General features: G+C 42.0%; 2 protein-coding genes and 1 long non-coding RNA gene across 4 annotated transcripts in view; 2 read left to right on the top strand and 1 right to left on the bottom strand.

The window, feature by feature from the left end:
- Positions 1-1,387: 1,387 nt before the first annotated feature.
- On the top strand, positions 1,388-82,700 carry TDRD7 (tudor domain containing 7). Of its 2 annotated transcripts, XM_050762070.1 has the most exons (17): positions 1,388-1,606; positions 15,310-15,522; positions 17,742-17,883; positions 18,836-19,049; positions 26,085-26,158; positions 28,503-28,720; positions 47,067-47,653; positions 51,471-51,657; positions 57,802-57,913; positions 59,568-59,770; positions 60,764-60,898; positions 63,027-63,113; positions 66,094-66,228; positions 68,462-68,572; positions 70,491-70,993; positions 74,927-75,087; positions 82,240-82,700. In XM_050762070.1, the coding sequence occupies exons 2-17, from the start codon at positions 15,316-15,318 to the stop codon at positions 82,458-82,460; spliced, it is 3,297 nt and encodes a 1,098-aa protein (XP_050618027.1). In that variant the 5' UTR covers positions 1,388-1,606; positions 15,310-15,315; the 3' UTR covers positions 82,461-82,700. The 2 variants fall into 2 exon arrangements, with proteins under 2 accessions (XP_050618027.1, XP_050618028.1); XM_050762071.1 differs by lacking the exon at positions 15,310-15,522 and having other exon boundaries at positions 1,468-1,606.
- Positions 55,125-55,538, bottom strand: LOC126938119 (uncharacterized). Its single transcript, XR_007719951.1, has 3 exons — positions 55,442-55,538; positions 55,256-55,379; positions 55,125-55,193 (listed from the first exon to the last, which is right to left on the bottom strand). It is a non-coding gene; the product is annotated as an uncharacterized LOC126938119 (long non-coding RNA).
- Positions 82,701-108,943: 26,243 nt separating the features above from the next.
- TMOD1 (tropomodulin 1) overlaps positions 108,944-121,896 on the top strand; it is a 69,762-nt gene continuing 56,809 nt past the window's right edge. The window contains exon 1 of the mRNA XM_050762210.1: positions 108,944-109,118. Within this exon, the coding sequence (XP_050618167.1) occupies positions 108,999-109,118 (120 nt within the window). The 5' untranslated portion in view covers positions 108,944-108,998. The remainder of the gene's footprint in view (positions 109,119-121,896) is intronic.

The raw sequence follows: 121,896 nt of genomic DNA, 5'->3' as shown, positions 1-121,896 counted from the left end.
ATTTAACAGCAGTTGTTCAATATGTATTAGTTGATTGTCCATTCACCTTCTGATGGATGTTTGTGTTTTTTCCATTTGGGGCTATGGCCAACAAAACTACCACAAGCATTCTTGTCCAGGTTTTTGTGTGGACATATGCTTTCATTTCTCCCGGGTAAATACCCAGGAATGGAATTGCTGGGTTGTGTGGTAGGTCTGGTACATCCCTACAATACCCGTCAGCAATAGAAAGACATGAACTATTGATACATGTAACAACATGGGTGAACATAATTTATTAAACAAAAGAAGTCAGGTAGCCCCCCAAAAGGATAGTACATACGATTCCATATATAAAAGTTGTATATATAACTCTAGAAAAAGCAAGCTAATCTATAGCAACAGAAAGCAGGTGAGCAGTTGAGGGGGCAAGGGACAGGGAGGGACAAGATATAAGAATTACGAAGGATCACAGTAAAACTTTTTTGGGTGATGGATATGTTCATGATTTTGATTGCAGTGATGGTCTCACAGTGATATATATATATATATAAATTTATCAAACTGTACATTTTAAACGTTCAGTTTATTGTATGTCTTATACAATGCAGTCAAGCTGTAATAAAATACCGGTTGAATAAACAGCAAGTTCCCAGTAAATGCATATCCGATGGTGCAGAGAAGCGTTCAATGTTGGCTGAAGGAATGCAAAGCAGGTGCCCAATAAGGGTTGGTGGAGTTAATGTGCAGAAGAAATAGGTATTCACTTATTAGGTGTTCAATAACTTTAGAATGAATGAATAAATTTGACAGATATTTATCGCTGATCGTGTGCTAGGCACTATTCTAGGCTCTGGGAATAGGTTAAGGAACCAAACAAAAATCCTTGTGCTCACAGAGCTTTAATTTTAGGAGGACAGCAGACAATAAAAGCCTAAGTAAAATACATATAGTGTGCTAGATAGGTGCTAAGGAGAAATAAGGCTGAGAATGGGGATAGGGAAAGTCAAGGAAGGAGGTTGACATGTTAAGAGACTGTGCCCACCGTCATTGAAAGGGTGATGCTTGAGAAAGGCCTGAAGGATATGGGCGGACAGAGTGTGTGTCTAGGGCAATAAAAAGTAACTGCTCCAGATGTGGAAGAAAATAATGTGCAGGAGTTGAACTGTTTGGAAGGAGGGTGAGCCCCTTAGGAGGAGCCGCCCACACCCCCTGCTGGGTCCCGGCTCGCTCGGCCAGCGCGTACCTGCGTTGTCCACCAGGAGGCGCTTCCGCACCCGCCCCGCAGGCGTCTTCCGCCGCCGGCCGGTGCGTGGGCACGCGCAGAAACCGCTAGGCGGCGTCGGTTTCCTTTCCCACGCGCGGACGCCGGCGTGGGCCGACGCGACCGAGGCGTCCGCGCGTGCGCAGAGCCGAGGCCAGGCTGCCCTCGAAGCGGGGCGGGGCGAAGCGGGGCGGGGCCGAGCAGGGCGGGGCGGGGGCTTGAGGTGATTCCCGAGCCGCGGGGCGGCTCCAGCGGTGCGGGGAAACCGAAAGTGGGCGGCGGCCGCGGCGGGGCCCTTGGCGGAGACGGCGGCGGGAGCTGGGCCCAGAGGCGCGGGGACGGGCCGTGGGCCCCCGGAACGAGGTGAGCGCAGGTCCTGCGGGTTCCGGGCGCGACAGGTGCCGGGCGACGTCGGACGGGATTTCGGGCGGGCGCGGCGCACCTGGGTCACCGGTGGGACCGCGGCCGGGGCCGGAGGCTCCAACAGGCTCGGGGCCTCTTCCCTGCAGCCGCAGGGGATTGCCCCGGCCACGACGCCTGGGAACCGGGCTGGGCGCCGGGGGAGTTGCAGTTCCAGAGCGTTGTGTTTTAAATCTCTGAAGGGACCCCGCTCCGGGCCGGGCCGGGCGTTCACGCGGGAGTCGGACGGAGCCCCCTGCTGCCTCTAAAGCTCTGTGCCGTGGGGGAAATGCAGCAGCGGGGTGTGGACGCAGGCGGGAGATGCGGACCAGGAAGTGGTTCCCGCTACCGGAGCGACAGGCCGCAGCCGCCGCCCCCAGCGACGGATGTCCGCGCTCCGCTATTTAAACCCCAGTATTTTACACCGCGAACTTTTCTTAAAGGTCTCTATAATCTGGAGACGAGCCCCAGGCAGGCCGCTCAAGTCATGCAGGGCACACATCCCCATTTCTCTCAAACCAGGAGCACCCAGTGGGTGCAGAGCACCCAGCTGGGAGGGAAACATGGATCCGTGAATAAGTTGTCTCAACTTTCAGCAGCATCCCCCAGCAGGGTCACACTCTCAGCCTCCGCTTGCTAGGAGGGAGCTTGGAAGCAGCACATCTTTCTGCTCCCATTCACTTGAGAGGTAGAATATATTTCCATTAGTAGCTAAAGGTACCATTCTCAAATAATTTCTAAGAGCAGGGAAGGGAAAAAAACATATTAGGACAAGTCCTGGCTCAAACGATTTCTGATAACCGCCCAACCAAACCAAACCAAAAAACCACAGATCCAGTTCATGAACCCTCCTGCCAACACCTCTCTGCTCTCCAATCGTGCAGGTGAAAAAAAATGCAGAGAAATGTTCTCTCTAGGGAGAAATGCAACAGCTTAGTAGGAGAAGTAAAACTTAGACCCAAATCCCTATCTCTTCCTGGGCTGCCTTGATGTGTGTGAGTGTGTTGCATACTGCAAATAATGTGAACTTTGCAGACCTGGATTGAAATCTGGGCTTCTCATTTTACAAATTGTGTGATCTTGAACAAATTACATGCTTTCTCTGAGCCTGGTTTTCTGTGTATCAAATAGAAATATTTGGCTTACTTTGCAAGGCTTTTTCAAGATAACCACTGTATATCCTTTGCCTCATAATAATTGCCAAGCAGTATTCACACTCTTCCTCCCAACAAACTGTCCATGTTTTACATAATTGGATTTTAGTTTTTTGAGGGCAGGGACACAAAGATCTTTATGTTTCCTGTATAATATAAATTGGCACATGGTGGATATTTTTGCATTTCCAGTCAGCTGACATTCATTGAGCATCAGTGCAAAGTACTGTTCTGGGGTATAGGGAATTGCCCCTGAGGCCAGCTGGATTAGAACTCACATCTCCTGTGCCCCAATCCAGGGCCCTTTGGTGGCACACAGCCTCCCTCTTTGGTTACACGGTGAGACTGTGAGGCAGCAGTTGGCAGTGCCTTCAGATTTCAGTCTCTGTAGATTGAAAATGAAATGTAATCCCCTGCTAATGCCCTTTTAAGTGTACAGGTTGAACATGGCTGAATGAACTATTGTATTTTGCATCAACAGATTTTAAACTCCTTGAAGAACCTCTCCTTTAAGTCTGTGCAATATAATCTAGTTGGATGCTTAATGTGAATATAAAGAAAAAATACCTTATAATCCAACTCTGAGTGCCTAATTTGTGTTTGTCAAGTGCTGTTTTCAAGAATTGAGATTTGACATAGAGTGCTTTGCATCTGGACACTGTCAGAGAATTTCCTTGGTGAAATTTTATATTTATGTGAACTGTTGTTTCTTTGTGCCAAGCCTGCTTTTTCCTCCCTCCACTCCCACCTCTACTTTTGAAAGCTTCATTCTTGTCATTATTTCCATGTAAGCCAAATATGTTTACAGTTTTGTCTTTCAAACTAAAAGTAATTAATTTTGCAGTTTTTAGTTGAAGACGTATATATGCCAATTAGAACTTGATCAGTGCAAGCTACCCAGTGTGACTTCAAAGTAAGCTTGACATTTTAGCCTGTGCAGATTTGTCATGAGTAAGCAAACTCGGTTTTCGTTAGATATTTGGACCTTAGTTCAGCCTTCAGTGAATCCAAGGAAAGTTGAGAATCATAGCTCTTGCCACCTTTCTTCCTTGTGAAAAAAAGAGACCTGAAGTGACTTGTGTTGGGTAATCAGTAGCAGAACTAGGATTAAGACACAAACTCCTTACTAAGCCACTTTATTATCTCAGGGTTTATTCCTGTAGTATGTAGACTTATGGAAATCCCTTCCTTACATACGTTCATGGTATGCAGTTAAAATGCACGAATAATTTGGAACTTGAAATGACAAGAATAAAAAAGATAACTCCCTAAAAAAACTCTTAAGGAAGTATTCCATCACCTGAGGGCATTAATCATCTTTTTTCCTTTAAAAACTAGTTGGTGAAGGAGTCATTGAGGTGGTAACAGACTATGATTAGAAAGAAAAGAGCATTTTAAAGGTGCAAGATGAGAAATCCTTTATTGAGTAAAGATCTTAGGAAAAAATCTTCCCTCTGAGGCTGAGTGTATTGATTTGTAAGATAAGGAGCTTGGGTTAGCCTAGATGATGCCTACAGTGTTTCAGCACAGGCATTATGGGACTTTAAGGTCCTGCTGTTGCTAAAATAGTGTCTTCAAGAGGAAGGGCAGCTAGTGATTGGAAGTATATGCACTAAAGAGATATCCAAATACTTCAAAATTGAACATCTAACTAAAAGAAGCTAAGAGAGATTACTTGGTGTTTTCAGTTTACCCTAATAATTCTTCTTCTTTAAGATTTAGTGCCACTCGACAACTTAAATTCATGACATGAAAAATGTAGTGAGGAAGATGAGCCAAATAATACAGTTGGAAATAGTTGAGCAAGAAGAAATTTAGAAAGCATAGGATGGAAGTCAGACTAGCTCAGCTAAAGGCCTTTGACACCAGTAGCTAGAGGAAGCAGATAACATGCAAATGACTGAGCCAGGGAGGATCAATCAATGGTAGAAGGCTTTTATCTGGGATACACCAAAAGCAGATTCTTCAGAGCAGGACTTTCTTGGGTCATTTTCAGGTATAGTAAAGAGAAAAGCTATGAATTTACAAAATGTAGTTTTGAAGTAGAGTGAGAATTATTTTAGGCCACTTAAATTATTAAAATTTTGTTTCCCTAAAGATTGTCATCACTTTCCCCAACTTCCCACCCCACTTCTTGTGCATTATTAGCGTCTTGGATACTTGAGATTAATTGTGTATAAGCGAAGAAAAAAAGGGAAGCACGAAAGCATACAAAAGATAGTCCCAGCTACTCAGGAGGCTGAGGCAGGCGAATCACCTGAACCCGGGAGGCGGAGGTAGCAGTGAGCGGAGATTGCGCCACTGGACTCCAGCCTGGTGACAGACCGAGACTCCATTGCAAAAAAAAAAAAAAAAAGATGTTAAGTGCAACAGTTAGCAATTCTTCTGGATTTGGGTGCCACACTCTTAAATCAGAACGTGACAGTTCTCTGTTTCATGCCACTTAAGGACTAGTCATTAAACATGCCCCAAGGTTGCTGTCAGTGTTTCCTGAGTCAAAATTTACTCTCAGAAGCCACCTCCATCCATTAGGAGCAACTGTCTGAAAGAAAGTCCTAGTTTGGAAACCAGAAACTGCATTCTTTTGATTCTGGTCATAAAGATATGTGAGAGCTGGAACAATTCCCTTGGGCCTCAGTTTCCTTATTTTAAACTGAAGAGTTTGGAGGAGATAGTGATAAGGTGCCAAGTAGCATTCCATGCTTCCCCTAGTTCTGCATTCAGAGCTGGGCCCACTGTCCCATGCTGCTTTCCTAACCAGGCAGGGTCCAGGGACATGGTGGTATTGTGGTGGCAGGGAATCTGCTCCTAGACCTTTGCCAAAGCAGTAGGTGACTTTCTGCCTACAAGTTAGATAAGAAATCTTGGAGGAGATCCCCTGGCGTTCTTACCAAGCCTGCCAGTTTGTAAGTGTGTTAATGAGGCAAGTAAGAAGATCCGGGCAAATGCTGATATTTCAAATTTAATGCCGTACAAAACGTTTCTTCAGTATACCAATGCTTGTGTCATTGCACTCTTAACTGTTGAATGCATATATTTACAGATTGTTTCCCATTCACACCATGCTTCTAGGAAAATCTTTTTATTTAGTAACTACTAACTGCCAAGTATTGTGCTAAACACATATAACTCTACTTTTGATGCTTTTATTCAGAGAGGCCAGGAGGAGAAAAACAGTGAGAGGAGGGAAGTAGAGATCAAGTGCAATCTGTCATGGCCAGTTTCTCCTTGACTGAGGGTTTGTGCTAGCTGACTGTGGCCAGTTTTTGAAATCAAAAGTGCTATAATTTAAAAATTCCCCAGACCCAGTTTTATTTTACTGTGCGCTTAGGAGTCTTGTTCAGCTCAAGCAGCCCCCATATTGGCTAGGGACGCTTTTGGGAGTTTTAACCTGAGACGCCGTGGTCTAAAACAGAAGATGGACAACTTCATTTCTCCCAACATAGCCTCACTTGTGGTCACCTGGGCTTGCATAACATTCTCAGATTCACAAAATAACAATAACGTGAATTCTGCAAAACTTACTTATCACAGTACTTTTAGAGAACAGAAATGAGGGGGGAAGAGGAGGAGAGCTGAAAGATCAAAATGGCAACTTTAAAAATTTAAGGAGCCACTTTAGAAAAACTTCCAAACTTAATTTGTTCTGGCCTAAAAGTTTGCCTTTGGGACACTAATAGTTGAAATTCCCATGATATGCTTTATTTTATGCTTCTAATGGATGATGTCTGAGATATTAAACTTTATTTTTATAGTTAGAATAAAGTATTCTTATATGCCTTGAGAGTATAATTGCCATCTTCTGAAAGTTTCAAAAACAGTCATCATGAGTCAAGTAACAAAACTCAGAGCATTTGCAAAGTGATATAGATTAGAAAATAATGATGTTTTTTTAAAGCTTACACTTTCTTTTTCGTTCACTGCCTAAAGCGATGTTGCTAATGTGGGAATTTAAATCAGACTGGCAAGTCGTGCATTTGAATACAATCCCATTTAGCCTTCCAGGTTTTACTGCATTTAACTGCTTCTCACCAGCTTTGAGACCCACAGTCTTATACTCCAAGGGATTCCCCTTCCCTTCAAAATGTTGTTTGCAAATAGAGAGTTATAGTCTTCCATGAAAGATAGCATACTTTAAATAGGCAGACAGGGGGAGGGAACTTAATTTATGGATTGCAACCATGTGGGCAAGCGTTGATTCTCAGTCTCCTCAAGTATGAGGCCATTTTTTGTAGCTTTAGAAAAATTTCGTGAAACCTCATACACTAGTAGTTGTACTTGCAGTATCCATTGGTCAATTAAATGTATAACTACCAAAAGCTGTTGTGAATTTAATATCAGTTTGTGTTTGTGGATCTCAGCAATGTCTGTACACTCTTTGAAAAAGAGGACTATAAGTACATGTGAGACATTTACTAATATTCAAGCCATGCCTGCTGCTTGTCAGGATGTGGGGGCTCCTTGCAATCATGCTATGGCCCTCACAGGGCCTAATCTGGCTCAGAGTGGACAGGCTCAGAAATAATCTGCTTGATGATTCTCAACTACAGTTTGGTGTTGCGATTGGCTGTCTCATTCAGTTTATAAGAATTATTAATATTTGCAGATAATTTTTTAGTAACTTAAATTGGATTCAGAGTTATGCCGTTAATAGCTCACCTATGTTATGCTGTATTTTAGTGAGTAGGAGAGAAAAGGAGTGGTGTTAGGTAGATGGATAATTTCTCACTCATTCTTTCAAGAGGTATGTATTGAGCTCTTGTGGGCGAGGCACTAGGGATTCAGCAGTGAACAAAACAGATACAAATCCTTGCTTTCATGGAGCTTGCATTCAAGTTGGGGAGAAAGACAAAAACATTAAATGAAGAAGAATATTGGATGGTGATAAGTGCTAAGGAGAAAATCAGGGAAACTGGCATCTCAGTTTTGATTTTGAATAGGGTGGCCAGAGAAGGCCTTACTGTGGTGGTGACAGTTGAGCAAATACTGTAGCTGAAGGAAGTGAGGCTGTGAGCCACGTGTACCCCTGGAGTCAGTATGTCCCAGGTAGAGAGAATGGCAAGTGCAAAAGCCCTGTTGTGAGGCCATCTCAGGGATGTTTAAGGAAAAGCATGGAGCCCAGGATGGGTGAGTGAAGATAAAGAGAAGAGAACTTAAGTCAGAGAAGTAGGGGTTGCAGGTTATGTAGGGCCCTTTTTGGCTCTGTAAGAACTTGGCTTACAGTTCTTACAGAACTGTAAGCATTAGAGGGCTTTCAGTGACATGATATAATAGTATATATTATATGAAAAGGTCATTCAGGCTGATATGTGGAGAATAGATTCTAGGAGGTGAACTGGAAGCAGAGAGACCAGCTAAGAGACCAGCTGCTCTGCTCCAGGAAAGAGATGTTGCTGGCATGGACTAGGGCAACTGCCATGGAGGTGGTGAAAAGTGAAGGAATTGTAGACATCTGCCTTCCATCTTTATGTATCACATTCCTTGGGGGAAGATTGAGAACTAATACTGACCCAGCTCATCTTACAGATAAGGAGACTGAGGCCCAGGAGAAGGGGCTTATCCCAGGAAAATGAGTGAGCAGTGGCATTAAACTTGGGGAACACAAGTAAGAGGAGGCTCAGGCACAATCTTCTGCAGTCCCCTGCCTTTTCCCAAAACCAAATCAAAATATATCAACGGCCAAGTGTTAGCAACTTTACTATTGAAATATTTTAAAGTAGATTTTAACTGTGAGAATACGTGCATTAAAAGGGGGGTGAAAGGCTGGGCGTGGTGGCTCATGCCTGTAATCCCAGCACTTTGGGAGGCTGAGGCGGGCTTATCACGAGGTCAGGAGTTCAAGACCAGCCTGGCCAACATGGTGAAACCCCGTCCCTACTAAAAATACAAAAATTAGCGAGGCATGGTGATGTGTGCCTGTAATCCCAGCTATTCGGGAGGCTGAGTCAGGAGAATTTCCTTAGCATCTTTGTTGAAAATCAGTTTACTAGACCAGAGGTAGTGGCTCACACCCGTAATTTGAGAACTTTGGGAGGCTGAGGTAGGTGGATCACTTGAGGTCAGGAGTTTGAGACCAGCCTAGCCAACATGGCAAAACCCTGTCTCTGCCAAAAATACAAAAATATTAGCCGGGCGTGGTGGCACATGCCTGTAATCCCAGCCACTCGGGAGGCTGAGGCACAAGAATTGCTTGAACCCGGGAGGCAGAGGTTACAGTGAGCCAAGACTGTGCCACTGTACTCCAACCTGGGTGACAGAGCAAGACCCTGTCTCAAAAAAAAAATCAGTTTGCCATATATGGGTTTATTTCTGGATTACATATTCTGTTCTATTGATCTGTATGATTGTCCTTTTGATAATAATTACACTATTTTGACTAATACAGCCTTATAGTAAGTCTTGAAATCAGCCTTATTGTACTGACTAGGACCTCGACTGTAATAATGAGTGGGAGTGCTGAGTATGGACATTCTTGCCCTGTTCCCAGTCTTAGGGAGACAGTACTCTTTAGCTGTGAGTAATGATGTTAATGTGGGTTTTTTCACAGATGGTCTTTATCAGGTTAAGGACTTCCCTTTTTATTCTAATATTCTGAGAGTTTTTATCATAAATAGATTTTTTATTTTGTCAGCTGCCTTTTTTTCACCTATTGATATGATTGTGTGGTTTAATTTCCTTTAATCTGTTGATGTAGTAAGTTATATTGATTGATTTAATGAATATTGAACCATACTTGTATTCCTGGAATAAACTTTAACTGATTATTATGTCTTATCCTTTTCACTAATTGTTGGATTTTATTTGCTAATGTTTTGTTAAGAATTTTTGCATTTATGTTCATGAGGGATATGGTCTATGCTTTTCATGTAGTGTCTTTGTATAGTTTTTGTATCAGCATAATGCTTGCCTCATAAAATGAGTTCAGAAATGTTCTCTTCCCTCTGTTTTCTCCAAGAGTCTGTAAGAGTAGTATTGATTCTTCTATAAATGTTTGGTAGAATTTGCCAGCAAAGCAACCTGGGCTTCAGGTTTTCTTTGTGTGAAGATTTTTAACAGTAAATTCAAATTCTGTAATAGCTATTTGGGATATTTGAGGGTTATTTATTTCCTCTTGAGTAAGCTTTGACATTTGTGTCTTTCAATAAATTTATCCATTTCATCTAAGCTACAAACTTACTGGCATAACTGTTTTATCATGTTCTCTTTTTAGTGTCTGTAGGATCTGTATTGATGACCCCTTTTTCAATCGCATTATGATAATTTGTGCCTTCTTTTTTTTCTATCTTTCTAGGAGTTTATCAATTTTATTGATGGTTTGAAAGAACTAGTTTTAGTTTCATGATTCTTTTCTCTCCTGTTTTTAAACTTCATTATTGGTCTGTTTCATCATTTCAGAATTGATTTCTGTTCTCACCTTTATTTCCTTTCTTCTGCTTACTTTTGATATAAATTTCTCTCTTTTTGTTCTCAAAGTAGGAGAATAGATCATTGATTTACCACTTTTCTTCTTTCTAACAGAAACATGTAATGCTATAAATCTTCCTCTAATACTTTTACTGCATCCAGCAAAATTTTACATATTGTGTCTTCGTTTATTTAGAATATTTTTCTAATTTTGGGGGTAGCCTTTCTCTTTGACCCTTGGTTATTTAGAAGTATCTTGCTAAATTTGCATGGAGATTGTCCACATATCTCTCTGTTAATGATACCTAATTTAATTTTGTTCTGTCCACAGTATATACTTTTTATAATCTGAATTATTTTAAGTTGTTTGAATATCATTTTAAGTTCAAGAATATATTTTATTTTGGTGAACATCACATGTGCTCTTGAAAAGAATGTATATTCTGCTATCTTTGGAGTGAAGTGTTCTGTCAATATCATTAGGTCACTTTGGTTGATAGTGTTTAGCTCTTTTATATTCTTTTTTTCTTTCTTTTTTTTTTTTTGAGATGGAGTCACTCTGTTGTTTAGGCTGGAGTGCAGTGGCATGATTTTGGCTCACTGCAACGTCTACCGCCTGGGTCCAAGCAATTCTTCTGCCTCAGCCTCCCGAGTAACTGGGATTACAGGCATGAGCCACCACATCCAACTGAGTTTTTTTGTATTTTTTAGTAGAGGTAGGGTTTCACCATGTTGGCCAGACTGGTCTTGAACTCCTGACCTCAGGTGATCTGCCCACCTTGGCCTCCCAAAGTGCTGGGATTACAGGTGTGAGCCACCACATTTGGCCAGTGATAATTGTGAAATTGTGAATAAGTTTTTTCAGCGATCAGATTTTGTATGTTTAGAAGCTCTGATGTTTGGTGCACCTATGCTTAGGATTGTTTTATCTTTTTGATGAATTAGCTCCTTAATCATTATGTAATGTCTCTCTTTATCCCTGATAAGATTCCTTATTCTGATATTTATATAGTCATAGTGTTTGCATGGTACATCTTTTTCTATCTTTTTACTTTTAACCTATGCATTCATATTTAAAGTGGGTTTCTTGAAGGTAGTATATAAGTAAGTCTTGCTTTTTTATCCACTCTGCCAACCCCTAATGTTTTATAGGGCTATTTCAGTGACTTACAGTTAATATAATTATTGATATGATTGGCTTTAAATCTACCATTTTGCTGGATGTTTTCTATTTTCTCTGCCCTTTTTTTCCCCATTTTCCTGTTTAATTTTTTTTTAACTTCTGCTTGCTGAAGTATTGTTTTACTATATTTTATCTTTACTACTGGCATATTATTATACCTTTTTAAAAATTTTTAGGCCAGGCACAGTGGCTCACACCTGTAATCCCAGCACTTTGGGAGGCCAGGGTGGGTGGATCATGAGGTCAGGAGATTGAGACCATCCTGGCTTAACACGGTGAAACCCCATCTCTATTGAAAATACAAAGAATTAGCCGGGCGTGGTGGCGGTTGCCTATAGTCCCAGCTACTTGAGAGGCTGAGGCAGGACAATGGTGTGAACCTGGGAGGCAGAGGTTGCAGTGAGCCAAGATCGTGCCACTGCACTCCAGCCTGAACAACGGAGTGAGACTCTGTCTCAAAAAAAAAAAAAAAATTTAGTGGTTGTCATAAGGTTTACAATATCCATCTTTATCATAGTCAGCTTTCAAATGACTGTACTGCCTCATGTATAGTGTAAGAACCTTCCATTGGTATAGTTCTGACTTCTCTCTCATTCTTTGTACTATTTTTGTACATTTTACTTTTACATATATTATGTACCCCACATGAGGGAATTTTTTTGGATGATGGGAATGTCTGTATCTTGATTGTGGTATGATTACATAGGTGTGTATATTTTTCACAACTCAAGAAATGCTACATATAAAATGAGTTAATTTTATTTTAGGTTAACTATCCCTAAAGAAAGATTTTGATATTTAGTCTTGTGCCAATAACAATGTTTTGGTTAACAATGGACTGCATAATCATATGTCCTGTAAGATTATAATACTATATTTTTCTGTACCTTATCTGTGCTTAGGTATGTTTAGACATACAGTACTTATCCTTGTGTTAAAAGTACCTACAGTATTCAGTATAGTAGCATGCTGTACAGGTTTGTAGCCTGGGAGCAATAGGTTATACTATATAGCCTAGGTGTGTACTAGGCTATGCCATCTAGGTTTGCAAGTCCACTCAATAATGTTTGCACAATAACTACATTGCCTAATGACACATTTCTCGGAATGTATCCCCGTTGTTAAATGACACATGACTATACACACACACATATCTGTGTGTGTATCTATCATCTGTTAAAAGAATAAGAATATAGATCTAGTATAGGGTTTTTGTAGGTTATAATATTAATTAAATGTCGTTGGTCCTGGTGATAATAATTTGAAAAAAGTTAATGTTTAGTAATGGAAAGTACATAATGCATACAGTCATACATTGCCTAACGACAGGGGTATGTTCTGAGGAATGCATTGTTAGGCAATTTCATTGCTGTGCAAACATTGTAGAGTGGACTCACAAACCTAGACAGTAGAGCCTACCACACAACTGGGCTATGTGCTATAGCCTGTTGCTCCCAGGCTACAAACCTGTACAGCATGTTACTGTACTGAATGCTATAGGCAACCATTAACACAATGGTAAGTATTTGTGTATCTAAACATAGGAAAGGTACAGTAAAAATATGGTATATAAAACAAAAAATGGCATACTTATATAGGTCACCTGCTGTAAATGGAGCCTGCAGGACTGGAAGTTGCTCTGGATGAGTCAGTGAGTGGTGAATGAATGTGAAGGCCTAGGACATTACTGTACACTACTGTAGACTTATAAACACTATACACTTAGGCGACACTAAATTTATTAAAGGTTTTCATTTCTTTTACTTTTTATTTATTTTTATTTTTTTGACACAGTCTCATTCTGTCACCCAGGCTGGAGTGCAGTGGTGTGATCTTGGCTCATTGCAGTCTTGACCTCCTGGGCTCAAGTGATCCACCACAGCCTCCTGAGTAGCTGGGACTATAGACATACGCTGCTACACCCAGGTAATTTTTATGTTTTTTGTAGATATGGGGTTTCACCATGTTGCACAGGCTGGTCTCAAACTCTTGGGCTCAAGTGATTCTGCCCACCTTGGCCTCCCAAAGCATTGGGACTGCAGGTGTGAGCCACTGCATCTGGCCTCTTTTACTTTTTAAACTTTTTAAATTAAAAACTAAGACAAAAACACACACATTAGCCTCGGCCTATACAAGGCCAGGATTATCAAGATATTACTAGGCTATAGGAATTTCTCAGCTCCATTGTAATCTTATAGAACCTTTTTTATATATGCAGTCCGTTGTTGACTAAAACACTGTTAAGTGGCACATGACTATATAGATTTTTGTTTCCTTTTTAAACCTTGCTGTCACTTCAATATTATGTTTATAATTAATAGCGGGACAAACAGGCTGATATTTTGTTTTCTTTTTAAGATAGACAAATGATGGAATTGATAGAACTGCATGTCATTCTTCTTTTGTGTTTTCTAAGCCAGAGAAAGAAAATAGCTATCTGTCTAGAATTTTCTGCTGTCCAGTATGGTAGCCAGTGGCCACATTAATTTAAAGTAAAATTTTAGTTCCTCAGTCATCCTGGCCATATTTTAAGTGCTCAGAGCCATATGTGGACATTGTGAACATTGCAATAATATAAAACATTTCCATCCTCACAGAAAGTTCTATTGAACATCACTGTTGAAGGAAAAGTAACAAACTGCCCATGGTTTGCCTTCCTCTTTCCTTTATTAAAAGGGTAAGCCATTTTTTCCAGGCTACTTATTCTCTGAATGTATCTCCTGAATTTGTCTATTTTTTTCTGTGCAAAACTACAACTAGATGTAATTGTTAGTCCAAAAGAAATGATTCTTTCCTCCTTTTATTGACACTGCTTCTTTTTCTTCCATCTCTCTGGTCCCTTTTCCTTAACCTTTTATAGATTTGTCTTCCTCTATCCATTTATTGAATGATAGCCTTCTACAGAGGTCCATCTGTCACCTTATTTTTTACTCCCTGGATGTCAAATACCCCATATAAGTCAAAGAGCAACAAAGACCAGCTGAGACTTCTAACCTAATTTCCTAGTGAATATATCTACATGACTGTTCTATAAGCATTCCAACCTCTCCGTGTCCAAAATGCATCGGCCTCTTCCTCTCTTGCAAACCCGCCTTTATTCCACCTCAGTGTGGGTCATTACTCTCTACCTTACTTCTAAGCTAGAAACGTTGGAGCCCACCTCTTCATACAAATCAATACCAATTCCTGCTGATTCCACCTCCTAATTACCTCTCAATTTGATTTTTTTTGTTTATTCCTAAAGCCCTGTTTTGTGGTCCTCCACATTTCCAAGTATTCTGACAACTTGTTAATCTTTCTCCTTCCCATTTATCTTCTCCACTGCTGAACAGTGATCTTTGTAAAGTACAGAGCTGATCATTTTGTTCCCCTATTTAAAATGTCCCTAAGTCCCCATGTTACCTTTGGCAAAAATGCAAACATGAGCATAATATAGTAGTCTCAGGGTCTGCCCCTCCCTGGCCCTCTCAGCCCTCAGCTTGGAGTCTTTGTTCAGTCATGTCCAGCCACCTGACTGTCTGGAATTTTTGTAACACACCATGTGCTTCGCTCTCACCTCTGTGCACTCGCACATCCCATTCCCTTCCTTGGGCTAATACCACTCCCAGCCCCACAGCCCACCCTCTTCCTCCTTGTTGAGTGATTCCATCTTGCTCTTCGGGACTCCATTCAGGCTTCCCCGCCTGCATCTGGGAACATTCCCTGATATCTTCCCTCTTCAGGCTGGTCTTGTGCCTTCTGACTTTCCTCTGCATTCTTATGGTATTTGTGCTTTTCTCTACCATGGCAGTTGTTTCCCCATATTGTAATTGCACAGAAAGTATGCAGTAATAATTTATAAAGTAACAAGTTTCAGCTCTGAAAATCTATTTGAATTCACAGACTAATGAGCCACATTATAGTAACCTTCTACTGTGTTCTTATAGGCAAAGATGCTGGAAGGAGATCTGGTTTCAAAGATGCTGCGAGCTGTTCTGCAGTCTCATAAGAATGGAGTAGCATTACCCCGGCTCCAAGGAGAGTACAGATCCTTGACTGGAGACTGGATCCCCTTCAAACAGCTAGGTTTCCCTACACTAGAAGCCTATCTGAGAAGTGTGCCAGCAGTGGTCAGGATAGAGACTAGTAGATCTGGAGAGGTAAGAAGGTAATTGTGCGTGTCAGAAGAATCAAACCAATTCATAATTGCCTGTCTGGCACTTCCAACCTCCTACCTGTGATAGAATTCTAAGTGAAAGTACTAGCTTAGTTGTTTGCAATTGGTAGTGACAGAGAAAGCGGCATCTAAATCATGGCCTACGTTCTTATGTCTTTTGTCTTATTCCTCAAATTATTTTCATTGTGAAAATAAGATTTTAACCACACAAAATTAAAAATTATTTACCCATTGTCAACATCTAAACAAAATAGTTGTACTGGAGGCCTTAAGTGCATAAATATCACACCTGCCCATTACAAACCTGTTACAAATGTTTTTGCCACAGTCACTAATGACCTCGTGATCACCAAATCTAATAGGCAGTTTTAAATTCTCATCATGTTGATTCCTGCTATCTGGACCTAGTCAGTCCGGAGCTGATCCTTCATCACTTTTCGTAACTACCAGGGCCTTCTTGCTGTTCTCTCTTCTCTTCTGTTATTTTCCTCTCCTTCACACCAATATGATCATATCATTATACCATTTTAAATCCTTCTGCCTCTCTGGAAGAAAGCAGTTTATAGAATGGGCCATTTAGTAGTAGCCGGTTGATCTGTCATTGCTCTTCCATTGTGACCTGGCAGCTTCGCTTCTTGGTACCTACCCGTTGTACAGCATAGTAGATGTAGACAGACCACCAACTAAAAAGAGAAACAAAAGCACCCACACCCCCTCATATACTATAGTTTCCTGGGTATATTTCTACATGTGTAAATACATAGATCAGGTCTGGAGTGATCTATGTATTTCTCTTAATGGTTTCTCTGTATGGGGGTTGAGGAGGCAGTGGTGGAGTACAAGGGAACCAGGAGCAGGAAAGTGTCAAAGGGGAAGTTCACCTTATAGTTAATAATTTTCCTAAGGAGAAGATATAAATTAATTAAGTATTATATGAATACTAAAATATGCTTTGGCATCCCTGATCCTTCCAGACAGACTTAAGCCCTCCTTTCTGTCTACTTGCACCTTGTAATACATCCGTTGTAACACTTGACACATTGTTTTCTGTTTAATTTCTTACTTCTCTCTTTTTCCTTCATAAGTTTCTTGAGGATGAAGGCCTTAATAAATCTGTGTTGAATGCATGAATGAATTAATAAATTAATGCTCTATAGAGTTACTATACTGTAATTTACTCAACTCTTTGTTCCCCTGTTTTGGACATTTTAAACGTTTCCAGATTTTGACTATTAAAATACCCTCGTTGCATATACTTGGGTAGGTCACATTTGTTTTTTCAAGTTATATACTTGTACTATAGTCTCAGAAATAGAAATACCGGGCCAAAGAGTAGGAGCGTATTTTAGCTTGTGATATAAAGCCTCATTGTTTTCCTGTTTTTTATTTCAAATTAGAGTCAAAGACTTGAAAACTACACAGGTCTGTAGAGATCATCTTGTCCCAGTAGTCTCTATCTTCAAATCTTTTTTCAATATCGTATCATACCAGTTTTTTTTTTTTAAAGATACAGAGCTGAGCTGCAGTGTTTTCAGAGATGTGGAAGCCTGCTTGCCCTGCCTTGCTCTCATGCCCCTGCCAGTGGCAGCCCCTTGAGGCTTCTCCATGGAACTCTATGGCTCCCATGAACACAGTTTGAAAACACCAGGTGTAAAACACCCCTGTGTTACAGCTGAGAATACTTAGATTTGCCCAGAGTCACCCAGTATATCCATCACAGAGGCAAGAGAAGGGTTTAGTAGTCTTGTATTCAACATAGTAGTTATGAGTACATACTTTGGACTCAAAGAGCCTCGCCATGTGACTTGGAAGGTTGCTTAACTTTCCCAAGCCTCTGCATTCCCATGTGTAAAGTGTGAATGAAATGTACCTAACAGATTATATGATATATGTTTGATCATAGTTGCTTTTGGTTCGTTTGGTAATTTGTACCTAGTACAGTGTAGATGCTTAATACCTATTTAAAAAATAAATGAAATTTTCAGTGTGGGAAAGATGATTCAGTGTACTAGACTATGCTCGATTCCTGTTGCAGAAAATGCAGTTTTCTTCTAGCATTATCAAGGAGCGAGACACATGAATATTTGCATACCGCTTGACTTGGGATATGTAGGCTCACTAAGATCCACTTCTAAGAATTGGCCTCTAGGCAACACGGAATCTAAGAAATGTTTCTCCTCTCCCCCTGCCTCTAATGAATAGATTACCTGCTATGCCATGGCCTGCACAGAAACTGCAAGAATTGCTCAGCTTGTGGCTCGTCAAAGGAGTTCTAAAAGGAAAACCGGGCGTCAAGTTAATTGTCAGATGAGAGTGAAGAAAACCATGCCATTTTTTCTAGAAGGTAGGAGCTTTTTATATGCTAACATTTTTAAGGCTGTCTATGAATACATTGTCATAGGGAATTATGGAAATATTGTTTGTATTATGATAAATACCTGTATCTGTTAACATACATATGTCAGGGGAAAAATCCTGAAGGTAGCATTTCCATTTGAAATTCTTAAGTGAACGTGATGAGCATGACTTACTAAGTGAAGTAATTACACAGTGGGAAATAACTCAGAACAGATTGTAATTGAGCTTGTTATGGTAATATGTAGTTTTATTTTTTTTTTAAGCTTATTTCAGGGAATGTCTTGTCCAGAATGTTGGATGCACTAAGAACCTATGATTTTATGTCTTATTTGACAAGTTATGTCTTCTGGTAGAAAACCTCTAGTTTCAGGAATATGTGAATTATGTAGTACACAAAAATGTTATAGACAACTCAGCCTGTGTTTACCAAACACTTATCTCAAGGAGCTTACAATCGGTTCTAAAACTAAATTCCCATGAAGTGGTTCAATGATGATACAAAACAGTAGATGACTAAATGCCACAGTGAAGATTTAGGACAAGGGAGCAATCATTTTGAATGAAAATGGCAAAAGGGAGACTTGAGCCCAGACCTCAAACAATGGGTAGAATTTGGATTTATGGAGAAGAGATGGGAGGACCAAGATACAGCTGAGTGTGCTTTATTTGCAAGAAAATGGGGTGGCCGCCACTGAAGTGTTCAGTTGGTGAGAAGCAGGAGTTACTAGCCAGTCTAATGGATGAAGAACCTTATCTGCCGAATACTCACCCATCTATTCTTTTCCTATTGACCAACCCTTTAGTGGCAGCCTCTTCATGTTCTTACAAACTGTTCTGAGAATAGACACCCACAGAAAACATCTGGTCAGGGGAGTGTCATAATGAAAGTGGGGTTTGGGGATGCTAACTGATTTCATTATGTATGCTTAACTTCATAGGAAAACCAAAAGCAACCCTCAGACAACCAGGATTTGCTTCAAATTTTTCTGTTGGCAAAAAACCTAATCCAGCACCATTAAGAGATAAAGGAAATTCTGCTGGAGTTAAGCCTGAGGCTGAAATGTCTCCTTATATGCTACACACAACTCTCGGAAATGAAGCACTCAAAGACACTCCAGTGCAAAGGCATGTGACCATGTCCACGAACAACAGGTATTTGGCCTTTGACTAACACAGTTTGGTGAATCTGAGGTAAAAAGTGTTACAAATATATTTTCAGGTTAAGAAAGAAACACTTTCTATTTTATCTAAATTCACATATAGTAGAGACATGTGTCATTACCAGTTAAGTTCGCTTTTCCTAGCTGCCTGAACATCATTCTCTAAATGCATCTCTATTCTGTATTTTATCTGCATTGTTGTCAGTCTCTCCTTGTAAAGTTCATTTAAAAGCTTTCACAAATTGTTTTGAGATACTATTTCAGTATAACTTATAACTTTTTCAGAAAACTTTTTTTAACAGTCAATTTTGTGGGTTTAAGTAAAATCTGATGGAGTTTTACACACTCCACTGTGCTGCAAATATCATGCCCATAATTATTTGGTAGCACCAGACATCCATGCAGCAGAATACCAGACTGGCAGTAAAAGACAACCTATAAGTCTTAGATTGGGTGCTGCCATTCACTAGTCAGGTAAAATAAGTTATTTCATCCTTGGGTCTGTGGTTTGTTCATTTGTCCAATGAAAGTGTAAAACTAGATGATCTCGAAGTTCCTTTCTGGCTCAAAACTATGGTTTTATAAGGTAGCTCAGAGGATGGCAAACTACAATCCATGGGCCACATCCGGCCCACTGCCTGTTTTGGCAAATTAAATTTTATTAGAACATGGCCATTTTCTTTGTTTGCATATGCCTCTGGGTGCTTTTGCAAAATAGTGGCAGAAGTGAGTAGTCGTACAGAGACTAGATGGCCTACAAAGCAAAATATGCATTGGTGGACCCTTTACAGAAAAAGGTTGCTGACCCCTGATGTGGATGCATCAAGATCACATTCTTCTATCCTACTTGTGCCTTTTCAAAACAAATTTTGTTGTATTATATTCCTTTAAATCGGTGTTCAAAAATTCTGTTTTGTGAAAGATAATTTTTCCCTCCAGAACTTTCCCCCAGATACTACAATATTTAGGAAGAATTAACTTTTTTAAAAGGTTAGTTAGAACTGGTACTAATTTTTTATATTACAGAATTTTTAATAAAGTAACCGTAAAATATTTTTATAATGGTATACATTTAATGTTATATATAATTAGTTATAATTTTGATAAGGTCTAGAAAATACATAGTTAAAACATAGATCTTGACCCAAAGTACTTGTTGAATCCAGTATGTATGTGACAGAAGTATCATTGTCTTCTCTGGTTGTGTGCCTACATTTCAGCAGTACATTTTGAATGATTTTTTTGGATGTGACTCTAAAAGGACAGGCAACAAAAGCAAAAATAGACAAATGGGATTACTTCAAACTAAAAAACTTCTGCACCACCAAAGAAACAGTCAACAGAGTGAAAAGACAAGCTGTGGAATGGGAGAAAATATTTGCAAACCGTATACCTGATAAGGGCTTAATATTCAAAATATAGGGAACTCAACTCAATAGCAAGAAAACAACCTAATTTTAAAAACAATCAAAGGACCTGAACAGAGATTTCTCAAAAGAAGACATACAAATGATCAACAAGTATATGGAAAAATACTCAACATCATGAATCATCAGGGAAATGCAAATTAAAACCACAGTGAGATACCGCCTCACACCCAATAGTATGGCCACTATCAAAACACAGAAAATAACAAGTGCTGGTAAGGATGTGGAGAAAAAGGGAACCCCAATACACTGCTGGGGTAAATGTAAGCTAGTACAGCTATTATGGAAAACAGTATGGAAATTTCTCAAAAACTTAAAAAGAACTATCAGCAATCCCACTACTGGGTATATATTCAAAGGCTATGAAATCAGTATCAGTTGAAGAGATATCTGCTTGCCCATGTTCATTGCAGCAGCATTCACAATAGCCAAGGCATGGAATCAACTGAAGTGTCCGTTAATGAATGAATGGATAAAGAATATGCATTATATCTACTGAATGGAATACTTACTATTCAGCCTTCATAAAGGAGGAAATCCTGTCATTTGCAACAACATAGATGAACCTGGAAGACATTATGTTAAGTGAAATAAGCTGGGCACAGAAAGAAAAACCACATGACCTTATATGTGGAATCTAAAAAAGTCGAACTCATAGAAACAGTAAAATGGCAGTTACCAAAGGTAGGGAAATGGGGTTAGGATGGGGGTTGTGGATGTACACAATTTCAGTTAGGAGAAATAGGTTCAATACATCTGTTGTATTTCATGGTGACTATAGTTAATGATACTTGTGTACTTGCAAATTGCTAAGAAAGTAGATTTTAAGTGTTTTTACCACAGAAAGTAAGCATGTGCAGTAATGCATGTGTTAAGCAGCTTGATTTAGCCATTCCACAGTGTACACTTATCAAAACATCACATCATGTTGCATACCATAAATATATACAATTTTTACTTGTCAACTAAAAGCATGAAACTATAATATGACCCAGCAGTTGTGCTCCTGGACATTTATCTCAGATAAATGAAAACTTATATTTACACAAAAACCTGTCCACAAATGTTCACTGTAACTTTATTTATATTAGCCAAAAAATAGAAACAACCCAGACATCCTTTGGTAAGTGAATGGTTCAACAAACTGTAGTACATTCATTATCACAGAATATGTCTCTGCAGTAAAAAGGAGTAATGAACTATTGATACACACAGCAACTCTGATGGATCTCAAGGGAATCATGCTGAGTGAAAGAAACCAATCTCAAAAAGCGACATACTGTGTGATTTTATTTATATAACATTCTTGAAATGATAAAATTATAAAGATAGATGACAGATTAGTGGTTGCCAGAGGTTAAGGATTTGGGTGATTTAAGGTCTGGGTATGGCTATAAAGGGAGAGCAAGAGGAACCCTTGTAGCCATGGGATGGTTCTGTGTGTTGATTGTACTGGTGGGCACCTGAATCCGTACATGTGGTAAATTGCACAGAACTACACACACACATCCATATGCAACTGGAAATCTAAATAATCTCTGAATTGTACCATTGCCAGTATTCTGGTTTTGATATATACTATGCAAGATTTTACTATTAGGGGAAACAGTGAAGGGTACATGGGACCTCTAAGTACACTTTTTGAAATTTCCCATGAATTTATAGGTATTTCAGAATACAAAGTTTTCAAATTGACAGCAGGCCGGGCACCATGGCTCCTGCCTGTAATTCCAACACTTTAGGAGGCTGAGGCAGGAGGATCACTTGAACCCATGAGTACAAGAACAGCCTGGGCAACATGGTGAGACCTCATCTCTACTTAAAAAAAAAAAAAAAAAATTACCTGGACATAGTGGTGTGCACCTGTAGTCTCAGATGCTTGAGAGATTGAGGTGGGAAGATCACTTGAACCTGAGAGTTCCAGGGTACAATGAGTTATAATCACACCACTACACTCAAGCCTGGGTAACAGAGTAAGACCTTGTCTCTTAAAAAAAAAAAAAAAAAAAAAAAAAAAGCCACATATTTTCATTAAAGACTGCTTGAGATGTTGTAAAACATTTTAATCAAGTCTTTTTTTAAGCACATAGTACAATTTGAAAGATACCTTTTAAGAGAAATCTAAATACCACCCAGTGGCAGATGTTATGGGTAACATTTGTAGTTATAAAATCAAAATATCAAACTGGAACAATAGCAAAAACATTTATATCTACTTATGAAATATTAATGTAGTAAAAAGCAGTTAAACCTGTTATGAAGGACACTTACACTTTTTGAGGTCACCAAACCTCTTGAAAAGCTGATGAAAGCTATTAATGGTCTTCCCAGAAAAATTCACACATGTACATATACATATGCATACCTCATCTCATACCAGTAGATTCATGAGCCCCCAAAGCTCGTTCTCAAGAGTTCCAGTTAAGAACTCATGCCTGTTAACAAATTGAAAAGTTCTAGAAAGCTGGCATGGCTAGTTTCCTGTAGAATAAATTAATAGAGATAAAATGTGTGGGTAAGAGGGTATACATATTAAGGCTCCTATTAAATTATGCTCTAAACAGATTATAATAATTTGTTTTCTTCTAGAAGAGTATGAGAGTGATTATTTTCTTGTATGCCTGCCAACTTTGGGCATCTGTTTTTTGCTTTGCTACTTTGAAAAGTGAAAAAAGGTCTATGTTTTAATTTTTATTTCCTTGATTTTGATTCTTAAGGAAGTTACATTTTTGTCATAGTATTTGTTAGTCCATTATAGGTCTTATGTGAATTACATGTCTTTGTCTTTTGCATAATTTTTCTGTTGGCTCTTTTCTTTTAACATCTAAAAGTGGTTTATAAATTAAGGAAGTTGGCCCTTTGTGGTATCTTGACAGTATTCTCTCAGTTCGTTTAATTATTGTATTTTTTGTATACAAAAACTTTAAAATGTTGCATGCTTACAGCTATCAGTCTTTTACTATGTGGCTTCTACTTTTAGGTATTATGCTTAGAAAAGCATTTCCTCCCAATATTATGTAAAACGTCTTCTGTTTTCTTTTGTAATTGTGGCTTCATTTTTTTTACATTTTAGTCTTTAATTCATCCAGAATTTATTTTATTGTATAGTGTGAGAGTTGTAATCCTTTTTTATTGTTAGCCAGATGTCCTGTATCAGTTATTACACAATCCTTTCTTTCTCTGCTGGTTTGTAATTCTATCTTTACCAGTACTAAGACCTTATAAACATATGATTCAGTTCCTGCACTTGCCATTCAGAATAATTGATTACCTCTCTATTCTGCAGTACCAAGGTATTCACATTATTATAACTTCATAATAAGTGCTAATAACCTTTACTCTCTACTTCCACCTCTATCTTCTAATTTGGTTTATTAGTTCCATTGTGTGCTTTTATTACACCTACTGCCCTTATCATAACACTTAGTAGACTTTGTTCTTAGATTTTGTCAATGCATTAATTATCTATTGCTGTATAACAGATTACCACAAAGTTATTAGCTTACAACAAGACATATTTTCTTACCTCATAGTTTCTGTGGGTCAGGAAGGAAGACATGGTCAACCTGGGTCTTCTGCTTCAGGGTCTCTCATGAGGCTGCTGTCAAGGTGTCAGCCATGGCTGGGGTCTTACCTGAAGGCTCAATTAAAGACGAATCTGCTTTCAATCCTACTCACATGGTTATTGGCACAATGCACTTCCTTCTGGGTTGTTCATTAGTCCCTAGGTGGCCGTTAGCCAAAGGTCATCTTCGGTTTCTTGCCACATGGTTCTTCCCAGCATGGCCATTTGCTTCATCAAAGCCACAAAGGAGAGATTATACTAGCAAAGTTGAAACTACAATCTTTTGTAATCTAGTTATTTGTGATCCCTTCAGCCTTGAAGTCTTCTATTGATTAGAAGCAGGTTACTCAAGGAGAAGGAATTACACAAGGCTGTGAATACCTGGAGGGAAGAATCTTTGAGGGTATCTCAGTAGCTGCTTACCATGGTCCATTTCTCAACTATACTGTATAGTCTCAGAGAATAGGGCATGTTTATCTTGCTGATCATTGACAGTTACTGTCTGACACAATGTCTGGCACATAGTATGTCTTAAATATTTATGGACTAGAAATATGTCTCTAATAAACAACATATGTTTAGATTTGGAAGGTTTTTTCTGGACCAGTCTAACTCTTTGTCCTTTAAGAAACAATATATTTTATTCTTAGTGTTATAAAACTGCTTAGACCTCTGTCATCTTATTTTATTATGTTCGTTTTTCATGCATCCCAGCAATTTCCTTTGAAGAGCTTCCTTTTGCTATATACACTTTTTTTCTTTCCTCTCCGGTAGACCTGGTGATGATTGAACCATAGCAGTCCCTTCCATAGTTTCTATGTACTCTCACTCTTTGCTCATATCCCTCTACCTTCTACTGGAGCCTTCAATGCTTACTTAAAGCAGGGGAAGCTTCCAGTTTACATGTTTTGGGCTGGTGTGCGGGAAGTAGTACTGTCTCCCTACCAGTTCTGCAAAAGTAGGAGTTGGAAATGTTTTTAGCATCTTCTGCTATTACACAAATATATTTAATACACAAATAGGATGGTCTTATAATTGCATACACCAAGTAAGCTTTTATTGGTAGCCTAGAATCTAATCATTTCTTTTAGAATTAAAATACTATAAGAAAATGTGCTTCATTTCAAGGAATTGATCTAATTTTTAGACTGTTCCATACTATTCAAAAACTGGCAGCTATGTGTACTGTGTCACTATCACCCACTATAGTCCTGTACCCACTGCTGGGCAGGTTGTAGTCATTTATTCATTCAGTCATTCTTATAATATTCATTTGCCTTGCATGTATCAAGCACTGCCCCAGGCACTTGAGAACACAAACAATTAAGACACTTAGAGTCTAGTGTGGGAAACAGACATGAATATAAATGGTGTGTGTGTGATTTATTTCTTTGTCTTCATATTTGGAAAAATCTTCCTACATATATCCAGTACAATTTATATAAAATGTATTTTTAGTGAGGGTATGAGGTAGGGATCTGTTTATTTTTTTCAAATAGTTATTTGACCAGTCCCTCACCTGTCTGTTTTGAAATGCCACTTTCATTATGTTCCAAGATATAATGCAAATTGCATGTTTCTAAGTTCTCTACCATTTTACGTATCTGTACAGCTCATTTAAGTGTTGTAACTTCATAATGCATTTCAATATCTGGTGATGCAAGTCCTTCATTTTTTGGTTATATTCCAAAATGTTCTTTGTTTCCAACTGTTTATTTTTGCATGGTCTTCTTTATTCTGTTTTACCAGTTTTTTATAAGTGATTAATTGGAATTCTGACATCCAAGTTTTGAAAGAGGCTTTCAAAGACCTAGTTTAAATTTAGCTTTTAACATACTTTTCTCTGAGTGAATATGAAACATGAAAGATGATGCCAGGTTTTATTTTTATTTTTTCTGATTTTAAATTATTTTAATGACTTGTTTTGCTGTTAAATGCCACTAAGACTTTAAGTGAAAAGTATAGAGTTTAAAACTTGGTTTAGACTTTGCTATTTACATTTATTTTACCAATTTTTTTTTTTTTAATACCTTAGGTTTAGCCCAAAGGCGTCCCTTCAGCCACCTTTGCAGATTCATCTCTCAAGAACCTCTACTAAGGAAATGAGTGGTATGTTTTCTAAACATTTTTGAGATACGTATTGGCTTCTGGAGCCAAGAAACATCTGGTGGTGGCTTTTGACATTTGCTCTCACCTTCTGCTGTTTGGAATATATCTTTCCTCCCCTTTTTCCTAATTTCTTTACATCATGAATCGCAGTGATCTTAAGAGAAAATGGTGCCTCCCAAAGATATCATTATTATACTGACTTGAGGCCTTCCTTGCCCCAGCCCTCTGTGTCACCTCCATGTGTGGCCTGCAAAGATGCTTGTGTCCCTTACCCTGTCACCTTTTAGGGGGTGCACCCCTGAGACTTTGGAGGCTGAGGCCTCACATAAAGGAAACATCTGCTGTAGATCAAAAGTGCATAAATATGGTACTTAAATTTATAAAAGAGTTTCACATACTCCACCACTTAAAAGCTAGCACCCTAAACTGTGTGCAGTTACCACTAATCATCTAAATATGAATATAAATAATTCTTTGGGTTATAGAATACAGGCGGGCTGTTAAGAAAACAATAGGAGACATAGTATAAGTCAAAGAATCTGAAGGTTAGAAATGCAACCACTAGTTACCTTTTCTTCTCCAACCAATGTGTAAATCCTCTGCTCATAGACCCACCCAGGGAGACAGTGTTTTCGTATCAGTGCTTATGGTGTGTGAAATGTAAGTGTGATTTTACATTATTTGCTGGTTTAAGTGTGATTCTTACTTAGTTGAAATCCTTTTTTTTTTTTTTTTTTTTATAATAGATCTCCAGTATTTCTTAATGGAAATTAATTGAACAATATTTTTGTTTACATGAATTATTTTTACATAGGCATTTTCTGAAACATGACTACATGGTAAAGTTGAATATCCTTTTAGAAGCTTAAATTAGTATAAACTATTTCTACAGAAACAAGAGGACTTACTTCAGGAGGATTGCAGTTCACCCGGCAGAGCTGATATGCACACATGTGTACACAACCTCTCCTACATGATGGACACCTCCATTACTACTTTAATTTGTTTAACAAAAGGTGCAGGGACTTAGATGGCCCCAGTGGCCCCACAGAGCAAGTGCGTTTGCAGACACAACTGTGGGGCAGCTGCTGACACACTCTCATTATGGGAGGGTCTGGCCAGTTATGAGAAACTTAATCTTTTCCTCCTTCCAAGTCCTTTTATATCATTATTTGGGAAGAACTTAAATAAATTAGTTATACCCTTAATAGGAAATATATGTGGATATCCTGGAGCCTTCTTTTCTGTGTGCCAATCTAAGACTTAGCAAGGCCAGATCTTGCCCTTTGGTGGAAGAGCAGAGTCAGCATCCAAGTGTCTTCAAGGAATAGCTCACTCTGGGCTTCCTGGCATTCTCAGAGGCAGCATCCCCAAATCACACTGTCTCTACCTGCAAATTAAAATAAAAATTACTGAATCCCAGCAGAGATACTATCTGGTTAAAATATGCAGATATTTTGCATGTAGATGGTAATATTTAATATACTCAGATCTATATCTCAGTGTAATTTCCTAGAGATTTGGAATAAATTTCATAGTTCTTTAAATTCCAGGACTGTCAGCTATAGTAAACACTCAGATTTCTTTATTGTCTGGGGATATTAACTCTCACATTCTAAGTTTTAAGTAAAAATGAAATGTAAAAGAGCTATAAAGCCAAAACTTTATAAATACACACTTATGAAAGAGAAATGATTGATATTGGGGAAATAAAAGTTATCTGTGGGTTTCAAACCTTTTATTTATATTTATAAACTGAGGCTTGGATGATGATTATTGTAGATGGATCAATTTTTTAACTTTTGTGTATTGCTAAATTATTTGTTTTCCATTAATAAAGGTGCATATTGATCATAATATTCAAACTCAGGCAGTTTTTAATCTTCTACAAAACTTGTATAAGATCAAAAAGTTATTTGATCTGTTAAGGCATTATTCCTATGTTCTGTGGAATATAGCTTTAAATTTAGTATTGCCTGTAAACTAATATATAAAATGTAATCTTCCTCAGCAGGTAGAAAACAGTTGGTTAAATAATTTGATTATTCTTTACATAGCAAGATCATCTTGATGTTTAAACTATGAAGCATCCTTGCAAAATAAAGGGACTAGGTTCCTTCTTTGGGTGTTTCTTGACCCACAAGAAACACTGCTGGTTATTTCAGGGTTAAAACTTAGAATGAGGTTGTCATGGTGCTGCTCTGCCTAATCCTGCTCCCTTCTAAGTCCTTTGGCTACCACAAGCCCACACTATAGCAAAACCTGAAGATGCAAATATTAAGTAATGGGGATAATCTAAAATGTTAAGCATTTTGGTTAATTCTATTATTTTTTTAATTTAAAGATAATTTAAATCAGACTGTTGAAAAACCCAATGTCACGCCTCCTGCCTCTTACACTTATAAAATGGATGAGGTTCAAAACCGCATAAAGGAAATACTAAACAAGCATAACAATGGCATTTGGATATCTAAGCTTCCACATTTTTACAAAGAGTTATATAAAGAAGACCTTAATCAAGGAATTTTACAACAGTTTGAACACTGGCCTCATATTTGCACGGTACGTTTTTCCTTATTCCTCCCTTCTGATACCTCCTCCCTGCCCAGCTTTGAGATCTTGAGTTATTAGTCATATCACTTTTATCCCTGGAACACAAAGCACTTTACATATGTTACCTCATTAATCTTTAACTCTTAAGATTAACGTATGTCAGTTCTTATTTATAGAAGTATGTCAAAGTTGAAGGCTCGCCTACGTTGTAATTGCTATTTTTATGTATTTTGTTTTATGTCATTTTTAAAATGCATTTAATATGTGATAATATGTAAATCATTTTATAATGATTGAACTGTTACCAGTAAACACTGATAACTTTGCCATTTTAATAACCTGAACTTATTGGGAAGAATTGTTTTATTAGCCTCAAATTTTATTTGCTTACTCTTGAGCATTTTTAAAGGCTTTTAGCTGAGCAAATTTTAGTTATTTTGACTAATTATATATAGAGTTCTTAATTTTTATTTTGAAATTATATAGTGTTTACATTAAAATTTTTACAAGCCATCTTTAGAGAAAAAATTGGAAATTAGAAAAAAGAAAAAATTAAAAATGGTTTATCAATTTCCATTTCTGTTCCTACTTCAGAGTCTGTGACTATAAGATTATGGATCAGCATAGTTTATTAAAGATATTCGTTCAGCCAGAGATAGAGACAGCTGGATTCTTATACCAAAATAACTAACTTTTAGATGTTTCTTAATGTTTTTGCTTACATAAAATATATTTAAAATATAACTGTTTTAAATGGTCACATTAACAGCTACTCGATGCTTCTAGGCTTGTAGAATTAAATATGCATGAGGATTATGTATGCTTTGGTAGAGGGCTTTTATTTCTTTAACATATATTTTGGCCCCCAAGCCTATTGGGCAGTGTATCACTATATTCCATCCAAGCAATGAGGGTCAGAAGCAGAAACACAATATAACTTTCCTATCTATATACTGTGTCTATTACCTTTGTTCAGATGTAATCAATACCAAGTATTAGGTTATGGTAATTTGCTTAGTGAAGTGGGATGCCAGAAAACACTAATCATATTGATGTCTATTGATACCTTTCAAAACTGTTTAACCTCTGAATATTTTTTAACAGACTGTCGTTAAACAGTTTTAGACAGTTAAACCATGGTTGTTTTTAAACAACTTTAAACACTTACACAACGGTTATTTTCCCTCTTATAACTCCTTTTTTTCACCTTGCTACAAAGCAGAAACACTGATACCATGCCTAGGACAGATGTTACTACAAGCAAGTTTAGATAGTCTCAAGGCAGTGCACAAAGTTTAGGATAAGACAGAGTTGGTAATGGGTATCTCTCTATATGGCTTGTCTCTCTGCATGGCTTGTCTCTCTGCATGGCTTGTCATGTAACTGAAGGAGAAATCTAAGTGCAGTGCATTTTTTTAAGCGTTTTTTCCTCCAATCATATAAAATATTCTATATTAAAAGATTGAAAAATAAAGTTATAAAAGAAATAAAAATCACCCATCATTCTACCACCCAGAGTACTACTTACAGGAATTTCCATTTGAATATCAGAATGCACAGCATCAGCTTTAGGAACCAAATAGCAGCTTTTAAATTTTATCTTCAGGGAGGTTCTAATTAGTATGCTGTAAGCCACTTCACATGGATATTGGAAAACATTTTGATGCAGGTGGAAGGATGCTTTGAACCTGTTGTCCTTAACCTTTTGGGTCTGTCCAGTAGTGAAATGTGTACTGAGAGTTTTCAAAGCTAGGGAGAACACAGAGTTATTCACAATGATGAGCCAGCTCCAAGGTATTCCTAGACAACTTGTGAGGGAAGTGGAAATTGTGCAGAAGCTGTCTTGAAAAGGCAAAGATTCCAAGACAGTAAGCCTACAGATCAAGGACACTGCACTCTAAGAGTTCCCATTGGGTCCTAGGAGGACAGCAACACCTCTTGGCTGTCCTAGAGCAGTGGTCTTGTTAATAGTGCTCTTGTTTAACTGTTGTATTTGACTAGTATTTATAAAATGCTTCTGTGTGCTAGCCACTGACCTGGGTGTTAGGGATAAAACAGTAAACAAGACAGACATGGTCCTTGCCCTTATGGAACTTTCTGTCCAGTGGGGAAAATAAACATTGAACAAATAATGATAAGCCTGCAATGGTTATGAAGGAGAAGTATAGGATGCTGAGGGAATGTCTAAACAGGAAACTCTGCATAGTCTGATGAGTCAAGTAAAGCTTCCAGAGGAGGTGGCTGTTAAACTGAAACCTGACAGATGGGTTAGTGTGAGTTAGGTAAAGAGGGAGGAGAAAAGCACCTCAGACAAAAGAAACAGATTGCACCAAAGCCCTGGGATAGAAAAGCATAGTATTTTCAGGAAGCTGAAAGAAATTCAGTAAGAAGATAGTTGCTCATGAAGAAGCTGATGAGGCAAGCAGAGGCCAGGTCACTTTACTGAGTCATCGTTTGGTGGAAACAGCAGGTCTCAGCCTTGAGGTCACCCAGGATCCATGGCCTCTGGCTAACTTTGATTTCTAGAAAAATTACAAAACTTGGTCGGGCACATTGGCTCATGCCTGTAATCCCAGCACTTTGGGAGGTCAAGGCAGGAGAATTGCTTGAGGTGAGAAGTTTGAGACCAGCCTGGGCAACATATCAAGGCTCTGTCTCTACAAAAAATAAATTTAAAAAAATTAGCTGGGTATGGTGATGCATGCTTGTAGTTCCATCTACTCAGGAGGCTGAGGTGGGAAGATTGCTGGAGCCCAGAAATTCAAGGTTGCAGAGCTATGATGGCACCGCTGCACTCCAGCCTGGGTGACAGCATGAGACCTGTCTTAAATTCCAAATCTTGCAACAATGACTGCTGAACACCAGAGATTTTGTTGAAAATTTCTACTCTCTGAAACTGATAAAGAAACCTCTCCATTCTTACATTAGCCACAATATCTTTCTCCCACGTCTTGCCTGAAGCTGTTAGAGAGCTGAGGGGCTCACTGGTGGGCAGAACTAGATGCACTCAGCTAAGGAGAATTTCTGTCAGTAGCCCCAAGACCTACTGATAGGCAACCAGCAGGTAGCTATTCTAAGTTGGGCTGGAGGCAAACCAAGCCTTAATTCTAAAACATAACATTTTGTGAACAACAAAATTATAGAACATAAAATGTTGTGAATGAGGAAAAATTGCCTAATTGCACTAATTATTCATAGCTTCTACAAGGATGTTTTACTCTTAATCTGTTTTTATTATATATCATTTTCCTATTCGTTAGAAATCACTGAGCTTTAAGTTATTTCGTATCTAATCCTGCAGACTCTTAAAAATTCTTAAAATTCTGAGTTGCATCAGTATAGCAGTTTCTCTAATATCAAAGGAGGCAAGAATTTCTGTCACTTACATAGAGATGTTTTTATATTTTGGGATGTTCAGGAATCTAACTTAACTTTAATTATGGTAATTAGTTGTATGATATAATAAAGCACCTTTTAGCCCATGTAAAATGAATTGCCTTTTTAAAAAGCCTGGAACTTCTGGGGTAAAAACACACAACTTGGATTTCTAAGGAACTGGAACATAAACAACAATCAATATCCTCAGGCTTAATGGTATTGAATATCCTGTATGTGTTGAATATATTCTAAATAGCAATGCCAGCAGAAGCAGAAGTGAAGAGGTAAACTGAAGACTTGGAAGTATAATCATAATATTTTTTAAGTGGAATCTAACTTATTTTCCATTTTTTCACCAGTGAAAAGAAATATGTAATGAACACATGATTGGAACAATTTTTACATTTAAATTCAGTGAACATCTGAGTAGAAAAAAGATAAAATAGCACTGTTGTAAAATCAGAGTAACGAAGTTGAGGAATAATGAGAAGTTGCTGTTCTGGAACTTGAAACAGAAACTACCCATAAGGCCCCATAGTACACCAGAAGGAGTTTGGGCTTTGAGGTAGATTTTTACCTTGTCATTTCTTAGCTGTATACCTTTCAGCATATAGACCATCCTCTCAGCACCACAACCTGCTCTAAAATGTCACTAATTCTACCCATGTCACAGGGTGGTTGTGAGAATTAGATAAAATATATAAAGCAGCTATGAATGTGGTATCAGAAACATAATAGGTGTTTAGTAAAAGGCAACTGCTGTTAATTTTTGAGAGGTACCCCAGCCTAAAGCAGGCCAAAACCCACTGCTCAATCAGAGACATGCTCAGCAAGCTCTACAAAGGAGCTGAATACAAACAGAGGAAAAGCTGAGGAGGGAAACAAAACTTTAACTTGAAAAGAAATAAAGAGCAGTGGAGGAAATGAAGTCAAAATAAACGCCAAGCCAAAGAGAGTTCCTGATGTTTTAACAGTCCATGAATGGATTCCAGTCCCCCTACCCTCCCTGCACCTGCCCCAACTCCTGCCAGAGGTAATGAGAGCAAGGAATAATGAGAGCAAGGAACGTGTCCAATGCACATTGAAAGCCACAGCCACTGGCCAGTAGCAATTCCAAAAAGTTCTGCACATGTTCAACTAGGAGAAGACTCCATTATCTTCCTGAAGGAACATGAGCAAGAGGCCTACCCTCAGGCCATGCTAAAGGAAGATGACTTGAAATTTATCCTAATATAAATAATTGCAATGTGTGTCTAAAGACAGCATTGGTGAAAGGTCTTTCCTAGTTAAAGGGGTGGGAGTAAGTGGAAGTGTTGACCTTGAAGTACATAGAGTCTATTAAATGACTCATCTACGATGGCGGAGAAGAGTTTCTCTGAGTAGATGGTTTGTCAGCAGTCAAGGGTTACCCTCTACAAGGATCTTTTTACCTTTACCTTTGATTAAGTCTTTGTGGAATATGTTACAAAACCTTAACTTTCTCAAAGAGAATTGACTGAAAAACTGTAACCATTTCTGAATATCTTGGACTTATCATCACTAGCCTCAGTACATTCTGGCAGAGATGGTTGTGGTTGTAAGTGATAGGGAACAGTGGATTGAATGGGTTTAGCTCCTGCATACAAGGTACACCACACCGGCTGCCCTTACATGCTTCATATCTGTCCTGATCAGTGCATCTGCATTGTGACACAGTGATGCCATTGGGGATCATTTCCCTATCTCTTTTCTCAGTTGTCTGACTTTTCCAGCACTCGTCAGCTTTAGCATAAAAAGGCCACTTCTTAAGTCATCAGCTGGTCAACCTTTCTGTGAACTGGCTGATCATAGGGTGCAAGCTTCTGGGCAGTGACTTCGATGTTTTAGTTGTTGCTAGGCACTCAGGGATCTTTTATTCACTACTGAAGTCAAGTTTTAAAATGGGATTATTTTTTGTTTTGTTTTTCTTTGTTTTTGGTTTGTTTTGAGCTCATAACCATTATTAATGCTTGAAGTGCTAGAAAGCAGGTCTCTAGGTAAATGTGATTTTGTTGTACTCTCAGGTTTGTATGGGGTGGTGACCATATAAAATGAAATTTAGAACTTAATGTAAAGCTTCAACAAAAAGGATTACTACCCTGTGGAAACAAAACTGTGCCCATACAAATGCTTTGGAAAGCTTGATTTAATTGGACAATACCAATTCTGTTATAGAACCCTAAAGAATATTCTCATTTCAGAAGAAAGAGTAAGCTTACCTCAGAGGCCCATGCTAAAGAATTAGCAGGTAAGCCTTCATAGACTCAAAGGAGTTTGGCTTCAAGAACTTTTAAGTTTACAGCACAGGTAAAACTAGAAAGAAAGAAAGACCCTTAGAGTTAAGAAGAAGCAAGTTTCTAGGCATGTAGGATGAAGACTTTCATTTGTCTGAACAAACAGACTCCTGAAGAAATTCATATTTTAAGTTTTTGGGCCTGTTTTGGAAAAACACTCAAACCATTTTTTTCCTCTGCTCTTATACCACAACAATTAACACAGAAGGCTTCTGTGACCAAGTGTGGGCGTTTTTCCCACAAACCAAGCAGCGGACACCAGCTGGGTGCCCTCTAATTTAATACTAACACTGTCTACCTGGAGATAGCATCAGATCCCACAGGGTAAAGGCTCGGTCCCCAAAATTGCTGCTCCTCTGCACATACACTAGTTGCGCAGATCCAGGCCTCCAGAACTTCTGACTGACCAGCTTCAAATTGGGGTTCCCAAAACCTCCTCTTTGGGTTTGATTAATTTGCCGGAGTGGCTTGCAGAGCTCAGGCAAACAGTTCTATTTACTGGTTTATTTCAAAGGATATTACCGAGAATGCAGATGAAGAAATGCGTAAGTGGAGGAAGCAGCATGGAGCCTCTATGCCCTCCTTGGGCCTGCCACCCTCCAGGCAGCTCTCCAAACCTGTCCTCTTGGGTTTTTATGGAGGCTTCATTACACAGGCATGATTGATTAAACCGTTGGCCATTGGTGATCAGCTTGACCTTCAGTGCCTCTTCCTTCCCTGGAAGTTGAATGGTGGGGCCAAAAGTTTCAACCCTCTAATCCTGCCTTGGTCTTTCTGGTAAGCAGCCCCACCCTGAAGCTCTCAGTCAGTATTAGCATACAAAAAGATAAGCTCTTTGGAGATTCCAAGGATTTTAGGAATTGTATTTAGGAAACTGGGAAGGAAGACCAAATATATATTTCACGGTATCACAGCCTCACATCTGCCAAGCCTAGTATAGCTGCTCCAAACTTACAGAAACCCAGAGTGGTGTGAGGGAAGTGTCTCATTCAAATTGTGATTCCAAATGTGGCAGAAATCAAGCTGATTATAATGAACTTACAAGAATAGAAAGTTTAAGGCATATTAGGTACAGCATCTTCTGATGATCAGCAGAGGAAGGGGCTTGACTCCATGGTGTAGGGAGTTCATCTTTTATGTTCCCTGTCTCTCCTGTTGGAGGTGGGGGTGGGAGTGTACACATGTTCTGTGAAGTTACAAGTCATGCTAGTTCTCAGTCATTGGACTGATGGATTTTTTGGGTGGACATTCAGAACCAAAGAAAAAAATACAGAGCCACAAAACAAAGAAAACATGAAGGACAAGGATAGGAGTATGGTCCTGAGTCTTCCCCCACAGTAGAAGAAGCCTTCTGACTCCCTCCTCAGGTATGTGCCTGAATCAAGTGGACTAAAGAAACTAGATGCGTAAAAGTTCCCTTTTGAGAGATCTACCTGAAGTGGTTAGCAGTAGATTATCACACTAAGGAAATAATAAAAGTCATGTTTCAAGTAGATGTTGGCTTGCCTTGGTCATTTGTGAAGACCATAAGATGGCTGTTCTGTCCTGGGAGATGACGCAGGAGATGAACTTGTAAGTCTTGTCAGATGCACCAGAGCCCAGTAAATAATGGACACCACACTGTAACTCACATTATAGCAGTTCTTTATCTTTAGCAAGGTTCTTGTGGGATAGATATAGTAGTAGGTCACTTTCCTAAACCCATTTGCCAGAAAATTAAAAAGAGGTGGCACTTTTTGTAGATGACAGATGGTGATCACAGTAGAATGCCCAGGAAAAGCAAATTTCTATTCATATGAAAATTTAGAGAGTTTGAGCTGGGTGGTATTGTAAAATATATATTTGGCCTTCTCTGTTCTCTGGCATACCATTCCTAAAATCCAAAATGACTCTCCAAAGTAATGTCTTTTTTTTTTTGTTTAAACTAATGAGTGACGACTGGCAACCCCTAGTAGCTTTAGGATGGGGCCAGTCACCGGAAAGACCAAGGCATGATTAGAGGATTGAGACTTTCAGCCCCAACCAACCTCTGGGGAGGGTAGAGGGCCTAAAGATTAGGTTGATCACCAGTGGCCAATGACTTAATCAATCATGCCTGTGGAATGATGCCTCCATAAAAACCCAAAGCAGGAAGAAAGCTTCCAGATAGCAGAACATATGGAGCTTCCTGTAGGGTAGCAGAGAGGGCATGGAAGCTGCATACCCCTTCCGGCATACCTCACACTAAGCATCTCTTCATTGGTATTTTTTGTAATATCCTTTAATTTATACATATATCTGCCACACACACACAAGTGTATTTTTTTAGAGACTGATTTTGCTCTGTCCCTTAGGCTGGAGTGCAGTGGCACCATCATAACTCACTGGAGCCTGGACATCCTGGGCTCGAGCAGTCCTCCCACCCCAGCCTTCCAAAGTGCTGGGATTATAGGTGCACACTATCACATCCAGCTAATTTTTAAAATTTTTTTGTTGAGATTCTCACTATGTTACCTAGGCTAGTCTTCAACTATTAGCATCAAGTGAGTGATCCTCCTGCCCCAGGCTCCCAAAGTGCTGGGATTATAGGCATAAGCTGCTGCACCCAGCCATATCCTTTATAGTAAACCAGTAAACATGTTTCCCTGATTTCTGTGAGCCACTGTAGCAAATTAAAACTAAAGAGAGGCTCTTGGGAACCACAGCTTGATCCAGTTGGTTAGAAGTTCCAGAGCCCCAGGCTTGTAACTGGTGTCTGAAGAGGAGACAGTCTTGTGGGACTGAGCCCTCAACCTGTGGGATCTGACGCTGTCTCCGGGTAGATAGTGTCAGAATTGAATTGGTGGAATTCAGCTGATATCCAATGCAGAGTTGATTGCTTGATTGGAGTGGGGGGACCCCCACTCATTTGGTCACACAAGTCTTTTGTGTTGATGATTGTTGTTGAATGAGAAAATAGGAAAACATGTTTGTGTTTTCCATACTCATAACTGAAAAAGAATTATATTTGCTTTAAATTATATATATTTTTTAACTTTAAAAGGAGTTTCATGAATTGTTGCCTTTGAATTGAGAAACCCCTCAGCTGGCCTGGCATGGTGGCTCATGCTTGTAATCCCAACTACTTAGAAGGCTGAGGCAGGAGGATTGCTTGAGCCCAGGAGGTGGAGGTTGCAGTGAGTCGCATTGCGCCACTGCACTCTAGCCTGGGCAACAGAACAAGACCCAGCCTTAAAAAAAAAGAGAGAAAAAGAAACCAAACCCCAAAGATTGGAATGAAGTATGTGGACCAGGCATATCTTCCATATCACTAAATTTATCTGTGAATATTTGCCTAAAGGGTTGAAGAATATCTGAATCAACTCCAGGTAGAGTCAGGTTCGGTTCCCTGTTAGGCCTATGTTTAATCTTAGTAAGTGTTTATTTGAATGTATGGAAGCCAAATCATTGGAGAACAAGTGGAATGTAGGCACATAAGCAACCATTTTGAGATAAAAGAAGAAGCTATTAAAGACTGGAAAGTGCTTACAATTCAAGGAACTAGTCATTAGAGTGGGTTATGGTTATCTGATTTAAACAATAAAAATGACAAAACTGCTGAGGGAAAAAATCTGTCTTCTAATTCAGAGGATTATTTGGCTATGGTTTGTACTTTGGGTAAATTCAGGCTTATTGGTCAAAAATTCACTTTATAGGCTGACTGGCAAAGTTTGACTTAAATGCTGCAGACACAGCCCTGGAAGCTTAGTATCTCCAGATGATCTTTAAGTATTCTTCTGGAATAAAAGCCAGAAAAATGGGAATTCTGCTCTTGCCCTGGACTAAAGTGGACATAATGTCCCTAACTTCAGTTAAGACAGCAATTCCTATTTGGAACAACTTGTGCTGGTCATGTCAGAGCTCATTGTTAGAGGTTTGATAGGTATGTTATTAGGTAATTGGCACTAATCACATCTAAGGCACAGATAGAGTGGCAGTTTTGGGACTGGGAGAGGGGAGACTAAGCATTGAAGTATCCCAGATTCTCAATACACTCCTTGGAAAGAAAAAGATAATAAAGCCGAAGAACCCTCTTTTGGGTTAGAAGAAGCTATGTGGACAGTGAGGGGATGGGACTTAGGAAGTTATTTTAGATAAGATGGTTTATCGTCCACTGAAATTAGTTTCTACCACCCGCTTCAGAGAAAGTATTGAGATTGATATGTGAAAACTGAAGAAAAGTTTTAAGGTGGGCTCTACAGGCTCCTCTGGGTTTGGCAGCAGAGAACCACCACATCTAAATCTAAAATTAGACAAGTGCTGCATAGCAACATTTTGGTCAATGATGGACTGTATGTATACACGATGGTGGTCCCATAAGATTATAATGGAGCTGGGGGCGGGGGCGGGGGGCAAGATAGCTAACTAGAAGCAGCGGCTTTTGGAGGCTCCCATCAAAAAACCATAATAAGTGTGTGAATCCTTCATTGGCAGCCAGGGTATCCAGGTTCTCTCATCAAAGTAGACTAGAAGGCTGGCGTGACTCACAGAGAGAAGCAAGAACAGTATGGTATGGCAGCCCATCTGAGAGCCACACGGGGAAGGGGAACCCTCTCCCCCCAGCCAAGGGAGGGAGTGAGTGAGTGTGCTACCCAGCCGGGGGAAAATGTGCTTTTTCCATAGAACTGTGCAACCTACAGATCGGAAGATCCACCCGTGAACTCACGCCACTGGGGCCTACCGTCCCAACGCCGGATCACGTAGATTCTTACAGCCTCTCAGCTGGAATCTGCTTAAGCCCACCAAACTCCTGAGGGGAGGGGCGACCAGCACTGACTGCAGCTGCCTGCTGTCTAAGCTGCTGGAGCTCCTTGAGGGAGGGGCAACAGCCAGCACTGGGAGGGGCAACAGCCAACACTGGGACTCGAAACTGCCTAACATGCTAAGCTCCCTGGGTGGGGGAAGGACGGCACCCATTTCTATAGCTCCAGGCTGCAATTTTTCCCCTGCTGGAGCCAGGAAGGCTGGATGGCTTGGTCCCAAGACTTGTCCCCACAGCCCAACACAGTGGCTGGGGCAGTCTTCGGTCAGAGTTCCTCTTCAGGCCTAAACTGACCCATGCTTCCTTATTGGGTGGGGCTTCCCTGCAGGATCTCCAGTAACTCCAGCCAGAGGCAGACAGGATTCAGATCTTCCTGGGCCTGAGCCCCTAGTGGGAGGGGTGGCCACAGTCTCTGCAGACCAGCAGACTTAGCCTCTCCTCCTGGTAGTTCTGAGGAATCCAGGCAGCCAAGACAAATGAGTTTCCCCCCAGCAAAGCACACCCTCTCCACCAAGGGACAAGGGCTTCGTTGAACGGGTCCTGTTCCCTGTGCCACCCAACTGGATGAGACCCTCCAACAGGGGTTGTCAGACACCCTATACAGGAGCAATCCTACTGGCATCAGGTTGGTGCCCTTGAGGTCAGAGGTCCCTGAAGAAGGAGCAGGCACCCATCTTCACTGTTCTCCAGCCTCCTCGAGTGACATCTCCAGGCACGGGAGCAAATCAGATGAATAGTACCTGAAGTGAAGCCCCAGCAAACTGCAGCAGCCCTACAGAAGAGGGACCTGAAAGAAAACCAAACAAGCAGAAAGTGACAGCAACTGCATCAACAACAAAAAAGGCCCCCACAAAAACCCCATCCAAGGGTCAGCAACCTCGAAGACCAAAACTAGACAAACTCACCAAGATAAGAATCAATGAAAAAATGCTGAAAACCCAAAAGGCTAAAGTGCCTCTTCTCCTCCAAATGATCACAGCATCTCTCCATCAGGGGCGCAAAACTGGGTGGAGGGTCAGATGGACAAATTGGCAGAAGTAGGCTTTAGATGATGGGTAATAAAAAACTATGCTGAGCTAAAGGAGCATGTTCTAACCCAACACAAAGAAGCTAAGAACCTTGATAAAAGGTTAGAGGTTCAACCCAGAATTTCATATCCAGCCAAACTAAGCTCCATAAGCGAAGGAGAAATAAAATCCTTTCCAGACAAGCAAATGCTGAGGGATTTCGTTACCACCAGGGCAGGACCTGCAAGAGCTCCTGAAAGAAGCACTAAATATGGAGAGGAAAAACTGATACCAGCCACTGCAAAAATATACCAAAATATAGAGACCAATGACACTATGAAGAAACTCCTCAACTAATGTGCAAAATAACCAAATAGCATCATGATGACAGGCTCAGATTCACACATAACAATACTAATCTTAAATGTAAATGGGCTGAATGCATCAAAAGACACAGACTGGGAAATTGGATACGCAGTCAAGACCCATCAGTGTGCATATTCTGGAGACCCATCTTACGTGCAGAGACACACACAGGCTCAAAATAAAGGGATGGAAGAAAATTTATCAAGCAAATGGAGAGCAAAAAAATATAAAAGCAGGAGTTGCAATCCTAGTCTCTGACAAAACAGACTTTAAACCAACAGAGATTTAAAAAAGACAAAGAAGGGCATTACATAGTGGTAAAGGGAACAATTCAACAAGAAGAGCTAACTATTCTAAATATATATGCACTCAATACCAGAGCCCGCAGGTTCATGAAACAAGTTCTTAGAGACCTACAGAGACTTAGACTCCCACACAATAATAGTGGAAGACTGTTAACACCCCGCTGTCAATATTAGACCAACGAGACAGAAAATTAACAATGATATTCAGGACTTGAACTCAGCTCTGGATCAAATGGACCTAATAGACATTTACAGAACTCTCTACCCCAAATCAACAGAATATACATTCTTTGCAGCACCACATGGCACTTATTCTGAAATTGACCACATGATTGGAAGTAAAATGCTGTTCGGCAAATGCAAAAGAACTGAAATTATAAAAAACAGTCTCGGCCGGGCGTCGTGGCTCACCCCTGTAATCCCAGCACTTTGGAAGGCCAAGGTGGGTGGATCACGAGGTCAGGAGATCGAGATCATCCTGACTAACACGGTGAAACCCTGTGTCTACTAAAAATACAGAAAATTAGCTGGGTGTGGTGGCAGGCACCTGTAGTCCTGGCTACTCAGGAGGCTGAGGCGGGAGAAATGGTATGCACCGGGGAGGCAGAGCTTGCAATGAGCCGAGATCGTGCCACTGCACTCCAGCCTGGGGGACAGAGGGAGACTCCCTCACAAAAAAAGAGAGAACACCGTGCAGTTAGATTAGAACTCAGGATTAAGAAACTCTCTCAAAACTGTTTTATGGAAATTTCATGGAAATTGAACAACCTGCTCCTGAATGACTCCTGGGTAAATAATGAAATTAAGACAGAAATCAAGAAGTTCTTTAAAACCACTGAGAACAAAGAGACAATGTACCAGAATCTCTGAGACACAGCTAATGCAGTGTTAAGAGGGAAATGTATAGTCTGCATGCCCACATCAGAAAACTTTGATCTCAAATTGACACCCTAACATCACAAAAGAGCTAGACGGGCAAGGGCAAACTAATCCAAAAGCTAGCAAAAGTCAAGAAATAACTAAGATCAGAGAAGAAGTGAAGGAGGTGGAGACACGAAAAACCCTTCAAAATATCAACGAATCCAGGAGCTGGTTTTTGTTTTTGTTTTGTTTTTAAAGATTAACAAAATAGATAGACTGCTAGATAGACTAATAAGAGAGAGAAGAATCAAATAGACACAATAAAAAACGATAAAGGGGATATCACCACTGACCCCACAGAAATACAGACTACCATCAGAGAATAGTATAAACACCGCTACACAAATAAACTAGAAAATCTAGAAGAAATGAATAAATTCCTGGCTGCATACACGCTACCAAGACTAAACCAGGAAGAAGTCGAATCCCCTAATAGACCAATATCGAGCTCTGAAATTGAGGTAGTAATTAATAGCCTACCAACCAAAAAAACCTGGGTCCAAATGGATTCACAGCTGAATTCTACCAGAAATACAAAGAGGAACTGATATACTTCTTTCTGAAACTATTCCAAACAATTGAAAAGGAGGGATTTTGCCCTAACTCGTTTTATGAAGCAAGTGTCATCCTGGTACCAAAACTGAGAAGAGATGCAACAACAACAAAAAAACTTCAGGCCAATATCCCTGATGAACATCAATGCAAAAATCCTCAAGAAAATACTGGCAAACTGAATCCAGCAGCACGTCAAAAAACTTATCCACCACTATCAAGTCAGCTTCATCCCTGGGTTGCAAGCCTGGTTCAACATATGCAAATCAGTAAATGTAATCCATCACATAAACGGAACCAAAGACAAAAACCACATGATTATCTCAATAGATGCCGAAAAGGCCTTTGATAAAATTCAGTATCCCTCCATGTTAAAAACTCTGAATAAACTATGTATTGATGGAATGTATTTCAAAATAATAAGAACTATTCATGACAAATCACAGCCAGTATCATATTGAATGTACAAAAGCTGGAGGCATTCCCTTTGAAAACTGGTACAAGATGAGGATGCCCTCTCTCACCACTCCTTTTCAACATAGTATTGGAAGTTCTGGCCAGGGCAATCAGGCAAAAGAAAGAAAGAAAGAGTATTCAAATAGGAAGAGAGGGAGCTGAGTTGTCTCTCTTTGCAGACGACATGATTTTATATTTAGAAAACCCCATTATCTTAGCCCAAAAGCTTCTTGAACTGATAAGCAACTTCAGCAAAGTCTTAGGGTACAAAAATCAGCCTGCAAAAATTACAGGCATTCCTTTACACCAACAATAGATAAGCAGCGAGCCAAATCATGAATGAACTCCCATTCACAACCGCTACAAAGAGAATAAAATACCTAGGAATACATCTAACAAGGGACATGAAGGACCTCTTCAAAGAGAACTACAAACCACTGCTCAAGGAAATAAGAGAGGACACAAACAAATGGAAAAACATTCCATCCTCATGGAGAGGAAGAATCAATATCATGAAAATGGCCATACTACCCAAAGTGATTTATAGATTCAGTGCTATTCTCATCAAACTACCATTGGCATTCTTCACAGAATTAGAAAAAACTATTTTAAATTTCATATGGAAACAAAGAAGACCCCATAGAGCCAAGACGTTCCTAAGCAAAAAGAACAAAGCTGGAGGCATTGCACGATCTGACTTCAGACTATACTAGAAGGCTATAGTAACCAAAACAACATGGTACTGGTACCAAAACAGACATATAGACCAATGGAGCAAAACAGAGACCTCAGAAATAACACCACACATCTACAGCCATCTGATCTTCAACAAACCTGACAAAAGCAATGGGGAAGGGATCTCCTATTCAGTAAATGATGCTGGGGAAACTGGCTAGCCATATTCAGAAAACTGAAACTGGACCCCTTCCTTACACATTATACAAAAAATAACTCAGAATGAATTAAAGACTTAAATGTAAAACCCCAAACCTTAAAAACCCTAGAAGAAAACCTATGCAACACCATTCAGGACGTAGGCCTGGGCAAAAACTTCATGACAAAAACACCAAAAGCAATTGCAACAAAAGCCAAAATTCATAAATGGTGTTAAACTAAAGAGCTTCTGTACAGCAAAAGAAGCTATCATCAGAGTGAACAGGAAGCCTACAGAGTGAGAGAAAATTTTTGCAAACTACCCATCTGACAAAGGTCTAATAATTATCTAAAATTTACAAGGAACTTAAACAGACGTTCAAGAAAAAATACAACCCCATCAAAAAGTGGGCAAAAGATATGAACAGACACTTCTCAAAAGAAGACATTTACACAGCCAACAAACATGAAAAAAGCTCAACATCACTGATCATCAGAGAAATGCTAATCAAAACCAACCATAATGAGACACCATCTCATGCCAGTCAGAATGGCAATTATTAAAAAGTCAAGAAACAATGCTAGTGAGACTGTGGAGAAATAGGACACTTTTACACTGTTGATAGGAATGAAAGTTAGTTCAACCATTATGGAAGACATTATGGCAGCGATTCCTCAAGGATCTAGAATCAGAAATACATTTGACCTAGCAATTCCATTACTGGGTATATACCCAAAGGAATATAAATCATTCTACTATAAAGACACACACACACACACACACACACACACACACATACACACATACACACACATATATATATTTTGAGACAGAATCTCGCACTGTCACCTGGGCTGGCATGCAATGGCATGATCTCTGCTCACTGCAACCTCCGCCTCCCGGGCTCAAGTGATTCTCTTGCATCAGCCTCCCAAGTAGTTGGGATTACAGGCACCTGCCACCACACCCAGCTAATATTTTGCATTTTTAGTGGAGACAGGGTTTCACTATGTTGGTCAGGCTGGTCTCGAACTCCTGACCTCATGATCTGCCCGCCTTGGCCTCCCAAAGTGCTGGGATTACAGGCGTGAGCCACCGCGCCCGGCCACAAAGTATGTTTATTGCAGTGCTCTTTACAATAGCAAAGACATGGAACCAACCGAAATGCCCGTCAGTGATAGACTGGATAAAGAAAATGGTGCATACACACTATGGAATACTGTGCAGCAATAGAAAGGAATGAGATCATGTCCTTTGTGGGGACATGGATGAAACTGGAAGCCATCATCCTCAGCAAACTCACACGGGAACAGAAAACCAAACACCACATGTTCTCACTCCTAAGTGGGAGTTGAACATTGAGAACACATGGATACAGAGAGGGGAACGACACATACCAGGGCCTGTTAGGGGGTAGTGGTTGAGGGGAGGGAAGTTAGAGGGCAGGTTGATAGGTGTAGCAAACCACTATGGCAAATGTATACCTGTGTAACAAACCTGCACGTTCTGCACATTTATCCCATTTTTTTTAGAAGGAAAAAAAGATTATAATGCACCTGTATCATGGAGTAGACTATACCATTTAGGTTTGTATAAGTACACGCTATGATGTTTGCACAACAAACGGACGACACGTTTCTGAGAATGTATTCCCATCATTAAGTGATGCATGACTGACTACACTAATTGGGGTTCTATATGACAAGTTAATCACTCACTTATAATGCTGTTTTCTTTTTCCATTGACTCCAAAAGTGCGTTTCAAACCTCTGGATACCTAATCTGTATTCTTGTATCTTATTGAGTGTCATAAAGCGCAGCGAAGATTGGCATTTTAAGATTTCAGATTATGTGCATAATGGGTCTCTAGAGAAGTAGACTAACCATCAAGAGAAAGATGAGGAATGCTCCAACTATTTGTGTCCCTATGGCTTAAAATAAGGGACATAAACTGTGCCAATCATATAACATGCCGTTTAGAGGGATCACAGAGTGCCAGCAGGAGACCATCACAGATTACAGGAGGTGCCATAAGACCTCTACTTTCAGTGATGCTTTAGGCTTTCCAGGTGTAGAAGTTTTCCTCAGTCCTCGAAATTTAAGCATACATTGGCAAAGGAATGAAGAGGAGAGTGAAGTAAAAAGTCGGTGTTCTTTACTAATAAGCTCCCTAACCAGCATACTTTAATATTCTGTTCTTCTAGGTGGACCATGGTTCCTGTAAACTTGTAATTATTACCCTAAGGATTTAAATTGCAGCCAAGGAGTAGGTAAAATAGGATCTGACAAAATAGAAACATTTTGGAAGGCAGGGAATTTTAACTTCAGTCTAATGGTCTCGTACAGGGTTCAAGAAACTGCTTTTGTAAAGGTCCATGGTAAATGTGTAGGCTCTGCAGGCCAAGAGCTGCAACTGACAGATGCAGTCCATCACAGTTATTCAACTGTGCCACTGTAGAGCAAAAGCAGCCAGAGAGAATATGTAAATAAAGGAGCATGACTATGTTCCAATAAAACTTTATGTATATTGACTTTCATATAATTTTTACAAGTTATGAAATAATTCTTTGAATTTTTTTCAAGCATTTGAAAATATAAAAATCATTCTTTAGCTCATGAGCCATGAACTGCATTGGGCCATGCTCTAATAGTAGAGCTGACCCCTGCTCTAGTAGTAGAAAGGCTTAAAACTCAGGGATAAAAATGATGCCATACATCGGTTTCTCTTCTCTTTCTTCTCTTACATAAAAATATGTCATCAAGCTGTGCCTCTCAGGAATGGCATGCAAACAAAAATTCAAGATTGGATGATATACGAGTGCCAGGTATTTTTAATATTTGCTCGTTAGGGTGACAACACTTGCAGCTCAACTTTCTGCTGTGGTGGTTTTAAAACTGTACTTTATCTCTGGAGCATCTTTTTCTAAATAATGGAAAGACAAGGGTTTTCTCAGGCTATTGCAGGAAGAAGAGAGATGGCACTCCTATTTTGTCTAAATATTTTCTAGTTTTCTTCCCAGTGGTTTATTCCTGACAGTTTTAATACATTTTCACAACTTATTTTCAGTCAGTTTTGTAAGCTATTGTTTTGGATTTGGCAGAGACAACTAAATGAGAGTACGCGTTGCAGGGCCGAGCACTCGTGATTTTCTAGGGCAGCTGGAGTCTCGATGCCACACAAGTGAATTTAATACTATTTTATTTTCCTGTTTATTTCTGAAATGTGGCTCGTGTTATTTGCAGGTGAAGATAATGCATTAAATTCCTAGCAATTGAAAAGAGTAAAATGTACGCTTGATTAATTTGAAAACAGCACAACTCTCAAATTTAAAATACATTAATGTGCTTGTGGGTTGTTTATAGTCACTGAAATATCTGTCATTTGCTTTATTTAAAAATTTCAGGTGGAGAAACCTTGCAGTGGTGGCCAAGATTTACTTCTTTATCCAGCTAAGAGAAAGCAGCTTTTGAGAAGTGAACTGGACACTGAGAAAGTACCTCCATCCCCACTACCTGCTCCCAAACAACCACCACCATTGAAAGGGTGTCCAACAGTTGTGGCAGGAGACTTTAAAGAAAAAGTGGCAGAGCTGCTGGTGAAATACACAAGTGGCCTTTGGGCCAGTGCACTCCCAAAAGCATTTGAGGAAATGTACAAAGTGAAATTCCCTGAGGATGCCTTAAAAAATCTTTCCTCACTTTCTGATGTATGCACCATAGACTACATTTCTGGAAATCCTCAGAAGGCCATTCTCTATGCTAAACTTCCATTGCCTGCTGACAAAATCCAAACGGATGCAGGGCAAGCACGTGGTGATCATGATATCAAGGCTATGGTTGAACAAGAGTATTTGCAGATAGAAGAAAATATTGCTGAAAGCGCTAATACCTTTATGGAGGACATAACAGTTCCTCCTTTAATGATTCCAACTGAAGCATCACCATCTGTGTTGGTGGTTGAACTGAGCAACACAAATGAAGTGGTTATCAGGCAAGTTTCATTTTCTAATTCTTTAGGATTCTGATATACTGTTGTCACTTGACTATTCTTCACATGGATGCTGAGGGTTAAAGGAAAAATAATATATTCTTAGTTCTGTAGTTATAGTGAGGCTTAATAATGTATTAATATTTGTTAAATGTTCAAAATATACAACCATCCTAAGATTACTAATAACTTTAAAAATTGGAATGATAATATGAACTTGAAAAAAGATTTATGTCAAAAACTTGATGGTAACTATATTATGTCAAAAGCAATACCTAGTTCGCAGAAAAAGCAAGTGCCCCACACGCTACATAATACTATTTAATCTCGGACTATGTAGTATTTCCTAAAAGTAAAAATAGCTCAGAGCTGCTTTCCTTGTATAATACATCAGATTAGACCTTGGACCCAAAGGGGATCTGTTGTTTGAGTCTTTCAGTATCGTTGTCTGAGAGGAGGCATCATTGCCTAAGTAGCTGACAATAACTAGAATAACAAAAAACAGTCCAGCTCCAGGCACCTGTCTTGGATTTTTGGAGAAAATGCAGAATACATGGAAAATATAGAAAGACTATAATTTGTAGTCTCCATTTGGGAAAAATAATGGGAATCTATGTAGCTGAACCCCTGGAGGCACCAGTCCAGGGTGTGGCCATGTCTGGGCAGATCAGAAAAATGCTGAAGCAAACAGAATCTGGGCTCCTTCAACCAAGTGATCCTTTGGTTTGGGCTGTCACTCCTCCAGAGACCCTAACTGAAATGGAAAGGCCCAAAGAAGAACCACAAAAAATAATCAGAATCTTTCAATGAAAGAAGAGCTCAAAAATTTAAAGCTCTTCCATTTGAACAAATGAAATCTGAGGAGATAATAAAGTGAACCTAGTATCTTCAGATGCTCAAACTAGAAGAACCTCCAGAAAGTTTAGAGAGGATAAAGCTTTTATTCTAAGATGTGTGGCCTGAAGATATAAATAGGTTGCTAAGGGTTAGAGGTCCCAATATGTTTCACTATTGTATTGAAGGAAAGGACAGATATTGAAGGCCACATTGCCACCTTTCACCATTTAACTCTACTATAAAGAAACTTCCATGGCAGGATCTTTTGGTATCTGTTAACCAGTAATTGTTGGTGCCATAGTCAGAGACCAAGCACCGGGCCGGACCAATCACATGGTTTCTGTTGTTCACACCAAGGTTTGTCAGGAGTCTGGATCAATTCTAAGACTTTAGTAGAAAGGTTCTAATCTGTTCCAGGATGATTGTATCCAGGGTCTTCAGATTATTTAAATACCTTTTCCCAGTAGGAATTTAAATCCTGGTGTCAGCATTTTATGTGTTCAGCAGAGTGGCTGGCAACCAGCAAGCAAGATGGGTAATGTCTGCCATTAGGCTGACCCTAGGTTATTGGTTTCTGCCCTCCCCACAAGACTTTGCAAACCTCCACCAGACTGAACCCTGTTCTGTACCCTCATCTTCACCCAGGCAGGCAGTAGGCACTGGAAGCTGAATCTCTGGCTCATTAGCGCCTGGAGGGTACTATGGCAGAACGCTCATCTCAAATATGGGAATCCCTTGTCTCAAAAATTAACTTTGTAAAACTTCATATTTAGGGCATCCCTAAACTGACCTATCCATCATTCTTTTCCCCCCTCGCTCAGGTAATTTGAGGATAATATATGACCTCATTCTCGTCATTACTCACTCTCATACACCTGTAATGTCAGTCCTGTACTCTGCCTCATCCAACACCCTCCCTCTTCCCTCTATCTGTGCAACCCTCCTTCTCTCCTGGCTGCTTAAGAGAAGAGAAGCTGCCTGCAGATCCCAAGCCATTTCTCGTCACCATCCTCCCCTCTGGCAGGAGCCTGTGTTTGGCAGACCACCACATCAGGGCTGCAGCCCAGGCCTCTGCCAGTTGAGCACCCAGGGCTACGTAGCAGAGCTAGGGGGAGGCCCAGTGAGACTCTAGGTCCCAGCAAATGGGCACTTGGGTGCAGTTGCAGACCTTCTGGAGGACTTCAGAGCCAAGAGTGCAACTGCATTCCAGGCAATGCGTTAGTATTTGCAAAGCTGAATACATTTAAATGATAGTAGCTGGCTCAGTGGCACATACACATCCTCCCAACTACTCAGCAGACTGAGGTGGGAGGATTGCTTGAGCCCAGGAGTCCAGCCTAGGTAGCGTAGCAGTGAAACCCTGTCTCAAAAAAATAAATGAATAAATTTAAACTATAAGAGTATGGTAAAGCTTCTGCAGTTATTTCTGAAGCCAATAATATGCACATAATATTTCATTTTAGAATAGCCATTGCACATGGTTTCCATTTTGTGTAGGACTTTCTGAGGTGTTCCCCCCCTCCGCCCCTTGTAATGAATAGCTTGACTGTGGCATCTTCTGCCCTGGTGATAATTACCAAGAATACATAGAATTAGTCCTAAAGGAACCATTTCTTAGAGCTCTACAGGCCCACTTGGAGCCTGGGTAAAACCTGGAACAATACAAAGAACAAGATTCTTGTGGCATCTCCCCCGTCTCCTGGGCCAAGTGATGCTGGTGCTGTTAAGGGTATAGCCTTCCAGCTAAAAAGGCCTTGATCCTATGACTAGAACAGCTTCTGTTACATGACCCAAACTTGATATGCCAGGTTTTACACCCTAGAAAGAGACCCTGGATGATCATCTCTGAGGACTAAAGCGCAAGAAAACAGTAGCCTGTTTTGATAACATGAACTGGAACAAGGTGACCACAGTTGTCAACAGTAGAAAATTGTAGAAGGAAATAAGGACATAATCCTGAAAAATAAATGTTTCTCAACAAGCATACAATTTTAGAGACATTTGACTAGAATATGGTACCTCTTTTAAGGGTATCAGAAGTCAACATTTTGTTGTAATGTGTTCAAATTCTTTAATAAGTTTGGAGGGGGTGTCACATTGTTGTGTTTAGTGTACGTAAAGCTTTGTTTTTTCTCTAGTAAAATTTCATTGCAGTTTCAAAGCTTGACCCAGCCCTTGTCAGGGCAAAACTGTGTTCTAGATTCTCTTTTTAGTAATCTGTAAAGATTTCCAGCAGCCTTAGTCAAGATCCAGTGTCGACCCTCGCTTCTCTGGCCTCCAGGCCTCCCTTGGTGTCTCCATTTTCCATGTCTCCTCCTCTCTCCCCTTCCTGACTCTTCTCTCAGCTTTGTCCTTCCTGAGGACACTATCACTGCTTCCTGTTATGCCCTCTCGTTGTCTGGATTGCTCCATGTTTTTTTTTTGTTGTTGTGGGATATGTTGGACCAAACGTTTGCTGTGTTGTTTGGTGTGTGTTTTGTGCAATCTCCATTATCCCTTATCTGAGAGGGTGAGAGGGAGTCTCACTCTGTCGTCCAGGCTGGAGTGTAGTGGTGTGATCTTGGCTCGCTGCAACCTGCAACCTCCACCTCCCGGGTTCAAGCAAATCTCCTGCCTCAGCCTCCCAAGTAGCTGGGACTACAGGCACCCGCCTCCACACCAGCTAATTTTTGTATTTTTAGTAGAGATGGGATTTCACCATATTGGCCAGGCTGGTCTCAAACTCCTGACCTTGTAATCCACCCGCTTCGGCCTCCCAAAGTGCTGGGATTACAGGTGTGAGCCACTGTGCCCAGCCGCCTTATCTTCTTTTTCAAGAGATAAGTATTTCACTGAATACACGTTCTCCTCCCTGTTGATATAAGCAAGTCTGAGGCTGGAACCAAAGACGGCAACAGAGAAAACAGAAGGACATAAACAAATTCCTATTGCTTTTCTTCTTCTAGGTTACTTCATTTGCGTTCTCTTCTTTTAACTGATTCAGGTATGTGGGCAAAGACTATTCTGCTGCTCAGGAATTAATGGAAGATGAGATGAAGGAATATTACAGTAAGAATCCTAAGGTCATACCAGTCCAGGCCGTGAATGTTGGGCAGTTGCTGGCCGTAAATGCCGAGGAGGACGCCTGGTTACGAGCACAGGTCATCTCAACAGAAGAGAACAAAATAAAGGCAAGCACTGTTTACTTTGTCATAGCATTATGGATACAAATGCCTTATTATTTTCCAAATGTAGATATTTTTTACATTTTTCAAATTTAAATGTTGTATCCTATAACTATATGTAGTTTTCAATGGAAGTTAAAAAGATAATATCTGTAAAAGGTTATCCCTGTCAGCCTTTAAATTTGTGGTAGTCATATTATCTCAAGAGTTTTAGTTAAAAAAAATAAATTCCCCATGGGAGTATTCATAACCCATTATCCAATCAGGGAAGGGTACTTCCTATTCCCAGGGGATGTATAATGAATACTGACCAGAACTCTGTGGGCTTCTTATCAAGGCCAGTACTTTGGAGTGATGGAAGCCATACAGACCAAAGGAGACAATTCTTCTTCTCCCTCTTCTGTAGCCAAGACACAGGTCCTTCTCCACAGCTGCCCCCGGCGTAGCCTTCTCCACCCTCTTGAAAAGGCCAGTGGGCCCGTTTGCCACTCTCTTCCCAGCAGACTCTTCTGGGCTTGGCTCCATTCGTGGATATCAGCCTCTGCCCTTTGCCTCTTCATACTGTCAATGCAGAGACCAAGAAGCACAGTTTCCCTGAGGGTAGTGTCTCAGGGCCTTGGAACACCCAAATAACATGCAGAGAAATTATATATTAGCTCCATGTGCTGTGTGGTCAGTTGTACTAGTGTATTTTTAATGTGTCACTTCTTTCTATCTGGGTGGAAGCTGTATGTCTGTTTGGAATTTATCCTTTGAATCATGGGCCTGCTACTTGATAGAGAATTTGGAGGGAGAAAAAGTCTTTTCTTTCTCGAGTGTTAAGATGTCTCCCTTCCCTAAAGGGAAATGCTTTTTAAGACTTGGGTTCATTTCTGCCCTTCATGATAGGAAGGACACTGTGTAGAAGGGTGACCCTCGTTCCCCACTTCTATAGTCCCTTGTATTTATACAGAGGACTCTTAGACTGTGAGGGGAATGTATCTAAGATCTTTCGGTTTTATCTAGATTTTGCAAGCAGGGAAATATGTTTCTATTTCTACAGCCTCTGTTCCATAATACAAAACCTTATTCCGTGTGCCACTATCAGCTGCCAGCTCGTAATCCTATATGTGTCATTGAGTGCAAATGACCAGTCCCTGAACCCAGGCTTAAGTACCTCAGTTACTGGCCACTGAACTCCCCACCCCCCGCTACAAGTGGGAGTTAGGAGGTCAGAAAGGGATACTGCTGTTTCTTAGCAGGTTGCTCAATAGGAGAGGCCCTGACCCTCTCCAGAAGTAAGCTCACCCAACCACCCAGCCACCCTTTCCCATCTGCAGAGGCATTTAGGAAATTTCCTAGCTGAATCTACAGAGGCACGAATTCTAAGTAATTTGACTGACTTTAAAAATCTGAAAATTGGAAAATAGTTTGCCAGTTTCTTATGAACACTTACCATATGACCCCTAAGGCCCACAAGGTGTCTTGTACATACATGTGTGTTGTAGCATTATTATTAATAGCCCCAAACTGGACACAGCCCAAATGTTCACCACCAGGTGAATCATAAAAACAAATTATAGTTTATTCATATAGTGGAACACTGTTCAACAATACAAAGGAATTTACTACAGATATAAACAGTTTCATGGACAAACCTCACAGATTTTGTGCTGAGCAAAAGAAGCCAGGCACAAGAGAGTAATGTGTATGATTTCGTGTAAATGATGTCTAAGAGCAGGTAAGCCGGGCACGGTGGCTCAAGCCTGTAATCCCAGCGCTTTGAGAGGCCGAGACGGGCAGATCACGAGGTCAGGAGATCGAGACCATCCTGGCTAACACGGTGAAACCCCGTCTCTACTAAAAAATACAAAAAACTAGCCGGGCGAGGTGGCGGGCGCCTGTAGTCCCAGCTACTCGGGAGGCTGAGGCAGGAGAATGGCATGAACCCGGGAGGCGGAGCTTGCAGTGAGCTGAGATCCAGCCACTGCACTCCAGCCTGGGTGACAGAGCGAGACTCCGTCTCAAAAAAAAAAAAAAAAAAAAAAAAAAAAAAAAAAGGCAGGTAAAATTCATCTGCAGTGATAGAAATCAGATCAGTGGTTGCCTGGGACAGGAGGTGGAGGGGGGCTAATTGCAAAGGGCAAGAGGAAACTGTTGGAGTGGTGTAAATGGTCTATATGTTGATTATTTTGATGATTATATGGATATATACATTGGTCAAAGCCCATCAAACTGTATTGTAAACGGGTATCTTTTATTCAGTATAAATTGTACTTAGATAAAGTTTGATACCTGGAAGAAGCTAAGGACCACGATGATCACTGGGCCAATGGAGAACACAGGGCTTGGACACTAGTCCTGAGTCTGCCTGTATCTGGGTGTGTGCCTTTGGTCAAGTCCCTCCATTCCTCTGGGTCTCTAGTTGATAGGAGATAACTATCCCTAAACGTTCCTAGATAAACTATTTCCTGGCCATTTCACTCCCCTGGCCCTTAGGAAGTTCAACAAAAGCTAAGCTATTTTAAGGCACAGAGATTTCTTATGAAGAGAAGAATCATATGTAAATCCTAGTGACACATTAACAGTGTAACAATATTTCCGATAAATAATGCGGATATTCCACAAGGATATTTCCCAGTCTGAAGTCTATAGGGCAATCACTTTCTTCCCTCCCTCCCTCCTTCTACTTCAGGAATTCAAGCTCTCATGTCAGATAGAACTGAGTCTCAGCTCTGCCATTTCTAGCTGCGTGGCCTTAGGAAAGTTATTTAACTTCCCTCATTGCTTATCTGTAAATTCAGATACTCTCATCATGTTGTATCTGCCTGATACACTTTTTCACTTTTTCCTGGAGCCAAGAACAAAACATACAAGTCCTTGTTCTCAAGAAGCTTACATTCTAGTGAGAAAAGAGCGATGACAAGCATACAGTAAACACACAAAACAATTTTAGTACAATGAAGGAGATAACCAAGGCACCATGATAGAAAATAACTCTGAAGCAAGAGATAGGCAGAGTGATGTGATCTCATTTAGATGCTTCAGAAATCATTCTAGGACTGTTGTGGGGAATGGATTGTAGGGCACAGAAGAAAAGTAATACTGGTTAGGTGGCTGTTGTAATAGCCAGCTACCTTGTAACCCGGATTAGTGAAGATGGTGGTAGTGGAAGAGATTCAGGATATATTTGGAGATAGAGCTGACAGGACACTGACTTGTTGGAAGTGGATGGTAAGCAGAAGAGAAGATTGAAGATAGCTACTGGGTTTGGGGCTTGAGCAATTGGATATTGGTGCCATTTGTTGAAATTGGGACATCAGAAAAACCGTTGTGGAGAACAATTGAGAATTTCATAGGACCTGCTAGGTTTGAGAATAGCTATCAGATGTCACATGGATGAGTTTGGAGCTCAGGGAGCTGTTAGGACTGGAGATGTGTCAGGTTGGGAAGCATCAGCATATAGGTGCTGTGTGAAATCACAGGGCGAGATGAGATCACCTAGAGAGAGAATACACGTACGTATAGGTGCCGTGTGAAATCACAGGGCGAGGTGACATCACCTAGAGAGAGAATACACGTACATATAGGTGCTGTGTGAAATCACAGGGCGAGGTGACATCACCTAGAGAGAGAATACACGTACATATAGGTGCCGTGTGAAATCACAGGGCGAGGTGAGATCACCTAGAGAGAGAATACACGTACATATAGGTGCTGTGTGAAATCACAGGGCGAGGTGACATCACCTAGAGAGAGAATACACGTACATATAGGTGCTGTGTGAAATCACAGGGCAAGGTGACATCACCTAGAGAGGGAATACACGTAGAGAGGAGGAGGGGCCTGGGACCAGGTCCTGATACCTTTCAGTATTTACATGGAGGCATAAGGGGAGCAGAGAAGCCTGTAAAGATGGCCAAAGAAGAAAAACCGAGAGAGTGGTGTCACAGAAGCCAGAAAAAGAAAGCATCTCATGACGAAGGGAGTGACCAGCCTCGTCATTGCTGCTGAGAATTATGGGCTGGATGCGAAGAATGAAAAAGGTAGTTCGGTATCTTGTGCAGCAGCAAGCTCTTGGGACAGCAGTGATTGTAGCAATCCAGGCCTAAACTTTTTCCCCACATCCCCATGAAGCTGACAGAGATGATTTCTCCCTTTATTTGGAGAAACCCCAGCTACTTAGCACCAGTCTTGCTTCACTTGAATTGAACTTTGTCTGGTGGTAAGTACTGATTCCCTCCTTGCTTTCCCTGTCAGATCCTTGGTGAATAGGAGAAACAGGAGATATGGTCACCCGCTCAGGCTGGCGCCAGTTTGGCCTGACCCAGGCCCTTTTCCCAGGGCAGTCTGCTGGGTGATAGGTAGTGCTGGGAGACCTTTAGCCACTTGATGGTGCCAGAGAACCAGGAATGGACTGGGGCCTTATGCCGGGATTATGTGACTACCGACCCTGATCCCAGGACATTAGAGAGAGAGAGAGAGAGAGAGAGGCTACTGAGCCCTCACAGAGCAAAGGACACAGGGCAGGGTGTGGTGAGAGTCACACTGGACAATGCATGGACAAGTGTTTTATAAACTGCAGTTGCCATACAAACATGTATGATTAAAAACAAGAAAAGAAGCTACAAACAGTTCAGAAACACTTTGAAGTTTTGGAGCAGTTATTCTTTAATCTGTTCTTGTGCTAAGAATATGTTCTGAATTTCCCAGGAGTCATGATTTCACATGCTATGTCCTATTGTCAGACCACGTTATCTCCATTTTGGGCCTGGGAAGAACAGAATCTCGGTTGTAGGTGGCGATAGCTATTAAAGGAAATGAGAGCTGCCTGACTCCTGAGGCCTATGAGAAGCAAAAACAGGTGCTAATTTGGGATTGGAGAAATAGACTTGTGCACTTAAATGGCCAGCTGCCTGACATGCAGCCCTGCCAGCGATCTAGGCCTAAGTCAGTGTTGAGTCAGATGTGGATTCTAAGAGATGATCTTTCTGATACAAGGTAGACAGGCCCCACAGGCCCGCTTATCACATGGCCAGGACACGGAGTTAATGTGTCTTCTGCTTTTTTCCCTTAGATTCTCTGCTGGGGAGGGTTTTTGTTTCGTGTGTTTAGTACCATAATCTAGGTACTAAGAAGCTGGGCTGTGGACTTTATTTTCAGGGAGGCAGTGAAAGGAGCCCACCTGATGTTACTTGGTATTAAGGCCAAGACTTTGCCCTGGTTTTTGTTGTTGTTTTGTCTGCTTTGTTTCTTTTAATAACCATCATCTGCTTTAATTAGAGATGCATATTAGGTTTTCAACATTTTCCCTTAGATTCTTGGTTATTCTAAACCATAGCTTAATATTTCTAGATTTTTATTTTTCTCAAAAAAAGGCTTTGTGTTTATATAATCCTTTTAAACTGAAGATTCTATAAATATTCTTAAAAATAATATCCAGGCTCTTAACAATCTGTGCTAATGGTGAGGAAAAGTTGTGCAGGTTTCTGCAAACACAGACCTCTGTTCAGCAGACTTAGGGCCTTTTGCTGAGCTGAAAGAAGGCCTAACCCAGCTTCACACCCTTGAAAAAAGTAGGTACACCTGTTTTCCAGTTTAGAATTCCATGCTCTTCAGCAGTGATACCATTGTTGTCATTGATGAAGCATCTCGGTCCCTGGAAGCACTGTAGCTGAGAGCAAGCATCACAAATGCTGCTTTGGGGATTTAGAATCTGATAAATACTACAAGGATGATGCCTGCCATAGAAACAAACACTGCTGTCCAGGGAACAGGTGGAAATATGTAACTTAAAAAAGAATAAGCTGATGCAGGCATTATAATGAAAGTACCGAAGGGAAGGGGAGCAGAGTTGGCAGAACCAGGTAGATAGGCTGCTGAGAGACTGGCAACAGCAAGGTGGCGGGGCTGAGCAGTCTTGTTCTTCCCTTTGAAGGGGGAGGGTGAGGTAGAAGACTGGGGCCTGGAACCAGGAGCTCTGGTTTCCTTGGTCTCAGCTCCAGTCTTTCTCTTCTGTGGTAAGTCAGGGGCACCTCCCCAGCTTTTTCCAGGTGCCACTGTGCCACTCAGCTTGCTGATTATGGAATAAGATTGAGCCAATTAAATGTATCAAATGGATTTGTTAAAGAGAGGATAAAGAACTAAACATTGTGTTTTTTTAATCATTAGGTGTGCTATGTTGACTACGGTTTTAGTGAAAATGTTGAAAAAAACAAAGCATACAAATTAAACCCGAAGTTTTGTTCACTCTCATTTCAAGCTACAAAATGTAAGCTTGCAGGTAAGAGGAACTTTTTTAAAAGCTCTCTCCTTTTCAATAGGTTATTACCTATTTTTTTAAGGTATATTTGGATGGTTATATATTTGGATGGTTGAATCCTAAAATGGACTAAGTATCTCATGTTATAATATGTTACTTCTTGAAAGGTTTAAATTCATGTCGAATGTGTTCTTTATAAGATACCATTATAAAATGTTGTAATGTTTTTATATTTTATGTTATATATAAAAACGTATTATAATTTCTTATAAAAATGTCTATTAGCCATCTTAAAGGGATTTTTCTTGTTCTAACTGCCCTAGTAACAATTGATGGAGGCCCTGTTTCATGACATTTGATCAGTTTCAATACGTTGTTCAGCATGTTGTGAGGTGACTCTCAGCCCCTTTCCTGCTGAGATGGACTGTGGTGATGCTGTGAGGGTGTGACTGACACACCCTCATATGCCCAAGCATGAGTTTGATCACAGGTCACTTGCAGTTTCTGGCATAGTAGATGTATCATTGTTCTTTTCCTTCCTCCTAAAGGAAACAGAGGAATCCACATGTATGAGAGTGCCGTGTAGGGATAAACTTAAAGGACAGAGGACACATTGGTCATGTTCATGATAAGGAAAGGCATTGAAATATGCACCATCCAGGGGGACTTGAGCCAAATGCAGAAAATGATCATAATTATTTCATGAAAATGAGTACTCTGAAAAAATGCCTCCTCCTCAGCGGGATGAATTCTTATGTCACAGGAGCTGGGTTTGACTCTTATCTGTCTGTGAGATAAACCTGAAGAAATTTCTAAAACTTGTTAACAACTTGTAGAAGTTGGTGTTGGAAAGAATGTATCAAGAGCATAGAACAGGATTTAGGGTGTTGAAATTAAATGTTTGAGAAAAGTTCAAAGTTCTATGTCTGGAGAACAGAACAAGAAAAAGAAAAAACTCAGGAGGAGTCTGAATTTTAGCTTGTGGATTTAAAGTAGGAAAATATGGAAATAGGCATTATAGTACCATTGGGGAAAATATGAGCTAGTTTTAATTCATTTAATACATTAACTTAGAATTGTCATATATGTTATGTGGAACTACAGTTTTCTAAGAATTTAAAGAGTAGTTGGACTACAACAAAATTCACCTAATACCTGTGTTATGTTAAACACTACTTAATCTCTCTTTGATAAATCAGAAGATTCTTTGGTATCCTAAGGGTCAGTAAAAAAGAAATAATATGGTTGTCTCAATTTCCAATAAATGTTCATTTTATAAGAAAAATAATTGTATGTATGTAGGAAGTGCATTACAAGCATATGACTGGAAGACATGATTGATGGCTTCTCATAAGTATTAGGTTTTTGGTTTTAAATATGTGTTCCTGTATAAAGTGAAGACTGTTTCTCCCAAGGTGGAAATTGATTGATTATCCATTTTTCTCTGTCTTAAGATTGCCTGCCTTAGTGTATCATTCAAAAGGGCATTTACATTATATTTTTTTAAAACCTAAGAGGTAAGATAAAGATTATAAGACAAAGCTTTCATATAAAATTTAATAATTTTGCAGTAGGCTTATAATTTTAATAATGGTCAAAACAGACACAATCCATCTATTCATCTTGAAATGATTTTGCTAATTAAGTAGAAATTAAAAGATTCAATATTTTTCAGGCTTGGAAGTCCTAAGTGATGACCCTGATCTAGTGAAGGTGGTTGAGTCTTTAACTTGTGGAAAGATCTTTGCAGTGGAAATACTTGACAAAGCTGACATTCCACTTGTTGTTCTATACGATACCTCAGGAGAAGATGATATCAATATCAATGCCACCTGCTTGAAGGCTATATGTGACAAGTCACTAGAGGTTCACCTGCAGGTACCACTGTGATCACTGTTGTTACTTGTTACACATTTTGTATGAGAGAAAAATCACCAGAATATTACACATTTTAGGCTAACAATTGATAGAGACAGATTACATCTACATTGAGGGGGGAAAAAGGAGGGAGTGGGGCTGGAAGGGGAAAAAATACCAAAATGTTCAGAGTAATTGTTTCTTAGGAACTAGATTTTTTATTTTCCATTTCCTACAAAGAGCATCTATTGATTTTATATGAGATTATTTTGTAAAGATAATAAGGAAAAATAACACAAAAGAAGGGAAAATTGGGTCCATGAAGATGTTTATTATTAGCTTTAACATTTTTTTAATGTGGAGAACATAAATGCCCCAAAAGAAGGAAGCCTTTAAATAAATTATAGAATATCTACTCTGGAGAATAGGATGAGATGTTAAAAATGGTCATTTTAAAGACTTCATAGAAACAATGGGAAACTTCTGTTTTAATAAGTAGAACCACTGTGAATGTCTTTATTATGGTTTGACTAAAAATGGGTAAAATTGAATATTAATTTTGATTATGGTTTTTTAAAATTACCCAAATTCATGTGGCCTCAGGACACGGGTTAGAAAGTAGGCTGATAAAGGATTTGATTTTGTGAGAGTTTATTTTCACTTCTGTTAATGTTAAAAAACATGGTTTATGTAATTCTTTTTCTAAATAAATGATAAGAAAATAAACCAACATTAAAGATAGTCTTGGCCTTCCAGACAATGGAGTGTGGGAATGTATGCACAATGTCTATTTTGTGCTTGACATAAATATTAGACGTTTCTTTTAAAAAGAAAAGAATCTAGATTAGTTTTGTACATTTAAGCTATAAATTGCATTTCATCTTACATATACTCTAACTTAAAGATTTTAAAATGCAAAGACTTGTAATGGGATGTTTAGGTAGATACCCTTTAGGTAGGTAAGAGCTGCATTCTGCTCTCAAGCATTCACGAGGTATCCTTTGTCTGTTATAGGTTGACGCCATGTACACAAATGTCAAAGTAACTAATATTTGCTCTGATGGGACACTCTACTGCCAGGTGCCTTGTAAGGGTCTGAACAAGCTCAATGACCTTCTACATAAGATAGAGGACTACTTCCATTGCAAGGTATAGCAGAACCTCTTCTACTTCTAAAATTAGCCCTAAAATTACAAACAAGAGTAATTTACTAAATTGCATAAGTATGAACAATTTTTTAGTAGTCCGAAATGGAATCTCTAGAATAGTAGGTAAAGAGCTCTAGACTTCAGAGTTTTAAAAGAAAAACACAACACTGGTTTCCGCATTGTAAAACGAAGATAGCAATAGTGTGTACCCTATAGGATTGTCCTGAGGACACTGTGCCTGTCATGTAGTTAGTGCTCAGCAATCAGTAGATGTATTATTTATAACATGCAGTTGATGATGCCACAGTGCAGCTGCCTGTGACTGTCTGCTAGAGCCAGCTGACTCTTCTGCCTCAGGCAAGGAGAAACCTTGGAATTTAGGAGGATAATAAAACTTTCCTCCTCAATTCTGCCTTCATCTTCCTCCTCAGACATCACTCCTTGAGCTCTTTATGGATCTGAGAACCTGCCACCTGATAAATGTGGTTCTGCAGTCCAAATTGTATTAATAAGCTCCATGTCCTTTAATTATAGTATTTTTTTCTGAATCAAGCTCTGCAGAGGTTTTATTGTGCTTTAAGTTTCTAAAATGGTTTCCTTACCTCCGTTAGGACATTATGGTCATATTTCAGAATATGCTGTGGTTTCCAAATCACTGAACCCTACTGCCACTTCTGCCCTTATCCCCTCGTCCCTGGAAGTGAACCCTTCCCTCTAACCCACAAAGCACATCAGGCCCCTCAGGGCATTCATGTTCAGTTTGCATGTTAGCTATCTGGGTACTTATTTGCCTTTCTAGAGTGTATGCTTCTTGAGGGCATAGACTGTACCTTACCAATTTTCTGTATCCCTTACAGTACCTAATCTAGTGTCTTATGTAGATTAGGTACGCCAGAATATGCACTGAATCAGTTTAAACCCGCGTTCAAAGTACAGTTTGGAACTGAGACATTCCTATAGCTTTATCTTGTTCTGTGTTACAGAGGTTTAATTTTAAGTCTATCTTTGAAAAATCTGAAACCCCCAGCTTGGCTGACTCCAGTGACTCATTTGTATGGATGTTGTCCTTATAACCTATGGTGGTGAAAAGGACTCGATATTTCCTACTGCACTCGTAACCTAAGTGAGACATTGCCTTTGGGGAGAGTAGAAACACACACCCTGAACAGAAAGAGACCATGGGCAGGTACCCCCAACTTCAAACTACAGCGGAAGAGGAGACTTCATCTTTACAGCTGTGATTTGTTGGTATTTAACTGGCACTGACATACATATTTGTATTGATAACATTTCTTTGTTTTTAGAATTTGTTTAGAAAAATGTTTTCTTTAGAAAACATTTAATTTAGGGCCGGGCACAGTGGCTCAAGCCTGTAATCCCAGCACTTTGGGAGGCCGAGACGGGCGGATCACGAGGTCAGGAGATCGAGACCATCCTGGCTAACACGGTGAAACCCCATCTCTACTAAAAAATACAAAAAACTAGCCGGGCGAGGTGGCGGGCGCCTGTCGTCCCAGCTACTCGGGAGGCTGAGGCAGGAGAATGGCGTGAACCCGGGAGGCAGAGCTTGCAGTGAGCGGAGATCCAGCCACTGCCCTCCAGCCTGGGCGACAGAGCGAGACTCTGTCTCAAAAAAAAGAAAAAAAAAAAAAAAGAAAACATTTAATTTAGAAAACTGTTATCTTTGCATCTAAATGTGAAGAGATGAAAAGAATAAGCCTACAGACAGCTCGCACACCCTCCTCACTTTTCATCGATGCTGCTCTCCTTTTTGTCAGATTCAACACCTCTCTTCATGTGTAACTGATGGAGCCAGTACCTAAGTGAATCATAATGATCTTATGCTAATGTTTTTAGAAATGTTAACAATGCTGATTTATGAGCCATGTGCATGTAGGGAGAGTAAACTACTGATGTCAACAAATGTATGAGTAACAAGACAAAAGTTTTATAACCCTGTGTATTTGCTGCATCCATTGCAGCGTGCTTCCTGCAGGGAAAGGGCTCACAGGAAGTCTGATTACATGTCGGTTAAGTCTGCCAGTGCCACAGCAATCTGTTTTTCTAATGGTGTAGCAATATGCTCTTTGCTAAGAGTAATAAGAGTATCATGCATTTCTGTTTTGTAGCACATGACCTCCGAGTGCTTTGTTTCATTACCCTTCTGTGGGAAAATCTGCCTCTTCCATTGCAAAGGAAAATGGTTACGAGTAGAGGTAAAAATCAGTCACTTGGCTTTTTAATCTTAACTTATTGTGAAATATTTGAAATATACACATAGGTTTTTTTAAAAAATGGAATAAATACTCACAGACTCATCACCAGTTTATGAAATAAAACATGATCAGTATGGTTGAAGTTTCCTGGTCGAAGTTACGGTCAAAGAAAGTTTACATCTCCTTTCTTCTGCCTCCACCCCAGTTTCATTTGTTTTTTCTCATTCTTTCTTGTTTATATTCTTACTGTATTTGTACTTGTAGATACACACTTTTACTGTATATTTTTATATATAAATAGTGGAAATATATTAATGAATATGTGTATGGAATATAAAGGTAAATGAATAAATATAAATGAATAAATATTTTCAAACTTTATATAAGTAGAAGAGGTATTGGTCATGCTTTTTCATTCATTATGTTTGTGAGATTCATTCATGTTGATGTGTGCAGCTCTAGTTTATCTATTTTTACTGCTGTATGATTCAACACTATGAATATGCCAACATTATCACTCCATCTTCCTGATGATGGATATTTAGATCGTTCCTAATTTTTTGAACCTTCCTGTCCGTGTCTTCCAGGATACATACATAGGAATGGAGTTTCTAGGTATTGGGAATGCATATCTTCAGTTTTACTAGATCTTGCTTAATTGCTGTCCAAAGTTGCCCTTCCATTGAGAGTATATCCCTTTAAGAACTATGGCTTCATGGGGCAGTGTCAGATCCTCCCTCCCTCCTGCCTGGATCTAAGGCCATGTCTCCTGCCCAGGACTATTTTGGCTTTAATGTTCACATACTCTTCTATGTCTAGTCACTAACAATTGTCTTATTTTCTTGCAAGCTCAGTTATGAACTTGAAAGGCATTTTGTTATGGTTTATCCTGTGTTTCGGTATGTTTTTAAAAATGCAGGTTTTGGATTTTTGTGGTTGCTTTCCCTCCCTCTGTCTCTTTTCATCTAGTTTGAGGTGGCACACACCTGTAATACCAGCACTTTGGGAGGCCAAGGCAGGAGGATGACTTGATGTCAGGAGTTTGAAACCAGCCTGGGCACAATAGTGAGATACCATCTCTACAAAACCAAAGAGAAAAAAAAAAAAAAAACTGAAAAAAAAATTAAGAAAAAAATTGGCTTGATTTTTTTTTTCTTTTTTTCTTTTGATACAGAGGTTCTTAACCTAGATGCAAGGACCTCAACTTTCAGGGGGTCCCTCAACCCTCCTGGAATTGTATGCAAATTGTTTGTATGCTTGTATTATATATTTTGGGGGAAAAGTATGCATAATTTTGTAAGATTCTCAAATCAACCCCCAAAAGGTAAGAATCATTGCTTTATTGAATTTTTTAAATGCTACGCAGCAACATATTGATAACTTAAATTGAATTGATTTTTTTCATTATTTAAATAAAACTTGGTCATGTCTACTTTAATGAGAGTAGCAGTTTTGAAGTAATTATTGCTATTAATGTGAATGTATGTCAGAAGACTGAAATCTCGGGTCATATGACCAAGGGATATGTGCCTAGGTATAAGCTTCAAAAACATGACTCGTTGGAAAGATCATGGCATTCTTCAGATCTTAAAGTGTGATTTAGTTTAAAATATATAAGTGTATGCGTACCAACTTTTTAAACTTTTTATTTGGAAATAATTTTCCTTTTTTACAAGTTGCAAAAATAGCACAAAGAGGTCTCATTGGCCTTTTACCTTCTGCAAATGTTAACATCTATATAACCATTGCACAATTTTCAAAGCCAGGAAATTGACAATACAAAACCGTTAGTTAATCCACAGAACATACATTTCCCAAATTGTTCCACAAAGTCCTTTTTCTGCTCCAGCATCCAATCTGGATCCCACATTGTCTTTAGTTGTCATGCCTTCTTAGTATACTCCAGTCTGGCAGTTACTCAGCCTTTCTTTGCTGTTCCTGACTTTTTGAAGAATAGCATTATGTTGTATCTCTCAATTTGAGTATCTTCATGTTTAAATTTTGGTTATGCATTTTTGGCAAAAAGAAGCCTTCTTGGTGTATGTCCAAATACTTTAGATAAATATCTAGTATTATTTTTGTTACTATCAAATTGTATATTGTCTACCTTCAAGGTAGACAAAAGGTTTGAGTACTCATTCTCTTAGTGATGTGTGGAAAGTCAGGGAAGGAAAAATAATTAGTGAAAAGCAGATCCTATGTTTAATCATGTATTTATTCTTGATAGTTATACAAATAATTGCAAAGGTAATTATTGTTTTGACCCCAAAACAATAGTTTTTCCCTTATATTGTAATATTTTGGAGAACAGACTTTATCTTATAATCAGCAGTATATAATAATGTATCAAATCATTTTATAATCATGTCCTAGAATTGGAGAAATAATAAATATTAAATATTAAATAATAAATATACTTATTTTACAGTTTATTATCAGTTTGCTGATTATTACTGATTAACTAGGTGTTGAAAGCAATTCTACTCTAAAACAGTATTTAGTAGGCTGGGTGCAGTGGCTCACACCTGTAATCCCAGCACTTTGGGAGGCCAAGATGGGTGGATCTTTTGAGGTCAGGAGTTTGAGACCAGCCTGGCCAACATGGTGAAACCCCATCTCTACTAAAAAATACAAAAAAATTAGCTGGGTGGGTGGTGGGCACCTGTAATCCCAGCTACTCAGGAGGCGGAGGCAGGAGAATCACTTGAACCCAGGAGTCGGAGGTTGCAGCAAGCCAAGATTGCAGCACTGCACTCCAGCCTGGGCGGCAGAACAAGACTCCGTCTCAAAATAATAATAATAATAATAATAATAATAATAATAATAAGTGAATACATTTTAAATTAAGGGAAAATTTTAACATTGTTAAAACATTGTTGCTTTTAATATGCAGTTCAGGATTGTACAAAATGTAATTGCACAGAAGCATTTTGGTCTTTTGAATATGCTAATAAATTAGCCAACACTTATCTCATTTCAGATCACAAACGTTCACAGCAGCCGAGCTCTTGATGTTCAGTTCCTGGACTCTGGCACTGTGACATCTGTGAAAGTGTCAGAGCTCAGGGAAATTCCACCTCGGTTCCTACAAGAAATGATTGCAATACCACCTCAGGTACTATGTTACCAGCCTGGGAGATTTGCTGGAACAGATTTGGATGTGTTCATAATCTTATTGTAAGATGCCTTCTCAGTTTTGATCTCATTAATTTTTAAGAAAATTGGAAATTGTCCAAATGTAGTTGTCTACTAGTTTTCAGAAGTAAAACGTGGCTGACTTAGACAAGACCAGTCATATTTACAGACTGTTGTTTGAGAAATGTTTGTTTTCAAGAACATCTAGTCATTAAGCTGTATTGTCCAGTTACAGGTTCCATTTTGATAATTAGATGCCAGTGCTGACTTATATACAGTTCCAGAATATTGTGTATAAATGTTTATTTTTAGAGTTTTTAGTTTGGGTAACCATTTTCTTTGGAAATCTGTTTAGACATAATCATTTTCTTAGTGACTTCCCCACCATACATTTTAATTAAAAGATTAACTTCAGTCAATCCTTTCTTTATTCGTGAACGTTCAGATGATAAGGATTTTGAATATTTTGAAGTTTTTAGAACTACTCACTACCTTTAAGAGAAGTAGAGGGTTTTGTGCACAAATTAATATCTTTTAAAAAATAAAACTATTCAGTATTCTACAACTTCAAGATGCCCATTTACTAATATTTTCAAGAAGACATCTTCTGCCATCAAACTCAGTGAATAAAACATTGTCCATAATTAGCATGGCTTTTGACATGTCTCTCCCTCCCATCACCATTGCTTTTTCTAGCCGTGACTATTACAGAGAAGCTTTTTTCAAAATCATTTTTACTGTCCATTACTCAGCCATAGTTCTGGAAATTGATAGGCCTTTAAGTGCTACTCTGACTTAATAATACCTCTTGTTGGAACAGCCATGCAGGGCCAGCCTTACCTGGAAAAGATCCCCTGGGCTGGAGGGCAGTTGGGAATCTGCCCCACCACTGCGACTGTCTGAAAGTCCGCAACAGTACCACCTGTATGCTACGGCATTAGCAATCACTAAACTTTTTTTTCATAACCTTATCTAGGTTTATTATTTGACAAATATGAAGACTGTTGATTGGGAGAACCTTAAAAACTAGCTAGCCCAAGCCTCTGGCTCACAGCATCTCTCCAAGAGTCTAAATCAGAGTACCAGACCAATGGACTGTCAGCCAAAGCCAACCCTTAAATATGGAGTTTTGGCTCTTGGCTCTTACAGTATTTTAAAAATGTGAATTGGTTGCCAGCATTTTAAAATTAGAAAATTTCACACAAAAAATCCTGCTTCTAGCTTCTCTCTTGACAAATTGGAAAATCTGACTCTGCTGAGCACTCTTCTTGTGGGGCAGTGCTCCTAAGGAGCTTGGGGCCTTCTCTGCTGGCCCCATTGGGCCTGCCTCACTCGTCGTTGCCTGCCCAGCCCCTGCAGATATTCAAGTGTGCTGTCTCTGCTCTGAGTGACCTCTTCTCCAACAAGAAAGGTACCACATCCAGCCAGCAGAGCGAGAGACTTAGAGCTCCTGAGGGAGGAAAGCAGGAAGACAGGAAGGGGCTCAGGGAGGAAAAGGAATCCTGGAACTGAGTTTCATCGCCTTCACAAAATTGCTTCCATTGATTCAAGGGTTTGCTTGAAGCTGAAGGAAATCCCTGAGGTCACTTTTTAGCCTCTGCTGTAGCCATTCTACAGATGCTTGTATAATGACAGTAGGAGCTAAAAAACACTGGGGAAAATGAGGCTTTTAGGGACCTGTGGATTTCAGTTTTTCTCACCCTCCTTAATTCTCATTACAGCCTCCTTCAAAGGGCAAACAAATGTGCCTGGTATCCACGAGGTACTCAGGAAGTGCTGAATGAAGCAGCAGGAGTCAGATTTCCTCCAAATGACGGGTTTTTTTGTTTTTTTTTAAGTTGAGGTAGAGGGTAGACCTTGATAAAAGTTCCAACCCTGTCTTTGCGACTTTGGTATCTTATGCAGTCTTTCTGAGTCCATTTCCCCAGCTGTGAAATGGGGCTGCACCACCTGTCATGCAGAAGTATTGTATGGTGGGAAGTATATGGAGTGCTGGGGGTAAGCCCTGGCTCATAAAGGAGTAAAGACAATAGTAATATAAATAGAGTTGGGAACATAGCAGATGCTCAAACCAAGAGCTGTAATTGTCATTATTAGCTGTTGTTGCTTGCTATCTTGGTAACATTTGATTTGTAGGAAAATAATATTAACATTACTCATAACTAGATATTTTAACATGGTGTATTTACTTTTCCATCATATTTTCTTTTCAGGCCATTAAGTGCTGTTTAGCAGATCTTCCACAATCTATTGGCATGTGGACACCAGATGCAGTGCTTTGGTTAAGAGATTCTGTTTTGAATTGCTCGGACTGTAGCATTAAGGTTAGTTATCTTATTGGGCCTGATACATTTAGAAAGGGAGCTGGCAGCTGTCAGGGCTCGTTTAGTTTTTGTGAAGGAATTTTATCTCACTGTAAAATGGATGCTTCCACATCCAACACATTTTTTATATTCAGGAAATTGGCTACAAGTGTAGCTGTAAGATATTTTATGGCTTAATTCTTTTTTATTTAAGAAGTTATCCTATGTCTCCAGTATTATTTTTAAACCCTTCTTATAGTTTTTCCCATTATTAATGTAGAAGAGATGGTTCTCCATTTCTATTTTGCTTCATGATAAGGAATTAAGTCCCCAACAGGGGACCACAGATCTCTTGATGAATGTTTCTAAAGATCATTTAAATAAGTCCTCTATTTCTTTTTTATTCATAAAGTAGCATAGATTATAAACAAATCATTTGTTTATGATTGTGGTTTTTAGCCTCTTTTTCCTAAAGTTTATTTAATCTGCTGTACTTATTTCACTAGCTCTTGTTTCTTTTTCTGTACTTTTGCATCTTTAAATCAAAAACATTGCTCATATATCCAAGAATACAAATTTAAGAAGATAATTTTTCTCTGTTAACTGATGAAAATTATATGACTGTTGTATATAAACATTTAAAATGAAATGTCCTTGAAAAATATCTTCATGAAGACCTCTAAATTATTCTAGCTAGCACTGATTTTTCTGTCTTTGTATTCTTCTGGGGTTTATAGTGTACAATTACATGCTTAATTATATACTATTTCATATTCTTCAATTGTCACATGATAACACTGTTTTCTCAGCTACTCTTTAAGCTCCTAAAGCCAGAATATTGGATGGTTACTCAATAAAAATACTTTTTGTTAATTTTTAAAACTGTACTTCTGTATTGTAAATATCAAAATGAATTTGCAGTCAGTATTTGATTAGTACTTCAGAGGATGAATGTAATAGAGGCATCTTGTTGGGGGGAAAAAAAAAACATTTAAAGTAAATTACTGTAGATGGGTTGCCTTGCTGTTATCTCCCTCTCTTCAAGCCTGTGTACCTGCCTTTCATTTCTAGCCCTATTTGGTAAAAGATAGATGTGGCTAGTATCTTATTTTTATCATTACTAAGATAAACCAGAGTTGCTGATGAGAATAGCCAACAGTTACCTAGCTCCCTGGGACATACAGCAGTACAATCCCAATTATTAATGTATGGTATTTCCATACAAACACACCTCTGGCCGAAAGAGCAAAGTTGGTTAGGTAGTCAGAAGGTCTCCTGGACAAAAAGTGTAAAACTGATTTTGACCCGTTCTGTGGAACTTGCTTCCTCTTTTTCTCCCCAGGTCCATCTCCTCCCATGTAATTGGAGATGGGGAAGGGTGTGAGAACATATACTAGGACCAGACAAGGAATCTGATAGAGGGGTGCTTAAAGATGTGGTGGATGTCAGAGCTTTCTCCTTCCTTTCCCAGTCTTGAGGACACACCAGCCTTAAGCAGAATGCTTATGAATCATTTTGCCATCATTGTGATTGTTTTTTATTATTGATGCTGGGTGATGAGTACGTGGGGGGTGGGGGTTCGTCATACTTATAATTTCTACTTTAAGTATTTTGAAATGTCATTAAACTATTTTAATCATGATACATAGAATCCCTTCCTCTCAATGATAATGACCTGTAGCAAGTTATAAAGTTTTCTCAGACTTTTTAAAGATTAGTAAATTTTTTATTTCCATAAGGCTGCACTGTTTCCTAGACTATTTTGACTTCAGAGCCCATTCATTGCCAAGCTGTGATCATTTATCTTTCCTTAAATAAAATGGATTTTAGCAAGGTGTTTGGCAAAATACTGTGTTTTAATGATTACGGTTACTATAACTGCCTCTCAAAATTTAATGTGAACTTGTATTTCTAATACTGTTTTTTGTGTTTTCCAAAGGTTACAAAAGTGGATGAAACCAGAGGGATCGCACATGTTTATTTATTTACCCCTAAGAACTTCCCTGATCCTCATCGCAGTATTAATCGCCAGATTACAAATGCAGACTTGTGGAAGCATCAGAAGGATGTGTTTTTGAGTGCCATATCCAGTGGAGCTGGCTCTCCCGACAGCAAAAATGGCAACATGCCCATGTTGGGCAACACTGGAGAGAATTTCAGAAAGAACCTAACAGATGTCATCAAAAAGTCCATGGTGGACCACACGAGCTCTTTCTCCACAGAGGAACTGCCACCTCCTGTCCACTTATCAAAGCCAGGGGAACACATGGATGTGTATGTGCCTGTGGCCTGTCATCCAGGCTACTTTGTCATCCAGCCTTGGCAGGAGATACATAAGTTGGAAGTTCTGATGGAAGAGATGATTCTATATTACAGTGTGTCTGAAGAGCGCCACATAGCAGTGGAGAAAGACCAAGTGTATGCTGCAAAAGTGGAAAATAAGTAGGTCCTTGGACAAAGCATTTTATTCTACTCCTAAGAAGAATGTGTAAAATGATGCCAGAGTCTTAATCTAGTCAGGGGGACTTTGAACTGTACTAATGGGAATTTTGAATGTCAAACAAACCCAGTAATTTTCGCGATTTTCTAGTATTTAAAATGATGTCACTTATCAAAAAATCTATTGGCCATATTCCTGTTAAAACCCAATTATATATCTAAAATGAATGTTTAAATGTTTTTCTATTTTTCTATTAGAAAAATATTTTTATTCGGAAAATAACCAGGTTTTTTTCATTTAATGACTTTTTATTTTAAAAATAAAAATATTGTGGAAAATTTTTAAAATATAAAAAAGCATAAGAAATTAAAATCAACCACCCACACATAACACTTGTTAAACTACTTATGTATTTCCTCTAATTTTATATGTGCATATTTATATAGTTGGTATATTATTAGTATATATAATTTTGTACCTGCTTTTTTCACCTAACATTATGTTGTAAACATTTTTCCATGTGATAAAATTTCTTCAGGAACCTTTATAATGGCTATTTTAATTATGATATGCAGAATTCCCTTCTCCCAATGAAATCATAATTTACTTACCGTTCTATTTTGTTATGTAAGGTTTTTTCCTTATATTTTTCACTATTATAAATAATAGTGAATGTAAATCTTTGCATTTCTGATTATTTATTTATGGGATAGATTCCTAGAAGAAAAATCACTTGTTGGAAGATGGCAAGACTCTTGCTTTATGTTGTCAGCTGCATCCTGGCATCTGTGCCATCTTTCATAAGGAGCAACAATGCTTATTTCACTACTGTTTGGCCTTGGGGCTTTGAGAACATACTTTCTCTTACATTTCTTTAGCAGTTCACTCTTTTTTCTAATATTTTCACATTTGGGTCCACAACCCTGCTCCCCAAAGCCCTGCAGGATGTGCTGGTTTCCTCCACATGAAGCCCAGACACCCCACTCTCCACTCTCCACTCAGGCCATGAAGCCCTGGGAAATGGCACAATGCCCATCCTCTTCCTTTGCCAGCTTGCTTAGGAGAAATGAACAAGCTTATTTGTTGATGCTGAACACAAAGAACAGTCACCCCTCCCCAACACACACACACACACACACCCCCAAAACTCTGTTTAAAAGGTCAAACTGCTTTTTTTATATGAAATGTTTTAATTCTTTAAGATAGCAAACATAGGCATGTATAAAGTTTTGTCATTTTCATGGAAGAAAAAAACTAATTTTTAACTCTCAAAGTGAAGAGTATAATAGCTCTCATTTTGAAAAACATACCACTTTTATGTCATAAGCTTTTCTTCTTTAAAAAGCCATTTCTACTGTTGTGTTATTTATGACCACAAACATAAATAGGTTTAATTCAGTTTGTGTAGGTTTGCCTCAATCAGAACTCTTTGTAAGATAATTCAATCACAGTTAAAAACCAAACTAATGTTCATCATTTACTGGGGGTGCAGATTAATGATGATTACAGGTGAGGAGATCCTCCTTGGAGGAAAGGGGTTGGGTAGGAAGGAGAACACATCAACTGGATGGGCCCTCACAATCCCCACTCTGCCCTCCATGTCTTTGAACCATTCTGCCCCAGGACTCTTGGATTTTAGTTAATTTGCCCCAGATAATCCAGGGATGTTTTGTATATAAAAACAGATCATCTGATTTTTTAAAAAAAATTCATGAACTGAATCAGTATAAAATGTTTAGAGCTTCTGTTTTTCTTAAGACTCAGGACTATTTACTAAACCTTGTTCCCAACTATGGTAAGTTAAGACTGAGGAATTTTAGATATATATTTTTATTATAGCGGTTTCCAAATCTATCTCAGCATAAGAACAACTTGGAAAACCTATTAAAAATGCAGATTCTTCTTCCTTACCCCAGGCATTCTGAATCAGAATCTCTGCAGGTGGAGCTCCAGAATCTGTTTTTAACAAATTCCAGGTGATGCTGGTACTGAAATTTAGTAAACTAGTCAAAACTGAAGTCTTCACTTACGCCATTAGTTTTGAAAGTTGAAAACTAAATAGAAACACAACACATCAGTTTGCTGGTGACTCTCTCTTCACTGCTCTATACCACTTATTTATAGACTAAAAACACAGACCACCACCAATTTGCCCTGTACAATATTAAGATGATGCTATTGGTGGAAACCAAGTGTTTTTACCTCCTTTTGTGCTTACACAAATTAGCAACCTATACCAAAAGTGTTTCCACATGTGAAAATTTCTCTTCGGTTTGATCTCAAGTTCTTATTTATAGTACCTTGTCTTCATTTTAATAATAATGATGATAACTACCATTTGCCAAGTGCCTATTATTAGCCAAGTAATGTCCCAGGCACTTTCCATATATTATTTCTGTAAGTGAGTTTACATTAAATATTAAACATGAGATGATCGAGGCTCAGAGCTTAAATAAAGAGCCAAGGTGACACAACTAGAAAATGGCCCAGATGGGACTCTAATTCAGGTCTGTTTGGCCCCCAAAACTCATGTACATATTATGTATCCTTTCTGTGTCCCAATTGTCTCTGGGACCCATGGAGTATTGCTTGCTGCACTTTGAGCCTGTCTGAAAGTTTCTGGAGTTCCCTCAGAAGCCCCCAGTCACAGTGTTGAAAGCTGACCTTTTTGTTTTGGGGCTTCTCTGTAGTTCATCCTATAGCAGCTGCATGGATTTCCTATACTAGGGGTTTACACGCTGGAGAAAAAGTCCATTCCAGCCAACCCCAGTCCAGAAGTGTGTTGTGGTACAGGGCTTGCTGTTCTGGTGGGCTTCTGGCTTATGGTTAGTAAACCTGTTCCAGAGAATGACTGACCATGCCACCTCAACTAGAGGCCAATTTACACCATTTAGCAGCAGAGACCACCTCCACAGACACTTTCTTTTAGCTGTTAGGAACAATCTTCCTTTCCTTCATGTAGTAATGCTTTTTAATCATGTATTTGAGACTATAGGACTTTAAAATGATCTTTCATCTATTAACCTTGAAGTCTAGGGTTTTTCTCATTTTAATGATGTTGATGTAGGTAGGACTTTAAAATGATCTTTCATATATTAACCTTGAAGTCTGGGTTTTTCTCATTTTAATGATGTTGATGTAGTTTCAGCAGGGTTAAGTAGATTCCTGTGGATTTCCTTCTGGTGCCTTGAGCTCCAGATCTGAAGCCATACTCCACTTCCTTCATACTCCTCTACCTTTTCCAGGTTCTTTATTTTAGGTGGTGGGTTGAATCCTGTGTTATGTTCTTTTTTTAATGTCCTTACTTGTCATAATTAAAATTGCAAACTTTTTTTGTCCAAAACCTATTTGATTTGTCCCCAGCCTGCCTTCCTAGTCTGACTTCTTTTCTATTCTTCCATGCATTCCACTCTCTAACTATACTGGAAGGTTTGCTCTGCTCCAAAACACCATGCCCTCTCCAGTCCTCTGTGCTTTTCTTCTCAAGCATTTCTTCATCCCCAGCTGGTCCTGCTTGCCTCTCTCTTTCCATCTTCCAAGCATGTACCATATCCAAACATGTGGCCATCTTCTGTCCACCCTCCTTCAGTGAAGGGATCCCCTGGCTTTGTCCTGGTCATCCTCCATGGCGTTTGTTTCATTCTACTTAGTGATGGTTGGCAGTTCATGTGTCTGTTTCCTTCACTAACTCCATGAGGCCCGTAAAAGTCTCTTGAATGAGCAAATTCTATCAAATAAGACAGTGGCAAAGCAGAAAATAGTAAGCTTTGGAAAAAGGAGCAGGAAATGCTTTTAAAACTTTTTTGACAATATAGTTTTAAATTTTGATAAACATAATTTGCATTAATTTTTCTTTTTATAAAATATTTCTTGCCCTTAAAGCAGGTATTGAGTTTATGTGTTTTCTCTTCCTTTTTAATCTAATGTATATCTAGGTGGCACAGGGTGCTTTTAAAAGGAATCCTGACCAATGGACTGGTGTCTGTGTATGAGCTGGATTATGGCAAACACGAATTAGTCAATATAAGAAAAGTACAGCCCCTAGTGGACATGTTCCGAAAGCTGCCCTTCCAAGCAGTCACAGCTCAACTTGCAGGTAATTTCTGTGGAATCTGAACTCATGCTACAACAATACAATATTGTCATTTTGTCCTGGGTACTTAGCATGTACTGAATCATTGGCCTCTTGAGTTTAGATATGTTGGGTTTTTGTTTTTTTGTACTAATAATATTGCAACCATAATGGAGATAATTTTAATGATCTCTTACAGTCATGCTCTATCATTATATCTGCTGTTTCTCTTTTCCCTACTCCTTCAGTCTCTGGTTTCAAGCATGAGTGTATTTCTAAAGCTGTAATCTTAGTACAGGTATAATACTGCATTCTGCTTTTCTTCATCTAGTATTGTTTTCTAATGACTTTCTGGGTGGTTTTATGGTTTTCCTACTTATTTTTAATGCATGCAAAAATTCTATTTAATCAATACTTCCCTTTTGATGAACATTTTTAGTGTACTGTCAAGAAAAACCCTGCATCTTTATACTAGCTAATATGAACCAAAAAACAATGGAAACAACCTATTATAATAACCAATAGGAGGATCATACTTTATTATTATTGCATAAATTATAATACATGATAGAGTATTATGCAATCTTAAAACATTCGTGAGTCATGGAATATATGACCATTTTCATGACCAAGTGAGTTTCCAGTTTGCAGCACAACTAATAGCATACAAGTGAGCAATTTCACCACATTCACATCAGCCTCTTGATTATCATTAAAATGTGAGTAACCAATTTCACAGGCATACAATGACACCTCTTTGTAATGTGGTCTAATGAGACTTCCCTTTTACCTTTTGGGAAAGCAGTGCAACTGTTGATGGCTCCCCTGTGAGCACCCTACCATTATGTAGCATGAGCAGCTGGATGAAGCTCAGCCCAGAGGCCTGTAGCATTAGCAGAGGGTTTTGAGGCCCAAATTGCTGAGGGGTGCCTCCCTGATACCTTTGCTGCTGCTCACAGTCCTCAGCACCTTGCCCCATCTGTGGAACACAGTGACCGAAGTGATGTGATGTCAGCAGTGAAAGAAATTGTATATATAGGTTCTTCTTTTACTTATTGACCAGCTTTTATTGGAAGGCTATATATTGCCTTATTTTGAAATATTTGCCAGCTTCTCTGTGTCTTCCTACTAGAATTCAAAGGAAATGTCCATGGCAATTGGATATAAAGAAAAAATAACACTTTCATGTAGCATGACCACCAGTTAGTCTGCTTTAGACTCAAACCTTCTTCAGATTTAATGTGTTTTTTTTTTTTCATTTTCACTTTCTAATGTTCAGGTTTTCCTAACAACACGTTTTGTTAAACATGACAGTTATACTCCCCAGAGAAGGCTTCTCTGTGAAGAATGAGTGCATGGCACCATCATCCCCATCACCAGCATTGTGGCTAAGAGTTATTGGTGCTTATGGTGTGCTAAGCGACCTACCAGTCACTTTAGAGCTTTCTTCCTGTTTAATATATGCATTTGGTGCTACAGATTTCCCTCTAAGTACGACTTTGACTGCATCCCACAAATTTTGATGTGCTATATTTTCATTTAGCTCAAAATACTTTTTAATTTGTCTTGAAATGTATCCTTTGACTCATGTGTTATTTAGAATTGTGCTTAATCTCTAAGTATTTGGGGATTTTCCAGCTATCTTTCTGTTACTGATTTCTAATTTAATTCCATTGTGATCTAAGAGAAAACATTGTATTATTTTTAAATTGTTAATGTGTGTTTTATTTACCAAAATGTGGTTTGTCTTGGTGAATGTTGCATGTGAGCTTGAGAAGAATGTATAATCTGCTGGTTTTGGATGAAGTAGTCTATGGATGTTAATTACATCCAGTTGACTTATGATGCTGTTGAGTTCAACTATGTCCTTACTTACTTTTATGCCTTCTGGATCTGTCCATTTCTGATAAAGGGGTTTTAAAATCTCTACCTATGAGAGTAGATTCTTTCATTTCTCCTTGCAGATCTATCTGTTTTTACCTCATGTATTTTGATGCTTTGTTGTTAGGTGCATGTACATTAAGGATTGGTATGTCTTCTTGGAGAATTGACCCCTCTACTGTTATGTAATGCCCCTCTTTATCCCTGATAACTTTTCTTGCCTGAAATGTGCTCTGCCTGAAAGGAATATACCTACTCCTGCTTTCTTTCAATTAGTGTTAACGTGGTATATCTTTCTCCATCCCTTTACTTTTACTCTATATGTGTCTTTGTAGTTAAAGTAGTCTTCTTGTAGATAATATGTAGTTGGTTCTTATTTTTTTATTACTCTGACAGTCTCTGTCTTTTAATTGGTATATTTAAACTATTGACATTTAAAGTGATTATTATTATAGTAGGATTAACATTTACCATATTTGTTACTGTTTTCTATTTGTTTTCCTTGTTCTTTGCTTATTTTTGTCTTCTACACTTTTTCTGCTTTTTGTGATTTTAATTGAGAATTTTAAGTAATGCCACTTTCTCTCCTTTATTAGGATATCAATTATACCTCTATTTTTTCCTTGTCTTAGTGGGTGCGCTAGAGTTTGCTATATACAGTTAGAACTAATCCAAGTCCACTTTCATGTGACATTACAGTGTTTCATAGACAGTGCAAGTACTGAGTACTGTATAATAACAAAATAATCTTAATTCCTTCCTCCAGGCTCCCGTATCATTGCAGTCATTTACTTCACTTACATATAAGCACATATGCACACACATGCACGCACACACACACACACGCATACAGAACCAAATACATTTTTGCTATTATTTTGAATAAACCCTATCTAATAGGTGAATTAAGAAAAAGAAATTTAAAAGTTTTACTTTACCTTCACTTACTCATTCTCTGATTTTCTTTGTGTCAATCTAAATTTCTGACCTATATTATTTTCCTTTGCTGAAGAACTTCTTTAATATTTCTTCCAAGGCAGGTCTGCTGGCAACAAATTCTCCCAATTTTTGTTTGTCTGAGAGTCTATATTTCTCCTTTACTTTTGAAGGATAATTTCATAAGGTACAGAACTCTAGCTGGTAGGTTTTTTCCTTTCAACACTCTAGTCTCTTCTTGCTGTATAATTTCTGAGAAGTCAGATGCTTCTCTAAGAAGTCAGAACAAAGATAAGACTCTTTGTTCTTCTATGGATAAGGTCGTTTTTTTACTTCTGGCCTCTTTCAAGATTTTTGTTTATCTTTGATTTTCTAAAGTTTGAATGTGATATGCCTAGATATATTTTGGGTGGGGGCATTTATCTTTGCTTGGTGTTCTCTGAGCTTCCTGGATCTATGATTTAGTGTGTGACATTAATTTGGAGAAATTCTCAGTCACTATTGTTTCAAATGTTTCTGTTCCTTTCCCTCCTTCTGAAATTCTCATTATGCATTTGTTACACCTTTGATAGATCTTAGATTTTTGTTCTATTTTTTTTCAGTCTTTTTTCTCTTTGCTTTTCAGTTTTGAAAGTTTCTATTGTCATATCCTTGAACTCAGAGATCTTCCCTCAGCCAAGTCCAATCTACTAAGAAGCCCAAGACATTCTTATTTTCTTTTATAGTGTTTCTGACCTCTAGCATTTCTTTTTGGGTTTGTTTGTTTGTTTGTTTGTTTGTTTGAGACAGAGTCTCGCTCTGTCACCCACACTAGAGTGCAGTGGCACAATCTTGGCTCACTGCAACCTCCGCCTCCCAAGTTCAAGCAATTCTTCTGCCTCAGCCTCCTGAGCAGCTGGGACTATAGGCGCGCGCCACCACACCCGGCTAATTTTTGTATTTTTGGTGGAGACAGGCTTTTCACCATGTTGACGAGACTGTTCTCGAACTCCTGACCTCGTGATCCGCCCACTTTGGTGATCCTCCTGCCTTGGCCTCCTAAAGTGCTGGGATTACAGGTGTGAGCCACCACACCCAGCCCACATTTCTTTTTTATTGTTTCTTAGAATTTCTATCTTTCTGCTTCCCTTTTCCATCTGTTCTTAAATTTTGTCTGCTTTTCCATTAACACTGGTACATATTAATCATAGTTGTTTTAAATTCCTGGTCTGATTATTTCCAGCATTCCTGCCATATCTGACTCTGACTCTGATGCTTGCTCAGTCTCTTCAAACTGTGTTTTTTCCCTTCCATATCACTTGTAGTTCTTTGTTGAAAGGTGGACATGATACATTGGGTAAAAGGAAATCTGGGTAAATAAGACTTTTGTAATGTAGCAGCAGTAATGTGTGTCTAGGGTGTGAGGAATGTTCTGTCGTCCTGTGATTAGGTCTCAGTCTTTTGTTGAGCCTGTGCCCCTGGACTGGGAACTTCACCACTTCTCCTCAGGGTTTTTCCCCCCAGCTTAGGTGGAGCAGGATGGCTAGAGGGGAGTGGAGTTGGGTATTTCCCTTCCCCCAGGAAGGTTAAGCTCTATAAAACTCTGGCAGGTCAGGCTCTGGTAAAATAGTTTCTTCTGAGGACAGGGCTTGTTAAGAAAAACAGAAAAGCTCTGGTGTATTTCAAAATGTTCCTTTTCTCCTCCCCCAACTGGAAGCATGAGGTGATTTTTCTCTGATATTCACTGTGAGTACCAGGTAGTGCTTCTGGAGGTAAAACTCTCAAAAGTGTGGGAGTCAGAGCCCTATAACTGGGTTCCCCAGGAGTTTTTAACTCTCAGACTTATTTACATGTACCCCCAGCAATTTGTCAATTACAGTTTAGGTTTCCTTCCTCCGGCTTCCAGGCGTCTGCTTATTGGTTTCTGCTGTAGTATGCTTTGATGCTCAGTATCTTCCTGTCTGTCTCTCTGGTTTTGGGGACAGTGAATTGCCTTGTGACCTTCCTTCTCTGATGGACCTAGCAATAGTTGTTGATATTCTGTTTGTTCAGCTTTTTGTTTCTTGTAAAGAGGCAGTAGCAACTTCTAAGCTTTTACATGCCAGATCGTTAGGCAGGAGTTCTACCAACTGCTTTATTTCATTGAATTCTCCCCATGCTGGGAGGCTTAAGTACTGTTACTGTAACTATCATACACATCAGGGAACAGCAGCTTAGTGAAGTTAAATATCTTGTCCAAGATCCCACAGCCTTAAACTCAGCACTCTGCCCCTTCAGTGTGTGCCTTTCTTCACTGTATACTTCCTTCTCCATGAAAAGTGTGATTTTTGAAGTCAAAAGGCCGAGATTCAAGTCATTTAACTTCTAAACCTACCCCATGATTATTTATAAAATTACCAGTAAATCCTTATCCTGCCTGTGTGACTGAACTAATACGTGGATCAGATGAAAAAGTGAATATGAAATTGCCTTGTGAACTAAAACACATAGTCCAAATGCATGAAAGTTTCTTTGTCTACTTACATCTGAAACAGCGTTGCTGTTGGGTCCCATCCATGTCCTCAATTCCTTTTCTAGGCTCACCTCTGCCAAGCCTTCTTTCTTCCTAGTGACTTGCTCCTAAGTCACAAAGTCTTCCTGGGCATAACATTATCCATTTTGAAGGGAGGACCTCCATTTTGTAATTAATTGAAATCATATGTACCAGAACTATTAAACTATGTGTGGTAAAGAGTATCTCTCTCTTGGGCCAACATAGGCATCCACTAGAGAGAAGTGACGTAGACTAGAAGTTTCATGGAAGTCACCGGTCGTGACATGGCCATTGGAGTCATCACTTTGGTAGACTTGGTTCACACCTAGCCAAGCCCTTTGACATATTTAGGAATATCTCTAGATGCAAAGGAGCTCTGTGGAATCTTAAGTGGAACCCATGGGAATGTCCTGAGTGTTTAAATTGGAATGCTTTAAGGATTCTCCAGGGACCTTGGGATTACCCCTGACCCGCTTACAAATGGGAGCACTGGATGCCCACCCTCTCAAGGTTCCCAGTGAGCTGTTGCTTCATTACATCTGGCCTTGACATGGGCATTCTTTGCATCAGTGCACCATGGTTGTGCATAAAATTTTCTGAATCCTAAAAGGGAGCCATACTGTGGAATCATCTATTACCTTACCAATGGGTTACTTTTTTCTTTTTAAATAACATGGCTCAAAGATTGTCAGGGCTGCTGCAGATAAAATGAAATTTCTAGGCTTCTCTTGTGGGAGATTAATAATCAAAGAATTTAGCCCATTTGCTATATAGATAGCAAGTCTTACAAAATTATGTCTGAAACTTCCATACCTTCATTACTTTGGGGCATAATTTACAGTTTATGTAATCCAGTATATGTGGACTTAATTTTAATTGTGTTTCTTGAAATATATATACTTTTTTTTTTTTTTGAGACAGAGTCTCACTTTGTCACCCAGGCTGGAGTGCAGTGACACAATCACGGCTCACTGCAGCCCTGACCTCCCAGGCTCAAGCGATCCTCCTCCCTTAGCCTCCTGAGTGGCTGGGACTATAGGCACAGGCCATCACACGTGGCTAACTTTTGTATTTTTTGTAGAGACAGGACTGGGGCTATGTTGCTCAGGCTGGTCTTGAACTCCTGAGCTCAAGATATCTACCCGCCTTGGCTTCCCAAAGTGCTGGGATTACAGGTATGAGCCACTGTGCCTGGCCAATATATACTTTCTTGTCCCAACTTTGTTTTAAAATCTAATTTAGAATTCTCTAACTTGATTTCTCATGATCTGATCCAACCAGGTTCTTTTATCGTAGGTGAGGCCTGAGAGATCAGCTGATTTGCCCAAGACCACACCACCCGATAGAGGAAGAGCTGGGAATAGTAACTGAGTCTCTTGACTTTCAGTTCCCACGATGCTGTGTATAATTTTAAATAACTATACTGTAAATGAATTATACAATAATTCTTTTTTCTTTTTTACGATACTTGGTCCATCAGAAAAAAAATTTTAATGAGAGAAATGTCATTTAATATGATACATTTTATTCTGTTATTAGTTTAAATATGTATATACTTTATGTATGGGGGTTGTGCAGTAGTCATTATTACCTCATTTTATAATACAATGTTAAGTCTCAAATGAAACTTGTTTTTTAGTTAAAGGTTTCCAGAGTGACTCCATTCAGAGTAGAAAAACTATAAGCTGGAGTGGTTTAAGATCGTTCAGTAACCATTTTTCAGTTGAGGCAAGTCTAACCTGGGATGCTTAAGCTACTTTGGATTGACTAAATAATTTTCCATCATAATGGATCAAAGAAAAGCTCCTTTGACTCCTCACTGCCCCCTCTTGCTGTCTTCCTCCTAGGAGTGAAGTGCAACCAGTGGTCTGAGGAGGCTTCAATGGTGTTTCGAAATCATGTGGAGAAGAAACCTCTGGTGGCACTGGTGCAGACAGTCATTGAAAATGCTAACCCTTGGGACCGGAAAGTAGTGGTCTATTTAGTGGACACATCGTTGCCAGACACCGATATCTGGATTCATGATTTTATGTCAGAGTATCTGATAGAGCTTTCAAAAGTTAATTAATGACTGCTTCTGAAACCTTGACAACTAATTCAAATTTTTTAGCAATAACAAAATGTAGTAGGCTTAAAAAAAATCTTATCTCTGCTACATGGCTCTGACTGCTGTGGGGGATTGGAAAGAATTGCTTATGTTTGATGAAAGATATTTACAAGTTTCGTTTTAACAGAGTTGACTTTTCGAAGAAAATTGTACTTGAATTATTACTATAATATTAGAATAAAAATGTTTATCAATATAAAAGCTGACTACCTTGTAATTTCTAGGCTTAATGATCTTAAGATGAAAGCCTCCGTTTCATGTTGTCTTCCTTGCAGAGCTGGGTTCTTCTCCAGTTAAGCTGAGACTATTGTGACTGAACTCTACCCTGATGTAGTAGTGTATCTCAAAGCAAGTGATCCCCAAAGCATGTGAGGACTTACCCTGAGTCTTAACACATCAGCATTTCTAGAGGAGCAGCCCAGGCAAACCAGCGTGACCCTCAGCCTGAATCCTGAGTGGCTTCTCTTCTCGTTGCCCACAGAGTCCGGCTAGGACCCAGGCTTTCCACAGTCCTCCTACCCAACCTCCTTATCTACCACTCCCTGCCACACTGTACCTTCATTTGGTCACTGAACTCCTGCTCATTCCATTCTGTCAACCTGCATCTCATTCTCCTCCCATCATTTTTGCTTGTCAGTGTCCTGCCTGACCTCCTGGGCCAACCATAAAGCTTTTTCTGGTGCCCCTTTCTACTCCATCGTACTTTGATCATGCCTTTCTTGGTGCCCATATGTCACTGTGCTTTATAGTATATGACTAGTCTGTGCACCGAGTATCCCAGCTAGATCATGGCCCCCCTGAAAGAAGGACGAGTCTTAGTCATCTCCAGTGATATACTGGAAAATGTTTGACAACTGGTTCTGTTGGGTGGGGAGCTGAGCCTTGATTTGTAGTGTCTGAAAATTCTCATATCATAAATAGTCCCACCATTGTTGATTTTCAGCTAATAATATGACATGACTGAATGTGGAGTTGGGAAGAGACTCACCCTAAGCAGCTCTTGAGACCCCATATGACAGGCTCTCCAGCACACCACCGTCTGAGCATCCACAGCCATCAGAATGGCATCTTACACACATCAGGCACTCCTTTTGTGCTTGCTAATTGATGGGCAAATAGATTGGTAGACAGGTTATAGGCTTTAGCAGTGGTCCAGAGATGAGGTAGGGAGGCCCTGGACTAAGAGTGGAGCAATGGTGTTGAAGAAAAAGTGTTGTGACCTTGTAAAGTTTTTCATTATAATTATTAGACAGCTTAGATACAAATTGGGAAGAGTGAAGCCAAGTCTTAAGGTATGAGAGCCTAGGACCTTACTCAGATGGAGTAGGGGAGTGGGAAGCTTAAAAATTTGATTTTGAACACACTGAATTTGAGCTAATAGACTTCCACGTGAAGATATGCAGAATCTTGGAAATGTGGAATAAACTTCAGGGGCAAAATCCAGGCTGGAAATAAAAATTCTCAAAGTTATTTGTTTGTTTTTATTTAAGAAAAATCTAGGAAAAAATGAGAACAGAAAGAGGAAGGTAGAGACCAGATGTTTGAAGTTTTTCATTTTAAACATGTCAAAATTATCTCTAGCTTTTTAAAACTCAGTATTTACAACAAGTGATTCAAAATTCAGGAATACTGAATGCCAGTGATTAATCATTTATGATGAAATAAAAATATCCCAACACAGAAATGTTTAAGTGAAATAAACTGTTATGTTTTTAATAATTGTTTCATTCCCTAACCAAAAAAATGCAAAAATCCTCAAATTGTCTACAAGTTAGGAAAAGGTAGTTTCTATTTCACTGACTTTAGAAATGTTTCCGTTACGTTTTAAAATAAAGCAATAAATTGTTTCTTGATGTAACCACAAAATTAGTGCTAAGTCAGTGTGACACAAACAAATGAAATGTGAACCCTTTCTCATACCATATTCAAAAGTCTATTCCAGGTGGATTGAAAACCTAAACATTGGCCGGACATGGTGACTCATGCCTGTAATCCCAGCACTTTGAGGTGGGTGGATCACTTAAGGCCAGGAGTTTGAGACCAGCCTGGGCAACGTGGAAAACCCTGTCTCTACCAAAAAATTAGCTGGATGTGGTGGTGCACACTTGTCGTCCTAGCTATTCAGGAGGCAGAGGTAGGAGGATCACCTGAGCCTAGGAGGCAGAGGGTGTAGTGAGCTGAGATCACGCCACAGCACTCTAGCCTGGATGACAGAGACCCTGTCTCAAAAAAAAAAAAAAAAAGAAAAGAAAAGAAAACCTAAACATGAGGCTGGGCACAGTGGCTCACACCTGTAATACCAGCACTTTGGGAGGCTAAGGCAGGAGGATTGCCAGTAAATATGAAGTGATGCTCAACCCATTAGGATATAGGGAAATGCAAGTTCAAACCTCAATGAGATACCGTTACTCACATACCAGAATTTCTAAAGTGTTTCCATTTTTGTTACTTCCAAGTGTTGTTGAAGATGAGAAACTGCACTGTACAATGGTACTACGACAGAGTTCAGCCTTATCTCTGCTGAAGTTGAGGTTAGGCTTTCTCTATCACCCAGCACTTCCAAAAGCAGGCTGTGCGCGTGGACAGGAGGATTCTGGCAAGGAATGTTCACAGCAGCACTATTTGTAATAGCTAAAACCTGCAAACAACCTAAATGCCCATTAATAGTCAAATGGATTTTTTTGAAAAACTGTGGTATAGTCATACAATGGAAAACCACAGCTGCATGAAACCACAGATTAACAACAGATTTGAATAAATGAAGACAAACTACAGAGGGAAGAAAAAAACAAGGACACGATCACCATAAGGGTCAAGGAAGTGATCATCTTTAGAGAGGAGTTGGGACCCAGGAGGGACAGGTTGGCTTCTGGGCTGTGGGCAATGTTCTCTGAGTGATGGTTGCACAGGGGTTCACGTTGTAAAAAGTCATGAAGCTGCACATTTATTTTGTTTACACATACAACATAACTTGTATGTTCTTATATGTTTGATTCACAACAAAATTGTTTTAAAATAATCTGAAATATTAGATCATTGCTTATTTTTAAATGTATGGCATATACCCCTTGAAAACAGCGTTCTGTTACAATTGTGAGGATTTTAGAGGAATTCATTTTCTTGAGAAACAAAATTTGGTTAATGAGTGTTTCTCATTAATAATCTATACATCAGGATTAAGAGCTGATTTTATTAAGGTCTATCCTACCAAAAGTTCTCCCATAATAATCCAAAATAAGACGTTTTCCTATTTCTTTATAAATTCCTTTGCATGAGCCCTTTGTTTATTAAAACACTTAAAATTGTGTTTGGGATAAACCACCTAAAGTGGTTTGTTCTGGGGAAAAAAAAAAGCTTTTAAGAACGTAGGTCTTTTTGTTGTGGTCATTTTGTTGTGGTCATTTAAAATCGGTATTTTAGACACTCCACTCGCTCTCAGTGTAGAGAGAATGCATTCGATTGCGTGTTGGAACTACGTGTTGACAAAACGATCGCTGTTAAAGCTTGCGGCTCAGAGCCCACCTGGCCGCGCTGCTGGGAGACTGAGGGAGCGGCGCTTCAATCAGAGGTGAAGGTGCAGCGGCCGCTTAGCTGGCATTGGTCCATCACTTTTGGGGACTTCAGATTCTCGAAATCTAAATTCTGGACCCCACAGGAATGCAAATCTGCCCACCTTTTCCCACAAAACTCTACCGTTGTTCAAACTCTTCCTGGTACCAGCGGGGAAGCGCAGACCCAGGCAGGGGCCCGCGCTAGCTCGGCTGCAGCCCGACTCCCTGGCGCTCCCCTCCCAGGGCCGCTTCCCGACGGGGAGGTGCGCTGCGCCCCGGCGCCCCCGAGTGGAGGGGGAGGGAAGGAGGGAACAGGCGGCGGGCGGGGCGGGGCGCGGTGACAGCGCGAGCCGGGCCCGCCCCTGGCTCCCACCCCCGGAGCCCACAGCGCCCGCCCGCTCGCGGCCGCCGGGGAGCTTGTCCAGCCCCGCGCTGCGCTCGCCCGCCCGCTGCCCGCCGGAGCACTGCGGCCGCCGCTCGCGTCCATCTGCCCGCTGCCCGCGCCGGTCCCGCCGCCCGCCGCCCGCGCCCGCGCCCGCGCCGGCCCAGCCGCTCTGCGTCCGGGTAAGCCCCCACCCCGCCTGGGGTCCCCCTCGCGCTCGCGGGGCTCCCTGCCCCCGCTCCGGGGCCTCAGCCATATCTGGGCAAAATATTCAGCTGTCGCCGCCGCCGCCAAGAGGGACTGAGCGTGGCTCCCTCTATAAATAGCTGCCGCCTCGGGTTGCCTCTGGGGCTGGGGAGCCCGGGTCTCGGGGTCCCGAGCCCAGCGCTAGCGACCCCGCCTCCCCGAGCTCGCAGTCCTGGCCAGGGCGCCCTCCGCTCTGGACCTCCGCACCGCGTCTGTGAAGGCGAGAAAGACCCAGGGTTCTGGAGGAGCGGTGCCCCGGGCTGGGGTCCTGGCGGAGGGGCGCCCCCGCCGCCCGCAGGACTCCAGCGCGGCGGGGCTCTGCGCCCGCGGGGCGCTCTGCTGGGTACAGGTGCCAGCCGGAGTCGGGCTCGGGGGCGCGGCCTCTTCTCCGCCTGCAAGAGTCTGGGGGTGGGAATGGGGGCGTAAGGGCTCGACTGGATGTGGAGCCCAGGTTCGCACTTAGAGTGTTTGGGGCAGGAGAAGTTTCCCAAACTGCAGGAGACAAGGTTTAAAGCACCACGACACGCGCTACGCGGCCAAGTGGAGCTCGAAAGAGCTTGAAGGCGGGAGCCCCAGGTTGTCGCCGGCTCTTGGCATCGCCTTGGCAATCCCCCTCTTGTTTCGGGATCTTGGTTTCCCATTTGTAGGGGCGAGGTTTGGTAGCCGTGATGAAGCTGGGATCCCGGGCCTTGAGAGCTGCCGGGCGCTCTTGACCGCCTGCGCTCCCCCCACCTGTTCACCCGCTCCGGCCTGGGACGCTGGGGTCCCAACCGCACACATCCAGAGAGGCTGCAGAAATCGGAGACTAGCTGCCCCAGACTCGATCCTGGGACCCACTAAGGCCGTTGGATATCCTAAGCCGTACAATCCTAGGAAGGGCACTTTTGGGGTGCCTATGAGCATCTCTCTGCTGCGTAGCCGCCATTGCCTTGGCAAAGCAGCCTGTGAGCCACACAGCTTCAGATGCGATGAGCTGGGCAGGGGTAGGTGTTCCAGTCCAGCCGCTCCCTGGCCACAGTTTCCCGGTCTATACCGCGCCTGTGATGCGTCCTCCAACCTGCGCAGCGCCGCCCCCTCCTACACCCTTCACCCACCGCTGCTATTACAGACCCTGTCTCCGGCCCTCGCCCTATGTCCTCAGACTCTCGGAGACCACCTGGCCCAAGCTCCTCCGTGTCTGAATCGCAGAACCAGACCCTGAACCCAGGTGCTGGGCCCTCAGCGTGAGAACCCCTAGGACCCCCACCCCATCTTTCTTCCAGAGGTGACTGCCATTTTGTCCTCCGTGCAGGGCTGCAGAGCCCCCTGCTCAAGGTCACACAGGACCTGTCACGCCAGAAGGTCTGCAGTCTCCCAGCCTTTCCCATCTCTTTCTGAACCCTTCCCACTGCTCAGGCAGGTCCGGGAGCTCTGGCAGTGCCTGATCAATGCCCCCTCTTCTTGAATCTGCTGCTCTTCTGGACTTTACCTTGTCTGGACAATAGTGCCCTCATCCTGAAGTTTCCTTTTTGCTTCTACTTTACGTTCTATTATATGTTTTTTTTCTAAAGCCATCTCAAAGACTTACAGATAAAGAATTAATGGGAAACGGAGCTAAATACTACAGTTTCCATCAGTTAGAGCCACACAACCAACAGGCAGAGTGAAAACAAGAACACTGTCACTTTGGTGTATTGTCTCTAATGAGCTAGTCTTACAAACCCGTGTTTTAGAAAGTCATTGGCCCTTGAGTTCCTCCCAGCCTAAGAGGAAAGCCAGTGTCCTCTAAAAATAGCCTCCGCCCCACCTTATCAGGGTCTCACACCTTCTCCCTCCTCCAGGGTAGGGCGTATTCTTGCAGCTCAGCAAAAACAGAAAACACAAAGTAGGTGTGGCAGCTCTGAGCACTGGGAGGTGGACTGGCCTGGAGGTTAGGATACCCGGCTTCAGCCCCAGTTCTGCCACCCACTCAGAGCAACCTTGAACAATGAGGGGGTAGACAAGATGGTCTCTAGTGGACCTGGAGTGGGGAGGGCTTGGAGTCCCCCCCGGAAGCCTTTCTAGCGTGACCCATCCTGTAAGGAGGAGCTGGGGAAGGAGTGAGAGAGACTGGCTTTCCCAAGTGCCAAGGGAGGACTGAGGTGGGCAGTGTCACTTGCTGTGAAGAGACAGGAGTGGGGGATGAGGACTGGGAAAGGACCATCAGGATTGGCAGGGATCATGAGTGACTTTGACCAGGGCATTGCAGCAGGCTCAGAAAACGGGATCTGCCAGTGACCCAGCCTGTCTGAGCCTGTTTCCTCCTCTATACAATGGAGATAACAGTAGCCCCATTTCACAGGGGCTGCTTGTGGGAATTAAGTGAGATGATTCAGGGTAAGTCCTCAGCCCAGAGCCTGATATTGCAATGATATAATTAGCTGTGGTGAGGGGCAAAGGCAGGAGCTAACGGGAGCTGAAGAAGTTCTCCACTTCTTCAGGCTGTAGGCTGAAGAAGGCTCTCCACAGAGCCTGCAACTCTTTCTAAAAGCTTGGACCAGACAGGAAGGGAGAGGCAAGGTAGCAGGAACTGAGGACAAGGGACAGAAGGGAGGCAGGCATTCTAGGATAAAGAGTATGGCAAGAAGTGAGAAGAACCCAGTAGAGAGGAGAGAGTTAAAGGAGAATCTAAAAGGTGTGCCCATAATGAGGATTGGGGACCTTCCGTAGTGACTTGCAGAATGTCACAGACTCTGCAGGTGGCCTTCATCCCCTGGAATGAGCAAAAAAAGGTAAAATGAAGGAGATCCTGGCTCAGACCCATGTGTCTCTGGCAGACCAGTATCTGCGATGGAGGATGGTGATGGGTCGTGAAGGGTGTTTTGACCCTGCTCATGGGCTTCATAACCTTGGCTTACTTATTTCTGAAATGACATCATCTATCGATGACTCCTGCTGAGCCCAGTCGTAATGGCCTTTTCCAGTCAATGTTTTGAGTTTTGAGTCTTACTAATGGACCAGCCAGGCTGCCAACATTTCTAAAGAGGCCAGTTCACTTTTCCCTCAAAGCCAGAACACCAGATACATCAATTATTGGGCTGCTAGGGGCCATTATCAGTTTAAAACCACAGGCCTCTTTCTATGGAAAAGCATGAACCAGACAGCACAATTCCAGGGCCATTTCCTCTCTTTTGTTTTGTTTTGTAAAATCTTCCTTTGGCTAATCATGATAGAACCTGATTCTCTTTGCTCTTAATGACAATGAGAGAATGAGCTCATTGGAGTCAATTTAGGACACGGTCTGGGAGGTTTTCTTTCGTGTTAGGTGGTGTTGGGTCTTTATCTGATCTGAAAAACTAAACAAACTCAAGCATGCCTTTTGTTTCTCCTTCTCTTATGTCCTTTTGGTTTTCCTTCGGAGAAAAAAAATGATTTGTGAAAGGGTTGGACATTACCATCTGTGAGGAGGAAAGAGGGAGGGAGAGGGAGACAAGGGCTTTCGTCCATCCATCCATGTCCATCCCTGTCTCAGTTCATGTTCTCAGGGGCCCCAGCCTCAGGCCCCACTCACTCTGGGGCTTCAAGGGTGGTGACCCCAGGGCCCTTTCTAGCGATGATTCTGGAGGGTGATGAGTTGTGACCACTCCATTGTTGCTCTCCATGCCCAAAGGAATGAAGGAAAGCAGAACTGCCTCTTGGCATCCTTCAACCTCCTTCATAGACTCATCACTGCTGCCCATCCCTTTGCTATTGGTGCCTTGGTGCCACTCCTACCCCTATTCTCTTTCCACCGCACACTCTCTCACAGTCTCATTCACTCCCACAACTCCAATCACCTCACAACTCCCTAATTCTTGCATCAAGCTGGACTTTGCTCCTCATCTACAGACATCTCTGCCTCCTGATTCCTTTCTCTTCACCACCCCATTCATGTGCCCACCAAGTCCTGTCAAGGCTACCTTCCTTAATTTCTGTTACTTCCGTTTCTGTCGCCACATCCACTATCCCAGTTAGGACTTCATCTCTCCCGTAAGCTGCTCTCAGAGCCTCTTAAAGGTATTTCTGCCTCAAGTCATTAATTGTCTCTTCCATGCTGCTCTTAAAGATCTTCACTTGCGTCAATTCTCTCCCTTCAGGAACTCCCCATTTCCTAAGGGATAAAGACCAGATTCCTTAGCCTCTAAGACCAGGCCTCAAGCTACTACTCCAAAATCGTCTCTAGGCACTCCTCCAAATTCTCTTTACCTTCTGGTCATGGCAAAAGCATGCTGTGCCTTCATGCCCCCCTGCCTTTCCCCAGCTGTTCTTTCAGCCTTCAGCGCTGTTCTCCCTCTTCTCAGCCTGTGAACTTGTAATCACCCTTAAAAGCAAAGTTCTTCATTGACTTACCTGTACCCCCATAGCCCCCTGTGCCAACTTAGAGCACCAGCCAGAGTGTGTTCTAAATGGAATCACCCGGTGATGTATCTCTGTCTCTGGCTAGACTAAAAGCTCCCTGAGGACGAAGTTTCTGGCTCATTTATTTCTGCTTCCCCATGTGCAGCTTAGAGCTTAATGTTTGACATAGTAGAGGCACTTCAGGTTTTAATAAATGGCTGACCACCGAATGAATGAATGAATGAATGAATGAAATGAATGAAGGCTCTGTGATAACCGTGACAGTCACACAACACCAACCAGCATTTACAGCATGTTCTCCTACCCGACCAAATCACCAGCTCTGTGAGGGCAGAGACCACACCTACTCTGCTCCCCACTGCCAGCTCCCCAGCTCCTATCAGCTCCATCACGATAAGTAGCTAGTGTGTGAATCCATGAGCTCATTTGCGATTCACGGTAACCCCATGAGGCAGGAACAGCAAGTGTTGTTACCTACCTTTTGTAATAAGACAGTGCACCCTAGTAGGAATTGTCCCAGGTCATCCAATTGTCCCAGGTCATCCAATTCCAGCAAACTGAAGTGCTCTCCAGGGTTTGCCAAACTTGAGAAATGAGTCTTCTTGTTTTATATCCGTGCTTCTCTAACTTTAATGTGCATTAGAATCACTTGGGATCTTTTCAGAAATGCAGATTCTGGTTCAATAGGTATGAGATGGGGCTTGAGATTCTGAGTTTCTAAAAAGCTCTTTGTTTCCAATAAATTCTAACAAGTTGATTACAAAATAAGCTTAATAATTCCTAATAAGCTCTAATAAACATCTAATAAGGTAGTGTTGATTAGTATCTACAAACCACCACAATTTGAACAACAAGGTGCATGCTAGTTGCCACAAAGCTTCCTCCTGGCCATTGCATTAAGATAGTGGCTTTTTAAATCTATGAATGAATTCGTTTGTGCCCTGGATCAAAATCAAGGGCTCTTTCTGGTCAGCAAACTTCTTGCAAGTTTGAATCTATGAGCACCGGATGGGTGCCTGGCTAGTGTTGGAGTGGAAACCTGAGACACCTGAGACCCTAAGACATCAAAACCACTCAGAGGTGTGCAAAGTGAAGGTAAGAGAGTGGGAGACGTGGGACAGACTTCCTCCATGCAAACCAAGAGAGATTTAAAAATTCAGGATGGATAGCAACATTGCACGCATTTGCTTATTATGGTTTTACATTGTATTCCACTTACAGCATTAAAAAGGCTTGAGATGGCTTAAAAATAAACTACATGACCAATGTAACTAGTGAGAGCAGAAATTCTGAAAAGACAGGGCAGAAACCCTGAAGATTAAGCACATGAAACTCCCGGAGAATCTGATTAGAGCTTACGAATTCTTGCGCCACAAAAATGAATATATTCGTATACACAACCATTTGCACATCATTTCAGTGGGTGTGTGATTGCCCTGAAGCCTATTCAAAAGTCCAGGTTAAGAACACCCGATACAGAGAATAAAGAGAGAAAATGATGCCAGTGCCCTGGCTGAAGATGACAACTGTATTTGGATACTCAAATCGGCTCTAAGATGGCTCATGGCAGCCAAGGGGAAAGGGGGCACGAGATGAATGGGAGGACTCTTGGTGTCTGATTGTAGAAGGAAGAACATCAATCAGTCTTTCAGGAGAGGGAACTATTTTCTTAGCCCTAGTCCTCAGTATATTGTCAAGACAGGCCACTAGACAGAGGGTATAGTGATTAGGACGGACTCTGGATCAGTCTGCACAAGGCCAGGGAACCCAGGAGCAGTGAAAGGCAGACTCAAATCCTTCATTAGGCCTTTGGGGGGCCTTAAATAGCAATTGACACATAATGAGACACAATCTATCTTCCTGATTCACACACACACACACACACACAAACACACACACACGGACTCTGGAGACCACCTCGCTGGATTCAAATCTAAGGTATGCTAGTTACTGGCTCTGTAATCTCAGGTAAATTTTAATATTTCTTTTCTTTTTTTTTTTTTTTTTTGAGACAGAGTCTTGCTCTGTCGCCTAGGCTGGTGTGCAGTGGGGCAATCTCAGCTCACTGCAACCTCCGCCTCCCAGGTTCAAGCAATTCTTCTGTCTCAGCCTCCCAAATAGCTGGGACTACAGGAGCACGCCACCACACCTGGCAAATTTTTGTATTTTTTTTGTAGAGATGGGGTTTTGCCATGTTGGTCAGGCTGGTCTCGAACTCCTGACGTCAGGTGATCCACCCACCTCAGCCTCCCACAGTGCTGGAATTACAGGCACGAGCCACCACACCCAGCCAACTTTTAACATTTCTGTGCCTAGTGTCCCTATCTATAAAGTGGGGTTGTTGTGGGGATGAAATTAGTTCTTACACGTAAAATGCTTAGGACAGTGCCTGGGACATTAGGTAAGTGTGAGCTGTTATATTATGGGAAGGCGGCAGCATGGAGTACTGGTAATGAGTACTGATTGCCTGCCTGGATTCAAATCCTGGCTCTACCACTTGTTAGCTTTGTGACTTTGGTCAGTGTACTTACTGGGTTAAACAGGGTCCCCCCAAAAGTCATGCTCATCTAGCAACCCAGAATGTGACCTTATCTGGACATACAGTCTTTATAACTGTAATTAATGAAGTTAAAATGAGGTCATACTGGATTAGGGTAGGTCCTAACTACCCTATGACTGGTGTCTTAAGAAGAAGAGTGGACACACGCCACTAAAAAGGCTTGAGATGGCTTAAAATCAACCTATATAGGCAGTATAACTAGTAAGAACAGATGATGATGGAGTCAGAGATGGGAGTGATGTGGCTGCAAACCAAGGAATGTCAGGGATGGCCAGCAGACACCAGAAGGTAGGAATGAGGTATTGAACGGATTCCCTGTCAGAGCCTCCAGAAGGTATCAACCTGCTGACACCTCAGTTTTGGACTTCTGGTCCTCTGAACTGAGACAGAGTAAATCTCTGTTGTTTTAAGCCATCCAGTTTGTGGTCATTTATTATGGCAGCCCTATAAAACTAACATAGTCTGCACTTCAGTTTCTTCATCTGTAGAATGGGGATAATAAAAGTATCTGCTTCACAATTATTAAGATTGCATGAAATAATCCATGTGAAGAGCTTAGCATTGTGCCTGGTATGCAGTAAGAACAAAGCAAAGCTTGCTATTATAAGGTACAGTGACAAGTGGCCTACAGTAGTCTCAAGGATGGTGTTAATAGCAGTCTGTTATATGTCTCTAATTTATTTACTCAATGCCTTGTTGAATTTTTATGCCATTTCCAGGTTTTGGGGGTTTGGGTTTTTTTTTTTGCTAATAGTTTTGTTGTGTTTTGTTTTGTTTAGACAAGGTCTCACTCTATCACCCAGGCTGGAGTGCAGTGGCTCACTGCAACCTCCACCTTCTGGGCTCAAGTGGTCCTCCCCGCAACCCCAGAAGCTGGGACCACAGATGCATGCCACCATGCGTGGCTAATTTTTTGTATTTTTAGGGGAGATGGGGTTTCACCATGTTGCCCAGGCTGGTCTCAAACTGAAAAAGGATATAATAATATAACTTCTCTTCTGTGTGAGGACACTGGTCTCCCCACATCTTGTCAACACTGGGAATTCTTAGACTTTTAAATCTCTGTCAATCTGCTAGAACTGATATCTCATTCCACAATTTACTTTTTGATAATTAAACATGAGTTTTGTTATTATTTGTATGTGTATTCGCCATTAATATTTCATTTTGTGTGAATTGTCCATTCCTTTCGTCTTCCCACATTTTCTGGCCTGTTCTGTTTTTTTTTATTGGAGGAATTCTTTGTCTATTAAACAAATCAGCCTTTTGTTTAATATGAAGCAGATATATTTTCCCCCAGTTAGCCATTTGCTTTTAGGTATTGTTCATATTAATTTTCATATTAGTTTTTCAGAAAATACAAAAACATGTTTCATAAAGCTCTGCCTTACATTAACGCCTGCTATGAGGCAACGTGATGAAGTTCATGTTTGTAAAATGGGTAATGAGGATAGGAATGAATTCCACAAGCTTTTCTATAAGTTAGCTTTCTTTTTTTTTTTTGACACTGAGTCTCACTCTGTCACCCAGGCTAGAGTGCGGTGACACGATCTCAGCTCACTGCAACCTCCACCTCCCAGGTTCAAGCGATTCTTTTGCCTCAGCCTCCCGAGTAGCTGGAATTACAGGTGCCCACCATCACGCCTGGCTAATTTTTGTATTTTTAGTAGAGACGGGGTTTCACCATGTTGGCCGGGCTGGTCTCGAACTCCTGACCTCAGGGGATCCGCCCATCTCAATCTCCCAAAGTGCTGGGATTACAGGCGTGACCACCACACCCAGCCTGCAGGTTAACTTTTATTCTACCAGTGCTTTTGACTTATGGCTATCAAAGCTATTAATAATGATAGGCATTTATCCATTCATTCATTCAACGAATATGTCTTCAGCGCTGGACAGGTGCAGGGCTTTGTGAAGGACCATGGGAGACAGAGATGTCTGTCCTCAAGTAGCTTTTAGTCTTGTGGGAGTAAGGTAATGCAATAACTTCCAGTGAACTCTGATGGCCTCTCTTGTTTGTATTACAATCTTTGGCTTCCTAGAACTCTCTTCTGCTGGTGTGGAGGAAAATGAAATGGAAGGGGCAGACCATGGGGAGAGCTAAGTGTGGCCTGAACCAGAAAAGTTGCAGAGATGGGGGAGGAGTGGAGTGCAGCATGGTTTGAGGGCAGGTGGGCAGGCCAGCTGAGACAGGGAGATGTCTTCAGACTCTTTTCCTGGAACCCTGTTGCTTACAAATGATTGCTGTGGTGACTCAGACATCGTGATGACCCCAAGAGATGCAAAATGAAAATGCGCACACGCGCACGCACGCGCACACACACACACACACATGCACAGGCTTTTCCAATTTAAACCACTTGACAACTTTGATGTTTAGAGCATCGAGCATGGCTCATTGTGTTCTGGGATGAAGCTCATAGCAACTGCAGAAAGTGATGGAGTCAAACACTATGTTTAGCGTGTTTGTTTTTTTAGAAGGTACTTTCCCATATGACTAAGAGAATGAAATCAGCCAGGGAAAATAACTGCAAATGAACCAGAAAACAAGCCTGTTAACAATAGCTGGTCTCTAAGTCCCCATCCTCCTCCATTCCGGGGCTCCACACACATCTGTCATAATAGAACTAGGCCTTAAAGGGCCTTAAATCCTATATTGTCAACTCCCCAACAACTACCATCAATTAAGACATCAACCCTCTCTGGAAGACCTCATCCAGGGCTCTGCCATCGCTGCTCACAGCCTATAAAGACAGGTGCTCACTACTTCCTGGCTTAGCCCAGTGTACCCTTGGGCAGTTTTTGTTTGTTTGTTTGCTTGTTTGTTTGTTTTTTAAGTCTGTCTTTCACCCAGGCTGGAGTGCAGTCATGCAGACAGGACTCACTGCAGCCTCTTTCTCCTGGGCTCAAGCAATCCTCTCACTTCAGCCTCCTGAGTAGCTGGGACTACAGGAGTGCGCCATCACACCTAGCTAATTTTTGAATTGTTTGTAGAGACAAAGTCTCACCATGTTGCCCAGGCTGGTTCAAACTCCTGGCCTCAAGCGATCTGCCTGCCTCTGCCTCCCAAAGTGCTGGGATTACTGGTGTGAGTCACTGTGCCCAGCCAGCCCTCGGGCGTTTTTATTGTTAGAAAGTTCCTTGTACTGATCAGAAATCTACCTCCTGGTAATTTCAATAAATCTATGTCTTCTGCCCTCTGGGGAGCCACAGACCTCTTCTGTTCCCTCTTCCCCAGGTGAGCCCAGTAGAGGTTTGGAGAGTGTGACCATGTTCCTCCTGGTCCTTCAACTGTTCTTCATATGACACGTTGTTCACCTTCTCTGGACTCAGCACCACTCAAGAGAGAAGGCTCAATTCACAGCAGAGGTCATCCCCATGTCCAGAAAGCATATGAAACGTGCTCAGCATCATTAGTCATCAGGGAAATGCACAATGAGTTCCCACTCGCTACCCACCAGAATGGCTAACAGGAAGGTGCTGACAGTACCAAGTGTTGACAAGGTTGTGGAGCAGCTGGAATGCTCACGCAATGTTGGTAGAAATGTAAAAGTGTAAAATTACTTTGGAAAACTGACAATATCTACTGAAACTAAACGTATGCCTACTCTATGACCTAGCAATTCCACTCCTGGGTACACACCCAAAAGAAGGGAGTGCTTATTTCTACCAAAAGACATATTCATAGCACTGTTTGTAATTACTCAATACTGGAAATAACCTAAATGACCATTAAAAGTAAAGCAAATAAGATAATGATGGTATATTTCAGGTAATGAGAAAGAACAAACTGTTCCTACACACAATAGCACAGGTGAATCTCACAGATACAATGTTGAATTACAGAAACCACACACACACACACACACACACACACACAAAAACACATCCACTATACATTTCCATACAATGTTCAAAAAGCCAAAACTAATATACAGTCTTAAGGTCAGGATAGTACTATAAATATATTATTTTATATATATTATAGTTACTTTTGAGGGAGATAGACTAGGAGGGAGTTTAAGAAAGTTTTCTTGGGGGCTGGAAAGGTTTAGTATCTTCATTTGAGTGTCTCCATAGGTACAGAAATGTGGGAAAGTCACATGGGTTGTCTACTTAAGCCTTGCACACTTGACTGTATATAGCCAGTGTCTTGTTTAAAAAAATTATTACCACCCGCCCCCCACAAAACAGTGTGGCCCAGAGTTGAGAGCTCCAGCGCAAAGCCAAGCAAGACTGTCATTGCCCTTACTTTGGCACTACACTTTTATTGCAACAGCTGAAGTCTCACCATGGCTTTGGGGATGAACACCTCGAACTGTTGATTTATGCTGGGTCTACAGTCACCGGAGAGCCCCACATCTTTCTCATGGCTGCTCAGCCACATCCATTCAACCCGTGCTTGCAGGCTGCAGGCTGGGTCTGAAGGAAGGTGAAGGAAACTGGTTATCAAGCTGTATCATCCTTTCTCTCATGTCCCCTTTACAGTGCCCCTTGGGAGAACATTCAGTCCGTGTCCTGCTCTCACTTTGCAGAAGAAACCCCGAATCTCAGAGGCACAAAGTGGTATGCCTGAGGCTGCCCAGTCAGCTAGAGCCAGGGGCAAGGATTTCAGCCCAGGTTTGCATGACCCCTAGTTCAAGCTCTCATCTTTAACCAGGCTGACCCAAGGTGAGGTCTCACCTGTAAAGGGAACTAAGGGCCCAGGGCATCCATTCTGCTCCAAGGGTGGTGGATGAAGAGATGATGGGTGTGACATTATCCCAGGAATCTCTGTGTGAGTCTTATCTCCCCATGTTAATTATAAGCGCCTGAGAGCTAGGACCTCTTATTAATTTCTGTCTCTCCCAAAAAGACCCAGCATGCCCTCCCCATAGTGGGTGTCCAGTAAATCCTCACCCAGTGAATTAGGTTGTAGAAACTGAAATCCAGAGAAGCACAGCAATTTGCTCAAGGTCATATGGCAGGTCTTCAACTAAAGTCAGGACTTGTAACCAGGCCCCCTGACTTCTATGGCAATGCTCCTTCTGCCATTGCACAGGGGCCCTAGTGTCCTCTAGACCCCGGGACTAGAAATTTCAATGGATTGGAAGACACTAGGGAGGAAAAGGACCATCATATGTGAGCCAAGGCTGAGTCTGGCCCTGGGGCCTTCAGAGTGTGTGCCCTGGGGCTAAGGCTGGAAACAGGTTATACACCTGTGCAGGTGCACAGAGCCCTGCTTTCAGAGGGACCCTGTGCTTAGTGGAATGTTCTGCAGTCACTGTCTTGAATTTTTTTTTTTTTTTTTTTTGGAGACAGAGTCTCACTCTGTTGTCCAAGCCGGAGCACAGCGGCACGATCTCGACTCACAGCAACCTCTGTCTCCCAGGTTCAAGTGATTCTCCTGCCTCAGCCTCCCGAGTAGCTTGGATAACAGGTGCCTGCCACCACACCTGGCTAATGGTTTTTTGTTGTTGTTGTTGTTGTTTGTTTGGGGTTTTTTTGTATTTTTAGTAGAGACATGGTTTCACTATTTGGTCAGGCTAGTCTCAAACTCTTGACCTCAAGTGATCTGTCCGCCTTGGCCTCCTAAAGTGTTGGGATTACAGGCGTGAGCCACCGCACCCGGCCGAAATTCTTAATAATTTTATATTTGAATTTATATTTTTAAGTGAAATTCCAATGGAGTATGTGCCAGGGCTCAGAACCTCAGCTTGCATGAGGTCCCACCTCTTGCTGCCTCACTGCTTCCTGGAGATGGGTTCTTGGACTAGAGCTCCCTTGCCCCTGGCACCCTCTGGTTCCATTCAGCCTCCCCCTTCCCACTGCTGCTGGGCTACCAGTGAGGCCCCCTGGTGTATTCAGCTGGAAACTCTGCAGGGCAAGCCTTTCATCCACTGCTCATCCAGGTACCTAATGTCCTGGCACAGGCATTGTAATACCCTTGGGAATTGCCCATGCTATTGCAGCCTCTGTGCCAGGACATTAGGTAATCTGAATTAGAAGGGCACAAAAGGATTGCAGCAGCGGTTAGGACCAGGACACTCGCTGCCTGGATCGGGGCAGACAAGAAGATTGTGTTGGGCCAGTGGCCTGTGGGAAGGGGAAATGCCTGGCATGACTTCCTGGCCCTCCACCAGGGCAGATGTGTCAGTCCTGGGTGTGACAAGAGAGAGAAATTGGCAGCCAGTGGGCTTCTCGTGCAGTACATGGACACCTATGTGGATCACGGTATTAAATGGTAAATAAAAAACACCATGACAGTCTGGGCACCATGGTTCACACCTGTAATCCCAGCACTTTGGGAGACTGAGGCAAGAGGATTGCCTGAGCCCAGGAGTTTGAAACCAGCCTGGTCAACATAGCGAGACTCTGTCTCTAGCAAAAGTTTGTAAACTAAACAAAAATGAAAAATAAAGAAATCACCATGCCAGATCAAGAGAGAGACCGTGGGAGAAAGGAAGAGCTTTATATTTTTATCATTTTGTTTGTTTGTTTTGAGACAGGGTCTCACTCTATTATCCATGCTGGAGTGCAATGGCATGATCTTGGCTCACTGCAACACCTGCCTCCCAGGCTCAAGCAATCCTCCCACCTCAGCCTCCCAAGTAGCTGGGACTACAGGCACGCACCACCATGCCCAGATAATTTTTCTATCTTTTGTAGACACAGGGTTTTGCCATGTTGCCCAGGCTGTTCTCGAACTCCTGAGCTCAAGCAATCTGTCCACCTCAGCCTTCCAAAATGCTGGGATTACGGGCATGAGCCACCATGCTCAGCCTATTTTGGTACATTTAATGGCACTTTTTTCTTGCCTTTTGAGCAAAGGGTCCCACTGTTTTATTTTGCACTGGACCCAGCAAATTATGTAGCCAGTTCTGCCTGGGTGGATCTTTCAGCAAGGCAAGGTGAGAAGCTGAGGCTATTTTACACAGGGGATCCTTAGGGGAAGCGGGATGGTTTGGAATCAGGACATTGGTGACTGAGAGAGCTCAGCCCTCTCAGTTCAGCTCTCTCCCTGTCCCTGTTTCTCCTCGCTCCCTTCTATCTGGAACCCATCACAGGTGAGAACACGCCCCCAGGGGCATGAAACTGCAAGCATAAAAGTAGTTACATTTTTATGAGCTGCAAAGGTCTCTGCACATCGGAGGAGTAGTTATTGGCATAATTATTGCACCACCTTTTATGACCCTGATCTCAGCCTTAAAAACTAAGGAAGCTAAGCCCCCTCAAACTTCCATTACCATTTGTCTACTCCTTCCACACCTTACCCTACCCCTGCCCCACCCAATAGAGTGCTGGTTGACTTTCTTCCCCTGCCGGTCACTGGCCTGAGATAGGATTCAGTTTTCCACCCTTGCCCAGGGTGACAATTCAATTCGATCTGCAGTTACTTCGCCTTCACTCTGAGCCAAGCAGGGGCTGGGTGCTGAGATGTGCAGATGTCAGATGTGATCTTGGCCGTTGCCTGGCTCAGTCTAGGGACACAGAGAGATGTGGGAAGTCCTAGTCTCCTCCACTAGGCAGGGGCAGTGTTATTTCCTTAAAGCTTCCCACAAAGGTGTGGGAGGAGAGGGGGGCAGTATCCCAACCAGGGGTGCCGAGAGTCTGCGTGGAGGGGTGCGCCTTAAAGACATGCTCTCTATCCATCCATGGGAAGCAGCTAGAGCTTGGGAGTTGGAGCTTGGGAAGCAGTTGGAGTTTTCAGCTTGGGAGTAGCAGGAGGACTGATTTTCACCAAGATCATTTGGAGGCTGAGTTGAGTAAGGACAGGAAGGAGGGAGAACTGAGGCAGGGGACTGGTTTGGAGACCGCTGCACTCACTGAGATCATAAGAGGCAGTGCCGTGAGAAGGGAGAGGAGGGGCAGATCCAAGGATGTTAAAGAGACAGGATTCCAGTCACAAAGAGACAACACAGCGTGCGTCCCGTCATAGGTGGCCCCTGGAGTAGTCCAATTCACACAGACAGAAAGGAGAATGTGGTTGCCAGGGGCTGGGGGAGGAGAGAAAGCAGAGTTAGTGTTTAATGGGGACAGAGTTTCAGTTTGAGAAAATGAAAAAGTTCAGGAGATGGATAGTAGTGACGGTTGCCCAACAACAGGAATGTACTTAATGCCGCAGAACTGTGCGACTAAAAATGGTTAAAATGGTAAATTTTATGTTATGTGTATTTTACCACAATTTGAAAAGCAACTATAACAACAAAAAGATAGTGGGCCTGTGGGGGTGGGGAGGAGAGGCCGGTGGCTCACATGTATAATCCCAGCACTTTGGGAGGCTGATCAGGGAGGATTGCTTGAGGCCAGGAGTTCAAGGCCAGCCTGGGCAACATAGCAAAACCTCATCTCCACAATTTTTTTTTTTTTTAAATTAGCTGGGCATGGTGATGCACACCTGTGGTCCCAGCTGCTCGAGAGGCTGAGGAGGGAGGATTGCTTGAGCCTGGGAGTTGGAGGCTGCAATGAGCTATGATTATATCACTACACTCCAGCCTGGCTGACGGAGCAAAAAAAAAAAAAAAGTTTAAAAAAGAGAAAGAGCCTTGTCAGGCGCAGGCTGGCCCTGAGCTGGGGAGCGGGCGTGGGAGTCTATGCTGACCCCAAGGTGACTGGCCTGGGTGACTGACAGGCAGAAGAGGAGTTGCAAACAAGGCCAGGGTAGGGTGGTGGTGCAGAAGCCGGACACACACGCAGGGTTGGGCATGTGGGGCCTGAGGACTCCAGGGAGAGGTATCCAGTGGGGAGCGGGGCTCAGGAAGGGGCCTGGGCTGGACAGACACCATCTGAGTGTCCTCGGCTTATCACACGTAGCAGGCCCCACATGGGAGAAGATGAGAACCAGCCAGGGAGAACATGAGAAGAGGGCAGAGCCCAGAGAAACAGGTGGGCCAAGAATAACGCATCATCAAGGAGACCTGGGGGGAGTCAGAAAGGAAGCAGGGAGTCAGAAAGGAAGCAGGGAAACCAGGAGAGTTTCGCTGCAAGGAGTGGGAGCTCATTCAGGTCCCTTGGGACAGCGAGCAGGCATGGCCAGATGGGTGCGCCTGGACAGGCTCGTGGGAGGACCGGGGGCTCATGGGAAACAGGCTGAACCATACCATCCAGGCCTGGGGGAGGAGGGCCTGGATGCTGGTGGATCTCATGTGCTCTGTCTCTCACGGGCAGTACAAAGTCTCCCTCAGGACTCTGCTCCCCTGCCCAGTCTCATCCCTTATCGCCTCAGCTTCCACACGTCTGCTGTGGTTCCCCAAGCTTCCCTTCACCACAGCTGCCCCAACACCTGCCCCATCTTCTCCTCCTGTCCCAGTTCCATGCTATTACGGGTTGGATTATGTCCCCAAAAAAGCTGTACCTGTGAATGTGATAAGGTCCTTAGGGAAGCCCTAATCCAATATGACTGCTGTCCTCAGAAAAAGGGGAAATTTGGACCCAGACATGTACTGAGGGTAGACATTGCGAAGGAAAAAACAGGGAAAGGAGCCTCTGCTGACCGAGGAACACCTGAGGCCGGCAGAGCAGCTGGGAACAGATTCACCTTCAGAGCGAGCCAGCCCTGCTGACTCTTGATTTCTGACTTGCGCCTCCAGAACCGAGAGCCAACACACCTCTGTTGTTTCTGTCACTTGGTTTGTGGGGCTTTGTTGGGGGCATCCCCAGGAAACAAATACAAATGCTAAGAAATGAACGAGCTTATTTACCCAACTCCTCTCTTTGGGTTTTGGTTTTCTCTTTGTCTTGGGCCACCTAGGAACACTGTCACTGGCCTTCCAGTCAACTGGCCACCCTTGAGCCAGGCACCCCTCTGCCCAGTCATCTGACAGTGGAGGAGTGACCCGTGATATGAGGCATGGCTGCCCTGAGAGGTGCCCCTTAAAGGGGGCAGGGGAGTAACAGGGAGACAGCTCTCTCAGGAGGGACAGGGGACGTTGCAGGTGCTTTTGCATCCCTGAAGCCGAGGGAAGAGAGATTCCGGAGAGGGAGGTAGATGGCATTGTCTTGGGATACAGGATTTAGTGACGAGGGAAACTGACATAAAATCCCTTTGGCCCAAGTGTCTTCCAAAAGAGAGGGACAAATCCACAAATATTTGGGGCATAAAGGATGGACTTTCTAAGTCAACCTTGCCTTCCCATCCTCAAGATGTTCACTGTGGCTGAAATAACAAGTCAGTATAACTGGAAAATATTTATTTGAACTTGTGACTCAGCTCTTCCTGAGCTCAAGGAAGTGAAGTCCATAAATCAAGATGATGCCGCGTAAGTGCCTCCTCCGGAGTGTTCCCACATGGGCGGGCAATGCTGGAGAAGCCATTAGCAGAAGTGACTGGACCGGCTGCCCGTGAAAGATTTAAAAGAGCCTTGTGTACTCCAGGAGCTGCCCCTTCTCGGAGCTTTCATTTCTGAGGCTTTCCTGATGGATGGCCTCAGCCTTTGACTCCCTCATTTTTACTGTCCAACCTGCCGAGTGCTACTTCCTGGCACAACTTGTAAATTCTATTTTTTCATATTTAGCGGAGGCTTAAGGCTTCTGCCACAGAGAAGTGGGGTGGCCGGATATGCTGTAAGTGTAAAAGAACACCAGATTTGGAAGACTTGAGTCTGTGATTGTGTTTTAAATATATTTACCTGTCCTTTTATTGCTCTCACCAACTCTTGCTCAGGGTCACAGGGGTGCTGCTGCAGGTGGGCCATGCTGGGAGCCCCAGCGGCTTCATCACCCCCTTCCTGCCCATCCCTCCCCTCTCAGACTTTCAGTCCCTCCAGATCTGATCCAATCTTTCCGTGGTAAAGACGGGAAAACCAAGCATCTGAGAAGAGAAGGGACTTGCCCAGGGTTCCAAGAACCCTAGACCAGGACCCAGGGGTGCCCATTTCCCGCTCCTGGGTGACACGGCTGGGCCAGGCACAGGGCGAGGCACTGTGAACACAAAGACACATAGAACATGGATCCTCTCCTGAGGGACCTCAGAGCCTGACGACAGTGTCGCTCGGGGAGAGAAGCTAGAGACTCCAGCAGCGACAGCCTCATAATAATGGCTAAGCTCTGTGAAGCCGATTGACTGCACCAGTCAACCCCAGGCTACAGCCTCACCTGCTTGCTGCCCCATGATGCTCACGACACCCTACAGGTGTGAGTACGGTTAGCCTCTCACTACGCAGACCAAGAAAACCAGTCCATGGATTTTCTACTTTTTATTTGAGCCACAGAATCCTTTCTTCAAGTGAAATTTTATATGGAACCCAAATAAATACATCAGGTAAAACCGGGAGTGAGTCCCCCTCACTTATCCCTAACCCTTTGCGGGGGCCTGGAGGCACTTTCTCAGAGCCTGGGATCTCCTGTTGGCATAGTTTAAAAACCAGCCGGGGAGTCAATGCTTTCATTTTTCAGAGGAGCAAATAGAGGCCCAGAGGAGGGAAGGAGCTTAGCAAGGGTCACCCAGGGAATCACTGTCACAATTAGCACTCCAACCACAAGTCCCATGAAGCTCAGGCCTGTGCTCCATCCCTGACACCTCTTCTCTCAGGAAACGGAGGCCTTTTATTAGCAGCTATAAAATACAATCTCTTCCAAGCCGTATTTTAAGACCGAGCTTGCAGTGGGCTCTCTGAACACACTGTTTTCGCCTCCCTCCCACCCTGTCTCTTCCCTACCTCCAGTTCTCCCACTTCCTCAACCACAGGAGGAGAATCCTGCTTCGTAGCAACCGTCCTTGTGAGCCAAGTCGGTGAGTGTGGCTTGAAACTGACACCTTCATAGTTTACCTTAGAGTTTTTGGTTCTTCTCAGTTTATTTCATGTTGTGCCTCATTGCTCCATAATATTCACAGGACTCTTGACATTAGAAAGGGCTTTTTAAATCCTGAGAAATAGGATTTTAGAAATCAACAGCACCTTGGGGTGTGTAAGTGGTGCATTAACTGTCCCGGATGCAGTAAGAGGAGACTTCTTTAGGAAATTTCATGATTTGTACCCCTCAGGGTGGCATCTCTAGGGGAGACTGAATGCCCCACCACATATCCCTCCTTCAGCAGGCCTCATAGTTGTCACCTCCTTTCCTTTCTGGCTCTTTTCCCAGCCCCTTTTCCTCAAGCTGCCTTTGATAAAGGATTTCTTTCTCCCCTGCTCCCTCAGCCTGGCTGGTCCATTCTCCAGGGTCTGTCCGTGACTCTTTTTCTAAGGCTTTTACTATAAAGTATCTAGAAAATGAGGCAGCTGGAAGAGGTAACAAGTATGAGAAGCTCACAGGGTTCCCAACCTGTTTGATGCTCCCCAGAAGCGTGTCCCAGTTGGTCCTGTCCCTGTGTCCCTTCTTGTGTGGTTCTGATGTGACCCAGAGGTGAGGCAAAAAGTGTGTTTTCCAAACTTGGTTTTGTGAGATTCCATTTCTGGGTGCAGTTTCTCAGACACGTGCTTTTATGATGAAAAAAAAAAAAAAAAAGACTGGGGGAATTCTGCTTGCAACCTATTCCTCTTGGAGACTCCATTGTATACCCACATACCAACATTTTTGAGAAGTCTTGCAGTCCAGAGTCCTAGGGAACTTCATATAACCCAAAACCCGCTTGAGCACCAAAAGCTTGTGTTTGCAGCCCCTCTAAGAGATGCTAGTTTTAAGGCAGTTCTGGACATCTCTGTGAGTTGGTTCTGGAAGACTCCAAGCCCTTCATTAGAGTCCCTCTTGGCCCCAGCACAGAGATCATGGATCCTCTCCCCGTCCTGGCTTCACTTAGGAAAAGCCAAATTAGGCTGCTTTTTGATGGCCTTCAGGAAGGTTTTTTCATCGATACCAGAGCACTGTCAGCTGGTTGTGCTTTCTTTGGAAGTAATAGAAATGGATCAAGTGGCGGGGGGCCATTTATGGTCTGAGCATTGCATTCTTGGGGCCTGGTCAAAGGAGGACGTTAGGCCAAGCTGAGCCATTCTTAGAGAAAAGGATGGCACTGGGGTTTCTGTATTTGGGAAGCAAGTCCTTCTTATCAAGCCAGCTGTCGTATACTTGGACTTCTCCTGCAAATAGGCCCACACATGCACAGGCTTACACTGATAAAATGTGCTCTCTGCTTTCTGAACCAGAGACTTTTTCTGTTAGCTTAGTGAACTTTGGTTTTCATTATTTTAGATGACTTTAATTATTTTTAATTAACAACTAATCCCAGCTTGTGGATCGATTGGTTGATTGTCCTTTCCCAGTTTTCATTTTTCTCTACTCTAGAAAATTCCATCATGATTTCACAGATAAGCCATGGGTGGGTTGGCTGGCTGGTTGGGTGGGTTGGCTGGTTGGCTTGCTTGGAGGTCTACATACGTACATTGCTGTGGAAAATGTCATATCTATTACATAAGTTTGCCTGGGCTGCTGTGACAAAATTCCAGCACTGGGTGGTTTAAATAACAGAAATGTACTGTCACACAGTGTTGGAGGCTAGAAGCCTGAGATCAAGGTGTTGGCAGCGTGGGTTCCTTCTGGGGCTGGCTTCTGGTGGCTTGCTGGCAATCTTTGGCATTCCTTGGCTTGTAGTAGCATCACCCCAATCTCTGCCTTCATTGTCACATGGTGTTCTCTTAGTCTCTGTGTCTGTGTCCAAATTTCCCCTGTTTATAAGGATCCCAGGTAAAATATTGGATTAGGGGCCCACTCTATCCAGTGAGACCGTGTCTAAACTTAACTACTTACATCTGCAATGACCCTATTTCCAGGTAAGGTCACATTCTAACTTGCAATGTGATACTAGGTTACTGAGATACCGAGGGTTAGAAATTCAACATATGAACTTTTATTTTTATTTTATTTATTTATTTACTTTTTTGAGACTGGATCTCACTCTGTCACCCAGGCTGGAGTGCAGTGGTGGGAACGTGGCTCACTGCAGCCTTGACCTCCTGGGCTCAAGCGATCCTCCCACCTCAGCCTTCTGAGTATCTGGGACTATAGGTGCCTCATGACCACGCCCAGCTAATTTTTGTATTTTTTGTAGAGACGGGGTCTCACTTTGTTGCCCAGGCTGGTCTCAAACTTCTGGGCTTAAGCAATCCTCTTACCTCAGCCTCCCAAATTGCTAAGATTATAGGCACGAGCCACCGCACCCAGCCTTATATATGAGTTTTTAGGAGACACAATATAACTCATCACACTGATTCTATGCACGGTACTACATTTAGCTAAGCTGGAGGACAATAGGGCTCGAGGTCCTGCTGTCCCTTCTAGCTCAGGGGAGGTGGTGTGGTGGAGTAGAGAGCACCCTCGGACTGATGTCAGGGGTCCTGAGTCAAGCCCTAGGCCATCCCTCAGTTTTTTCACTAATAAAAATATTTTAATGAAAAGACCTATTAGTATCCAGCAAGATCTTCAAGGTATAAAAAAGGAAAAAAAAAAAAAAAAAAGACGAACCTCCAGGATGTGTGGAGAGGCTCAGATGAGTTAACAGGTCTGAAAACGTCATGGTTATGGGATGTAGCAGAGACAGGGTCCAAACACAGGCGTTAGGTGTCATCTGTGAAACAGGAAATGAACGGTAGGCTTCTCCAGCAAGAGAGAGCAGTCTGGGAAGCAGCAGAGGTGAACCCTGGTTCCCCGGGTCCTGATGGCAAACCAATTCTTCCCTCTGAACTGGCTCCCTCTGGGGAGAAATGGGGGCCCTGGACTAGGCAGCCCCCTGGCCATGCCACTGGGTGACCCCGCAGAGAAGGTCTGCAGCCAGCAGACCTGAGTTTAAATGTGGAGCTGCTGCTTCCTAGTAGTGTCATTTGGGTAAGTCACTTAACCTCACTAAGTCCTGGTCTATGAAATGGAGATAATAGTAAATACCTACCCCATAGGTTAAATGAGAAAGTCCTTGTGAAGTACTTAACACGCAGCTTGACATAAAGTAGTAAAAGTTAGCTATTTCTATAAACTACCTTTCGTAAGGGTTGAATGAGATGGTGTAGGTGACGGGCCTGCATGCAGTAGGTGCTCAATTAACCATCGATACTCCCCTGCCCCTTTTAAACTCAGTTTTGGCAGAGTTTCCAGCATTCATGATTCCCTCTGGGGTGTAGGGTGAAGGGTGAAGAGTTATACAGAAAAGTATTTGAACTCCTTGAAGAATAACATTGTTTTCAGGCACTCAAAAGCCATTATTAATTACTTGTAATTAATGTCCATGCCAATTGTAACCAATTACAATTCATTAACTTACATGCTCTCAGGACTTTATCTTGCACAGTTTTATTAGAGAATTAGCCAAACTTAGTGTAGTATTCCACCATAGTCATGATTGTCCTGGTGATTCATAAAATGTACCCAGGCCACCGTGTGAATGATGAGCCTCCATTTGCTCTGAGAGAGCAAATTTGAGATGGGTCTTTCTAAGATTCTTGTCTTTCTGGTAGGTATTAATCAGCACAGAAACTCAGGAGACACAGACAAGTTCTTCCACAATGTCGTACAGACGAGAACTAGAGAAATACCGTGACCTGGATGAAGATGAAATCCTTGGAGCCCTCACAGAGGAAGAGCTCAGGACTCTGGAAAATGAGCTGGATGAGCTGGACCCTGATGTGAGTAGGTGCTAAAGGGGAGCACACTGTCACCAGTGAGGGGACCTGGGGAGGGACAGGTGGATGCTTCCTAAAGCCACCACTTCCTTTTTCCTTCCATGGCAATGACGTTAGAATAACTTTGCCTTTGCAGATTTTTCTTTTAATGTGTTGTGTTAGAGTTCTCCAGAGAAAGAGAACCAATAGGGTGTGTGTGTGTGTGTGTGTGTGTGTGTGTGTGTGTGTGTGTGTGTAGAGACAGAGAGAGAAGGGGAGAGAGAGAGAGATTTATTATAAGGCGTTAGCTCACAAGGCTGTAGAGACCGGCAAGATCTGCAGTTGCTAAGGTGGAGACCCAGGAGAGCCAATGGTATAGTTCCAATACAAATACAAATAACCAGCAGGCCGAAGACCCAGGAAGAGTTGGGTCTGGGAAAAGATGTTTTAGTTTGAATCCAAAGGCAGAAAAAAGCCAGTGTTCCAGCTCAAGGCAGTCAGGCAGGAGGAAATCCCCGCCTACTTGGAGGAGGGTCAGCTTTTTTTCCCTATTCAGGTCTTCCACTGATTGGATGCCCCCCCGCCGCCATATCAGGGGGAACAATCTGTGTTACTCAGTCTACTGATTCAAATATTAATCTCATCCAGAAACACCCTCACAGACACACCCAGAATCATGTTTGACCAAATATCTGAGCATCCCATGGTCAAGTCAACATCCAAAATTAACCATCACAGTCTACCCCTTGTCAACTTGGCACACATATACATCTCTTTAAACCATACCTAATTTCCAAATAAAGACAGTAATGATGTCATAATTCTGCCTAACATGATACAACTATCCTGGGTACAATGGAAAACACACTATCACCTTCCCCAAAAGAGGAGGTAAAGTCCATGAGTGATGTTTATTCTTCTCCTTGCTGTCCTGTAACTTAAATACTATAATATAAAATTAATGATACTTAAATCCTATTATACAAAGCCAATACAATCAATAACAGCAAAGTCAGTATCAAACAATCTTGTGTTACATGATAAGGGAATAAGAAAGGGAAAAAGCAAAGATATTTGCTACACACACTCACACACTCCCACACACAAGTGTTCACAAAACAAGGAGGAAGTACTCATGACAATTACAGTCTTCATTTCTGTAACTACTCAGGTAGTTGTAGCTGGTATTTATAACTACCCTGCTTCATTACCCATTCTTTGCCTTTAGCAAGCACCTCAGCTGGTTGTGGTTCTTTACCCCATGGGGTGACCTAAGCTTTCATTTCTGAAAGGCCTGGGCCATTAGTAGTCCTGCCTGGATTAGTTTGTTGTAGTTTTCCATGGACCCTAATCACAGGGCATGGTAATACTTAAAAATGCCCTAAGGGCTCTCCTGTATCCAGATATACACTTTCTCACCTCCCTTGTGCAATAGCTATCCGATTTCCCCTTGGTAGTCAGCATCCGTCACCCCCAGTAACTCCCTTCTTTGCTCGTTGATTCAGAGTCATGAGGAGCCCAAAGCCGGCTGGTGGCAGTTTTAACTTCCAGTTTAATGGAATTGTGGTGTCTCCTAGTGGAACTTTCCTCCTTTGAAACTAAGACTTCTAGGCCAGCAGACCACAGGGTCGTGGGAACAATAAGTGAGAGTTTTGCTAGTGGATCACTAGGAGTAATGGTGAGTGGCACCACTCCTATCTCCAACCTTGATTCCCTGACCCATGTATCCTAGCTATGGGAGAAATGGCATCAGCAACTGCCACTGATTCAGAGCATACACCGCCTTCTGGAGAATGTTGCCCCAGCCTGTAAGGTGTGGCCACCTAGCTGGCACTGTAACTGTGTCTTCAAAAGGCCATTACCCCATTGTATCAAGCCAGCAGCTTCAGGATGGTGGAGAACATGTGTCATGGAATGAATGAGCTGAGAAACAAAGGACCAGAAGAATCCTTCTCATTTAATGTTTGGTGTTTTATCATTGCATTTCTTAATTGGCACATTCAGAAGTGTATTTAATGCTCAGAATTCATCCCTGCACTCAGGGTACACAGTGTTAAGAGTCAAAAGTCTGTTTGGTTGTGTATGTGGTTTAGCAAGTCACACTAGAACAGTAAGCATGGACATAGGTGGCCTCCTAGGCAGGCGTCTTCATCCTACAGCTATACCCCAGGCACCCAGGTCAATGACCAGCGCAGAGAAGGTAGATAATGAAAGTTACTGAACTGAGTAAACGTTCCATGTTGCATATTTTTAATTAAAAATGGAATGTATCACATCCTTTTTTTAAACCAGCCATTGCTCAACTCTGGTTTCATAGTGATCCATAAAGAAAACAACACTTCAATCTCACTCACACACAGATGGCCACGGCTAACATCCAGGGAGCACAGTTCAGACAGAAAAATGCAGGGCTAGAAGTTAGGTGTTTTGCTTCCAATCCCAGCCCTGTCTCTTCCACTCCATGTGACCGTGGACCAAGCTGCCATCCTTCCTAGACCCCAATGTCCCCAGCCATGGAATAACAGAGTTGGCTGGTCATTTTCAGAGTTAAGCTAACCTGACTTATAATCTGGTCTTATACCCAGGTGTGATTAAGTGGCTTCATTCCAGATAACTCAGAATCCTTGCCTAGGGCTCCTGGGTCCCAGGCCCCATAGAATTACACATCCCTCCCGCAGTGTGTCCTCCTCTTCCTGATATTCACGACCTTCCCCTGCCTGCCACGAGAACATGGTTTCCTGATGAGGCTGCTCAAGTTGATCAGAAGTCAGCAGTGGTGGAAAGAGCCTTGCGTTTCTTTCTTCCCCCGCATCATCTCTCCCCATTAGCCTGTGTTTCAGTAAAAACAAGCCATGTAGGCAAGAAAAAATCAAGCTGTAAAATTATTCTGTTCTAATTCTATCCTAGATCACTGTCACACAGAATTCCAAGAACAAACAACTTTATAAAGGGAGAACAAAAGAGGCATGTAGCCAATTCCAGTTAACTCAATAAATGTCACTTGGTTACCTGCCGAGCACCAAGCACTGTGCTGGGCACCAACAGGGGAGCCTGGCTGGGACTCTGCCTTTCAGGAGCACAGGCTGGTGGGGACACAGGCATAATACACTGCGCTTGACACGGCGCAGACAGGAAGCTCTGCTAGGAGATGAACTCTTACTGGTGCGAGGCATCACAGAGCAGGTAACACTGGAACCGGGCCCTGGATTTTTCTAATTCCATGCAGAGTGAGGGCCTTGAGAAAGGCCACAAGGAGAGTGTTGTGTAGGGAAGGTAATTGGGGATGGGAATCTTAGTGTGGTTTCTGTGGAGGGTCAGATGAGACTAGAAAGGGGGGTTGGGATAGATAATGTGGGGGAAGAGGGGGCGGCAAGGCCTACTGAAGGGTTTAGACTTTGCTCAGTAGGTTCAGGGAGCCCTTGAGGGTCAGAGACTCAAAGAGTTCATTGGTTTGGGAGGTGACACTGAGGACACATGGCCGGAGGGGTGTCAGGGAGATGGGTGAGAGGTAGGAGGCGCTCCCGCGGGGGAATCTTTGCCACTCCCAGGGAGAAGTGCACCTGAGGGCCCCGTGGGCCTGTTGGGCTGTTTGAGTTGCCCTGAGCTGCTGCATGGGGATGAGGTCAGGTCAGGCTGTGGCTGCAAATAAGGCAGGTGATGACAAGGGTCAGAGCCAAGCATCAGACCTGGGAGTGGAGGGGGACAGATGGAGGAGGTCTCTCAGAACCCAGAGTGCATCCACCAGGAACTGCATTCCGTTTCACCCCCACACTGGCAAAGAGCTCCCTCAGGTCTGCCACCCCACATATCAGAGCCTCCAGCCTCAGCAGCAAATACCCAGGGCTCCTGCAGCTCTCACACAGCCAGCTCTCCCGCCCAGGTGATGAGCAGGGAAGGGACACTCCACTTGTGCTGCTGAAGGGACAGGGCACCTGGGGCTCAGCTTGCTGAGGGTCACAGGACGCGGGCAGGCACGGAGACTCGGATTTCAAACAGGCCCCAGAGTGTGTGCACCTCCCGCTCTGGCAGGAGAAAGGTAACTGAGCACAGGGGTGTGGGAGCAGGCATGGGCCATCTGAGACCTGCGATTCTCACCCCACTGTGGTTTCCCAGTTGGCATTTTCAAAGACCCCTTTCTCTTTCAGTTCAAAGAAAAGAGAAGAGAAACCAGAGAGAGGATAGGAGATAATGGAGGCCAGTGGGTTTCTGTCCCAGTCACACAATCGGCCCCTTCATTAAGATCAGCTCTGTTACCTGATTTGCAAGACAGTATGTGAGCTTCGAAAAGGCCTAGAGGGCCTCCCTTCTTTTGGAGAGCACAAACATTCCAGTTCTAGTTTCACCCTCCCTTCGCCCATGCTCTGAAATCACAGCACAGGGAGAGGCCAAAGATATGCAGACAATGAGAGACTCCTAGCCGGCCAGCAGGTGTCCGCCCCTCCCACTGCTTCAGAGCAGGAGCAGAGCCCAGAGAGGGGAAAGAACTTGCTCTAGGTCATACATCCAAGCAGAACCAGATCAGAACCCTGGTCCCTGGGCACCAAGGCCACTGCCCTCTCTGTTATAGTCCATATTCCTCCTGTTTTTATTTTTGTTTAATGAGTGCTTAGATGGCACTCAACTATTTGCAGGTGCTGTTCTAAGGATTTTGAAAATATTAACTCATTTGACCATCATCATGATCCTAGGAGGCAGGCCCTGTTATCATCCCCATTTTACAGATGAGGAAACTGAGAGGTGAAGTCACTTGTGCAAAGTCCCACAGCTAGGCGATGGCAGAGCCACTATGTGCGGGTCTGGAGTCCACAACTTAGCCATGCCACTGCAAGTCCTCATGGGAGTGTTCAGGGAGAGAATTTGGCTGCAGATGTGCTCTAGTTTTGTGGTTGGGGGCTGCTGTATGAAAATCATTCCTCTTTTTTCTGGGAAAGAGCCTGAGGTGCAGAAGTCCAGATTCCAGTCCTGGCTCTGCTCCGGACGTGATTTTCCTTCTTTGGATCTCAATTCTCCTGTCTGTAAAACGGATGCAGTCGGCCTAGATGGCCTTGGAAGCCCCCTCCAGCTCTAACCACATATGATTTATTTGAACCATTCTCGGCTGTCTCAGTACCTGAATTCAACAAACACTTCAAGGGGTGATGTTTCTGGTTATGCAATTGTTAAGCCCCAGTGTCATGTGACAGAATGGAGTACGAGGACTTGGAAAGCAGCTCTGTTTGCAGCAGAGGATTCCAAACTTGTGCACATTAAAAAAAAAAAAAAAAGTCCCCGAAACTTTCTATCTCTCACTCTGGAAAAACTCGAGCTTATCATGAGATTGTTGCACTTGGACTCCCTCGGGAAAGGAATGCTTCATGTGCTAAAAGTATCCGCTGTTGACTGATTCCCCAGAGGATCTGCCCTTTCTCGTCTCTCTGGAGTTAAGTGGATGCTGCTCTGAAGCAGAGCCAGTTCCTCAGTTCAGATTGCCTTTGTACCTGGCAGTGGGGGCAACACAGAGAGAGGTTTTAAGAATGACAAGTCATCGTGACTTCTGCAGGGAGCAGTGTACAGTTTTCTTATGAGCAATAGACACTCAATACTTCCTGCGTGTGCCATGAGCAAAGCCCTATGTGGATTATCTCATTTAGTCCTCTGGGAGGGTTCAGTCATTAGCCCCATTTTAAAGATAGAGAAGCCAAGGCTTAGAGATAGAAAGTAACCTGCCCAGGATGCAATCTGAGTGGTGCTGGGATTCCAACCTGGATAGTCTTGGCCCGGTAACCTGTGCTGTTAACTGCCATCCCCTGGGAGCACCTCTGAGACTAGCCCAGAAGGAAACTCAGAGAGCAGACTGGGGAATTATGAGCAAATTGTTATTTCCAACTTGACTTCTTTTGAAGTTGTTATGTTATTTTCACAATAAATACTAATCTTTAAAGAAAAGAAGAATCCACCAACACAAGGAATTTAACCGTAAATATTGATTGTTAATGAGGCTTTGGGGAAAAGGCAGAACATTTTTTAAACTGTCTCAGTAAAAGGCTCAAAATATTCGCAGGAGAGAAGATGGTAGAGATAATTCAACCTTGTAAAGAAACTGGGTCCTAAGAGTTGATTTTAAAGTCAGCTGTCGGGAATCTCAACACCATATAACCATACAGACAATAATGGAAAACAACAGACCCTCTGCAAAGCCTGAATAATAATAACCATCATTTTCTACCAAGGTGTTTTTTGTTGGTATTTTTGTTTGTTTGTTTTTGTTTTTTTGAGACAGAGTTTCACTCTTGTTGCCCAGGCTGGAGTGCAATGGCGTGACCTCTGCTCATTGCAGCTTCCGCCTCCCAGGTTCAAGTGATTCTCCTGCCTCAGCCTCCCGAGTAGCTGGGATTACAGGTGTGCATCACCAGGCCTGGCTAGTTTTTGTATTTTTAGTAGAGATGGGGTTTCACCATATTGGCCAGGCTGGTCTCGAACTCCTGACCTCAGGTGATCCACCTGCCTCGGCCTCCCACAGTGCTGGGATTACAGATGTGAACCACTGCACCCAGCCTCTGCTAAGGTGTTCTTACATGCCAGGTGCTATGCTAAGCATTTTATGGGCATCATTTCATAAAATATTTACAAGGATCTTACAAGATTGATCCTCATAGGATGAGGTTAATGTCATTCTGTAGATAAAGAAATAGGTGCCCAGAATCACACAGCTATTGATACAATTCAGACAGATGCTGCCTTCCTTAGTCCATAATGTGTCAAGAGTTCTGAGAACAGGCCGGGTTCAGTGGCTCGCTCCTATAATCTCAGCACTTTTTGGGGCCAAGGCAGGCAGATTACTTGAGGTCAGGAGTTCGAAATCAGCCTGGCCAACATGGAGAAACCCTGTCTCTACTTAAAATACAAAAATTAGCTAGGCGTGGTGGTGTGCACCTGTAATGCCAGCTACTTGAGAGGCTGAGACAGGAGAATTGTTTGAAACCTGGGAGGCGGAGGTTGCAGTGAGCCAAGATCACACCACTGCACTCCAGCCTGGGTGACAGAGCAAGACTCCATCTCAAAAAAAAAAAAGAGTTCTGAGAACAAAGGGCCATGAATTGCAGGATGAAATAATGGAAAACAGAACTGGAGAATCCCAGAGCTCCAAGGACACTTAGAAATCATCTAACGGTACCCCACCAGGCATCTACGTATGTGGTACCCGGTAGAGAAAGCCTGATTTTGGAGTCTGTCCTGGACACACTTGGTGTTTTCTGTATTTCATCAAATCCTCATACCATCCTGTGAGGTGTCATTATTACCATTTCACTGATGAAACATCCAAGCATCAACAAAACCCTGAAGTGGAAAGACGGGAAAGGACTCGTTCAAGGTCACACAGCAAGTCAGCGGCAGAGCCAAGGCGCCCACCTGGTACTTCCTGTCACTCCACATGGCTTCCCATCAGACGATCACAAAATCATCCTACTCGTGTCCTAATTCATATCCTTTAAGGCAAAGACACTCTTGGCCATCCAGGAAGCAGACAAATTTGGTCCACAGGGCCGTGATTCTCCTTTGTAACACAAACCGGCAGAATCGCAAGCCCAGGACAGAAGTAAACAGTTGAAATGGAAAGAAATAAATCTCTCCTCTAAAAATAGGCACACATCCTTAGAAACACTGCCGGCCGTGCACAGAGACGAGGACGGGCCTGGCGGGGTGAGGGCAAGTCAGGCCAGGCGTCTGTGTGTCCCCATCCCATCCTCTGCCCTCTGGACCCATGACCACCCCTCCCAACCCCTCCTCTGGCTGGGGAACCTCCTTGACCTGAAGCCCCTCACTTCCTCCCATTTTTCAAGGCTTGACCTTTCCTCCCCTCCCTCGGAAGACTTTTAGACTCTTTCACCTTCACACCCCTAGCACAGCACCTGCTCCGCCCTGAGGACACTGAGCTGTTTCCTTTTTGATTTTGACATGTTGAATAGGAAACATTGTAAACGCATAGGAGAGTACAGTATATACCTATGTTCTCATCATCTGAATTTAGCAAACGTTAACATTTTGCCTTATTTGGTTCTGATCATTCTTAAAAAAAAAAAAAAAGAAATCACTACAGATAAAGTTTAAACCCTGCCTTTCTGTCTCCCTTTCTATTCACCATCGCTGCCACTCTACTGAGCGCTTTCTACTGGGAGGCAGCAAACCGAGTACCCACAATGTCATGTAAGTGACCTACATGAAGGAAGGAAGATGCATCAGTTTTCTTGAGCCATGTGGTCATCTTGGCTTATCTATTACTTTCTCACTTTTTAAAGATATGTATATGTAAGAAAATTTTCACTTACCATCTACATTTTCAGAAATAAAAGCAACTGCAAAACCAGTGCTATGTAGTAACTGACCTTGGCCTCTGTGTCAGAGGCAACAGGGAGTGGTGGGGACTGAGGCAAATGGGAGTTTGTCTAAAGGGCCCACCATTTTCAGCTCCACTAATTGTTGCCAGTATGAGAGTGCAGACCTGGTATTACCACATCACCTAATGTTTCCAGAGATGTTGGAAATCTGGATTTTTAAAAAATGTGTAAGCTCCTTATTTTAAAATGCTGATAGCTCATTTAAATGCACAGGCCAAACAAACCCAACCGAGTGTTAGCATTTAATTTGCCTGTAGGCCTCTCAGTTTGCAGCTCTGGTTCTACCTCCTATGGCAGATGTTTGTTTTAGCATAAAAAATAGACACATACACAAACATATACATGTATGATTAGATGAAAAGCACCTAGCCCAGTGCCTAGCATATGGTGGTCCTTAATAAATGTGAGCCTGAGTATATGATTTGTCCACTAGAATCTAAGTTTTTTTAGACTGGAACCATACTGTATGGCCACAGATACAGTGCAGCCAGGTATAGTTGTGCAAGTTGCACGCTGTACTCCAGGAGACACTGTTCACATAGACTAGAGAGTGAATCATGTCCTTGGCTTAGTGCAGTGCGCAACCTGCACAACCAGATGTGACTGCCCTGGCAGAGGGCATAATGCAGTGTCTGTTCAGTTGAATGAAAGTGAATGATCATACCCAGTGATGGTAAAACTGACTAGCAAGAAGCTGCTTCTGTATGGAGTTAAACCGTTATTCTGAGGTTTCAAGATAAAAGGGCTCTTAACCCTCATTTTACAGATAGGGAATCCAAAACTAGAGAGCACCAGTGCCCCATCTGTGGCCTCACAGCCCTTGGCTGAGAACCCAGGTTATCAGGTAGGGTGCAGCTTCGCTACAAGTAACAGAGACTCAGAGAAATGTGATTTGTGCAGTGTTTTATCCATCCCTCAAGTAAAAGTCCACAGGTAGGCAATCTAGGGCTGGGATGCAGCTCAGCTGCCCAGACTTCTCAGAGTCCTAGACTCTGTCCAGCTCATCTTTCTGCCATTTTAAGATTTAGCCCTATAGCCATAATAGCCACATTCCAGGCATCCAAATAGAGAAAAAGGGGTAGAGAGCGGGGAGGGATAAAAGAAAGGAGAAAAGCCATCATTCAAGTCCCTTTTAAGGAAAGTTACCAGAAATTGCCACTGGACACTTCTCATATAATTGCCTGGAACTTAATTATATGACTCAACCTAGCTGCAAGGGAGCCTGCGAAGTGTAGCCTTTAATCTGAGCAGCCAAGAGCTCAACTAAAAGGTGGAGGCTTTCTTTTATTGCTAAAGAAAGGGAAGCTGGAATCAGGGATGATTTGGAGTCTATCACTGTGAGTTCACTAGTGTGATGGCCTGATGTTCTGCTCTGCTGAAAGCCCTGAGGTGGATTGAGAGGAGTTGGCAGGAATTTAACCAAATCTAGGTCCTTAAAGAAAGCATTATAAAGATCTCACTTTCTAGCTTGGCACTTCCCAAAACCCACAACAGTGAACTTTGGTCTCATCCTAGACACTCCCCAACTCTGACACCTTTCATAATATGTCCCTCTCCCCAAAACCCACTTGAGGACAGCAGCTGGGTGGAAAAGCCAATGGCTTGGGATAGCAGAAGCGACGTGGGCCTGAAGGGAGTCCAAGTCTTACCACCCTGTTCCCAACTGGAGCATCAGTGTTGTGTGACTGTGGACAACTCAGACCACATTCTCATAGCATTCAGGGCTTGGTGCTGGGGATTCAGACAAGACTAAGATATATCCCAGCTGGCCCGTGAGGGGCACCCGGTATCCTTGGGGAGAGACATACAGCATAGATATGCTTCACAGAGTAAGATGAGCATTATATAAGAACTGGCAACATGCCTAGGGGAGTTTGGAGCAAGATTCACCAGATCAGTATGGAGAACCCTGCAAAGGCTGAACAGGGTGCCCCAGGGAAGGGCTTTGAAAGATTAATGCAGGGGAGCTGGAGTGACGGAATTCCAGGTGGAAGGCACAGCCTGAGCAAAGGCACGTCAGTGGGAGAGTGCAGGGCGTGGCTGTGGAATGTGGAGCAGCCTGGAGTGGCTAGAACATGGGCTACTTGATGAAGGGAAGAGGCTCAGGAGGCTGGAGAGGTGGGAGTAGGTTGGAGTCAAATCATGAAAAGCTCTTCATGCCTGGCTGATGAATTGGTCGAGGTTCCGTAGGTCAGGGAAGTGGTTGGGCATTTATGAATATGCTGGGGAGCGATGTGATCAGGTGTACATGTCGGTGGCGTCTAAGGAGCAGAGGTGGACAGACCTGAAGCAGGGAACCAGCCAGGAGCCTGCTCTGGTGGTCCCGGCAAGAGTCACAGGGGCTGGAACAAGGGTGATGCCCATGGGAGGAGACATTTCGGAACACTGCAGCCTCAGATCCTAATGCCTCCCCTAGCAGGCCATGCCACCCTCATCTTCTGGGCTTCTGCTGCACCGTGCTTTCTCTCTCCCTGCGATGCCCCTCCACTCCCTCTCCTCACTTGGCTGGCTCCTCCCTGGCCCCTCAGACTCAGTTCAGGACCACCTCCTCCAGGAAGCCTGGGGCTGAGTAAGGTGACCACACCACTGAGATGTGTATCTCCCCTGTGGCTGCGAGCCTCTCTGGGCTGGGATCACACCGTCATTGTTTCAGGACACCCAGTCCCCAGCGCAACAGGAACATGGAACATTTTCCCTGCACATGAGGCAGGAAAGGAGGATTAGGGGAAAGCCAGGGAGGGAAGGTTTGTCCCCAGCTTGTACTGTGAATACCAGAGAGAGACCATACTGCTATGATAAATAGGTACCACCACAAGCAATTACTGGGTTTGGGCTACAGGAGTGCCTTTGGACGTCGGCATTAATGCCCTATAAAGTTGACTGGGGAAATGGCAGTTATTGAGTTTCACCAGCCCTGCATCAAGGTCAGGGCAGCTGAGCCAAAGGCCTAGCTCTTTGTGGAGAGAAAGCAAAGAGGGAGAGGAAGAGTCCCAGAGTGTGTGTGTTGGGGCAGAGGCTGTGTCTGGAGGGGGTGGGGCTCTTAGAGGTTTGGATCCTACTGGTCCCTTTGTAACGTCAAGACGCTGTGACTGGGGCAAGAGTGGGCTCACCCCACTGTCCCTGTCACGCTCTCAGGCTAAAGTATGTGAGAAGAGTGCTCCACTGAATCATTTCCAGTGGGATCTGGAAGCTACTGGCCAGTAATGCAGAGGCAGAGTTCTGTATATCGGGACGGGACCATAAGTGCCTAAGTTTTACGTAAGGAGAAACAGACCTGGCAGATAACTGGAAAATAAATCCTCAAGCCAGTTAAAAACTTTTGTTTTCCAGTCAAATCCCTTGTAAAAGGCAACTAGGGGAGCTGCTGGCCTGTGAAAGGTTTGCCCTGGCGTGGCCTGGCCTGATGTGGAGGCGGGTGGGCGTCTAGGGCACACTTAGGTTAAATTGTTTGAAATGGGAGGAGGGAAGAGGAGTCAGCTGGAAGTTTGAAAAGTGAGGCCACTTTGGTTTCACTGCTACCCTGGGAGAGTTACCCAGTGCCCCTGGGCCTCGGTTTCTCCATGTGTACACTGAGACTCATTTGATAAGCAGGGGAGTGGAGAGCTGGCTTTCTAACACTTGGGGAGGAGACCTGGCTCTCACGTGCGGCCACATCTGGTTTCCAGGATCTGTTCCCAGAGGACGGCAGTCAGGTGGGATGGAAAGTTTTCTGTGGGATGCAAGTCAAGAGTCCCGGGCTCTCGGTCCAGTGTATGACCTCAGGCGAGGCTCCTCCCTTCCTCGGCCCTTGGCCTCTTCCAATCCCTGATAAAGAGGTTGTACCACCTGTCCTGTCCTCTTCCAAGAAGCTGTGTGTAATTCAGTCACAGAATAGGAACCTGGGACCCCAGAGCCCAGACCCAGGGGTCACGTTTTGTATTCCCTCGTCCTTAGATATAGCTGATGTATTTAGGAAAAGTGATAAAAATTCCTTGTTTTTTGTCACTGTGAAGAACCAGGTTAAGGGTTTTGAAAGGTTTTATGCATGGTGAGCCACCAGTCTGAAGATAGTTATATAGATCCTTGACCATGCTAATATATATACATGCTAACTATATACGGTGTCATTTTTATGTAAGCTCAGCCTTCCCAGCTGTGAGGCTAACAAGCTATGTGACTTTGGGCCAGTGACTTCAGTTTTCTATGCCTCAGTTTCCCCACTGGAAAATGAAAAAAATCATTGGTCTAGAGGATCTCTTAGGGCTTTATATTTATGATCCTTTTAATGCATTGTGTGTGTTCATGCATGTGCACATGTGTGATTGTGTGTGTGTACATCTGTGTGCGTGTATGTGTACGTGTGTGTGCATGTGTGTTGCCTCTGTGTGCACATCTGAACAAGCCCACAAGGTTCTAGCCAGGATGACTTCTCATGAAGCCCTATCTAT

This window comes from Macaca thibetana, chromosome 15 (assembly GCF_024542745.1).
Source record: "Macaca thibetana thibetana isolate TM-01 chromosome 15, ASM2454274v1, whole genome shotgun sequence".
NCBI classification, from domain to species: Eukaryota; Metazoa; Chordata; class Mammalia; order Primates; family Cercopithecidae; genus Macaca; species Macaca thibetana.
The sequence above is the reverse complement of the archived record's forward strand: the minus strand, read 5'-3'. Positions and strand labels throughout refer to the sequence as shown.

Excerpts from the sequence above, each read along its gene's own strand:
- TDRD7 (XM_050762070.1), top strand. The coding sequence starts at position 15,316 with ATGCTGGAAGGAGATCTGGTTTCAAAGATGCTGCGAGCTGTTCTGCAG. Across the intron at positions 59,771-60,763 it reads CACTAGAGGTTCACCTGCAG|GTTGACGCCATGTACACAAA; the intron begins GTACCACTGTGA and ends TGTCTGTTATAG. Across the intron at positions 63,114-66,093 it reads GAAAATGGTTACGAGTAGAG|ATCACAAACGTTCACAGCAG; the intron begins GTAAAAATCAGT and ends ATCTCATTTCAG.